This window comes from Sminthopsis crassicaudata, chromosome 5 (assembly GCF_048593235.1).
Source record: "Sminthopsis crassicaudata isolate SCR6 chromosome 5, ASM4859323v1, whole genome shotgun sequence".
NCBI lineage: Eukaryota > Metazoa > Chordata > Mammalia > Dasyuromorphia > Dasyuridae > Sminthopsis > Sminthopsis crassicaudata.
This window is the reverse complement of record NC_133621.1, coordinates 134,758,846-134,903,024: the sequence shown is the minus strand read 5'-3', so window position 1 is coordinate 134,903,024 and position 144,179 is coordinate 134,758,846. Positions and strand designations below refer to the sequence as shown.

General features: G+C 34.5%; 3 protein-coding genes across 5 annotated transcripts; all 3 read left to right on the top strand.

The window, feature by feature from the left end:
* Positions 1-41,121: 41,121 nt before the first annotated feature.
* IFRD1 (interferon related developmental regulator 1) lies at positions 41,122-82,912 on the top strand. 3 transcript variants are annotated; one of them, XM_074268280.1, is made up of 12 exons: positions 41,122-41,140; positions 72,135-72,239; positions 72,404-72,488; positions 72,975-73,099; positions 74,695-74,852; positions 76,633-76,683; positions 76,773-76,951; positions 77,082-77,190; positions 78,455-78,589; positions 80,339-80,467; positions 81,268-81,363; positions 82,055-82,912. In XM_074268280.1, the coding sequence occupies exons 2-12, from the start codon at positions 72,191-72,193 to the stop codon at positions 82,142-82,144; spliced, it is 1,206 nt and encodes a 401-aa protein (XP_074124381.1). In that variant the 5' UTR covers positions 41,122-41,140; positions 72,135-72,190; the 3' UTR covers positions 82,145-82,912. The 3 variants fall into 3 exon arrangements, with proteins under 3 accessions (XP_074124381.1, XP_074124378.1, XP_074124379.1); XM_074268277.1 differs by lacking the exon at positions 41,122-41,140 and adding an exon at positions 64,643-64,948; XM_074268278.1 differs by lacking the exon at positions 41,122-41,140 and adding an exon at positions 69,563-69,675.
* On the top strand, positions 64,670-64,828 carry LOC141543291 (uncharacterized). Its single transcript, XM_074268281.1, has one exon. The coding sequence runs from the start codon at positions 64,670-64,672 to the stop codon at positions 64,826-64,828; it is 159 nt and encodes a 52-aa protein (XP_074124382.1).
* A 12,689-nt stretch (positions 82,913-95,601) lies between the features above and the next one.
* LSMEM1 (leucine rich single-pass membrane protein 1) lies at positions 95,602-124,772 on the top strand. The gene is made up of 4 exons (XM_074266869.1): positions 95,602-95,746; positions 109,285-109,416; positions 115,494-115,628; positions 122,979-124,772. Exons 2-4 carry the CDS (start codon positions 109,290-109,292, stop codon positions 123,017-123,019), a joined length of 303 nt encoding a protein of 100 aa, XP_074122970.1. The 5' UTR covers positions 95,602-95,746; positions 109,285-109,289; the 3' UTR covers positions 123,020-124,772.
* Positions 124,773-144,179: the final 19,407 nt, after the last annotated feature.

The window sequence follows — 144,179 nt, the reverse complement described above, 5'->3', positions numbered from 1 at the left end:
ATTTCTCTCCTGTTCTTACCCTTCTTCCTGTCTTTTGTCTCTGGCCTCTACACATTTGCACAGGTTATCTCCTATGTCAGGGAGACTTTTCTCTCCCATCTCCACGCCTCTTAATTTCTTTTCAATTTTCTGCAAGAGGAATTTCCTGATTCCTTAAGTTCTTAATTTGCACTCAACAAATTATTTCATATTTGTTTTCTACATATTTTATATTTACTTCTCAATGTAATGTTATATCCCTGAGTAGAATGTTAATTTCCTTGAGTATAAGGATTGTTTTGTTTTTGTCACTATATCCTCATCATCTGACACAGTGCTTAACATGTTCCACACACCTCATAAATTCTTGGCGACTTGAATTGAATAGAATAAATGCTATGTGAATGATACAAATTAAGTGTTGAGTTTTAAGAGATAGGGATTGCTTCCAGCTGGAGTGAACAATCTTGAAAGAGGTGTTAGTTGAGCTGCTCCTTAAAGGAATTATAGTATGGGATTACCATAAATGAAATGTGCTATCTTTTAAAGTACTCTTTTTGAGAAGCCATCCATTTATTCCAACCTTGCTATCAGAAGAGGCTGTCATTACACCAAATGTTTTTTGAAATTTGAATTTTAGGAAAATTGACTTCACAGTTAGCTTCTTAGTCACAAAAGAAAGTTATTCTTATCATTTTATCTCACTATGTAATTTTTTTTTATTTTTTGAATGTTTTTAAAATTTTATTAAAGCTTTTTATTTTCAAAATATGTGCATAGATAATTTTTTAACATTGACCCTTGCAAAACCTTATATTCCAAAATTTTCTCTCCCTTTCCCCCACCTACTCCCCTTGATAAATAATCCAATATGTTAAACATATGCAATTCTTCTATACATATTTCTCCAATATCATGCTGCATAAGAAAAATAAGATCAAAAAAGAAAAAAAATGAGAAAGAAAACAAAATGCAAGCAAATAACAGCAAAAAGAGTAAAAATGTTATATTGTTATTCATGGTCAGTTCCTGCAGTCTCCTCTTTAAATGTAGATTCATTGTCTAATTTTTTTTCCCCTTAAATCAAGATTACCCTCTAGCTTGATTAATTATTAGGCTTGGCGCTGAATGATTTTTGAATATTTCCCTCCTCTCCCAAAATAAAAAAATAAAATCAGGTTTGCCATTCCTAAAGATATTTGAAATCATATGATATAGGTCTGAAGGCAATTCTACCAATGGATTTTTTTTTTTTTTAATAATGCTTTGAGTAAGCTAGAATAGTTGGGATTGATATATATCCTTTCAAGAATTATACTCATTTGAATGTTTAGATAACAAATGTTCTGAAGCTTCTATCCTAACTCCTACCTAGAAAGTAACTATTATGCCCCTTTATCCATTCCAGGTCTCTAGAGATACCCTACGTAGGAGGTGAAGAAGGGCTTTGTAATACCATCAGCTCAAGTTCCCAATTGAATGTGTTTTCTCTGGGAGAATAAGTTGATTATCATCCAGCCAGCTAGACTCGTTAATTTTTTTTAGAAAGGGGTATTTACTAAGATGGCACAAAACATTCCTCCAAAAGATCTCCCTCAAGCATGTACTAAATCCAGGGAAAAGTGAGCTCAGAAGCACACATGAGGAGTAATTCATTCTTCTTGTTTCTAAAAGTTCCTTTCTCTCCTTCTCAGGGGTGTTTGAGAAATTTGTCATAAGCATACTGTAGTTTCTTTGCTGAGCTCTTTGCAGAATTGTAAATTTGGGTCCAATTTCTTTTTTGATATAGTCCCTGCCACCAGCTACTACTATACCAGGGAATGTGGTTAGGAAGCCAAGGGAAATATAGGAAGTCCAAAATTTTGAAAACTTCACCCGGTTTCATTGAGCTAAAGTGTATGGAAGAGAGGAGGGATCTAAAGAGACCTAGGCGGTCAAAGCAGAAGTCTCTCCTCTGCTGCCTAGTGGTTTCTCTTCAGGGATTTCACTGACATTCACATTTATTCCGAGTTTTGGAACAATCTCAGTTCTCAACTTGTTTAATTTTCATAGATGACCCCTAGGCTCTGACCTTGTTTATTTAGCCTGATTCTAGTGCAATGTCACTCTAATTTCAAGAATTTTTTCATACCTAGCTTAAAGCCTAAAGATTGATTGGTTGATTGAAATTAAAGCGTAGGATTGATTTCTTATTTGTTGTCACCTGGTTAAGATACCAGGACATCTTATTGCTTACCTGAAATGGCCCCAGGAGTCAGGGAAGGTGGAGAGTGGGGGGAGTGTGTGACTTGATTGATTCACTCAATATCCCACTCTTATATTTGAAATCTGGTGAGAGTATTCATATACCATGTCCTAAGCATCCCTTACACTGGTTTTAGAAGCCTTGTAAACCTAATTTTAAAAAATTATCAAGCCACAAGAACTGTGCTAGATTTTGGTCATACAAATACGATTATTAAAGATTCCAAGAGTCAGAATTGAGGAGGGAATACATTCCAGGCATAGGGGTTAGGAATGTAAAGGTTGGAGATTTATCTGGGAGGCATATGTAAGATAAAATATTAAGGAAGAGGAGTAGTGAATTTGTTGAAAAATGGAGTATAAAGGAAAGTAGTTTAAATACAGATGGAAAGATAGGTTGGGGGCAGATTGTAGAAATTTTTAATTAAATGTCAGACTAAAGAGTTAATATTTTATTCCAAAGGCAATGGGAAGCCAGTGAAATTTCCTGAGAAGGAAAATAACAAAGTGAGATCTAGGGCATGGATGGTAGCTTTGCAGAGGATGGAGAGATGAGAGTCCAGGATTGTGAGACTAATTAGAAAGCTATTACAGTAGTGTAAACAAGAACAGATGAATGGAGAGAAGGGGTCAGATGGGAAAGATATTTTAAAGACAGGAATGAAAAGATTTGATGAGTGATAAACTATGGGCTGAGAGGGAGAAAAGGGGAAGAAAATATTAGATTACAACTATTATCCCATATCTCATCCCTTTTATGGCTAAACTCCTTTATACCTTCCACAAGAGATACTTCCACTTCTTTTCCTCTTACTTTCGTTTTAATGCTACAATTTGATTTCTAACCTCATCAGTGAATAGAAACTCTCTCCAAAATTTCTAATGCCTCTTAATCATCAAATCTAAAGACTTTTTCTCACTCTTCAACGTTCTTGACCTTATAGCCTTTGACACTGTCAATCACCTTCTTATCTTTGATACTCTCTTCTCTCTGGATTTGTGAGACTTCTCTCTATTGATTCTCCTTATCTAATCCAAATCTTTGTCCAAGACCCACCTGCTAACTGTGAGTGACTCACTGGGCTCTTTCTTGGCCCCATCTCTCTTCTCCCTCCATATTATTTTACTTGGTGATGTCATCAGTTTCTATGGATTCAATTATCATCTTTATGCTGATGATTCTCAAATCTTATTATTAGAACCTAACCTCTCTACTGACTACTAGTCTTAATCTAACTGCTTATTGGATATCTTGAGCTGGATGTCCTCTAGACATCATTAAGTCAACCTATCAAAAGTTGAATTCTTTTCTCCAAAACATGGTCTCTTCTTAACTTTGCAGAGGGTAGCATCATATTACCAGTCACCTAGACTTGCAGCCTTAGTATCATCTTCCACTCCCCATTCTCTCTCACTGTCACCCCTATTCCCCACCTCCACCCCACCCCTGCTCATATCCAATCCATTGCCAAGGACTGTCCATTTTAACTTTGTAATACCTCTAATATATATTTCCTTCTTTCTTCTGATATTGCCACCACCCTGGTGTAGTCCCTTATCCAGTCATTCCTACAGCCTGCTGGTTGGTCTCCCTGCCACAAATCTCTCCTCTTTCCATTTCATCCTTCACTCAACTGTCAAAGTAATCTTCCTAAAGCATAAGTCTAACTATGTCATTGCACCTCCACCCCCACCCCATCAATAAATTCCAGTGGTTTTCACCTCTAGGATCAAATATAAAATCCTCTATTATTCAAAGCTCTTTATAACTTGTCTCCTCCATATCTTTTCTAGTCTTCTTACACCTCACACTCTCCCCTTTTCCATAATCTTTATTCCAATTATAGCAGTGTCCTTGCTATATTTGGAACAAGATTTTTCATATGCCCACTCCAACTATTTACAGTAGTTAAACCCTATACCCTGTAATACTCTTCTTCCTCATCTCTGCCTACTAGTTTCTTTTAGTCTCAGCTAAAATCATACCTCCTAGAGGAAGCCTTTCCTCATCCTTAATTCTAGTGCCTTGCCTAGATGATTATTTCCTATACCTGTTGATTATTTCCAATTTCTCACTTATACCATTTATACTTAGTTATTTTTGGTTCTTTCCATATTTTGAGCTTCTTAAGAGCAGGGATTGCTTTTATTTTTCTTTATATCCCTAGTGCTTAGTTAGCACAATGCCTGGCTCATTGTAAGCAGTTGACAAATTTTTATTGACTAATTATTAGGAAGAGGATAATCCCCTCAAAAGAAGAAAGGATTAAGGGAGAAGATAATGAGTTTAGCGCTGGAAATAAAGTTTGAAATATGTTTAAGACATCAAGGAACTATCAAGCTGGTGACTGAATTCACCTGAGATATTAGGGCCAGATATGTTGATTTTAAGGTAAGGGGATCCTATAATATCAATCCTGAAATCAGAATAATGGTATTGTTTCCTCCAACCTAATTCATGGTTCATCTCAAAGAATATTTATAGCACATTATATTTAAGACTTCACAAAAATAGTAACCTTCCAGGGTTACCATGTTATAAGTAATAGCATGATTTCAGGAGCACCTGGGAAATCCTAGCCTTCCCTTCCCCTCTCTCCTTCACCCAAATTTTTACCCCTCTACTTCCTGCTATCTAAAATGGAGAATTCCCAAAATGAAAGAAAGCTCAAAGGCAAATGCTGGAAGTGGTAATACTTTACAAAAAAAGTTTAAGTGACCAATGTCAGGTTCTTTCTTTAAGGTCCTTTTTGATAGGTGGGAGGGTCAGAGAATGGGTGACAAAGTTAGGAGGAAGGAGGATGGAGTACCAGAAGTGGAGAAATAAGAAAAGGAAAAAAAGGAAGGTTTTGGAAATTGTCTGTTGCAGCTAGCTTTTAAAGTATTCTCTGAAGATCACAAGAATTTAGTGAAGATCAATCAGAGCACACCTAAGAATAGGGAGTAGCTACGTAGGTTAATTATGCCTGAGGTGCTGTTCTGCATAGTGAAAGTGCTAAAGTCTGCACTTTCCTTTCCCAAGATGCATTAATGCCTAAAGGAACAACCTTTGCATTGTGGGTGGGTTAGGTAACTATTTATTTTCCAGTCAAAGAGTTTCTGGAGGTTTTATTTGTTTGTTTGTTTATTCTTGAGTCGGAAGTTCCTGAATTTCTAGCTGCAAACCTTTCATTCTGAAAGACTGATAGGAAACAGACTTTTTAAGGTACTTTACAAATATTTTAATTGCAAATATATCTTAAGGAAAACGAGAGAATTTTTATCTTCAGAACCTCAACTAGAAATTCTGGGACCAGGGAGAAGTTTCACAAACTGCACCAGTCCAAGCAGTATGAAACATACCCTACAATTAATTTTTAAATCTACTGATTGACACTGGGATAGATCCAAGGATACAAGGTCCAGAAGCCAGAGAGTCTGGAGTATCTGACACTTCACTGAAAGTAGAGAAGAGCAAGAAGATGGCTCAGGAAGGTGAGGCCAGAGAGTAGCTTACTTTGCATAGTTTTTCCCCCCTGTGAGAGGTAGAAAACATGCCATCTGGTAGGTTCCTATTTTAGCTCATTAATCTTGCTAACTGGGTGCTAAGCTCAGTCGTTTCTATTCTTGATCTAGTCAGATTTGGGGAATTCAAGGAAAACAATGGCCAATTAAACTAGCCAGGCTTGGAAATTCAGAATGGAGAGCAACAACATATACCTTAAGGTGACTACAAGGTCTACTGGATAGTAGTAGGCAAACCACCAGTTGGACGTTTCTTCCCCTCCCCTGCCCCACCATCCAAGTCATTGGTATAGAGAACTCCCAGCCAGTAAAGTTTCTTCATCAAAGCAGGTCAACACTTGTTCTGTTATCATAATCTTGTTTGTTTACTTGTAGATTCTGGAAGAGAGTTGGAGTTTGCCTCACTTAAATCCAATTCACTTGCAAGTCAAGAACAACCACAATATAGTTTAGAGAATTGCTAAAGCATTTAGAGGTTAAATGACTTGCCCCAAATTACAGAATCAACTCCCAGACCTGAACTCAATTCTTCCTACCATTAATTCTTTATCTACTTTGTCTTTTACATAAGTCACTATTTCACATATTGATGAGAAAAGGGTATAAGATATGCATATCTCTATCTTTGGGTTCCTATTTTGACCTGGTATAAGGGAACAAAGCTGCTCACATTATGACTTCAGATTGGTGGAGTTGGGTTTACTATCCCAATTCCCACATAGATTGTGTCTCAGAGTCAGAGTGCTTTCTTTCCCTTATAATCTAAAGTTGTGCCATATCTTTTTCTGCTGTTGTTCTAGGGTCTCCATCCATATGTCACAAATACCAATTGGGTATTTCTACAATAATATCTAATTAGCAACAACTGCCCCAACACAATTGTGGCAGTGGTCTTCTCAATAACTTTAATAACCAAGTACCATCAGTTATCTTTAACAAAAGGATATTTACTGGGAAAGTATAGGAAGGGAAAAAACTATAAAAACATCCTCCCAAAGTGGGGTATCCTTTATTCTTTATAAAAATATCTTGACTCCCGAGAGAGTGGACTCAAACAATTCAAAGAATTATCCCAATTAAATTCATTTTTAGGTATGGCATAACCTATTGTAAGTCATAGGAAGTGGCATCTTGGCTGCTGCATCAATTCAATTTTAGGATGGGTCAAAGAGCTCACACCTCAGGGATTATTTCTCACCAAGATCGGTAGTTATATCTACCAGCAGACTTCCCATGTACTTTTTTTTTTTTTAATATCAGAGTTTGATTTCCTTTAAAAAAAAACAAAACACTATTATTTATTTATTTGTAGCATTCTTTTCTTTTGTACTATGTACTTCTAATACTGGACATCTGATAGTTGAGGTTCCCCTATAGTAAAAAAGAAAAGAATGCTAAATATAGATTCTTGTCTATTCAAAAAGGTATTTTCCCATTGTTTATTTTCTAATGTCCTATAGAACCAGATTTACTATAGTTCTATTCTAAAAATTCTTAAGTACAACAATTAATTTTAATAAACATTTACTGAGCAATTAGATAAGAAGCACTGTGTTGACCTTGGGTACTACTGAATGGCTCAAGTGACCCTCATCCTAAGACAACTCTGATTAACTATATATAATTATCTGTCCTCATAGTAATGGGTAGCTATTTGATCCATAAGTAAGTTCTACAGCAAATACTATATTTCACATTTCCACACTTCAACTTCCTTTGTAAAATATACACATCTCTAGACTGTTTGTGAATACAAAAAGTAGAGTTGTGACGTGAATTTTTCCACTGCTGGGAATGAACTTCAGGATGCAGTGACTTGATTTAAAATGTATTCTAGAACTTTTATATTCTGATATATGAGTTATAAACACACATGCTAGGATGAAAGGTAGGGAGGTGGGTTGATACAATCAAAAGAGCTCTGAGTTAATTTCTAGGAGTCTGCTATAGCCTCTTGACTCTAATCCTGTGAGAAATTGAATTTTCGTTTTCCTAAGTGAAGGAGAAAGCCAGTGACATAATTCCTCTTAGACTTGAAGGACATAAAGGTCCACTATTTAATATCACTCTAAGTGAATAGATTTTTCTGTAGTGGCAAAGAAGGTGGGAGGATATCTGGGATGTAAGGAGATTGTCACTGAGGGGTACTGGGTAACTAGGTAGCGCAGTGCATAGAGTGCTGGGCCTGAAATCAGTAAGACCCGAGTTCAAATCTAGATGCACCCATTACTAGCTTTGTTACCTTGGACACTTAACCTTTGTTTGCCTCAGGTTCCTTACTGTAAAAAAAAACACCCATTTGCCAGAATTGTTGTGAGGACCCAATGAGATGATATTTATAAACTGCTAACATAGTATCTGACACATAGTAGGTACTTAATAAATGTTTATTCTATCCCTTGTTGTACTGTGTGATATATGTAATTATAGAAACATATAGTATGAAAGATAGGGGATGAACAACAGTTAATTATGCAAATTAGCATGACTTTTGTATAACACACTGATACCCTTAGGAACTATTTAAGTACCTCTCCTTAATGCTAGTATTTCCTCTCTTGATTATTTTCAATTTCTCTTGTATACATTCATTTATACATAGGTTGTTTACATGTCTTCCCTGGTGGGCTGCTTGAAAGCAGAGACTGTTTTATGTTGTTTTTCTTTTTGTTGTATCCCCAATGTTTAGCACTGCCTGGCACATAGTAGGCACTTAACAAATGTTTATTGACTGATGAACCTGGTTTCCTTTTTACCACTACCCCCCCACTCCTCCCCAGCGGTTCCTTGTATCTATTCCTTGGGGATATAGACAGATTGAGTGAAAGCTGTTTGTCCTGATCTCTACATTCCAGTCTAGCCCCTTAGAACTTCTCGATCTTGTCTCTGTTAATAGCTTTCTTCTCTGCTGTAGGTATCTCCTGCTGATAAGCACTGTTGCTACTTCTAATCACTTTTAGTGCCATTGGGACTTTTATCAGCTCCTTCTGCTATCAGCTATATCTTCCCCTCTTCCCTCCTCTTTCACAGCTTTTGTGTAAAAAAGGTAGGTCTTTTTAGAACCGGAGCAAGCTTTTCCTTTTGTCAGCAAACTGACCAATCACACTAGTTTAGGGATGATCTCTAGGTCTTTGGTGTCTCTCAGCTACTTTCATCACTTTGTTGCTCAAACCATAATGAAAATCCCTGGAAAAATTTCTGATTCCCCCCCCCCAGACCTGCCTTTTTCTCTTTCCCTTTCTTTTTCTTCCTTTCCTTTTCCCATTTCCTTCTTCCACTCCTCCACCTGGGTGGCTAGTCTGGTTTACATTACAACTTCATGAGCAAGATGTTTTTTTTTTTTTTTTTCTCTTTTTTTTTTTAATTTTTTATTTTATTTTATAATTATTACATTTTTTGACAGTACATATGCATGGGTAATTTTTTACAACATTATCCCTTGCACTTACTTCTATTCAGATTTTTTCCCTTCCTCCCCCAACCCCCTCCCCCAGATGGCAAGCAGTCTTATATATGTTAAATATATTACAGTATATTCTAGATACAATATATGTGTGTAGAACCGAATTTTTTGTTGCACAGGAAGAATTGGATTCAGAAGGTAAAAATAACAGTTTACATTCATTTCCCAGTGTTCCTTTTCTGGATGTAGCTGGTTCTGTCCATCATTAATCAATTGGAATTGGATTAGCTCTTCTCTATGTTGAAAAAATCCACTTCCATCAGCATACATCCTCGTACAGTATCATTGTTGAAGTGTATAATGATCTTCTGGTTCTGCTCATTTCACTCAGCATCAGTTGATGTAAGTCTCTCCAAGCCTCTCTGTATTTCTCCTGTTGGTCATTTCTTATAGAACAATAATATTCCATAACATTCATATACCATAGTTTACCCAACCATTCTCCAATTGATGGACATCCATTCATCTTCCAGCTTCTAGCCACTATGAAAAGGGCTGCCACAAACATTTTGGCACATACAGGACCCTTTCCCTTCTCTAGTAGTTCCTTGGGGTATAAGCCCAGTAGTAGTATGGCTGGGTCAAAGGGTATGCACATTTTGATAACTTTTTGGGCATAATTCCAGATTGCTCTCCAATGAGCAAGATGTTTTAACCAACTGAACTAAACAATCATGTAAGTCAAGACTGGCAGATTAGGAAATTAGCTAAATATCCTTCTCTTTAAATTTCAATTATAGGAACTAAAGGTAAATATAACCAAATAATGCTTTTTACCCAGAAGATACATAATAGCATAAAAAGTCTTGGGACCTATTTCCTAAGTTTGAAATGCAAGAAGATATATTAGCTGAAGTGAAAAGAATATTGCATTTGGTATCTGGAGAGACCTGGATCAAAAATTGCAATTGACACTTAACTAGCTGCATGAGAACTTGTCTGAACTTTATCCACCAGCCAACATTTATTAAGTAACTACCAGTAACAAAATCCCTGCCCTCAAAAACTTCTGTAAAATGGGGATTATATTTGAACTATTCCCATCCCCCACATGTTGTTATGATGTTCAATAATGTGAGCAAACCTTAAAATGCAATGAAAATATAAATTCTAATTATTTCTGACTTAGCTGTAAATACAGTTTATTTTACTAGTGACCAGTAATGATTAATAATGGTGTTGGTGGAGCTGATGTTGTGAGCTGATGCAACGATTCTGGAGAGCAAGGAACTGGAACTAAATGAATACTCATCAGCTGGGGAATGGCTAAATAAGTTATGGTATATGAATGTAATGAAATATTATTACTATTATTTTTTTTGCTGAGGCAATTGGGGTTAAGTGATTTGCCGAGGGTCACACAGCTAGGAAATGAATTATTATTATTTTATAAGAAATGATGAGCAGGTTGATTTCAGAAAAGCTTAGGAAGATGTACATGAACTGATATTGAGTGAAGTGACAAGTTGGAGAATATTGTACACAGTATCAGCAAGATTGTGTGATGATCAACTATGATAGACTTAGTTCTTCCCAGCAATGTGATGATGCATGACAATTCCAATAGACTTGGGATGGAAAATGCCATTTGCATCCACAGAGAAAACTGTGGAGACAGGAATTTAGATTGAAGCATAGCATTATCACCTTTTTGTTTGTTTTTCTTTCTCAAGGTTTCCTCCCTCTTGGTCTGATTTTTCTTACACAACATGACAAATATGGAACTATGGTTAAAAGGATTGAACATATTTAACCTATATCAGATTTCTTATTGTCTTGGGGAGGAGAGAGGAAAGAGGGGGAAGGAGAACAATTTGGAACTCAAAGTCTTACAAAAATGAATGCTGAAAATTTTGTTTATATATATTTGGGAAAACGAAATACTACCCAGAGGAAAAAAAAAGAATGACAATAAAAAATAATGGAAGCACCAAATGTTAGTTTGAAATTAGCTTATTTGTTTTAAAATATAAATGGTATATAATTTAGATATGTTAATTGTTATTCTTTTTCATGAATATTTGCAGCATTAGCAGTCTTTTCTATTCTGTTTTTCTCTGAACTTGACAAAAACCAAATAAAAAATAAACATCTAAATAAAATGAGCATTTCCATAAACATAAAGAGAGATTTATACAAGAAATTGTAAATCTCTAGTATACACAGCTTGCTTTTCTTTTTAAATATGTAATGAATTCAACATGTAATTTCAAAACTTTGCTATGTGTCTATAATTCCTTATGGCCCTCCTTCTGTTCTCTTTTCCTTTGGAAGGTGGGGTTAGGAAAAAAAGAATCTGTAGCCCTTCTCTCCTTCCCAACTCCCTATCACAATAAAGAAAAAGAAAACCCTTATAACAATTATGTATAATAAAGGAAAATAAATCAATCATCCATGTCCAAAACTTTATGTTTATTTTTCATCATCTTAAGTCGATTATCTCTGTCAGGAGATAGTTGAAACAATATTTAGTCTTCACCGTCCATATAATGTACAGTGGTAACTGTAGAAAAGTGAATTTATAATGCTTTTGTCTACAAACTGAGATTTGGGACGTCCTATGATGATGTTCTTGTACAAAATTTCTCCCCAATTTCCTTCACTGAATGCCTCTGTCAGGGTATGAAATGGACTATATTAGTGAGGACAATCACCCAGAAAATGAACTGGATTGATTTGTCCTTCCTTTTGTCCTTTATCACACATCATCAATTGCTTTCCTGTTGCTTGGCTCAGTAAACTGAGCATAGATTTAATTGGACTCACTGACCCTAGTTTTGGTGACTTCCTGAAGGAGACAAGTTCTTCAGTGTGTCTCTTGTAATAACAATAATGATAGCCATTGACATTTAGATTGTGCTTTGCAATTTATAATAGATGTCACATGTGTCTCATTTGATCAAGTATTTTTAGATCCATTTTACAGATGAGGTCACTGAAACCAACATATTTACCACTTATGCAAGGTCATATTAACTTTTAAGTGGCAGACTTATGATTTTAATCTGCTCACTTGACCCCAAATCCAATGTTCTCACCACTATACCACTCTACTATACTACTATATAACCAGTAGATCAACTCTGTCCAATGCATTAAATGAATATTATCAGATAATAAAGAACTACAGTTTCAATTCTATGTTCCTAGCCAACACTTATTAGGAAGATATTCTTTAAATATTATGAATCCATGACATTAATTACAGCATCACAGAATGTCAAGGCTGGAAGGGATGTCAGAGACCAAGTTAGACCAGTCTTTTTATTGTGCAGATAAGGAAATCAAGAAAGGACCACCATCTATCTACCTGAATTAGATCAAGTTTTCTGAGGGCAAGAATAGTCTCTATTTTTCATTTGTACCCCCAGTACTTAGAGTATTGTACAATTAAGTGCCTAACAAATGCTTTGTTCATTTAATTCAGCAACATGCAGCTATATAATTTCTTTCTCTCCTGTATGGTTTAATGTTTTAAGAATCCCAGATAAAGATTTACATTTATGCCAAGATTTAGGCAGATGTGAGTGTGCATATTCTCCCATCTGAGCCTCAAACTCATTTTCAGAAGAGTAAACTACCTGATGCTTCTTTTTCTGGGTGGTTTATGGTATTGCATTGAATGGGACTATAAATTTTTGCACAAGAAATAAAAATTCCATAGTAAGCATCCATTCTCATGTCACTGGGTTGCCTTTATCCATAACAAATATGGTCCATTCTGTTTATGTCTGGAATGGAAAGTGGTTATTGGTTCTGAGTATTTGGCTGCTTGAACTAGGAAAAATCATCCAAAGAAAAATTCCTAACAGGTTAGAGCAGCAGTTCTCAAAGTATAGCCTGGAGGTCTTTGAGACCCCTTTAGCTGGAAAGAATTAGTACGTTAAATGTATGCAATACACTAATTCATTGGAGCACAAAATTTTAGATAGAAGAGTCAGGGGGGAAAAGGCATCTAATTCAATCCTTCCTTTAATAAACAATACATCTATAGCTTATGGAAATTGCCCTGACTTTGGGCAAGGTCAGGCAGATAGTGAGAATTTAGCAGGATTTGAACCACATTCTCTGGCTTTATATTGTACTATGTTGCCTTTTCAAGAGTTCTTAGGGAGTTCTGGTGATTGACACCCAAAGTGAACTTTAGTCCAGATAAACAATAATTAGGATTTGTGGAGTTTTGCTCAGTGGAAGAGATAAACACCAGAAAAGGATATGAATGTTGGAGCTGTCATGTAACTCTAGTTATCACTTGGCTTCATGAATATAAAATATTACTTAGTTTGAACCTAACACCAGCATTCTGAATATATCTCTCTGAAGTACTTCTAAAGTGAAATAGCTAATTCTTTATGATCATAAAATTATATAGAATAATGGGAAACAGGAATCTGTTTTGGTTCCAGGCAAACTGTCCACTACTTCATTTTGTCTCTTCTTGATAACACCAAATAATTTATGGCATCAAATCATTACAAGTTCTGACTCTCTAATAGCTTGCAACATGTCAATTTATTCTGTTAACTGATACAAGAGAATTTCATAATACCTTAAAAAGTAAGCAAAAACATCTTCTCCTAAATTATGAAGGTAGTGTCGTCTTAAAATTTTTTTAACAGGCTGCTTAACTCAGTTTCATAATCTTTTGAACAATTCTCTTCTATATGGTCTTTTTAAAAAAATTGTTTGGTTAATAAGCAGTAACTAACATTGAATAAAAGACAATGATGTTTGTTAGACATATCAAACTAAAGAATCTACAACCACCTGGAGAAATGTTGATCCCAAGTAGGAATGTTCAGAACTTCTGTTTCTGACTTTCCGTGACTGTTAAATTTTCAGTGTGAATGTTTATTCCCCAGAAATCAACAAAGACTATAAATAAGAATCTGATTTATTGTTTTGTTGATTATTTAGTTTTAAGAAAATAATAGAGAAAATGTTACCAATAGAATTAAAACTTAAAATATATCTTGAAAATATTTGGGGGAGGAGAATAATCTGTAGTTAAATATTCAATGGAAATACCAATCCCAGACCAAGTGGTAAGGCTTACTTATAAGCACTGGACATTTATAAAGTAAAAACAGTTCCAAGGAATTTAGTAAGCAAAGTGCCTGACAATGCTTAATAAATGTTTGTGGAGAGATGGACATCCCTATTTGCCATTCTCATTGATTTAATATCTATATATATGTAGATATATAGATATATATATGTATGTATGTATGAATGTAAAAATTAGGCAATTATAGATTTGTTGCTAAATAGTATACCTCCCAAAGGTGCCTAACTCATAACCAGAGAATCAGTAGCTTTGACATGGATAGAAATTGGCTCAAAATATATTAAACAACCGTGAACTAAGTGCTCTAAAAGAAATTGAATTTTTAAAAACATAAATAAAATTCATGGCTCTGACTCTTAAGAGTTTAAATGTAAAGAAGAGAGTACAAGTCCAGATACACTATGGTAAGCCAATAATAAACCTAGAAAGGCAAAATAAAGTAGATATCCCAGTTGCATGTATTTTTAGGTTTGATTGCCTTATATTTTTTTTCTCTTCCTTTTCTGGTGTCTGGGCTCACAGCTGCACAGATTCAGCTAAGTCACTTGAATCATCCAAGTCTCCCTCAACTCCTCCCCCCACCCCCAATGTGCATCCACATCACCACACATCCATACTCCCACAAATTTTCAGTCTTACTTTAAGAATTCAATTCAATAAATATTATTTTAGTCCTTGCAATGTGTTGAAGGTGAAATAAAAGAAAAAAAACTATATAAGGACAGTGAAACAGATGGTTTCATCCACTATTGTAAGAACTATTTGTCTAACCCTTGGATAGGAGACACCTGTGAATATCTCTAAAAGTCAATAATATAGTAATGATTACTTCAACCCTGTGGTCACAGATCAAATGGATTTCTTTTAGTAGTTGTAAAAATATTTGGTCACTTCTTCTTTTCTTACTTTGAATAGGGAATTTGTGTTCTCTTTCCCTTCCAACTACTGACCCTGGTTTTCATTAAGTCTTGACTAATATCCCACTTTTCACCGGAAGCTTTTCCTAATCCACCTTTATATAAAATAATAGTCTCTATTTTTTTTCCTATTTATCTCAAATATAGTCTGATTTGTATAGATTTGTTTGCGTTTTGTGCCTCCCATTAGGTTGTAAGCTCTCTGAGAGCAGACGTCTTTTGCTTCTTTTTTTGTATCCCCCTCCATGCTTAGTTCAGTATCTGATACATAACAGGTACTAAGTAAGTGTTTATTGATTGATATTGATTAATTCTAACAAGAACTCAAGCAGTACATTCTAAATACTTCTTCCCCAAACTTTTTTTCTCTCTATTATATCCTGTTCCTCTGCACTTCCCTCTGCTGAAAAAAAAAAGTGTTACTTAGCTACACTAAATTGCATAGTTCGAGTTGGCCTGAGAAGTTACAAAAATCTATAACTGCTGAAACTATTATCAGCAAGAAGTCTTTTAACATGCTATTAATTTTTTTTCCTCCAAGCTTGGAACTTTTTTCTTTTTTTCCTTAACTCAGATCCAGTTGATGAGTGAGATTCTCCTTAGGCTTATCCCAGGTTTAGAAATTCTGCAGCAGTGCCAAGCTGGAAGTACACAGGAAAAAAATGAAAGCCATCCTTGTCCTCAGTGAACTTGGAATTCTACTGGGAAGAAAAAACAAGATGTACACAATATGTATAAAGCATATATATATATATATATATATATATATATATATATATATACATATGTATATATATATATATACACATATATATAAAATAAAAAGCAGTTTGTAATGTGAGAGATATGAACAACTTGGGAGATAAAGGCCCTCGTGAAGGAGGTGATGCCTGAGCTAAGCCTCAGTGAAGTTGGGGATTCCACAAAGCTAGGGGGACTCCAAGAGGTGGACCACAATGAAAAAGGACAGCATCCAGGCTGTGAGAAGACCTCATCCAAGAAAGAAGATAGAATGTTAAGGAGTGAAGAGTAGAAAGCAAATATTTTAATTTTGTTGGAATATAGAGGATGTGACATGTAATAATATAAAATCCATTTGGAAATAAAGTCTAGGGTAAAGATAGATAGTACAGTTTTTTTTTTTTTTATGTCAAATTAATGAGTTTGTATAGAAGCTAACACAGAGTCACCAAAGTTTTTTGAGCAGGTGTGTGACCTATTCTTTAGGAATAAAACTTTGATATTTTCTTAGCTTTGCTCCACATTGACCTTTCTCGGGTCTTTTGAACTTGAACTCAGTGGATTTTTTTTTATCTTAGCCTCTGAATTGGTTGCCTTTCTAAATCCCTGGTTTTAAATTCAGCCTATCTTTCTGTTTACCTGCTTTACTCTTGGTATGGACTATGCCCCAGATATGCCCTTCTTGTCCTAGGAAGTGCTGCTGATCTCTGCTATATGATGAATCAGACCTTATTTTCTCATTCTTCTCCCTATATGCAGTATGCTCCCAACAGCTGGTATTTGAGAACAGGTGCTAAGCATAAAGTCAGTTTCCCTCCTTCATTAAGGATGATTTCACAAAGAAGGTAAGTTTATAAGAGATCTTTGAAATGTGGTTAAAAAGAGGATTGACAGAGCTGTTCTATGAAAAAAGAAATCACATTGGAAGACATGTTAGGGCTCAGTGGGAAGCCAGCTGCCAGAGTAAGTAGGGGGTTAACCTAGAAGGTGAAGATAGATTAAGAAAATCATTGCTTACTGTGGCTGGGAAAGTAAGTCTGTCAATTGCCTTATTCTGGATTGTGAATCAATTTTTGATATAATTGCATCAATAAAGAACTAAATCAATGATTATAACTACTAGTAGCATTATGGACTGAGATAGTAGAAGGGGACAAATTAGCTTTACAGTTAGGACGACCTGATATCAGGTCCTTCCACAGACACATACTGGCTGTGTGATCTTTGGCAAATCAGTTGACCTCTCTGTGTCCCAGGCAACTTTCTAAAACTATAAATTACAGAATATCTACTATTTTGTACAACTTTTTTCATCAAATGATCCCTATACTATTGAAGTAAATGGTCTAGGGAGGGGGAGGAGGAGGAGGAGCAGGAGAAGTAGGACACAAAGATTCATCAGACCAATCCATTATTACTTTTGGAAAAGCAGCTTCAGGATCAAGTTCTACTGTTGTACCAAGGACAGCACATCAGATTGAAACAGTCCATTTTAAACTTGCATCATAAATCTACAGTGTTATTTTTGAATGATCCCCTTTATCAGGCAGAGAGAAGCTATTTTTCATGTTCTCTCCTGAAATATACCACATATATTATGAAAAATGAAGACAAGAAAGGAAGGTGAAAGTTCTGTGCTTATATAGATGTGAGATTTAAGACATTAGTTCACATAGAAACTGCCAAAGAATTTAGCCTTGTGTTCTTGACCCTTTAAATTGTTTTCTGCAGGCATATATATGTGTTTATGTATGTGTGTGCTTTTGAGATTTGTCAAAAGATTACAGGAGGTAGCTAAGAATTGCTGTGAATAGAGTACAAGGTCTAGAATCTGAAAGATTCATCTTCCCCTAGTTCAAATATGACATTTATTTACTAGCTTAATTTAACCTTGTTTGACTCAGTTTCCTTGTCTATAAAATGAGCTGAAGAAGGAAATGGCAAGCCACTCTAGTGTTTTTGCCAAGAAAACCTCAAATGAATTTGAAGAGTCAAACATTACAGAAAATTATTGAACAAGTTTTTAGAGAGAATTTTTCCTCTGATTACTGTTTTTGCTGTATACGGTAAGTCTTGATATGTTGTTTCATTACTATAATTTGATAAAATTATTGTTTTTATGACTTGTTCTTAACTCATTCTTTAAGATTAGGTTATTTATTAATTTTAATGTTTCCATGATCCTTCATTAAATGTAATTTTAATAATAATATGATGTGAAAAGGATGTATTTAATATGTCTGCCTTTCTGCATTTAATTGTAGAGGTTTTTGGTCTAATATAAAATCCAATTTTTGTAAAAGTTCCATGTACTACCAAGAAAAAGATATATTCCCTTTCTATTCACATTCATTTTTCTCCAGATATCTATCATATCTAGCTTATCTAAGATTCTCTTCATCTCCTTGACTTCTTTTATGTTTTTGTTAGATTTCTCTCATTCAGAGAGGGAAAGGCTGAAACCCTCCATTATTATACTTTTGTTACCTATTTACCTAATTCCATCCATTCCATTCATTTATTCCTTTTTTAATTTTGAATAAATTTTGAATGCTGTAGCCCTTGGTAAGTATATGTTTTGTATTGCTATTACTTCATTATCTGTAGTAGTCGTTCCTCAATTGATAAATGGTCAAAGGATATGAACAGACAATTCTCAGGTGAAGAAATTAAAGCTATTTATAGTCATATGAAAAAATGCTCTAAGTCACCATTGATTAGAAAAATGATTAAGTCAACTCTAAGGTACTGCCTCATGCCTATCAGATTGACTAAAGTTATAAGAAAAGATAATGATAAATGTCAGCAGGGATATGAGAAAACTAGTACACTAAAGCATTGTTAGTAAAGTTGTGAAATGATCCAACCATTCTGGAGAGTAATTTGTAACTATGTTCAAAGTAAAACTTTGAATGATCCAGTAGTGTCGCTACTGGGTCTAAATCCCAAAGATGGAAAAAGACCCACATGTGCAAAAATATTAGTTGCAAATCTTTTTGTAGTGGCAAGGAGTTGGAAATTGAGTGGATACCCATCAATTAGCGAATGGCTGAGTAAGTTATTGTCTATGAATATAATGGACTATTATTGTTCTATAAGAAATGGTGAGCAGGCTGATTTCATAAAAGGCTGGTAAGACTTGCATGAACTGATGCTGAGTGAACCAAGAGAACAACAAGATAATGTAATCATCAACTATGATAGACTTAGCTTTTTCCAGCAATATGGTGATCTATAGCTCCAATAGCCTTGGAGTAGAGAATGCAATGCCATCCACATCCAGAGGAGAACCATGGAGACTGAATGCAGGTCAAAGCAAAGTATTTTCAACCCCCTTTTTTGTTGTTTGCATTTTCTTAATCATGATTTTTTCCTCTTTTGGCCTGGTTTTTCTTACTCAACATAACAAATATAGATATATGTTTAAAAGTAATGTACATACAGCAAACAGCAAGATTATACGATGATGATCAATTCTGAAGGACAAGGGTCTTTTCAACAGTGAGGTGATTCAGACCAGTTCAGATGCTGTTGTCATAAATAAAGCTATCTGCACCCAGAGAGGACTGTGGAGACTGAATGTGGATCACAACATAGTATTTTCACTTTTTTTGTTGTTGTTTACTTGCATTTTGTTTTCCTTCTTATTTTTTTACTTTTGATCTGATTTTTCTAGTGCAACATAATTGTGGAAATATGTATAGAAGAATTGCACATGTTTAACATATATTGGATTACTTGTCATCTAGGGGAGGGGGAAGGGAGGGAGAAAAATAATTGGAATGCAAGGTTTTGCAAAGGTGAATGATGAAAATTATCTATGCATATGATTTGAAAATAAAAAACTTTTTTAAAAGTAAAAAAAAGTTCAGAAAACAACAAATCAACAAAAATAATAAATAAAATTCAATTACTAAAATAATAAATAAAATTCAATTTTAAAAAAAGTAATGCATATCAGCTTGCTGCCTTGGGGAGGGGGTTGGTAAAGGAGGGAGGAAGAAAACATTTAGAACATAAATCTCACAAAAAATGTAAATCAAGTAAATATTCATTTAAAGCTATAAGCTTTTAAATCAACTAACTCTAGGTACAATTGGATTTCAGACACAGTTTAAATGAGTGTCAAGACAGGTGAGTGGTCAAGCAGACTTGAGGTTAGTGAAGATCAAAACTGCCAGTTCTATTTCAGTGCAATTCTTTTTCACATTTAAATTATAGATGACAGAAGAAAATAGTCACTTATAGTGAAAGGAATTGAAGACAACTTCTTTCCTGACTATGTTGTTTAGAAATGAAGATAATTCCTCTTTGAAGACTCCTTTTCCCATAATGCTGTGGGTCCAGAGCCAATGCCCAGAAAGAACTGAGCTGAGGATACTGGGGGAAAAAAGATCAGTTTCACTGAGGGACAGAGCATCATCTAGTAATGATGGAAAAGAATATCCACTGATTGTCCAGAAGTGCCTGGGGAAAGTCAGGAAGGATAGAACAGAGGATGACAGTGGCAAGCAGGTGGCAGTAAAACCCAGGAGCCAGGCTAAAGAGATCTCATACCTCAATAGCAATTTAGCTAAACTATTGAGATTTTATTGATTAGTAGCATGAATCTTGCTAAGACAATCATCAGAGCTATGGCAGAAGGACCAGAGGACTCAGTTTGATAGAGTTGACTTTAAGTTTATATGCTTGTAATTTCAGTGGCCACAGGAAGGAAATTAAATATCTTGTGGGGAAATAGAGCTAAAATGATTTTAATGTACCCAGAAACTTTTGGATGAGGACAAATACTAGCCAGAATATATTAATTCTTAAGAAACCTCTAAGATTTAATTTGGTCTCTCTGAATTTAAAGCTATTTTTCTATGATGTTAATGGGGCCATTGATTACATCAAGACTATGTTTGTTGTAATTCAACCTCTAACCTATCTTGATTTTCCTAGATCTGGGATACAACTTCATGACTTCAGACCAGCTTGTTATGTCAGCCATTAGAGTTTTTCTCACAAATAAAGGTATCTCATCTTGAACAATTGTTTCCTCTGCTTTCTTCTTTGGCAACATAATATTCAAGTAATTCCCCACAGAATTATTTTCTCTGATATTTTCTTTTCTCATTTTCCCATAGTAGAAGAAACAAGAAATAGATCTACTCTACAGAGTAGATTCTCTCCATAAGAGGGATTTGATGTTCCAATTTATTTGATTTTATTATTGAAAAAAAATTATTTTGTTTTTAATATCACAATCAGTTCCCCTTCATTGTGTTCCATTTCTATCACTGTATTTCCTCTTAACAAAGAAGCATATTCAAGTAAAGCTATATGGCACAGCAACAACATTGTCAGGGTGCCTGAATTTCATATCTAGGAGTCTGTTCAAACTATTCTACTTCCCAAAGCAGATTGGGGCAGCTACATGGCATAGTGGATAGAACATCAGCATTAGAATAAAGAGGACTTGAGTTCAAATGGTGTTTCAAACATTTATTAGTTTTGTGACATTTGGCAAGTCACTTAATTCTTCTTTTAGCAGTACCAAAGCTTAGCAATCTTATTGATTACACCAGTAAGAAAATTCTTTAGAAACTGTTGTCTGAAGAATTCTGTATCCCTTTAAATATGTAATTTTGCACAATGTTTTTTTTAATGTAGATTCAAACTGGTTTTATAATTTTCCATCCTTCTTCCCAATCCACCTGTTCTCTTCCTACTTAGTTTTGAACCTAGCTCACTTTCTATTTTTAATTCCCATCCAAGAATTAGGTATATGCTGTAAATAAATAATGGCTGACATTTTTGTAACCCATGGAGCAGGGGTCTTTGGCTCTGAGTTTATATTGATTGGCATTTGGCCCCTCTAACCAGAGTTGCCACTTAAAAATGTAAAAATAGGCTGAATATAATTCCACACATTAAATCAAAAAGGTTTACATAAACAAAACAAATATTACCAAGGTCAGAAGGAAAGAAGAAAATTGGGAGGAAATTTTTATAGACAGTTAATCAAGGCCTCAGAGCAAAAAATAAATATATATATATGTATATATATATATATATATATATATACATATATTAACTTTGTCAAATGTATAAGACTATGAATCATTTCCCTGTTGATAAATGGTAAAAAAAAATATATGAACAAGCAGATTTCCAAAGAAGTAACCAAAATATTTTATAATTATATAAAATATGTTCCACATCATTTTCAATTAGAGAAATGAAGATTAAAACAATTGAGATATTTTACACCTGTCAGGTTGGATAAAATGATGGAAGGGGAAAGTGATAAATGTTGGAGAAGATGTGGAAAATTGGTACATTAATTCATTGTTGGTAGAATTATGAAATAATGCAACTATTTTGGAAAACAATCTGGAATTATACCAAAAGAATTATTATACTGCCAATTCCTTTGACCCAGCCATATCACTATTTGGTCTATTTCCAAAAGATGATTATGGGAAAAAGGAAAAGAATATATATATTCTAAAATGAAGAAGGTTCCCAAGATCCTATACCTGCATTCAAAGTAGCAATATATATATCAGATACAGGATAGCCTTTATTAACCTCTACAGAAACTGCAAACAATAAATAAAGTATTCATGGTAATCTGCATATAAGTAATATGATTCTCTTCCTTCTCTAGCAAGTTCCACCTTTCCCAAAGTCCTAAAATTCTCCAGAATCTCTCCTGAATAAGATCTGGACTCCTCAAAAGGCAAGCAAACTTAATGTTGATACATGGCATTTTTCTGGATTTTGTCTTTTCTCTCAGAAATTCATATAGGCACTCAATCTTAAGGGATTTGGATTCCCCGTGGAAAGAAATGAAATTGAAATTGATAAAGAAGCAGATAGGGACAGCTACATGGCATAATGGGTAGAGCATCAGCTCTAGAGTAAGGAGGACTTGAGTTCAAATGGTGTTTCAAACATTTATTAGTTCTGTGGTACTTGGCAAGTCACTTAATCCCAATTGCCTTGTAAATAATAATTATAAATGATAAAGAAGCAGATCCCTTTCCCATGGAATCGACACTGTCCAAATACATAATGGTAATAGCAATTAGCAGTGCCATGATACAGTTTAAATTTGTTCCTCTAGCTTCATAGCCATGAATTGGGAGTTGTCTAGAAATTACCACCTTGGGGGCAGTTAGTTGGTACAGTGGATAGAGCACCAGCCCTGAAGTCAGGAAGATTTTCCTTCAAATCTGGCCTTAGACACTTAACACTTCCTGGCTGTGTGACCCTGGGCAAGCCACTTAACCCCAATTGCTTCAGGGGGAAAAAGTCCCATTTTGTCTCGATAAAAGCTGGATATGAGGACTTTCATTGAAGTTGTTAAAAGAGGAAACTCCAGGGACTGGTACATTACAAGAACTTATCAGGGAAACTTGCCCTAATGTTCTAGAACAAGAAGACAAAGCAGAATAGAAAAAAATTTAGAAGAAAATAAAGGTCTTCTAAATTTACAAAGAAATAAGAGGGTGAGGGAATAGGATAAGGAATAGAAGGCTGTGTGTATAGATTAGCAGGAATGAGATAAAGAGGGTGCACCATATATATTTAGAAAACCTTAAAAGTCTTCTAAATTCATAGAAACAAGAGAGCAAGGAGAAAGAATGGGGGGGGGGTAGGATAAGAGAGGGATCCTGGGAGAGGGGATTAGTTAAGTAATAGGAAGATAAGGTAACAGGTAGAAGTAAAACAGAAGAATCAGAAGGGATAGGAAATAGATACACACAAACATAAAATAAAGGTCAAGGGTAGAATTTATTTTTTATTTTTTTAGGAGTAGAATTTATTATATTTTTTTAAAAGGAAGGGGTAATAATCACGATTTCAGACAAAGTTAAAGCTAAAATAGATTTAATCAAAAAAAGGAAACTATATTACATGTCAACCATATTAATATTGTTTTAAAGTACTTATAATTAGACAATATAAGGTGAGAATAGTGTTGTGGTATAGGAAATGATGAGTTGGTAGAATTAGGAAAGTATGGAAAGGTTTGCACTTGTGAAGGAAGAAGTTTTCCACCTTCAGACAAATGGAAGACAAACAAGCACATCACAGTCTTACACAAATACATATGAATGTATATGTGTATGATTATAGATATATAACTACATGTATGTATATATGTGTATATGTGTGTATAATTATATATGTACATATATTTGTGTGTATAAAATACACATACATATGTATATATACACATATGTGTGTATAGATTTATGAATATGAACAAATCCTTTAAACTCTCTGTATCTCAGTGTCTTCACTTGTAAAATGAAGAAAATAATCATTACAATGATTGTATTGTTGAGTTGCTATTAGGAAGGACCCTTGAAAGTCTTTAAATGCCATATAAATGAAATTTTACTATTATTCAGATTGATCTTCATTTGACAATGATTCCCAACACTAGCTGCAGATGTCTCTGTTTATTGTTTCTCAGTCAAGTTAATAAATATTTACACATACTGAGGACACTCCTCTGTTTACAAAAGGATTTGTGACAATGTTGCTTTAAAGCAGTTATAGTCTTTTGTGAGATTCTGGAGACACAGTGGCAATCACTATTAACCAAAAAAGATGCATGCCTTGTAAAATCTCTACAATTAAACAATATTCTTATATGAAAAAATATAGCTTCCTTCAGATAAGCATGAGCTAAGCACAAAATTAAATAAATGGAGACTATTGGAATGGATTGCATTTGGGAAACTGCAGTGCTTACTGATCCTAAGGGGCCTGCTACAGCAAAGCCCTATATATTTTTAATTAAATTTTGTTTTTCAATTAACAAGCATTTATTTTCTTTCTTACCTACCTCCTTTCCCACTGGAAAAGGCAAAAGAACAAAACTCTTGTAACAGATATATATCTGTATATATACATATATATACATATATAGTCAAGCATAATAAATTTCCATTTTTACAAAGCTCAATCTTTTTTAACACCAATATTCTTCTGGAGATTAAATGGTTGCAAATAATCGAATTTCACAATCTTAGAAGAAATGAAATTTTAGGCAACTTAATAGAAGATGCATTGTGCATGTAAGTAGGTTGGAGTATGTTATCAGTAATGGCCACATATAATAAATGGCAAAGAAAAAACCATTATATAAGGACATACATGACCAGAAAAAGGGTAGGGTGGGGTTCAGTCACATAGCCAGAGTAAAGAATAACATACAGTCTGAATGTTGCACTAAGCTTAATGAACTATTAAAAGAACCAGCAGAGGGTTTCCAGTACATTGAATGGATCTTGAATGAAGGATTTATGGGTAAGAAAAACAGATTTAAAGGCTTTTCTCCAAAATTTCTCTCATATAGATGTCAAAATTGTGCAAGAATCTTTGAATGACAGAGGCAACTTTATTCAGTGACTTTCTGATTAATATTAGTCAAAGAACAAAACAGGAAGATAAGTTCTCTATTCTTATGGAAAAGATCTAGTCTAAGTTGAAGAGGGATTTCCCTATAGATGGTGAAATCCTCCAGATTCCTGTGTGGTTGAGATTGTTTTGATGGCATTAAGACCATAAGACCTTATAGATATGGGCACTAAGTGAGGGAACTTAGACCTAAGATCACTAACTCAATACCCAGAACAGTGTCTTGAACATGTAGGTACTTAATAAATACTTCTTAATAAATTGATTGCTCTTTCCAATATACTATATTGCCTTTATTAAAATAAGAAGGATAAAAAAAAAAGAAGGATCAGTCAAACCAGAATGGTAGCAAATTGTCAAGGAATCTCATTAGGCAGTTCAGTGACATTATTCAAATACAACCCCAAATAATTATTAGCTGTATAACCCTAGGCAAGTCATTTAATCTCTGTCTCAGTTTCCTCAACTATAGAATAGGAGCAACAATAGTACCTGTCTCATAATGTTGTTGTGAGGATCAAATGAGATGGTTTGTAAAGTCATTTACAAGATGTCTAGTATTTAATAAGTAGCTACTTAATCAATGCTTGTTTCCTTCCTCTATTTGCCCTACTTTTCAAATAAAATCCCTAGGATAGAGATAACATTGAATCAGAGAATCTCAGAATTGGGAGACTCTTAGAATATTATTAGATTTAGACCAGGGAGGGATCTTAGAAGCTATCAATTTTAATCTCTTCCTTTTGTAGATGAGGAAACTGAGGCCCAGAGAAATAAAATCAATCCCAAGGTTGCACAGGTTAAAAGTAGCTGAACTAGGATTCTAACTCAGTTTCTCACAGCTAGTCCAAAACTGAGAAGTCTTGTTTACTAATTTAGACCAAACCATTTCCTTAATGTAGAGTCTATGTTTTTCTTTTTAAAGGAAAATATAGCCTGATCTGTGGCTGCTGTGTTCTATGAAGGATCATAATCTCATGAAATGAAGCTTGATTACATTTGAAGTTTACATAATAAGGTATTTTAAAAACCATTGCTTTAAGCTAGCAAGTGAGACATCCAACAAGTCAAGTCAACAAGCATTTATTAAGTGCCTATTATGTGATGAACACATAAATTCTAGGGATATTAAAAACAAAAAACAAAAACAAAACAGCCCAACAACCACACAACACATGTATATTTGCTGACTATATTTCTAGCATCTCTTTAGCTTTACAATGTAATATATGTACAAAGACACAACCTAATGACTGTGGTGATTATAAGAACACTTTTCTTACAGGCAAAATGGTTTTTCACTGACAGGGTCAACTGTCTCTTTTAACCCTGGAGAATTGTTAGAATACACAGCTCCTTCGTGCATAGCAGTCCTGACATTTTATCAGTATGCAATTAAAATTCCTTTGTCTGAAATAGTGGCTCCAAATTCTTGAGTAGATAGAAACAAGAAATGAACAGAACAGTGTTGTGTATGTGAGAACTGAGAAGTCTGCCTCCCAGCTCTTGGCTCTCTGCTCTCTAGAAAGAAAAAGAAAGGGCAGTTGCAGAACAGTAGTGCTCTCTATTGGCCTAGTGCTGAAATGTTCAGTGTCTGCACAGTAAAGAATCCTTCTGAGAAAATAGTTCCAGATTATCTTCCAAAGAAAGTCATTGAGAGAATAGAAGCCTACCAATGTTTTTGAGTTCAGGGTATTTTCTTCTAACAAAAAGGGAAACCAAATAGCCTAAGGAATCACAAGGGAAACCAATGATATTGAAACTATGAAGAATTGCTAAGTTTAAATGAAATAAAGAAAAAGCAATGTGAGAAAAGTCAGTCTTATTTCTAAAGTGAAAAGAACAAGAACCTGAAACCCAAGTCTCTCAAAACTAAATCAAATATGTTCAAGTGAAAATTTAAGCTGCAACTTATTCTAAGAAAATGTTTGAGTGTTGATTTTTATAGCAAGTGCTGGTACCTACTTAGGAATTGCTTGCTTATAAATTACAAGAATTTATATCAATCAATCAATTTAATAAATAAACATTTATTAAGTGCTAGTGATACAAGAAGAAGCAAAAGACAGCCTGATTCTAGGGAGCTTGTAATATAAAGGGGGAGATAATGTGTAAAAATTATACAAAGCAAGCTATATAAAGGATAAATAGAAAGTATTTAACAAAGGGAAGGCACTAGAGTTAAGAGGGATTAGAAAAGGCTTCCTGTAAAAGAGAGATTTTATTTGGTTTTCAAAAGAAGCCAGTGAGTGGAAATGCAGAGAGAAAGCATTATAGGAATTGGGGATAGCCAGAAAAAATTCTGGAGTTGAGAGATGGAATGTCTTGCTTGTGGAACAGCCAAGAGGTCAGTGTCATTGGATCAAAATGTATTGGTAGGGAGTAAGATGTAAGAAGACTAGAAAGGTGGGGGTGGGGTGGGAGGTGGATAGGTTATGAAGAATTTTGAGTGCTAAGCAGCATTTTGTATTTGATCCTGAAAGCAATAGAGAGTCCCTGAAGTTTTTTGAGTAGGAAAGTGACATGGTCAAACCTGTGCTTTAGAAAAATCACTTTAGTGGTTGAATGGAGGATGCATTGAGGTAGGAAGAAAGTTGAAGTAGACAGACTGCCAGCAAGGGTATTGCATTATTCCAGATGTGAAGTGATGAGGATTTATGCTATATTGATAATAGTGTCAGAGAAGATAAAGAAGTATACTTGAGAGATGGAAAGGTGAAATTAGCAGGCCTTGGCAACAAATCAGATATGAGAAATGAGGGATAGTGAGAAATGAAGGATGATTCCTAAGTTGTGAACTTGAGGGATAAAGAGGATAGTATTGCCCTTTACAATAAGTGATAAGGTAGCAGGAAGGGAGATTCTAGAGGGAAAGATGAGTTCTGCTTTGGACATGTTGAATTTAATATGTCTACTGGAGATTCAATTTGAGATTTCTAAAAGACAGTTGAAAATGTAAGACTGTAGGTCAATAAAGAGATTGGAGTAGGATAGGTATAGCATAGAGATAGTAATTATATCCAGAGGACCTATGAGTTGATAAAGGAGGATTGTCTGGCAGCAATGTGGACATAGTTGAGGCTCTGCAATATAAATTTGGAAACAGCTCGATGGCTCATTGGATACAGCACTAGACCTGGGAGGCAGGAAGACTTGAGTTCAAATCTGACTGGATACCGTTCTTAGCTGTGTGATCCTGAGCAAGACATTTAATTTCTGTTTGCCTTAATACCTTGGAGAAGGAAATGACAAATCACTCCAGTATCTTTGTCAAGAAAAGCCCATAGACAATATTGGTATATTATGGTCCATAAGGTCATAGATAGTTGGATGTGACTGAACAATAACAATATATTATTGTTCAGAATAATAATATTGTTCAGAACAATAATATTCAGAACAGTTATGTATTTTTTTAACCTTCATTAACTAGCATGTGTATAGGAGTGAAGGGAATAAATAATGGCAATGATCCAAGCCTGAGATTTGACAGGTCATAATTGACTATATGATAATGAGGCTAGGGATTCAAGAGAGGAGAATACTGTAAAGTGGAACTGATTCACCAAGGGATCAAGAAAAGAAAAAAGAGAAGAAAGTGGCTAGTACAAGAGAGTTGTCTAAGTAGAGAATTGAGAGGTCAATGGATTAGAAGTCATAGTATGGCCAAAGAATAGGGTTTTTTAAGGAAAAGTGGAGAGAGATAAAAAGTATATGACTATCTTGTATGTAATTGAGATGGGGTGGCAAAGTAACTCAAGGGAAAAGAGGAGGTTGAGATACTGAGTTATTAGGATATTTGAGGGAGAATCAATATTTATATTGAAATCCCCTAATTTGAGGGCAAGTATTGGGGAGGGGAGAAAAGTTATAAGCCAACATCACATTTATTGGAGAATGAAAGTCAGTGATCTAAGGATTTGTAAACAGTTACCAGGATTTTTATGGAGTGGTAGATATGAATAACATGATCTCAAAGGAAGAACAGTTACTGAGTGATGGAGGAAAGGGAAAAACTAAGAAGTGGCAATAGAGAGCAAGGAGTATAATATATTTTGCTCCCTGATATTTGAATTGTTTCTTTCTGGCTGCTTGCAGTAGTTTTTCCTTGATCTGGTAGTTCTGTAATTTGGTTTACATGTTCTTTGGCATTTTCAGTTTAGAATGTCTTTCCAGAGGTGATCAGTGGATTTTTTTTTTCATTGTCTATTTTACCCTCTGATTCTGGGATATTAGAACTTTTTTTAGTCAAAAATAAAAATTCTATTTATTAAACTGAGATTAAATTGCCAAATTATACATCTTTAAAGTGTATATGTTTTAAATTTTTTGTAATTATAGTTTATTATTTTCAAAATATATACATGAATAATTTTGATATTTACCCCATACAAAACCATGTGCTCTAATTTTTCCTTCCTTTCCTTCCCTTCTCCAATCGGCAAGTGGTCCAATATGTTAAACATGTCCAATTCCTCTATACATATTTCCACAAATATCATGCTACACAAGAAAAATCAGATCCAAAAGGAAAAAAAAATGAGAAAGGAAACAAAATGCAAGCAAACGACAACAAAAAAAGTGAACATACGATGCTGTGGTCCACATTCAGTTCCCACTGTTCTCTCTCTGGATGCAGAACATTGGAATTGATTTGAATCACCTCATTGTAGATGAGAGCCATATCCAACAGAATTGTATAATCTTGCTGTTGTCGTGTATAATGATTTCCTGTTTCTGCTTATTTCACTTAGCATCAGTTCATGTAAGTTTCTCCAGGCCTTTCTGAAATCATCTTGCTGATCATTTCTTATAGAGCAATAATATTCCATAACATTCATATGCCATATACCAAACATATACTTGTTTAGCCATTCTTCAATTGATGGACATCCACTCAATTTCTAGTTTCTTGCCACTACATAAAGGGCTGCCACAAACATTTTTGCACAGGTGGGTCCCTTTCTCTCCTTTATGATCTCTTTAGGATACAAGCCCAGTAGAAACCCTGCTGGATTAAATAGTATGCACAGTTTGATAGGCATAGCAGAACATTTAAAAAAAATAATTTCTTGGATTATTATGTCCAAGTTGATCTTTTGATTATGATTTTCTAACATGATTCTTAAAATATTGTTCCTGGATCTGTTTTCCAGGTCAGTTGTTTTTCCAATATGTTGTTTTCAATTTTTTTCATTTTGATTTTATTTGATTGATTCTTGATGTATCATATAGTCATTCCATTTGCCCAATTCTAATTTTTAAGGAATTATTTTCCTTTTGTACCACTTTTTCCATTTGGTCAATCCTGCTTATTGAAGAGTTGTTTTCTTCACAGGACTTTAGTAGCTCCTTTTATTTGGCTAATTTTACATTTACTTTTTTTTCCCTTTTTCTAAGCTTTTGACTCTTTTTCATAAGTCTCATTTATCACTTTCGTTTCTTTTCTCAATTTTTCTTCTGTATCTCTTAACTAATTTTTAATCTCCTTTTGAGGTCTTCCATGAGTTTTTGCTGGGCTTAAGACCAATTCCCATTTTTCTTTGGGGAATTTTGCCCATAGATGTTTTTGACACTGTTGCTCTTTTCTGATTTCATGTCTTGATTTTCCCTGTCACTATAATAACTTTTTGATCAGACTCTTTTTTTTGCCATCTTTTCTGGCCTTTTCCCTTACTTTAAATTTGAGCTCTGCTCCTGGGTGGAAGGAGACCTGTTCCAAGCTTCGTGTGCCAAGGGCTGCAGGGTCTGGCTGTTTACCTAGTGCTAAACTAGTGCTGACCTGAGGCCTAAGGGGTCCTCACATCTGGTGCTGAATAGAATGGCTGGGATAGTGAAAGTCTGGGGCTACTGGAAGCTGTAGGGGGTCTGGTAGCTTATCTGGTGCTGAGCTGAGGCATATGGGGGTAGGGGATCCTAGTACTGATGGATGCCACTGGGCTGAGGCCCCTGGAGGGCCTCAACATTGGCATCTGCCTATTTACCTGGGACTATTATTGTCTGTCCATGTGCAGAGGACTTTGGAGAGTCCTGGTATTGGGAGTTTTCCTGTTTGCCCCAGCTGCTCTGAAGCACATGGTGGATCCAGTTACTGGTGTGTATTTCTGCACCTGGTGATGCAGAGGCACATGGGGTAAGAGAGGTTTCTGATATTGGTGTTTGCCTCCTCCAAGGCTCAGGATTCCCCCACTGGTTTACTGAGGTGGATTTGCTACTGGCTTGCCAGCCTATCCTAGACTACACTCTCCTTTTACCCAAGTGAGACAGACTTTTCAAGTTTCTTAGGCTAGAAGAGATGACAGAAGAGAAGAGATGATCATTTGGGAGCCCTATTGTATGCTTTTTTGGAGGTGAATATGGAGAGTTAAGGTGATTTCCTCCTCACTCCTCCACCTTGGCTCTTGGAAGTCCAAGAATAGTAGATAAGAATAGCATGCATCTCAAAAGAAGAGATATTTATAAGACAAGGTTTATTTCTCATAAAATGTTCATAGCAAAATCATCATATATTTTTGTTTCATATGAGAAGCAGTAAACAATTTGATTTGGGGGGCACTGGGATTTCCTTTGGGGACTTGTCACTGACTATGCTATTTGGAAAACCCTTTGTTCTCCTACCCTAGCTAAGTAATTATCAGAAAAAAAAATTGGAAAAAATTTTCATATTTTCATGTCCTGGATTTTAAAAAAATTAACAATGCAAATCCTTTAGAAATCCATGAAAAATAACTATCTCTTCTACTTAAGAACTTTGTTTATGATTTTAAAGATATGAATTTATATACACATTTATGGCAAAAAGCTCAATTAATTGGTGTATTTGGGATTCATATTCTTGACTGTGGCCTAATTAATGCTCTGATATAACTGAATTTGGAGTTATAGGATTTATACTTGAATCTACCATTGCAGAGATTATAGAAGTTAATTTAGAAGTAATCAAGTCCAATACCTTCATTTTACAGGTTGAAGAAAGTAAGGTTAAGTGAGCAACCAAGGTTACATAGCTACTAAGTATCTAAGAAGGGATTTCAACCTCAGTCTTCCAAACTCCAAACCCAGCACTTTATCTACTATACCACTTACCTGTTCCAATGCAGATAGATTTCCAAAGTTTACTTATGTGACCTTGAGTGAATCATTTAATCTCTGTAAGCCTAAAATAGCCAGGTTCCAAGCTTATTGAAATAGTTCACTGTGATTCAGTTCTATTCTACAAATATTTGTCATGCTCCTTGAGCTCTGAGGCTTGTGAAATCTTAAAGTATCTAAAGCTTAGTCTTGTTCGCCTGAGGTTCCTAATGCACAATCAGATACTTGGGTTCTACAGCTAAATCTTCCTGATTCCTGAACATGAGGCAGCTGTGTTGGCAGGAATGGTCAGATTCAATTCTTATTTCATCTGTTGGGAGGTCTATATTTTCTGTGTCATTTTAAAATACAGTCAAGTATGTAGTTCACTCTTTTCTTTTCTTTCTTTCTTTTCTTTTTTTTTTTTCTTTTTTTTTGAAAAAACATACATATGTATATTGGTACCAGGCCTTCAGTTAGATTAGAGGGAATTTTCACTTTTCATTTATCCCTAAGACAAATGCTTAGTTAGCAAATATATGCTGACCTGTATGAATAAGTATCTGAGAGTTATCTACCCCAAGAAAAACACAATTCCTATCTTTCCTCACCCCCCAAATTATTAACATATAATGTTGAGTATATATGTATGTGTGAATACAGAATGAGGCAACATGGCATAACAATGCTTACTACATATCAGGCACTGTGCTAAATACTTTACAAATGTTATTTCCTTTGATCCTCCCATTTACACATGAGGAAACTGAGGCAAACATAAGTTAAGTGACTTGCCTAAGGTCACATAACTAGTAAGTGTCTGAGGCCACAAATGGGAGAGGAGAAGAGTACCGAGAAGAGGCTCTGGCAAGGGAGATTTCAGGAAGTGGTGTGAAAGCCTAATTACTCACAAGAAGGCAGAGCAAAAGGACTAGGGATGCAGTCCATTTCAGGTGAGGTGAAATGATCACTGAAATGGTTGAGAAAGGACCATGGTGAGGCAAATGCAGGAAGTGGAAAGAAATTTGACTCCTTCAATACTTTGGAGTCAGGAACACTAGAGTTTAATTCCTCTTAGTGATACATACTTCATCTATGACTCTGGATCAAGCAACTCTCAATGTCCTCAAGCAATTCTACAGGATTATATATAGATTGTAAAGTCTGTGCCCATTGCATTGTTAGGGAAAGCTCCTCACCAGAAGTTCCCTATTCCAATGAAATCAAAGGTCTGGTTTAAAAGGAAGGAAGGAAGGAAGGGAGGGAGGAAGGGAGGAAGGAAGGGAGGAAGGGAGGAAGGGAGGAAGGAAGGAAGGAAGGAAGGAAGGAAGGAAGGAAGGAAGGAAGGAAGGAAGGAAGGAAGGAAGGAAGGAGGGAGGAAATTCATAGATATAATAGATATACCAGGGATTCAAAAATAAAAATGAAAATAACCCCTACAATCAATGAGCTAATGCTATGCCACAGTCCTCAGTTTCCATAATAATCCTGACCCACACCTGACTCAGTTTCCTTGCTGCTCAGTCCTACAAAACCTCCCCTCCCTTTTAATCAAAATACTTGATAAGAATAAAAGATCTTATGTTTTAGAATATCAGAATGCCTCTCCCCATCCCAAGCTATTGAAATGTCTGATCCTGTCTTATCAAGATGCCTCTCCCCATGTCCGGGGCACCTCCCCCTGATTATGTCATCTTATCTCCAGTGACTCACCCCAGAGTCCAGTTTCTGCTCTCAGCACCCTGACTCCGCCCTCACTTCAGTCTATCCCCTGAGTCTGAGCCACATGTGTATACAGGTCATTGAGCACTCTCATTGTTTACTGGACTCTAGGTGATGATAGTCTCATTCAGCTCTGAGACCAAACCATGGATCCATTTGGTCCCAGTATATCTCTCCATTAAATAAATTATTAAATACTCTCTAGTCTCTATCTTGCTCAGTTTCTCCGGCATTACACTTACACCAATTGTTTCATGTCTCCCCCCAAAAGATCTTAAATTTTGCTTTATAAACCAGGGTTCCATGGTAAGGATCATGTCTTATATTAACTTTTTTTGGAATCTCATTGTATCTAGCTAGCTTAATGCTGGGTACATACATGGTAATTCATGAATAGTTTTTGATTAATCATTCCCATTTCAGATACTTTCTAACCATGTAACCAAAGACAAGTCACTTATCCCCTCAGAACCTCTGTTCCTTTGTCAGTCAAAGATGAGTAATATATACCCTACCTAGCTTAGAATGTTTGGGTGAGGAATGTATTTTGGAAACCTTAAAGTGTTATATGATTTAGGCTGTTATCATTATTATTATTCCACCTGAGACAATGGCTGGTAGAGCCACAGCTGCTTTTCTATTTCTACTGACAGCTGTGCATGGGCTGGCCAGCAGCCAGGGTATCTACTTCTGGAAACACATGGCTACAGTGGCATTCTCCCAGCTCCTGCTGACATTAAAAGTCGCCAAAATAAGTGAAGATTTATAGATAGATACCCTGGCTAGGGGTTTAAGATATTTACATTTTTTCAACTTATCCTCACAAACTAGAACAGTTCCTGGAACAGAATAGGCACTTAAAACAATGCTTGTTGATTGAAGTTAAATGGGTGGGGTCTTTTCTTTTAATAGGGCTAGTCTGACCAGACTGAGTAGATGTGGTTGTCTCTAAGGAAGACTCCTATTTATATGATTGTGCCAAGCTAGAAAGAATTGTAAAATGAAAGACAAGAATGTTAATCATCTTAGGTTACATTAAGAGATAATAGCTTCTAGGGGTAAAAAGATGACAGTGTTACTATACTCTGCTCTGGTCTAATGTGTTTGGTTCTGGGCATACTAAGGACATTGATAAAAAGAGTATCAATCTACAACCAGAAGATGTCAACTAGCATGATAATGGTTTTTGTGTCTATGTCTAGTTGAAGGAAACTGAGATGTTTAACTTGGAGAAGGAAAGATTGGGGGGGGGGGGAGCGGAGACATGATATATATCTTGAAGTACTGGGAAAGATTACATATGAAAAGGTTAGATATGATCTATTTAGATCCAAAGAGCAAAACAATTAGCAATGAGAGGAAGTTAAAGAAAATTTTAGGCTTGAAATTAAGGGGAAAACTTTGCATCCATTAGAATTATCCAAAAGTCATAGAAGCTACCTAGGAGTGATACTGAGTTCCCCTTTATTGGAAGATTTTGGGCAAAGGTTCAATGATTACCTGTTAGGTGTTTTGTAGAGAGAAATTTATTTTTAAGTATTGGTTGAACTAGATAGACTCTGGTTCCTTTTAATTTTGTAATTTTTGTAATTCTCTATATTTCCCACATAAGAGAAATCTTTGATTTATCAGGAATATTGTAGCCTTGATCCAAGCACTAACAAAGATCAGGTCAACTTTTGGAATTTGACTAACGTAAAGTAATAATACCACCCCAAAACAAATTAAAGTAAATTTGACTGGCATATCTTGTTGCACCCTTGACAACTAGTATGGATCTCAGAAGCAGGTCCAGAAATGATTAGAATTTGGAAGAAACATTAATAGCCATTTAGTACAATCCACACATAAAAGCAGTCCCCAGTGGAATATACCCAACAAGTGATCAGGCATTCTCTGGATGACTGCCTACCTTCTCTAAGGAGGAACCTACCACCTTTCAAAACAACCTATTCTATTTTTAGACAGCACTAATTGTTAGGAAGTTATTCCTGACACCAAGCTTAATTTATCTTTTGGCAGCTTCCACTTATTGTTCCCATTTCTTTCCTCCAGTACACAATAGAATAAGGCTGATCCCTCCTCCATACAACAATTCTTGAAATTTTTGAACATAGCTACTATATCTCCCCTGAATTTTTTTTCCCCTCCACAATGAATACATCCATTTCCTTCAATCAAAACTCACAAGTATAGACTCAAAATTTTTTACAATCCTGGCTGCCCATCTCTGTATAATTCTCACTTTATCAATATCTGTAAACACAATACTTTAGATGAGACTGACCAGAGCAGAGTAGAACAGGATTATCCCCTTCTTTTTTTTTCCTGGATAGTATGCACCTATTAATACAGACCAAGATCCTATTAGTTTTTTTTTGACTGCCATATCACATTGCTGTTTCACATTGAACATCGAACTAAATCAGTGGTGTCAAACTCACATATAAATGGGAACCACTAAACTATGCATAACTATGCTGTATACATACTATATACAATATATAGCCTATGGGCTACATGTTGACTTATATATTTATATATATATATACATATAAATATCTGTATATGTATATATATACACATGCATGTATGTTTATATTTAATTACATATGCATATATCTGCTTGAATGTGTGTAAACATATTAATATAAACATTAAAATCAGATAGGAATTATTTTAATCTGGTTTGGGCAAAACTCAATATTGCTATGAGTAACATACCATGTGTTTGAGATCTGTTTAAAACCCCCAAATATTTTTGGGACAATTTTCATCCAACCATTCTTTCCTCAATCTTATGTTTGTGATTTTGATTCTTTGTACCCAAGAGTAAGAAATTAGATAGCAGTATTTAAGAATGTGACAGATACCACAGATCTAACCCTTAGCATACATGGCATATTCATTTGCATTATTGCATAGTGAATGGAGGATGATTAAAGCACAATGACATCTTGAGACTACTCCTTTGATGTTACTATACTCACTTACTCATTATTGTACTTTGCCTCTGTAAGAGACTCAGCAGAGATAGGGTGTGTGCTGTTGGGAGACTAATTTCATCACTCTAATAGGAAATTGCCACTGACCAGGATGGAGCAATTTCAAGCACACGATGAGTACTCTGAGGACAGAGGAAATGGTGGCGCCTGTAATTTTTGCTCACTTCATGAAAGCCATCAGCCTTCACCTTTGGTCAACAGGGCTGCAAACTGGAGGAGAGTGAGTCAGAGTAGGCATCCTTATTCATTCCATCTTCCAGATTATGTGTGTGCTGGCCATTCTCAACTCCCAAATGAGGGTGTAGAAAATAAGGAGGATATAGGGCTTGGGGTTGGAGAAAGTGAATATACTGCTTAAATAAACTTTTCTCTTTGCCACTGGTGGATTTTTCATAAATTGTAGGAAACTTAATGAGATCCCACTGTATCACTTTCATCTCTGCTCTGAGGAGGAACTCTTACTGGCATATTCTGGCTTAGTTTGAGAGATGATTTTGAGTCTCTGACACAAATTTATTTTTTTCTATTTATTTGCAAATTTATTGATTCTATTTTGGGCTCTCTTATAACCCAGGACAGAAGCAGATCCCAACAGGAGAATAGGAGAATGAGACTAAGATCCACGGCCTGGGAAGTTTTTATGTACCTATGCAGAAGAGGTTTCAAGCCTCAGAAAGGAAGGGAAGAGGAGTGGGTGACAAGAGCTGTGACCTCTGTGTGGAAGAGCTGGTGAGCCCTAGTCTGTCCAGGAGAATGCTTAGGTTGAGGGATACCTTCAAAAACTGAGAAACTATCATTCTTTTTGCCTGGGCAATTGAAAAATTTGATCACAGAATCATAGAACTAGAACTGGAAGGGACACTAGAAGCCACCAAGCACAACTATCACTTTAAAGATGAGTAAACTGAGGCACCAAAAAGGCTAAAAGATTATTCGTGAGTCCATATGGCAGAATTTGAACTCAGATATTCCTCACTTCCAGTCAATATTCCACTATGTGATCTCCTGAGTCTTTGAATTAATTACTATAATAAAAACTTTATAATATAATAATATAATATGATAACTTTAAAAAATTTTAGGGGTGGATCAGTGGTTCAGTAGATGGAACAGGCCTGGAGTCAGGCCTGAGTTCAACTCTGGCCTCAGACACATATTGACTTGTATGGGGGCATGTCACTTACCCTTATTTGCCCCAATTTTTTCATCTGTAAAATGAGCTGGAGAAAGAAATGGCAAACTAGTCCAGTATTGTTGCCAAGAACCCTCCAAATGGGGTCATGAATGATTGAGATGACTGAACAACAAACATAAAATGTTTTTGGTTTCCTTTCTTTTAATAAAACTCTTCCCCTAACACATTTTAGACAGATTATTTATAAATGAGGGAGTGGTGCTCAGGTGCTACCTCTTCAGCAAAGTCTTTCCTAACTGGTTGATTGTTAATGTTCTCTCTTTTCAAACTGCTTTATTTTTTCTTCTCTAAGCACATTATGTATCTTTGTGATAGAATGTAAATTTATTGAAGGTAAGGATTGTTTGTTTGTTTGTTTTTTTTAATTTCCAGTACTCATCAGTATATACTTAATAAATGTTTATTAAACCGAATTGGTGCCAGCCTCCTGGGACGAGTGGAGAGATTTTCCTGGAATTTGGGAAGTTGGGGAAGTAGTTTAAAAGAAATAAGATATCTCTATAAATAATCTGGACCCTTCATATGATAAACATATTTGATGTTAGGACTATAACACATTCAATTAAAGCACAGTTATGATTTTTAAATGGATAAACTTTGCTTGAATAACCTGACAACCATAAACAAACAGAACTAATTTCAACTTTTCAGCTATTACAAATAGAGATATTAGGAATATTTTCTTTTTTTTTTAATTAAAACTTTTTATTTTCAAAATATATACATGGATAATTTTCAACATACATCCTTATAAAATCTTGTGTTCTAATTTTTTCCCTCCCTTTCTCCCACCCCCTCTCCTAGATGGCAAGTGCAATTCTTCTATACATATTTCCACAAATATCATGCTGCACAAGAAAAATCAGATCCAAAAGGGGAAAAAAATGAGAAAGAAAACAAAATACAAGCAAACAACAACAAAAAGAATGAAAATGCTATGTTTCGTGATACACACACAATGTCCACAATCCTCTCTCTGGGAGTAGATGGCTCTCTTCATCACAAGACCTTTGAAACTTGTCTGAATCACCTCATTGTTGATGACAGCCATGTCCATCAGAATTGGTCATCATATAATCTTGCTATTGCCCTATATAATGATTTCCTGATTCTGCTCATTTCACTTAGCATCAGTTCATGTAAGTCTCTCCAAGCCTCTCTGGAATAATCCTGCTGATCATTTCTTACAGAACAATAATATTCCATAACATTCATATATAAATAACTTATTCAGCCATTCTCTAATTGATGGGCATCCATTCAGTTTCTAGTTTCTTGCCACTACAAAAAGGGCTGCCACATTTGCACATGTGGGTCCCTTTTCCTCCTTTATAATTTTTTTGGCATACAGGTCTAGTGGAGACATTACTGGAAGTTGGGTCAAAGGTGATGAATTTTTAACTTTGGGATGTTATAAATCTAAATTGCTTTCTATAATAATTAGCTAATTTACAGCTTCACCATTAGCAGACTGATGTGCCTGCTTTCTCTCCGTCTTTCCAATACTAAATTTTTTATTCATCATTTTTCTGATTTCTTTGTATAGTATTCCTTCATATATTGTATATTTAATACTTCACTTTATATATTTGTAAATATTATTTAAAAACACAAATGTACTATAATTCGTTGTCATTCTTTGTTAGAGATGTATCCAATTCCAATTTTCGGCTAATACAAATTAAATAGCTATTGATATTTTTAAAGAAAAAAACTTTATCATGTTTGTCAAATCGATATATATGTGAGGTGATATATCAAAATTAAACCACACTCTTACTTCAAACAGTTATGGGATTAATAAGGTCGAGCAGTGTATAGTGGCAAAGGCACTGGATTTGTATCAAGAGAAACTCAGTAGAAAATTACTATACTAAGAGTTTGAATCTCAGGTCTCCTAATTAATACCATTATGACCTTTATTTTGAATAAAATGATCTCTAAGGATCTCTTAAAGCCCTAGATCTCATGATCTCTAGATAGAAATAGATATTTATTAGGGGAGAGACTTTCAAAGGAGATGTTATATCATAAAATAAGCCACTCTTATGGAATGGCTATAATTTTGGAAGCATCTTTAGATCCAAGAGAAATGACTAAGAAACTAATAAACTAGCTTTCTTGGACTTAATTTTTCTTCCTTTTACTACATACACTGTATGTTTCTTCCTAGCTCTCTCTCTCTCTACTGCCACCCTCATTCCCCACCCCAATAATGCCTTTAAAAGATCAATCATTTTTCTGTAAAGGAAGTTATTTCTCCTAGTTGAGGGAGTAGTTGAACTGACTCACAGATTTTGACTCATAACAATCTTAACAAGTGGAGTTTGATTAACTTGCTGCCACAGTGGCATGGAAAATACCTAGACTTCTGACTCTTCTTCAAGGACGAGGTTGGAAGAGGTTAATGCAGAAATGATGTGAATAAAAAACCCAACAGAATCAGTAATCAGGAAATCAGAATATAAATATATATTAGGCAAAGAGGAAGATAATTATAAACAGTGTGGGAGCCAGGAGATGAGAGTCAAAGGTCCACACAGGGCAGAATATGAGACAAAAATTCATATAATACTACTACAGAAAGGCTGCGTTTAGAAGGGTGTTTTTTGAGTATTCTCTATGTAGGAAAAATGACTCAGCAGTTCCTATTATTGGTCCATGTTCATTATCAAGGCCAAGACACAAGTAGCCCTGGCAAGGCTGATGTCCCTCCCCCAACCTCACCTTCTTTGAAAATTGTTATTCTAGTGTCTCTAGCTGCTGGTTTCCTCTGGATCCATATTGAAGAAACTGAGCTCCAGAAAGGTGATTGTACAATTTCTCTCAATGTTAAATGGATTTTTTACCTTAGAGACATTCTATCAGGCCTGAGCTGTTCACCAATAGGATAATGTTCTGAAGTTGTATTAGGATGCATTTTTTTCCCATCTTGAATGGAAAAAAAATGCAATGAGAAGGAAAGTGATAAAGAAATGAAAGGAGAAAGGAAAGGAAAGGAAAGGAGAAAGGGAAAAGGAAAGGAGAAAGGGAAAAGGAAAGGGGAAAGGGAAAAGGAAAGAAAAGGGAAAAGGAAAGGGGAAAGGGAAAAGGAAAGAAAAGGGGAAAGAAAAGGAAAGGAAAGGAAAGGAAAGGAAAAGGAAAAGGAAAGGAAAGGAAAGGAAAGGAAAGGAAAGGAAAGGAAAGGAAAGGAAAGGAAAGGAAAGGAAAGGAAAGGAAAGGAAAGGAAAGGAAAGGAAAGGAAAGGAAAGGAAAGGAAAGGAAAGGAAAGGAAAGGAAAGGAAAGGAAAGGAAAGGAAAGGAAAGGAAAGGAAAGGAAAGGAAAGGAAAGGAAAGGAAAGGAAAGGAAAGGAAAGGAAAGGAAAGGAAAGGAAAGGAAAGGAAAGGAAAGGAAAGGAAAGGAAAGGAAAGGAAAGGAAAGGAAAGGAAAGGAAAGGAAAGGAAAGGAAAGGAAAGGAAAGGAAAAGATTAAGAAGATTATGGGGAATAGAAGCTGGAGAAAGCTATATGAGACAGATTTAAACAGGTATAGAGCCTATGATCATATAAATGCATATTCTGTTATATCATGCATCTCCCTAAAATCTCCATATGGTTTTCAGGCTGTAATAATAGTCTACTATCTGTATAATTTCTATTGGTCCATTAACCAACTCCTTTCATTCACCTTCACTTCTGTTTACCAAATAATTATTAAGTGCCCATCATATGAAGGCATTCTGCTGTACACATACTAAAAAATGAAATAGTCTTTGCCTCTCAAGTAGTTTATAGTCCACTGGTAGCTTGCTCTAAATCTGTCAGGTTCTCCTACCTGATTTGAACCTTTTGAGGGAGAGAAATACCCAATACTGCTTGGTACATTACTGTAGACTACTTTGGCAAGTTTTCAGTATCATCTTGAAAAGCTGTTGTTTCATTCTTGATGAGGATCATGATGACATCAGGGAGGTGATGCCATGACATGTAAGGGACCTAGATTTAAGAGAGAGCCTTCTCACTTTCCCCTCCAGAGCCATCTAGGTCTAGTAGTCAAATATAGATCAAGACAACCGGAGATGGCCCTGGATGGTCTGGCACAATAGTAGGTACTCAATAAGTGGTAATTGACTTACAGAATGAACAACTGAATTTATATCCTTAGTTTGACCGTTGTTCTCCTTTTTTCCAAAGTTAATCCAGTTCTAGATATTAATCATTCTAATTGTCTCCATCTGTCCCCTTTTCCTTATATGGGAGATAGTAGACTATCCAGATTTTATCATCTCTCCTAAATACTTTATGGATAATTCCCAAGGTTGCTTTCTTAACTCTCTTATTCTTTATAAATACGGTTTCCTTTGGAGATCTTATCCATGTTTGTGACATCATCTCTATTCATTCAGATGACTCCCAAATTCAGATCTCTGACTCCAGATCCAAAGTGGTTAGGGAGGGATAAAGAATCATCTAGAGAGCAGTAGAAAGGAGGAACCATATGAGTAATTCAACTGAATTAGATAATCCTTTCCTGGTTATCAGATCTTGGCTTCAGTAGCTATGGACTATGTCTTGGTGAGGTCATTTTAACAGATGGCAACCTGATGACCATTTTATACCCTGGAAGAAAATTAACAATCTCTAAAGGACTCTGTAGAAACATTTAACCTTTAGAATCCACTTTCCATTTGCAATAAGGGTGATGGAATGTCAAATAATTGTCAAATAAAGGTTGCTGAGCAGATACTGTCCTCCTATAGAGAAATGCAACACAAAGAGATTAAATTTTCCCCAGAAGGGCCAAACAAGTGAGCCCTAATGACTGAGTGCCTAACATAGAGGATTAGTGTGGCCAATAAATAGGTTACCACAATAGTGAGCTATGAGGACTAAACTTTTGCTAGGCCACCAATGACAGAAGAAATCCCATGTTTGACCACTGATTGACCTATTTATTTTGATCTATTAATATTGATCTATTTACTGGGAAGTTCCTATGAACCTAGTTTTGGTCTGGTCAGCCACATTTAGGCAATTAATATAAAGCTCTTCTGATCATAATCAGTTTAGCTTTATCCAGGTAAACCAGTTTGTTAACTTTTGCTAATTACAATATTCTTGTGGATGGGGGGAGAGGGAAGGAGGGTGTACAATCCAGATTGTCTTCTGACTACTTCAAAGGTCCCTCTTTGATCAGAGTGCAGATCATTATTTTCTTCTTGAACACTTTTTCCATTCTTTTCTTTTGATTTTTAATAAATAAATAATTTGATTTCAATTAAAATATTTAAAATTCAATTTTATTTTATTTTCAGTTCTAAATTCTGTATCTACTCCACTCCCACCCAATGAAAAGAAAAGAAAACTAAAGCCCATTACAAATACAATCATACAAATACAAATTTGTTTTTCAAAGAATATTTTTTTCTCTCTGATGATCAAACACCTCTGGCCCTTTCATTTAACTTTTACTTTATTTTTATATGCCTATTAGTAGGTTCTGGCATAAATACAAATTATCCACATTTCTCCTTGAAATGAAGATACGATTCCGTTTACTTCTTATTAGTAGCCCTCTTAGCTAAAACTTTTTGCTCATGTGAGTTGATTGTGGCTGAAATACTAAGAAAGAACAGAAAAATTCAAAAGATCATAAGTCAGGAAGTTTATTATTCATAGGCATGTAAGTGTACAGCCCCCTAACCATACTGTCTCATGCAATCACAGGTGGTGTGCATACATGGTGGGCCTTTAGATCTTTAGAGTCTTTGCCCTTATATCTGATTTTTATTTCTGAACATATTTATGGAGTGGAGGATCTCTGAGGCAGTCAATCAACAAGTACACAACTGTACACCCCTCCCTCATTATCAACCATAGAAACATTAGCAAAATTTGTTAATCTGGTTTATCTGAATTAGATGATGCTGGCTAAACAGGTTATTGATCAGGAGAACTTTATATTAATTGCTTAAATTGATACATAGCAACTTCTCTAGTAAATAGGCTAGTTAACCAGTAGTCAAACATGGAATTACTTCTATCAGGGAGGGCCTAGCAGTAATCCAGTCCTCAAAGCTCTGGCTCTATGTAGTAGGGTCTTAGCCACTAAGACTCAGGTGCTTCGTCTGTCTGAGGAAGGTTTAACTGCTTTATGATGGTTATCCCAAAAAGAGGACATCTGTTCGTTTATTTTAAAGAAAATTACAAGAGGAATTATTTTTGTAGAAAAGATATTATGATTAAGGTTTTCTGGTGCATGTTCAGAATGCCTCAGATAGTAGGCTTCTTTCCATGTGATGAGACTGGGAGGTTGCTTCTGAAAGAATCTGAATGACATGGAATGGAAGTGGCTTGGAAAAACTGTGGAGAGTGCATAGAAATTCTATAACTGTTCTAGCTTATCACATAGGAAAGGGGAGGCTGTTAGCTGCTGAAGCACTTTAAAGCCTTAGCTAAAACTTGCTAGGTCTTTAGTTCTTTTGGCTGCTTTGTTCCTAGTGCTGTGACCCTTTCACCTATGGTACAGATTTTGTTGTAAGAGGTCTTGGGGTATTGTCCATTCTGAAGTCACAGGGCCTGAGAAATTGGTTTCACTCCATGTATTCTGCTCTTTTCTATTTTAGTAAAGGAAGTGGAACTTCTATGGCTTTGTGGGATTAGAAAATTCTGAAGATGCCTTGGCATTCAAGAGTTCAGAATTTAGAAGGTATTTTGTTATTCCAAGTTTCCATGCAGAGTTTTGAAACCAGCTTAGCCTTAATGTCTTAAGGACTAATATGGCAATTCTGCTACATCTGGACATGAACTTTGTGGACCAAAGCTGTGTTAGCTAGGTTGAGCCTGCTCCTCCTATACACTAAAGTGTTGAAGGGAGAATATACTGCTCTCCCTCATCCCCATCCCAGGTACTCGGGAAAATATTTTGGCATTTATTCTTGAGTATTCTTTTATTAAAAAAAATAAAACTAAGATGAAGTACTTAAAGGGAACTGGGGTGCTACTCACTTGCACCTAATAATGTGGGGAACACAACTGGTAAAGACTTGAGCTAATGTGATACTCTAAAATCCTGAGAAGTAGACAAAGCAGTTTGTCTGTGGGTGAGTAAGCCAGAGTGTATGTAATATATAACTAAAATGGAGGAACTGTTTGCTGAAGCAGAAATGAATATTTAAGTAAGAGCTTGAAACCCTTCTAAGTAAAAGCTTGAGATAGAGGGAAAGAAAGTTGAGCATGGTCTGACATGTCATCAGATGAAACTTTTAAAAACATCACTTTCATCATGGCATTTCTCTTCTCTAAAGCCTTTAAATGCTTTTCATTGTCTACAAAATCAAACCAAACTCCTTAAGTTTATTTCCAAGGTCCCTCCAATTTTTCAACCTATTTTTTTCTATGGAGAACCATTGAATTAGATTTGCTCATATTTATTTTCTTTTGGTGAGGCAGCTGGGTTAAGTGTCTTGCCTAGGGTCACACAGCTAGTGTTAAGTATCTGAGGTCACATTTGAATTCACGTCCTTCTGATTTTAGGGCTGGTGTGCTATTCTGCACTATCTAGCTGTCTCAGTGCTTATAACATTTAACCCTTTCTTCCTTTATCACATATTTATTATTTTATATTTAATAGTTGCCTTTATAAGAGTCAATTCAACTCCACTCCAACTATATTATAGCTTTCCTAAGTGTAGAAACTGTGACAAAATTTGAACTTCTTTTCTGACTCCCAGGAATCTATTTCAGTGCTCCTTACATAGTGTTTAATGAATGTTTATTCACTTAGATGAAGAGAAGTGATGAAGAAAGGAAAAGAAAGGCAAGGGAAGGCAAAGGTAGGGGAAGGGAAGGAGAAAGGGAAAGAATAAGAGAAGGTTATGGGCAATAGAAGTTGGAGAAAGTTATGTGAGTGATAGAAAGATTTGGACAGATATAAGGCCTATGATCATATAAAAGCATATGTGGCATATTATGCATCAAGTTCAAATGCATTCAGACACTTTGAGTTATATAACCCTTAACAAAGTCACTTAACTATTTGCCTCAGTTTCCTCATCTGTAAAATAAGTTAGAGAAAGAAATGACAAGACATTCCAGTATCTTTGATGAGCAAATGCCAAATGAGTTCACCAAGAGTTGGACACTATTAAAATGACTTAACAACAATATACAAGAGACTATCTTCAGATTACTTAATGCAATATTATATGCCTGCAGATGTCATTAAGACTATCCTAAAATGCTAATAATTGTTGGAGGAGAGGGAGTGGGAAGGATATGTTTCCTTCTATCTCTGTGGATCACCGTAGTCCTTTTCCTGGTCCCATCATTGTGATACCCCTTTCTTAGGGCCTGCCTTTCCCTAACTTTTTTTTTTTTTTTACCTATCTCATCTTTCTGGAGGTTTAGAGGGAGAATAGGAACTATTTGGTATGCTTCAGTATCTATAATGCTTGACTTAATACCCTGTTCTAAAGTTGGGAAATCTCTTCAGTAGACAAGCTATAGGGCTAATACTATTCTCTACCCAGAAAAATTTGTTAAAACTAAAGAGAAATTAACAAGCACTATATCTTCCATAAAAGTTACCATAGCAACTTCTAATGTTCTATGGGTACAGATGTGCTTTGTTCAGCCATACTAGTTCTTTGAAAATGACCTCTATCATCCATCCTGGATACCCATAAATCCCCTGGGAATTGAATATTATCAAAGGAAGTATGGGAGGAATTAGGATTTGGAAGTGATTGCAACTTCTCAGCAGAATCCACAACTTTAGCAAAAAAGGTGCCAAGGTCTAGGAGTCCCTCCCTTAGAAGTTCTGTTGACTTATAGTTGTCTCTTGGTACCTATTATCTATCTTGTAAGAAGGGTCATTGTGTGTCCTTACAGAGTGACTTTTCCTCCTTTCCCTTCATATATCCATACTTTTTCCTTTGAAACTTAGCTTTTAGCTCTGTGTGTGTTGCACACGAGGACTTTTTAAAACATTGATTCTCCAGAGCTACAGGAAAGCCAGCAGTTCTGATTTCTTTTGGCAGAATCAATGAAAAATTAAACACTATGATCTTCCCATTCCCTCCCATTTCACTTCATCCAAAGTGTGATCAGAAATTCCCAAAATAGGATGCCCTGAGGACCCACTTTCAATTCTCAAGAATAATTACTTTCTAGTTGCCCAATCCCTTTCAACAGACCTCTTCTATAGGAACTCTTTACTCCAACCAGAATAATCCACTTACCTTTGCAGAAAAATGACTGACTTTCCTGCTTCCATGCCTTTGCTCATGATATTTTTTTCTAATTTAAATGACCTTACTCTTTTTCACTTCCTAACCAAATACTACCAGCTTGTAAATTTCGCTTCTTTTGTGAAATCTCACTAATCTCACTCCTACTTCACTGATACTACACTGTGCCACTCATTCAAGTTTTTATTTATAATCTTACAATGGTGATCTTTTTATGTGATTCTCTAGATTATAAATTTATCCACTAGACTAAAATCCTTAAGGGTCATATTCCTTTGTATCTCCTCCATAGTTCTTAGACACATTGTAGGCACTCAAGCAGGTTCATTGGTTGATTGAAAACTGCACATTTGGAAAAAAACAAAAAACAAAAAACAAATTTGACCTTGGACAGGTCTTCTGCAGACCCATTTTTATGCACTAGAAAACAGCTGATATCTCCTTCAAGAATCCCTAAAATAGTTCAAAGTTATGCTGGATTTTGAAAAATACCTTATAGGCGATTCAAATAGACATGAGCCAACAGCATCCTGAGAGAGAACTATAGAGACTGAATGTGGATTACAACATAGTGTTCCCCCCCCCCTTTTTTTTTTTTTTTGGTTTCTTCTTGTTTGCTTGTTTTTTTTCTCCTTTTGATCTGATTTTTCTTGTGCAGCATGATAAATATGGAAATATGTTTAGAAGTATTGTATATGTATAATCTATATTGGATTACTTGCTGTCTAGAAGGGAGAGATAGGAAGGGAAGGAGAAAAATTTGGCACACAATATTTGTAAGGATATTGAAATATTGAAAACTATCTTTGCATTGCATGTATCTTGAAAAATTAAAAAGCTATTATTGAAAAAAAAGTTATCCAAGGGAAAAAAGAAAAGAAAAATACCTTGGAGACAACTCACTTCTTCAAGAAATGTTTGCTGACTACTTAAGCCTGTTGCTAATGACACTTTTGCAGCTTCTTGTATCCTATCCAATTTTCTTATTTTATACCAATTATAGATTTCCACTTTAAGACTCTAAACTAATAAGCATTAGACTTGTCAAATTCAAATGATAATTATTGGTTTGAAATATCTTTACCTACCAAAAACATAAGACATAAAATCAATCTTAACACCAATTATGATCTTGGGTTTCATTAAGTATCTAATTATACTTTAAAATTCACTTTTTTGATTAATTAGAATAATTCTGAATGCCAGAAGGTATTTGAAACAGTAGTCTGTCTTAGAGAATCAAAGAAACTATTACATGAATAACTATCATTCAAGATTTAGAGTTTTGCTACAAATTTTTCTTTCTTCTCTGAAAGAGCAGCTTTCTTCATTGTTTTCTATTGTTGGTGACTGAAATATTACTTCTGAGGTTCTGTTTTCCAAGCAGCTGTTACTATATTTATGAAAAGTGTACTTAACTTTATGTTTCTCTCCAATACTATCCCATGCAGATTCCCATTCAGGTATATCAAAACAGGTCTCAAATGGCAACTTATTATTCTAATAATCTCAGTAACTAAGGCTGACACAACATGTACTCTCTATCTTCAAGATAAGGATAGGCTTAAAATCTTTTTCAAAAGTGAACATGCTATCTTATCTTAATAAGTTGGTTAAATTTTGCATTAAAAAGGAGAATTATCATACACACACACACACACACACATACTGCCTCCCCCCCCAAAAAAAAAAACCCTACTTTAACAAATAAAACTTAGATGCCTTGTTAGAAATAAGACATCTTTATGATTATGTCTCCCTTAATGCTGGTTATGTTTCCCCTTAGTGCTAGTTACAACTCCCTTAGTGCTAGTCACAACTCCCTTAGTATTAGTTATGTCTTCCTTTTGTTCTTGTCATGTCCCAATTAGTGCTATTTATAGCTCAATTAGTGCTGGTCACATCCCCTTTATTTCTGATTATGTCTCCTTTAGTGCTGTTTTTGTTTCCTTTAAACTTGGTTATGTTCCCCTTAATGTTGGTTATGCCCTCCTTAGTGCTAGTTGTGTTTACCATAGTTCTTGTTATATCTCCTTTGGTTATACCCTCCTTAGTGCTAGTTATATCTGTTTCCCCTGAGCTGGTTATGTCCCCTTAGTGCTAGTGACATTGCCTTTTGGCTAGTTACATCTCCTTTAGTGCTGGTTATGTCTGCTTAGTGCTGGTTACATCCTCTTAAGACTGGTTACAACCCTTTTAATACTAGTTATGATCCTTTAGTGCTAGTTAAGTCCATCTTCGTGCTGGTTACATCTCCCTTAGTGCAGTCTATATCCCATTCATGCTGGTTACTTCCTCTTCTGGTTGGTTTCATCCCTGTTCTGGTTACATTCCAAATAGTGTTGGTTATGTCCTTCTTAGTGCTAGTTCTGTCTCCCTCAGTGCTAATTATTGCTGGTTACATCCCAATTAGTGTTGATTATGTCCCCCTTAGCACTGGTTACATCTTCCTTGGTGCAGATTAGGTCCTCTGGGTCATTTAAAGGTTAAATGATTCAGCAACCAATTATTTCCAGTCCAGCTAGTAAGTCTTAAGAGGAGACTGGAGAAGGTCTCCCCTAGACTGCAACTTTTGTATTAATTGCTATATATCACCTAGCAGTACCTGTTAGACCTCACAACTGGTAATTGGGGAGATGTTACAATATGATGGCTAACTCCTTTTACTGATGTGGATCTATCTGAATTGTCTTTATCTCATTATGAAAGTTATTAATAAAAGCTGGCTCTGTCTTTGAAACCTTTGCTAATTTACAGTGATCAGCCCCTTAATTTGTTGCCACCTTGACATATTTTTAATAAACTTCTTTTAATTCTCTTTATCCTGGTTAATGAGGACAAATGCCCAAAATAATTTTCTTTTTAATATACTTGAACCTTGATCTTGGCTTTGAGATTGGCTCTCTGTATGACCTCTAGTATTATACTATGGTATAGTCTACCAGCCTGAAGCTAATGCTTGAACTTCATGGTGGCACTAATTTTTTCAAGACCTCTAATCTATTCTCTCCTGACTCTGTGCTTTCCTATGTTCCTTGCCTGAGTCTTTATCCTTTTTCTCTCCTAAAACTTCATTTTTCCTTCTGTTTTGAAATTCTGGGTGAATATTTTGTATTACAAACTTAAAAAAAATAATGTGATTTTTATCTATGTAGAGGTCTTCCTCCTGATTAACTTCCTCTATCTAACTCCACCTTGTGTGTAATTTATAATCTTAGAGAATTGCCCGGGGGCAATGAGAGATGAAGTCATTTGTCCAGATTTGGTTGAAAACTATATTAGATGAGAGACTTGAACCCAGGTCTTTCCTACTCCAAAGCTATCTACTGTGCGAGAAAGAGAGAGACAGACCCAGATAGAAACAGAGACAGAGTCAAAGAGATAGGGATAGAGAGAAAAGGAAGGAAAAGGAAAGGAAAGGAGAAAAAGAATTCTTATGGCAGTCTGAAAAAAAAAAAGTCACTGGAATATTCCGGTCTTGTTAATAGAGTAATATAGAATTGGACTCTTCTTCCCCTTCCCACAGCACTATGTAGAGGGGGAAATTAAATCAATATATCTCAACAGGGGCAACTAGGTACAATTAGTGAATTCTCTATGCCAAAGAAACTGGTATCAACCCCAAAGTGCCTTTTAAAAAAATAGACGATTCTAATTTGTATTAGAAGCAGAAATTCCTTTACCTAAAATCTGGCCTCAGGCAGAGCTTCTTTTTGTACCTAGAGGTGTAATCCTATGTAGCACTTGATCACCTCAGACCAGTCTAAATGAAGATTCATTTCCAAGAACTGGAATACAGAAATCAAAGGTATCAATGACACAAAAATCTATCTTATTGATTTGTGTGTGTGTGTGTGTGTGTGTGTTTTCTATAACTAGTTTACATGCTATGAAAAACCTATAGTTAAATTATAGGTGAGATCTTGCATCTTTGAAATCTTTGATAGAAACAACAGATGTCAAGAATATTATAACAAGAATAATATCAAATTAAAGGAAAAAACACCAACTTCTCTATCTTTTAGATTTCCCAGAGCATCCTTTGTTTTTTTTTTTTTTTTTTTTTTTTTTTTTTGAAGGGTTGAGGGAAAAGATCTGTGATTTTATTAACAGAGAAAAGAAACTCCTGGGATTGAAACTACCTCCACTAAAATAGATAGCTTATAATTTTGAGAACTCCAAGGGGACACTGGAAATTTTTCCCATGATCATGCTGATACAGCTAGTACAAGATGAAGGTAGACTTTGAACCCAGGTCTTCCAGACTCCAAAGTCTTCTGTCCATTCGATTATTCTCCAAACAATCATGTTGTTTTCTAAATAAAATCTTAGTTCACATTAGAAAAGCAGTTAGTCAGTCAATAAACATTTATTAAGTGCCTAATATGTTTTAAACATTATTCTAAGTGTTTGGGGTTAAAAAGAGATAGAAAAGATAACCCTTGCAGAGGAAATGCACAAAAATTTAGGAGGCCTGGGAAAGACTTTCTGTCAAAAGTGGAATTTTAGCTAGAATTTGAAGGAAGCCAGCAGGAAGGATTTTGGATAAGAGACAACTAATGCATGTCGTTGGAAAATGGAATGCCCTTTTTCTATTTAATCCTGGAGGTGATAGGGAGTGACTAAAATTTATTGGAGGTGAGAAAGATTAGACCTGCACTTTAGGAAGATAATTTTGGCAGCTGAGTGTGGTAAGGACTAGATTTGTGGGAGACCAGACTATTACAATAGTATAGAACTAAGGAGATAATGGACTGTAATATAAGATAAAAGAGATATGTGAATGTTAAAAATTAACACACTTTGACAATGGATTGTATATAGAGGATAAGAGAGAGTGAGGGGTGGATGATGACACTTGGTTGTGTGCCTGGATTACTGGGAGTTTGGCTATACTCTCTATAATTATAAAAAAGGAAGAGGGAAGAGTTTAGGAGGGTTGAGGGGAAAGATAATAAGTTCTGTTTTTGACATGTTGAGAAGAAGATATCTAAAGGACATCCAGTTTGAGATGTTCAATATACAGCTGGAAATGGGAGACTAAAGGGAATTTACGATAAGTAGGTAGAATTGAGAGTCAAATATTAAATTCATGGGAGTTGATGAGATGACCAAGTAAAATAATGTAGAAGGGGAAGTGTAGAGGGGCTAGGACAGAACTCTGGGATACCTGCAATTAGTGGGTGTGACCTGAATGAAAATCCAGCAAAAATTTTCTCTGAAAATCCAAAGAAGGACCAATTAGACAGGTAAGAGGAAAATCCTGAGACAGCAGTGTCATAAACACATAGAGAGAAGAGGAATATAGCTGGAAAGAAAATAACCAACAGTGTCAAAAGCCACAGAGAGGGCAAAAAGAATGAGGAATCAGAAAAAGGCAAATTTCGGGTAGTAGTAATTTTGGAGAGAGCAATTTTGATGGAATGATGTGAATAACATATCTACTATTGCTAGATAATTTTATTTTTTCTATTGATTGCATATGAAAATGTTTTGAGAGGCAGTATGGGGGAGGAGATAGTGAGAATGATCTTGGAATTAGAAAGACCTGGGTTCTAGTCCAATCCCATACTGGCTTTGAGATTCTTGGCAAATCACTTAAACATTCAGTGATCAAGGGCAAGTCTCTAAGATACTAAGTTTCAGAACATGTTGAAAATCTGCATTGATAGAAGAAACTTCCATATTAGCAGTTCCTCATGCCAATTTCTGAATCTACAAGCAAGAATAGCAATATATGAGATCCAATTTTAAATGAATGTGGGAATAAAAATTGGGAAGTGATTCCATTTTGCCTGCCTCAAGTCATATGGTAGAGGCATAAATCTAAAAGCTTGATACAACATGGTGTTGTAAAAAGAGTACTGGCCTAGTAGGTATGAATTTTAGTTCTATCATTAGTTAGTTGTGTGAATTTGAAAAGGTTTTTTAACCTCTCTGAGTCTCAGTTTTTCATTCAATAAAAACCATATCCTTCTAAATTATAAAAACTACAATTCTATTTTATTTTAAGAAAATTACCATGAAATTCTTTTATTTCCCTTTTATCAGATAGTATTGGTCTAATAATAATAATATTAACTAGCATTTATATAATACATTAAAGTTTGTAAAACATTCAACAAATATCTCATCTTATCCTCATTACAAACCTAGGAGGCTAAGTGCTATTATTAACCCTGTTTTATATATGAGGAAACTGAAGCAGATGAAAGTCTCAAAGAGTCACACAGCTAAGAAGTTTTTAAGTGAGGAATTGAACTCAGGTCTTCTTGATTCCAAGTCCAGGATGCTATCCACTGTGCTACCTAACTGCCTGAGTAAAACCCATAAAACCTATGGCAGAAAATGAACCATACTGACAAATATTATACTGATGATCTATTTCTCCCCAAATTCCCAAAGTGAGTAGATGCTACTTATAAATCATTTTTGGGTAGTGTTCCATAATATATTGAATAGTGATGTTGGAATTATTTCAGTTTAGTTATTGAATAACCTTGAGTTTCTCTATATGCAAAATGGGGTCAATACAATTCCTCAATGACACCTTTTAGAGGAATAAGACTAATGATTGAATTATTAATAATTTATTAAATTCAGAATGTTTTAAGTTCTATAGAGGATATACAAAAACACTATGCCTATTTTTAGAAGCTATATTATTTTGGGATCAAAAATGAGAGCTATAATCCTATAAATGTGGATTATATGATAGCTCCTTTTTATTCCCCCACGACCACCCTCATAAGATACATTGTGTAAGAATTATCATCCTTATTGTACAAATGAGACAACTAAGGACTTCGTCCAAACAAACAAAAGTGGGTTAATAAGTAAAAGAGTTACCACTCACATCCTGATCTTACTCCATGGTTAGTGTTCTAGCAATAACTCTATGCCTCTCAATATTGTCAGAGATCAAGAGCTAGAAGGAGCCCCAGAATCTATTGAGACCAATGTTTCCATTTCCATTTTATAATTAAGGAACTTGGAATACAGGGAGATTAAGTGACTTGTCCAAAGGCACATATCTAGTAAGCAGCTGACATCAGAGCCAATGCTCTTTTCACTATTTCAAACTCCTTTTAATACAGTGAAATTTTACTATTATAGCATTCTAAGAGTTCATAGAATAGTGCTTATTTTAAATAGAAATGGATTTGTATTGTTCTGGTTTGTCCTTTGTTCTCGAAAAGCACCATGACATCAAGAAGGTAATGCTATGACATGCAAGTAAGTTGGATTTAAGTGAGAGAAAGCTGTGCCAAGTTATCAAGTTTGCTTTATCCTCCAAAGCCAGCTGGATCCAGTGTAAGCTATAAATTGGGATGACTGGAGACAGCCTTACTTGAAATAGAAGACTGTAGCCTTTCATGACACTTTTAACACTTATCAGTTTGACTGAGGCAATGTCCCATTTAATGATTAAGGCTAGGTAAGAAAACATGTATGTATGATAACATAACAAAAATGACTTTCAAATTTATACTACTTGCCCTGATTTAATTTCCCAACTTCAGACTTAACATTGCTGACTTCCTATAGCAGAGATTATCAAAACTTAAGTCTATGAAACTCCTGGATGTTGTCAGAATCAGGTTAAAATGTAACTAGGAAATGTTTAACAAAATAAATAATAATGCATTATAATATAGATATTGTTCATTTGTAATTCTCTATGTCAATGTGAGACCAGCAGAGATCCATATATATTTGAGTTTGAAATCACTAGCCTACAATACGAGATCTAGTATTTCCCATAACTAAAATACAATGTGGCTAAGATCCAGGATAGACAATTGTTTTTTTTTTTTTTTTTTTTTTTCTTTTGACAATTGTTATATTTAATTCAGCATTCTAGTGGATGACAAATAAAATTCCCCAGGATATAATCATTTTTGCAGTAGTTTCACCCAGTCATTTCTTTATAGCTAATAATCTTTTTTTGCCCTTTTTTTGTAGCTAATTTTTTCCTTTCCTTTTTTTAGTTTTGTACTTAACTTTCTTTTGTTTTAAATAGCGCTTCTGGGTGAAAGAAAAGAAAAAAGGCACCCAAATTTCCCTCAGCTTAAGTGAGGCAGATACATCTTAAGGACAAATAAAAAGTTGAATGCATCAAATATAAATTGAGACATCAAAGCAAACACCTTTTGTTGCATGACATAGGACATTAAGATCTGATAAATTGATGGTAAAAGTGATTCATAGGTACAATAATTAGATTTTGATGATGTTTGATAGGTTGGTAGTTTTCTTTGCCTTATACTGAGATGCTCCATAAATACTTGTTGATTTGATTTAGTTTTGATTTTATAATTTCATTGTATATCTTCTTTGATGATTTTGAATTTCATTTATTATTTATATTACTATACATTTATGAAATAAACATGTGTAACACCATGCTTACTCAAATCTATGTAGCTTTAGGTATAGGTATATATGATATCAATTTCTAAAATTCAGGTGAAAAGTAAATGAGGGAAAATACAAATGGGATTTTAATGTAGGGCCTTATGTTAAGCAGTGCTCAGTAAGGTACTCTAAACAGTTTCTTTTAAAGTACTAGGCAACATGGTGTTATAAGAAACAAAAGATTTCAAGGGTGTGTCTAACTCTAGGCACCTGCTCTTACTGGACTTAAAATAAATCTTTCCTGCATGGAAGGAAGGAAGGAAGGAAGGAAGGGAAGAAGGGAGGAAGGGAGGAAGGAAGTTGATGCTAGAGTAAGAATAGAAAAATGGTAGAAAGTGGGATATCAGGAATGCCTATATTTGGTCACAATATCTGAGTACTCCTTAAGTATGTAGGGTATGTGCTTATTTAACATTCCTCTGAAACTCATTCAATATATCATGGTTAAACTGGGGGAAATGGGCCATTGGAAAATGGAATAATAAAAAATATATAGGTCAAAGATGCCTCCCCATACAGAAAAGTTCAAGCTATAAAAATACAAATAAAAAACTGCTATGAATATGACCTATGAACCCTTTAAAAAAAAGTGAAGCTTCTGATTAGATGGGTTGTACATATTTCATTCCTTTTCTGTTTGGAAGGAAGCAGAGTTTTTACTATACTGATATAATCCTTCATGGCACCCCAAGATATTAGTTCAACCCTTGTTTCAAAGAAAAACTGTCACCTACTATTATCAACACTGTTTCTGAATAAATTTATTCACTAGGAAAAATTTAAATGGGGACAGCCAATGGCTTTTCCTTATTCCTCAATCTCCCAGATCTTTCTGCAGCATTTCACACTATTGACTACTAGTTTTCATTTCTGTCCTGGCTAAAGGAATAGTACTTTGTCCTGTTTCTCTGCTTAGATTTCTAATCATTATTTCTATTTTTATGTTCACCTTCTTCTTCCCTACTACTTAATTAATGCCTGTGCTTCTAAAGGGTCTGTCCTCATTCTTCTTCATTTCTCTGTCCTTTACAATCTTTTCCCACAGCCTCAACTCTCCCTTTTACAAAGATAACTTTCAAATCTGTATTGGCAACCCAGACCTCTCAACAGCTCCTAACTTATATTGCTGTCTCCATCTGGAAGTCCCATCAACATCTTAAGACAGTTTTACAAAACCAAATTTATTATCGTTCTTCCAAAACTCATTTGTATTTCATTATTTGTGTCAGTGGCACTATCTGTCCAACATGCCATGTTCAAATTCTTGTGTTCTCTTTGACGTTTTCCTTTCATACTTTACATTTCATCAGCTGCCAAATGATCTAAATACTATTTTAAAAGAGTCTCATTTCTGTTTTCCTTAAGCTGTATTTGAACTGTCACCAACCTAATTCAAATCTTTATTACCAACCCTAGGGAATTATTAGAAATTATGTGTTTGCTTTTTCATTTTATAGGCATTAATTATTTCTCCTTTCCATTCCTCAGGCTCAAAAAAATTAAAAAAGAAAACCCTCACAAATTGTCAAATTTGTGATCGTCAAAACCAATTTTTACATTGGTCATGTCCAAAAAAATGTTTGTCTCATTCTGCATTCTAAGTATATTTCTTGTCTGGCAGGAGGTAGGTTGTATGTTTTATCCTAAGTTTTTAAAATCAGGGCTTCTTAAAATTTTTTTCATTTGCAGACCCTTTTCGCCTCAGAAATTTTTACTTGACCCCAAGAGTACAGGTATATAAAAAAGGTATACAAATAAAACATTTATTGATAATAAATCTTATTTTTGAAGCCCCTACATTCAGTTATAAGACTCCATATAGGGTCATGACTCACAGTTTAAGAAGCTCTGTTCCAGATCATGGGTGGAGAATGTTTAACCTGTGGGCCATATAGGCCTTTGAAATCATTTGGTCTGACCCTGCCAAGGAAATCACAGGTGATGATGAGCAGAAAGCTAAGTACAACTACTTCCCACTGCTTGAGTTTTTAAGTTGATGATTATGCATGGCTTGTGAATGACATTTTAAAAATCCAAATGGTCCTTGGCAGAAAAGTGTTCCTCACTCCTGCTCTAGATCATGGTTTATTATTACAGCAATCATTTATTAAGGCTTCTTTCTGTTTCCATTCCCTCAACAAACTAATTTCACACTACTGCCAACCAGATCTTTACAAAAAGATCACATCATGTTATTCCTCTGCTCAGTATTCAATAATTCCCTTTTGTCTTTTAAATGAAGTTCAGAATCATTTGTCTGCCATTCAAAGTCCTCCATAATTTAATACTACTCTCCACATCTCAAAACTAATTAAACCAGGCTGCTTGCTATCCCTGTAAATGACATACTTTTTAATGCCTACGTCTTTACTCATGATATAGCTCCTATTTATGGAAGGCCTGTCCTCCCTCATTGTATTGAATTCCTACTTAATCTTTCAAATTCAACTTCCCTCAGGGAAACTTTCTGATTTGCCTTGTTAGTGACAATCCTCAGCACTTTTTTTGCACCTCTAATGGACTTATGTATTACTTTATATGTATTATGAATACTATGTTTTCTATTAGATTATAAGCTATGTGTTTTATCTTTTTTTTTTTTTTTTAAGTCTTCAACTATATGTTAGGCTCAATGCCTATGTAGGAGATAGAGCACTAAGCCTGGAGTTAGGAAATACTGAATTAAAATCTAATCCCAGATTCTAGGCAAGTCAATATCTTCATCTATAAAATGAGCTCAAGAAAAAAATAGCAAACTATTGCAGTATCTTTGCCAAGAAAATCCCAAATGGTAAAACAAAAAAATTGGATATGACTGATCAACAACAAAATGAATGTTTATTGGTTCTTTTCCGAAAGACAATTTTTTCCTAGGGAAAGGATGAAAAGAGAAAGCTCACTTTACCAACCTTTCTTTTTATTGTTGTGGGTACTATTCTTCTAAGAGTCATTCAAGTTCACAACCTAACTGGACCAATAACTGGACAGTTATTTATTCTTGATTTTTTTCATTCTCCTCCTCCCCTTTTTCCTACTTTCACAATATGCAATTTGTTGTTAGATTTTATCTTTCATCTCAACAACATCTCATGTATCTTTTCTCTTCTCTATGTTCATATAGATAGAATTCTATTCTTGACCTTCAATCTTTTGTTTTGGAATTATTCCTTATTGGTTTCCTTGCTTCTAATCTCTCCCCTCCTTCCAATTAATTCACTAAACAGATGTCAAATTGAAATTTTTAACGTACAGAATTGGCAATACCACTCCTTTGATTAAGAAGCTTTATAACTACATATATTTGCCTTAAGATAAAATAAAAACTCCTTTGGATTTTAAAGTCCTTCATGATCAATAAGCTCAAGCTTATTTTTCTAGCATGATTTCATATGCTCCTACACACATATACACACACACACACTCACTACATTCCACTCAAATTAAACTGCTTGCTGTTTGCCATCTAAGGCATTCCATTTCCTGCCTTGGTGTCTTTAGACAAACTGTCTTTCAAGTCTGAATGTTCTCCCTCTTCATCTCTGACTCTTCAAATCGCTAACTTAGAAGCCAAGCTCAGGTGTCATCTCAGGCAAAATGCTTTTCCTGATTTCAACAGTGTTACTGCTTTCGGACCTACTTACATTACTTTGTATTTATATGTGTACATGTTGTATTATGGTATGAATTCTTTTTTTTAATTAAAGCTTTTTATTTGTAAAACATATGCATGGATAATTTTTTCAACCCTTGCAAAACTTTTTCCAAATTTTCCCCTCTTTCCTCTCCCCCTCTTCCCCAGCTGGCAGTTAATACATGTTAAATGTTAAAATTCATGGTAAATTCAATATATGTATACATATTTACACAATTATCTTGCTGCACAAGAGAAATAAGATCAAGAAGGAAGAAAAAGAAAAACTGAGAAATAAAACAAAATGCAAGCAAATAATAACAGAGTGAGAGAGAAAGCTATGTTGTGGTCCACACTCTGTTAGGATATGAATTCTTGAAGTGTAGAAACAGTTTTGATTTTGTCTTTTGTCTCTCTCCCCTCACTCCTTTTCTGCTACAATATCAAGTAGCTGAGTACTTTTGAGCAAATTATCAAAATAAAGAACATTGAGTGCATTACTCTAGGCTCAACATTGAAATCCCATTTGTATTTTTTTTCCTTTAATCTTGACTTAAATATTTTTATTTCAAAACTGATATTAAGTATACCTATGCCTAATGCCACTTAGATTTTAATAAAAATGGTGATGCACATATTTATTTCACATTTGTACACTTGTATGAATAATGAATGTAATTCAAAATAGCATGCAATGGACACTTAAAAATGCTAATTAAAATATGCTAAAATAAAGATATAAGTACTAAAAAGGTAAAAAATATGCCACTAAAAACTGGAAAAAAGATTCTCACTCAGGAATTAGGGGTAGGAGATTGGGGAATTTGACAATTTTGCTGAGTTAAGCCTGATATAGGCACTTGTTCTCAATCTTTTGGAAGATCTTAAAGAGTTCAAGGCCCAGGTGTTCTACAGTACTTTGTCTGAATTCCAATAGCAAAATTCCAAATAAAATCAACCTATAGCCAAATACAGCCTAATAAAGAACTTAAATTTGCTTATCAGTCAATCAATTTTTTGAACTCATTTTCATGGTCTTGGCAACTGCATAATAGAAGTCTTAATACAAAATAATTATGTGCTTACTTTTAACTTTTGCCAATTATGGAATTTTAACTCACATTTGTCTTTGTTGCTATTTATCAGCTATTAACCTGATAAAATTTTGGCTTTTTATATTTAACATGATAAAACATTGTTTCTTATTGGAAATAAAGAAATGATATATAAATTCTACCTTAGGTGGCAGGGCTGTTGCTGGGTCACTGGGGTTTGATGTGATAGGAAAGTTAAGAGATTCATAGACACGGGGAGGTTCATGGAGACTATAGATTTAAAAGGGAAAACTGTAACTAAACAGGCAGAGATCAAAATTGGTTACAAGTAGCACAATTAAAGCTACCAGAAATGATTGATATAGTTTTTTTTTTTTTTTTTTTTTTAAGGGAAGATAAGTCTGGTAAATAAGAAATCTAAATCATGAGCTAATCTAGATAAAACAAAAAACAAAGTAGCCTTGGTAAACTAGAAAAAGTGAACACCAAGAACTAGGAATAGATACAGAACAGAAATGATAATGCAATAGATTGTGTGAGAAGGAAATGATAGATAATGAGCAAGTAAAAGCAATGATATAAACAAATTTTATAAAAGTTTAGCAGGAAAAATAATGCAAAACAAAATGAAAGATGAGACATAAAAAGGTTAAGAAAAAGGTTTTCTTTTTCTTTTTTTAAGGACTGAGGAGACCTAAGCATGTTTGTAGGCAAATATAAAGGAGGTACCTCCTTCTGTTAAGATACTTACAAAAGAGATACTTAGAAACTGTTGCGAAGTCCTGAAAAAGGTGAAAGATATAGACTCAAGGAAGCAAGTAGAGAGATTGGTTTATGTGAAGAAGAGAGAATCCTCTTCCTTTAGGACCAAAGGAAAAAGGGGAAAGGGACGGGAGTATTTATTTATTAAATGACCATTATATACCAACATGGTGCTAAGCACTTTACATATAAAATCTAATTTGATTCTCACAACAACTTTGTGACATAGGTACTATTATTATCTCCATTTACAGATAAGAAGCCTGAGGCAGCCTGAAATGATTGTTGCAAAGAAATAAACAGAAATTGATAAAAATGAATTGGATACATATTTTATCGTGGACCACTTTGACAGTCTAGTGAAACCTAACATCCTCTACTCAGAATGATGTTTTTAAATAAAGGGAATGCCAAATTTAAGTTACATGCCAGTGGAAATAAATAAATAAATATTGCCCATCCAAGACCAGTGGTCCCCATGAAATCTATCTTTACTTGGGAGTTCATAGGCTCCAGATTAAAAACTCCTGGACTATATAATATCTAAGGTTCCTTCCAATTTTGAGTTATGTATATATGTAGGTATCATGAGCCCACAGATTTGATTATATTGCAAATTGATCTATCCTCATATAGTGCAGGTTTTTCTTCTTACCTAAAGTACAGAAAACAAATTGAATTAAATTCAACCACTATTTCTTCAGAAGCTACTAAGCACTAGGTATAAAATGGCACATAATGAAACTGTTCTTGTCCTAAAGAACTCTCTGAACTAAGGTTGATGTCATGTGAGTGAAGGTGGTTCATGTGAGAAATATTATGAAGGCAGAACTGGTGAGAATTTGCAAATAATTGAGACAAAGGAGAAGAAAGAATTGGGGATGACTTGAGTTACAAATCTAAGTGTCTGAGAATGGTACCATGAAGAGAAATATAAAGGTTAAGAAAAGGGATGGTGTGACTAAGTTAAATCTTAACTATTATACATACTCAAACTCACTATAAAGGACATAGGAAGGAAGACACTGTCTGTAGCCAGAGAAAGAACTGATAAATAGAAGTATGTATAGAATGGTTTTATATATGTGTGTGTATAAATATTTGTGTCTAATGATAGCTATTGCTAGAGGGGAAAGGGAAGTAAAAAAGAGAAAGTTACATGGTAACTATTATATATTTAAAAGGGATAACAAGTTGTATGTAATACATTTGTAGTTTCATGTCCAATCTTTTTTTTTTCTATTCTACTATGTTATAGAAGTGCTTTTTTGTTTCTTAAATTTGTAATAAAACTAATAAAAGAAAAAAAAAGGAGGGATAGTTTTGTAGGTGAAGAAGAATTCTGTTTTGGACAAGTTGAATTTGAGTTTTGGAGCAATTTGAATTTGCTGTAAATTTGAATTTTTTTTGGACAGCAAGGTGGCAACATTCAATAAACAATTGATAAAGCAGGACTGGCAACCAGGAGAGAGATGAAAGCCAGATATGTGAATTTGAGATTAATTTGCATAGAGATGACAATTGGACACTTGAAAACTGAGATGATCACCAAAAAGAATTCGTGTAGAGGGAGAAAAGAATCCAGGATAGTTTTTGGGATACTTGAATACAGAGAGATAATACAGAAAAAAGTAAAAATAAAAAAGATTAAAAAGGAATAGCTTGAGTAAGTAGGAAAAGGGCCAGTAAAGAACATTTTCAAAAAAGCCATTAGGGAATGGAATGTCTGAGAGAAGGGACTCTAGAGTGGTCGGTCTACTGCAGCAAATTTAAGAATGACAATTACAAAAAGGTCAAAGGTGACCCTGCTCATTTTCATTGACCTGGCAAGGTGTTATCCACTAAAAAGGACTGAGAAATAACTGAGAAGTAAGGAAGGAGAAACCTCAAATGTACATAGGATTTCCGGGGATTCATTAGTGAATGAAAACAGATAGAAAGGTGTTTTAAGGATGTGTACAGGGGATAGATAGAATATATCAATCTAATTACCTCATCGAATTTAAAAATAAGTAATAAGATGCTGGCTCAGAAGTCCTGAACTAGATGCAAAGATTTCAAAATCGTAAGAGTGGGTAACTAAAGAATCCTGATTGTTGCTACTAGATCTTCAAGGGTCCGTGATTTCACTGACATGGGTATTCTTCTTCACGATGAGTTGACAAAATTAAGGAGATTGATTTTCAATAGCGTCATCCCTTATCAAAAGTCATAACTGTGAAGCCTTTCCCTGGAGTTTACTTCGCCCTGCCAGTCTGGCGGACATTGCCCCACGCAGAGGCACAGGAGTGGGCAGGGCTCTCAGCGGAGATGAGTCTAACCCAGTCTAATGACAAATGTTGCAAAGTTGCCACATGTGGGTCACGTGTGAAAATATTGTGGAGAGTGCCTATTTATAACTGTTATTTGCCTTACCAGCTGTTAAATTCTCAGAAGTCAGCTGTATCCCCAAATCAACCCTGTGATTGGCAAGGCAAGGCAGTAAACCGATAACAGCATGCTAATTCTTAGGAAAATTTCCTCAGCTGCTAGGAGAAACACTGTAATCTCGCAGCTAAGTAAATTAAAAACGAAAAATTTCCTTTGGGAACAAACAAAACAATGGACTGGGATCCAATGCACCCTGCCACCCCCACCGAAGTCAGAAAGGAGTGGAAAAGGAAAAAAGAATCAAAAGAAAATCAGGGAAAGGAATTGTGGCCTGAATCTCTCCCTTGGTGACAGAAGTGAGGGATAATAAAAAGAGGAAAGAACCTCCAGGGGCACAGCCCGTCACATGAGTCGGCCCTAAGGCTCACACCCTCTCACCCCATTCCCCTCCCCCCACCCCGTGACTGGCCAGGCGTCACTCACTGGGCAGAGACCCAGAGGGGGCGGGGACGAGAGCGAAGTCACGTGGGTGAAGCCGGCTGGACAATTAAAGAAACTGGTTTGAAGGGGAAGAGAGAGCGCTTATACGGGGTGTCACGTTCCCAGAAACAACATCCCCCAGCATGCAGCGCAGCAACGACCGCCCGACCTTTAGGTTCCACGGGGCGTGTTGCAGGATGGGATTGGGAGTCTATGTCTCTGACAGACCGGACCGGATGCGGGGTGGCACGGAGTAGGGGTCGATTGGTCCGTCCGGATTGGTCGGTAAGGGCGGAGACCCCGCCCATAGATGGTGACGACAAGCGGTCTCAGTACATAAGGCGTTGTGGCCCCCGACCGCCCCGCCTTAGCTCCCGCGCTAGAGAGAAACATGTATCGATTTCGCTCACAGCTCTTCACGGGGATTTCTGCTGCCGCCATCGCCCACTCTTCCCCTCGTCGTTTCTCGCCTTTGTTGTTAGCTGAAGATTTATCTCTTAGCCAGCCGCCGCACAGACGCACAAGTAAAAACTGCAGCTCCATCGGCTGATCCTCGCTGTGCTTTCAACTCCAGGCGGCCCCGGGCGTCCCACGATGCCGAAGAATAAGAAGCGGAACATTCCCCACCGCGGCGGCGGCGGCGCAGGAGCAGCAGCGGCGGCAGCAGCAGGTGAGGGCCGTCCTACCACCGGCATCCTCGTCGCGCTCGGCCTGGTCCACGCGTCGTCCCCAGGCTCGGGCATTATGGGAGCTGTAGTACTTCGCCGTGGCATCCAGTTTCGGGGTTACCCCTGTGGAGGACAGGAGGACTACCACCCCCGGCATGCCTTTCAGTCAGTCCGTGCACCGCTGTCCCCTCGCGTATAATGGCGGAGGCCGTGGGGCTCCTAGGGACTTAGGGGCGGGCTGCCAGGGATAGTGTGCTGGGTTCCTGAACCTGACCGGGAAGCGGGAGACTGGGGAGGAAGTGAGATTTCCTGGGATCAGAGTGACAGGACGCAAAAGAATCTCGGACAATTTTATCTGTAGTTGCTGGACCTCTCGGACACTCCCGCCCCCTCTCTTCAAAACCCCCTTTCCAAAATGGAGTCTCCGGGGAATGTCACCCGCCCGCGGGCCTGGCACCATCCTTCCCAGGATCGGGATTCCCGATTGCTTCTGGCCCTTCCCTCTTGTCTCCTGTCTCCCTCGTGCGTAAGGCCGGCCGGCTCCTGCGTCAGCCGGAACCGGGCTTGACAGCAGGGATACTGCAGGGATCTGGGTCTGCTTCTCCGGTGTTGGTGACCTCTCTTCTATTTCACCTCCCACCTCCAGGGCTGGCCTTGGAAGCAGGACTTCTAACCAGACGCCGAAATAGCAAGCTAGGTTTCTCTCTTCTTTAGCCTTTGCATTAACAGCCACTTGTCCTTCTCAGGACATGCCTCCCCAGACTCAGATTACCGCCCCCAGTCCCCATCCCCTTATCTCTGATCTCAGTACTCCTGTTCCCTCTCCCTGAGGGATGACTGCAGTTCTAGACATAGTTCACCTAAAATAGTCACTTAAGGAAGGCATTCTAAAAACAAAAGGATGAGGATGAGAAAAACGAAAAAACAAACTCTTAGTTTTCTTACTTGGAACTGATATATATATTCTTTTATTCCTCTTGGTTAAATGGTTTGGAGGCTCTTTGCTTTATTCATTATTTCTTAGCTTGTAGTTGAATTACTGATATTGTCACTGTTCTTGGCTGAGCTAAACTCATATCCTGTTGGGAATGATGCCAAACACGTCATTAGCTCTTCAGGTATTATTAGTTGATTAAGTTTGTTTCTCATAACATCCATCAAGCATGAGCCTGTAAAAAAATAATGCAAATGTTTTGGAAAGTTCTGATTAACACCACTGATAATTGAACTTCAGAATGATTTGCCTTGTTTCATGTAGAATAGATTCTATTTTAGTTTAGAGGATGACTGAATTTAGTATTATAGGAAAAGTACTTGGGGGATTTACTACTAGAATTTACTGATGGAATTACTCCCTGCTTAAAGCTTATACAACTTATTGGAACATCTCTTGGTGTTGCTGTGGTCTACCAAATGCTTTTTAAAACAATAGTTTATCTATTTTTCTCTGCCTCTTAACTTTGAATCTTTATAAAATGCGTGATTATTTGGTTCCAACATAGTCAATGTGGACTAGTCGATAAGAGGACCAGCCTTGAATACAGTACTACTTTTTGACTTAAAATAACTGTAATAATCTGAAATAATTTGCTTCAGCCTTTCTGGGCTTTATTTCCATTAAGGACAAACTTTTCTAAGGTTTCTTTTAACTCTGTTCCTTTTGTTTTCTATGTTCTAATATACCTTGTTATATTTTCAGAAATTGTGGTTAGCTGACATAATAGTGGAGCATGAGTAATGTTGATACTAATATCCTCCTTGTATTAGAAACATACTATGTAACTCTTTTTCAACTTCTATAAACAGTAACATAGTTTCCTTTTCTACTAGTGAATGGAATGGGATTTTAAGTTGTATTTGTCAAAACCTACTCCTGTATTTTAAAACTTTTGTTTTTTTTCTTCACATAGTATAAACAACTTTTTGTTTAAATGTGGAGAAAGGCCTTTAGACCACAAGCTAAAGAAGTTACTGTTATGAAGGGAGCAAATTGGGAGTGCATCCATGGTGCTAGGAAGAGCTTCAGGGTCTCAGCTTGGCTGGTGTGCCCTGAAATAATTGCTGTTTCTTGATATAGTCCCATGGATTTAATGATGACTTCTATGCAGATGATTCTTAGATCTCTTCTCCAATCCTAATCACTAGCCTGCTTTCAGTCTTACCTCCCACTACCAATTTGGGAATCTCAAACTTAATATTTTGTAGAACTTTTAAATTCAACATGGCCAAAACTGAACTCATTATCATTTCTGTTAAACCCTCCCCTCTTTCTACCTTCCTTGTAAATATCAACGATACTGCTATTCTGTTAGTCATTTGATTTACAACCGGGCTCCTCTTTTGCTACCCATACATATATCTAATTAGTTACCAAGTTCTAGCAATTCTGCCTTTGTAATATTTCTTAATTATGCCTCTTTTTCCTCTTACATTGCTCCACTCTGAATCCAAAGCTTCATTACTTCTCTTGGACTATTTTAGTATCATGCTGAATGGTTTCTCTGCCTCCTCTGCCCCCACTTCAAAGTATCCTCCACTTAGTTTTTGACTTGATCTTACTGAAGTGCAGATCTGACCATGCCACTCTATCTTTTTATTCAATAAACTTCAATAGCTTCCTATCACCTCTTCTATCAAATATAAATTCCTTTGGTTTTAGAATCCTTTGTAAACTGGCCCCTTCCTACCTTTCCAATATTTTTAGAACTTCTGTCTATCTACTCAATTCAGTGATAATGTCTTCCTTGCAGTATGCTCCTCAAATTTTCATTGACTGTCTCCCATGCTTTTAACTTTCCCAACCTCCTGGCTTCCTTTAAGTCTTAGCCAAAGTCTGTGAGAAGCATTTTGTAGTCCTCCTTAATATTAGTGGTTTCCCTCTGAGATTATCTCCAATTTATTGTGTGTATAGCATGTTGGTACACACTTGTTTATATGTTGCCTCCCTTATTAGACTGTGAGCTCCTTGGGAACAGGACTGTGATTTGCTTTTCTTTGTATCCCCAGTACTTTAGGACAGTACAGAGAATAGAGGCACATATAAATGCTTGTTTACTTGACACAGAAGTCATCTGCTCCCATCTGGTGCAGTTGCCCTTGGAGAAGGGGAATATATCCCCCTAGAGAATTTGACCTGTGCCTGTGACCCTAGAACTCTGAGAGGGAGGCAGCAAGTGAGAGAAAAATCAGCAGTGGGGGAAAATGAACCATTAGGAAATTGGACACTGGTGGGTTCCAAAGGAGGAGCTCCCTCCAACACATTGGCATGTTAATAATGCCTTGGTATTTTTGAATCATTGTTGATCTAATTAATTTTGAGAGGCATCTAGATGACACAAGTTTACAAAGTGTTATTATCTAGAGTCAGGAAGTCCTGAGGTCAAATACAATACTGGACAAATCATTTAACCTCTTTTGTCTTAATTTCTTCATTTGTAAAATGAGGATAATAACATCTGCCTCTCAATGCTGTGAGGATAAAATGACAGATAAATGCTTGTGGTGGTGGTTGTTCTTAAAATCCCTTCCAACTTTAAAATCCCATAATTCAGCACCACAAATCTGATGTTGATCAAATTCCTTAAATTTAAATTTGAGGATTGAGACCTAACTTAGTCTGTTCTAAACTCTCCAATCCAGGACTATCCATTGAATGCATGCTAAATATGTGTTTGGGTGGGATCTTTTAGGGGATAGCCATGGGGACAAAAAAGGACAGGCATAATTTTAGTTCTGTTTTTTCCATAATTGAAAAATGCTAAAGATAAAAACTTGTATTTATGTGAGGCTTTAAGATTTTACAAAGTGCTTTAAATCTAGCAACATCTCATAATAATCCTCTGAAGTATAGATTGCAAAGGTGATTGAGTCTCAGAAAGATTAGTTATCTTTTCCACATCTTGACTTCCTCATCACTGTTTTGATATATTGTGAGTCAGCATAAGAAATGGAAATTTTTTGAGAATTTTGCAGTAGCTGCAGGTGCCAAAAAGCCTATGACCAGATTCTTAAGCCAGATTTTACAATAACATACTGTAAATGCTCCATAAAAGCAAGTATTTAGACTTCTCCTTTGGTATGAAGGGGGAGGGTCAAAAAGTTTTACATGCATTTTCCAGATTGTAGGGGTATCATTCCCCTAAAACTCAGGTGGTAGAAGGGATATTTGTTGTGTATTTAGTAAATGTTGAAGGTAGGTTTTGAGTTGAGGTCTAGCTTCCAAATCCAGTACTCTTTCTTCTACAAATATATTAACTTAAAGAGTAGCACAAATGGGGAAATTTTGAAATGAAAGGAACACTTTAAATATTTCCTTTAGAGATATGTATTGAATTGTTAGTGTTATCATTTTACTACAGTGAAAGTGATAAAATTCATGTAGTGAAATTTTTTGGTTCTGGTAGGTATCAATTCAGGATTAAAATAACCCTTATAGAAGGAGACAACAAATGGGAAGATAATTTATAGGTTAGATCTGTAACTCTTACGATTTCATTTGTGTAGCCTCAGCAATGTAGATAACATATAGTAAATTTTAAAGATAAATTTTAACTAATATCTTCTGTTTTTATATCTGCCTAAATTTTCCTCGTGTCCCCCTTCCCCTTCCAGAGAGCCATCCCATATAACAAAGAATTAAAATAAAAAGATGAAGAACAGGGAAAAAAATCTGACAACACATGCAGTATTTCACCCCTGTGGACCCACCTCTGCAAAGAAGTGAGGGGAGGTATCTTCTCATATCTCTTCTTTGTAGCCAAGCTTCTTGTTTGTAATTTTGCAACATTTATTTTTGGTTATTTTGTGGGTTGTTCTTTCCACTTATATTTATTGCGTACTGTTATTGCATATATTGTTCTCTTGACTTTGCTTATTTCACTTTGTATCAGTTTGTGAAAATTTTTTCCATGCTTGAACTATATTAAGTATTTGTTTCTTGTAGCCGAATAAGTTCCATCACATTCATAATTTCTTAGGCCATTTGTTATATTTGTTTATTAATTTTCCAAGCAATGGGCAATTACTTTGTTTCCATTTCTTTATTATTCAGGATCTTTTACTATTTTGTGGATAACAGTGTAGCACTTAAAGGCTATCCATCTATGTAAGATTACACTGTAGAAGCTAATTACAAATAGTTAAATATAGAATTGTAAACCTATCACAAAGTCTGATACTGTGCTTACTGATGATGATCAATCATGCTCTAGTGAAAACAGTTGGAGAATGCTCAAATGAAGCCTCAAAACTTCAATTTTGTAATATAGTACAGGATTTGTACAGGATCACATAACATATTTGTCAGAGATAGAACTTGAACCCAGCCCTTCTCTTACTGACTCTTTGAGTCCATATACCTTATTGCATCTCATTAATATTTAAAAGAATGAAATCTGTTGTACTGGGGGAAAAAATTGAACAAGAAATCATGAGACCTGCTTTCTAGTTCCAACTTCTGCCTTTGTGATCATAAGCAAATCACTTTATTCCTGGGCTTTAGGTTTTTCACCTAGAAAATGAAGTAATGGATTAAGTTATTAGATAATTATATCTTCCATACTTTTGCAATCCCATTAGGCTCTAAACTGCTGGAACTTTTAGGAAGTACCTTAAAGTACTTAAAAGAAGAGTGCCCTGCTACTTCATGTAAAGACTATCTCTTGTCATAGCACTTACTCCTTTCCTTCTTAATGAGAAAACAAAAAGCTTAAAAATCAATAATTATTTATATTCTTGGGAACATTGTGCAACTTTGTTTTCCTAAAATACTAAGAACTGCTAAGGCATTAAGATAACACAGTAAACCCAGATTTGAAGGTTCCTGTGAAAGACATTCTTTCTTGAATAGAAGAATAGTGGGCAATCACACAATATTCTATTAAGATACATATACTTACACAAACACACATCTTAACTAAAATTAGACTCTAGTATTTTAGATGATTCCCCATTACCACCACTGTCAGCTATAGTTAATATTTTTTAATCCTAAAAAAGGAGAGGCAGCATTGCTTCATTGGTAAGAGGTACTGACTTTGTAGTTAGGAGAACTGGGTTCAAGTCCTTCTGGCAAATACTAACTTTGGCTATGTGCATTATCATTTTGTCCCTCTGTTTCCTGTATTTTGAGCAACTGAGACTCAAGTTTCAGAGGAGGTGCAAAATCTGTTTTGTACTTAAGCCAATAAAATCACATTAAGTATAAATTAATAATAATAACTAGTTAAATTATTTTGCAAATGATATCATTTGGTTAGTGTTTGAAGCATTATACTTCTAAAAGTAGGCTTTAATATGAAAATATTTAGTATTTTAGAACCAAGAAAACCTATTTTTCTTTAAATACCATGCATATAAATATAATCATCCCATCTTTAATGAATGTTGGTCAGCAATGATTGGTCTAAGAATATGGGGTTTTAGGGGCAGCTAGTGGCGCAGTGGATAGATCACCAGCCTTGAATTCAGGAGGACCCGAGTTCAAATCTGGTCTCAGACACTTAACACTTCCTAGCTGTGTGACCCTGGGCAAGTCACTTAACTCCAGCCTCAAAAAAAAAAAAAAAAAGAATTTGGGATTTTAGTAGTAATAGTAAAGTAGTGAGTCCATTTTCATTATGAGTGATTCTTCCCTTCCCTCAATTTTATAAACTTGGACTTTTGGTGTTAAAATGATAGAACTTAGCTGGAAGGAATTGGAAATCTTTGAGTCCAGCTCCCTCCTTTTGTAGGTTAGGAAACTGAGACCCAGAAAATTATTTTCTCAAGGTCACATAGACTTTAATGATACAAAAGATTTGAAATTCAAACTTAGATCTAACTCACTTAGCTTAGTACCTGGCAGTTAATAGATATTTCATAAATGCTTATTGGTCAACAGACTGACTTAAGTCCCCTGGCTCCAAGTCTGGCTTTTTTCATTATACTATGTTTCCCAGATGAGATTAAGGAGTTACTATGTGCATAACTATGCTAAGCATTAGAAGTCTTCTTAGGTCATGGATTTATATTATGATCTTATTAGGAAGAAAGATTACATACAGAAGTAATGCTGATATAGGTCATGGTCATGTGTAAGAAATAGAAATCAAAATGCTTAAAATGGGTCATCTTTGCATTTTAGAATCCTCATGAAAATCAAGTATACGTATTGTCAAAGCATCTTAACTTTTTCTCCTTCCCTCTTAGGTGGCCAACATCGAAATGTGCAGCCTTTTAGTGATGAAGATGCATCAATTGAAACTATGAGCCATTGCAGTGGTTTCAGTGATCCTGCTAGCTTTGCTGAGGATGGTATGCTTCTTTTTGCAATTATGAGTAAATGTTGCTTCAGATAAAAGAATGTTTTAAAATATAATTTTATAATGATGGAAAATTTTTTTTAGAAACTGAGATAAGCAATTGCCCTCTTCCTTCTTTCTATTAAAATTAGTATTTCTTGGCTTGTATTTCATTAGGGCCAGAAGTCCTTGACGAAGAAGGAACTCAGGAAGATTTAGAATACAAACTGAAGGGATTAATTGACCTAACATTTGACAAGAGGTAAGCAGCATTTTGAAAAAAAAATTCATATGGGACATCTTAATTACTTAACATTTTATGTAGGTTATTTTTTGCTATGTTTTGATTTTTTTCTTTTTCCTTTGGATTCCAAACTCAGAATATGGAATTAATTATTTTAATTTAGATAAATGGATCCAAATAAGTAATTTTAAAAGCATTATTCACATGTAATTAATAAATGTTTACATTTTAAAAAATTAGTGAAATGTTATTTGATATAATGAAAATTAATTTTTAAGTAGAAATTGCAAAAATATCTTATTTTTGTTCTTTTACTTGGTAATGTAATAAAAGAAGAAAATGGAGAAACAAATCTATTTAATTAAATAAGAACCATGTTAGTATTTTTAGATATATTGGAAAACATTTGAAATGTAGAGTGTCCTAGAGTTAAAAAATGAGCTAACAAATGTCAGTCTAAAAGTATCTTAGCTTTATTATATCCAAATATTTTATTTTCTACAGTGCGAAGACAAGGCAGGCTGCTCTTGAAGGGATTAAAAATGCCATGGCTTCTAAAATTCTTTATGAATTTATTCTGGAGAGAAGAATAACATTAACAGATAGCATTGAACGTTGCCTAAAAAAAGGTAATTTTAAAAAGTATTAACAGTTATAAACAATCATGTTTTGCACTTTCCTTAGAATAGTATTGTAATGGCCATAACAATTCTGGGTGGCCTTACTTTGGGATGACTGCCATTGGTTGTGGTAAGTTTTTTTCCTTAGTTCCTGATAATTTTTGTACTGAGGCAATTAGAGATAGTACAGCATTTTTCAGTCAGTTTATTTAGGGGGATTTGATACCATCTTTTAACTGTTTGGTAGCTAATTGGGTTACTATGGGTAGGTAGGCCTTTGGTTGAAGAAATTCCTGAACTCCTACTTAATTTTTTTTTTTTTTTTTTTTTTTTTTTTTTGGCAAGGCAGTTAGGGTTAAGTGATTTGCTTAGGATCACACAGCTAAGTTAAGTGTCTGAGGTCAGATTTAAACTCAGGTTCTACTGACTCCAGGGCTAGTGCTTTAATCACTGTGCCCCCTAGTTATTGCTCCCACTCCTTTTTTAAAAGAATTGATCATAACTAATGTACTTATAACTATTTTGCATTTATTATGGATGTGTGAATTACAGAACTATAGGTAAAATCTTTTAGAATCCATTACTTATATTTAGCATGTATGTTCTCTGTTAAAGTACTATCAGTCTAGTATTGTTTTAATTTCACTTGAATGTGTAGAAATCTTTAGTCTCCATAATTCTCTTAGTTACTACTCATATAAAAAATTTTTTTTTTGTCATTTGCAATTGTACAAATAAAAATTCTTGACTATCAATGAAAATTTTAAAAAGAACTCTGTTCAGACTGCTAGCCCAGGTATTTCCCCTTTTATTCTAAAGGGAAGCCCTCCCTATCTCTTTCTTTCCCCTTTAGCTTATGTAGCAATCCCAATATATCTCCATTTATGTAGGAGCAATGGCTAGTGACAGAAGACTTTTCAGGCATACTTGGAGAATAGAGTGGGAAATGGAATGGAACTAAGAAAGAAAAAAATAATATAAATAAATATGTATTTTGCAGATACCAAAGCTCTGTTTAAAGGTATAGTTTAGGTTAAACAATAATAGAAATAATCTGAAGTGCTTTGGAAAACATCAACAAGCAGTTATTAAATCTTTTTTGTTGTTCAGTTTGTCTTATCTGACTGTGATCTCATTTAGGGTTTTCTTAGCAAAGATACTGAAATAGTTTGCTGTTTCCTTCTCCGGCTTATTTTATGGATGAGTAAACTAAGACAAAAACTGGGTTTAGTGACTTGCCCAGGATTACATTAGCTAGTAAGTGTCTGAGACCAGATTTGAACCAGGAAGATAACTCTTTCTGACTCCTAACCTGAGATATTCACTGTCCACTCTGCCACCTAGCTGCTTACATTTTTATTTACTTTGCATAATTAAATTGTAAGCATTTTTCAACTTAAAAAGTTACAAAAGATTATAAAAATTACTTGCTCTAGTTATCTTTACAACACTTGTAAGGAGATTGGGATGAATAGGCATTGTAAAGTCAGATGACTTTTAATACTTTACAGTCTTACAAAAATGGTAATCTCTTCTAAATCAAGGTTAATTTATTTGTGGCCCTTGCATAGTCAGTTATATTTTTACTTTTCTTTCCTTTCCAGGAAAAAGCGATGAACAGCGTGCAGCTGCAGGACTGGCATGTATTCTTTGTGTACAATTGGGGCCTGGAATTGAAAGTGAAGAGGTTTTAAAGACTCTTGGACCTATTCTAAAGAAAATAATATGTGATGGAACAGCTAGTATCCAGGCTAGACAGGCTGTAAGTATTATGAGTCAATGTTCCCAGTTTAAGTATTCCTCTGAGGAATCCAGGCATAAATGGCACATGTATTTTAATGTACTTCTCTGATAACCATCTTTGTTTCTTCTTAGTAGTCGTTATTGATTTTTTTTTTTTACTTTAGTTTAAGGGAATGGCATTTAACATTAACAATTGTTCTCTTGCCTCTTATTTTTTAAGTTTTTTTTCTTTTTTTTCTTGAATAGTATTTAGCAGATTTCTTAAAGTAAAACTATGTTGTATTATTAAATAATAGAATATGTTACCAAGGAAGCTTGTTGGAAGTCTTAGTTCCATGTGCTTTGAATAATTTAAGATAAGTTAAGCAAGTAGTTTAAAAAAAACAAAAACAAAAAACAAAACTAAACACCTGGCTACTCACCTAGGCATGTAGCAGGAATAAGTTGCAATTTCTTATTTTTTCCAATGGGACTGAGAATCAGGAACACCTCACAAGGGCTACAACTTAATCTGTGCCATAATTTCTCCATTTGTTGATTTATCTAGCTCAGTCTACTCTTTTCTGATAGAAGCAGTTTGGCTAAGTGCTCTCTTCCTCTTCAGATGTTTTTCAGAGATGTTTTCAAAGTGCTTTTTCTGACTCAAAAAAATCTTAAGTGCTAAAATTATAATTTTTATGGTATAAGGATTAGAAATGAAGACTCAAGGTTCAGTTGTGTCTCAAATGATTATTAGTTGTGTGACACCAATTTATGTGTCATCTAACTTATCTCAGCCTCACTTTCCTCATCTGTTGGACTGGATGGCCTTTCAGGTCTGTTTCATTTCTAAATATATGATTCTCTGACTTGGTAACTAATTAGTATTTGGGATGTTTTTCAAACTCAGTGTTTTAAATTGTATATAATCAATTTTATCTTAGAAGTAAGGTTCTTCATAGGAAAAAGAATTTCTTGTTATATTGTAGCAGTAATTGCAAATAACTTAGTACTATATAATTAGGATATGTCATTATAAGGGGGAAAGAATCTCAACCTGACCCATGAAAAGTCTGGTCCTGAGGAATAAGAAGGACAAAAGATCAAAGAGTAAATTTCCCAGAGATCAGCAGTTTACTATGAATGAGTTCATTTTTAAAAATCTGTCCTTGGGTATTTAAAAAATTCTGTTTCATTCACTGAAGATAAGTAGATTGACTTTAGTGATCTTGGTAGAAAAATGTCATTTTTTTTTTTTTTTGTTTTTGTTTATACAGATAAAAGATTTCTAAACTTGTTTTAGCATGAGACTGTAATTATATGGACTATAAAGAAATATATATATATAGCAGAATATAGGTGCTGAAAGAGCAGTTTCTTTTAAATTTTTTCCTTTTTGCTTTGTCAGCATTTCATGACATATTTTTAAATAAATTGTGTAAGATTTCATTTGATATGATTAGGGAGAGGAGGTAATGGAAATAATGGTGTTTCTTGATTGGGGGAAGAGAATTGATGGCTTCAGTTTATATTACAATTATATTCTTTATATGAGTTATATTTGTGAGACTATTTAATGAAAAGTAGGATCATGGATTTATCCAAGTCCACAATCAAATTCTAACAGCCAGAATTAGTACCCAAGTATGTTAACTCCTGTACCAGTGCTTTTCTACAGCACTGCTTTTGGGGACTTCAGAAATACATATTTAAACAATTTTTCCATGAACTTAAATAATTACAATTTAATTAGAAAGCCTTCAATTAAATTGAAATAAAATAGTAAGCATTAAATTACCTCCCTTCTCTTCTGTGTTTAGTGTGCAACTTGCTTTGGAGTTTGCTGTTTTATTGCCACAGATGACATTACTGTAAGTATAAAATTTAAAATATGTTTTATTATATATCGAGTATAATAAAGTTTAAATTAGTCATCTTAATTTATCTTCTTGTAAATTAGGAGTTATATTCAACTATGGAATGTTTGGAAAATATCTTCACCAAGTCATATCACAAAGAGAAAGACACTAATGGCATCTGCAGCACCCCTAATGCAGTGCTTCATATCAGCTCTCTTTTAGTGTGGACATTGTTATTGACTATCTGCCCAATCAATGAAGTGAAGAAAAAGATTGAGATGTAAGTATTTAATTTTTGTCTGTTTTATTTCCAGAAAGCACTGTCTATTTTCTGATAGCATACTTAGGTGTAAATTTCATTTTAAAAATTTCTTGCAGGTAGTCTAACAACAACTAACTCTGTTTTCTAGGCATTTACACAAACTTCCAAGCCTGCTTTCTTGTGATGATGTTAACATGAGAATTGCTGCTGGTGAAACTTTAGCTCTTCTTTTTGAACTTGCAAGAGAAACTGATAATGTAAGTATTTTAGAGGTGTCTAGTAGTAAATTACATTTGTATTTATGGTATAGTGGCACTTGCTTTTTTTTTTTTTTTCCCTTTGACCAATTGTTTGGATTTAGAGAAATACATTAATATTTATTTGAAGAAATTGTTATATCTCAAGGGGAAAAAATGGTAGTTTTAGATATTTGGTTGGTATGAATGCCTAAAAATATCAGTCAAAAGAGTAATAATAATGTTAACATACAATTACATAGTATTTTTATGATTTACAAAATGCTTTTGCACATATTATCTTTTTTGATTCACTTAATCCTATGAGGTAGGTCAAATGAGGATGTTCCATGTTGTAGCTACGTAAACAGACTCAAAGAAGTTAAGTGATGTTTTTTTCTCAGATCATACCATATCTGTTGTGCATTCATTTATTAAGCATGTTCATCTCTTTGTTGATCCCATTTTGGAGTTTTCTCAGCAGAAATACAGCAGTGGTTTGCCATTTCATTCTTCATCTCATTTTACAGATGAAAAAACTGAGGCAAACAAGATTAAGTGACTTGCCAGGGTCATGTAACTAGGAATTGTTTGACATCAGAATTGAACTCAGGAAGATGACTGCAGGCCTGGCTCTCTTAATCCCCTATGCCACCTAGTTCCTAGTTTCTGAGCACAACTCAAAATCTTACTGATGTTGACTCCAGCACTTTTAATCACATTATGTTGTTACAAATTCCAAGAACGTTTATTTATTTGCACAAGTTGCAAGTTTTCCTTTATGATCAAGAACTTCTGAAATTAGAACCAGTTGTATTATTGTGAGAGATTTTTGTTGTTGCTTTTGTATAAAAGTTTTTTTTTTTTTTTTTTTTTTTTTTTTTTTATTAAACATTCCCCCTCATTCACTAAGAATGCCTCTTTTCTCCAACTCTTAAGATCCTACTGGGCAAGTTCCCAGTGTTATGTACAATCTTAGAAAACAGAGACAGGTTGAATTGGTTTAGATGAATGAATTTAGAAGAGGAAAGGTAACTACTTTATTCATTTGAGAAAATATTTGGCAAATAAATGGTCTTTTGCATTTGGTGTTTACCTGTCAGCTTGCTTATGTATGTAATGTACATATGTTATTTAAAGTCTCATTTAAAGTATAAGGATGGCTGGATAGCAGTGAGGAAGAAGGTACTTTCTGTTTCCAAATTGAAAAACCTCTTTACAATGCAATTTCCAGAAAAAGGTTAGAAATATGACCAGGAAAAACTAGTTTTGTTTTTTTCACTAGGATTTTTATTATGAAGACATGGACTCTTTGACTCAGAAGCTCAGAGCTTTGGCTACAGATGGAAATAAACACAGAGCCAAAGTTGACAAAAGGAAGCAGCGATCTGTCTTCAGAGATGTTCTGAGGGCTGTGGAGGTAATCTTAAATTCTTTGCCTAGGTTATGTGAATCTAGAGCTATTTTTATTATTACTGTTAAGAAAAATCACCTGATTACTGTATACTCTGTACAGAGTCCAATGTGATGCACTGTAGTAAAAAATGAGATTTCTTAAAGTGCTTTTAAGTCACAGTAAATTAAACATTACCACTTTAAATATTTCAAAGCAGTTTTATATATTCTCTTATCTGTTTTTCAACCAGAAATACCGAGGCAGGAAAAATCAACATAATCTCAGATTTATAGATAAGTTAATAAAGGTATAGAGAGATAATAATGGCTTGCTGAGATCAGTCGTATAGCTATTTAGTGGTAGAATTGGGATTACAATTTATAGCTTCTCTCAACCTTATTCTCTTTCTTGAGATTAAGCTGTTTGACAAGGCTAGTTGTACTACTCCTGTAGACTTTGAGCTATATGACATTAGATTAGTTTTTACTTTAGAAGTTGTAGATTAATCTTTGTTATTATTTGTGCCACATACCTTTCTCTCCCCACTAAAAAAAAATTCCTTTTATGTCATTCATTTCATGTTTTGGGGTTGACATAGTCATCTGCTTTGCACACTTATAATTTAATGTCTTTTATGTTTGGCAGATAGATCCTTAATAAATATTTCTTAATTGTTCCACCCATGCCCATTTTATATTTTACTGTAATTTTTCATTGTTTTGATCTTAAACTAATCCCATGATAATAGTTTCTTTTATGAATATATGTGGATTTAGAATACCATAATTTAGCAAAAAATGGATTAGTTTATCTCTCAAGGGACCTTGGAGTTATAAAATTCTGTGATTCTTATAACCTTACTTTAAGGTTTAAAATGAGAGGGACTAGAGATAGAGTACAGTAATAAATATTACTAGTTTGTTATTCCCCTGCCTGTAAAAATTTGGAAATATGTCATACAGGATAATATAGGAAGTTATCTAGCTGCTTCTAGTGTCCTTGTTATACATAGTATCTTTTTAGAAAGAATAAAAAAATATTAATTTTGGAGTCATAGAATTTTAGATCAAGTTGCTGAGACTATAAATATCATGTTTAGATTTTGTTTTGTTTTGTTTTTTTCATTTTACTGAGTAGCAAACTTGATGCCCAGAGGGATTTGCATTAGGATTGTGTAACTCCCAAATTCAGTGGGAAAATTTGGTGATCTTTTCTGGCTTTCAAGTTTTGGCTCTTCCACTTAATAGATGTCACTTAACTTATGAAGGCCTAAATAGTCATAGTTTGAAAGGACCTTGGAGATTATCTTAATTTTAAGTTCTTTCATTTTATAGATGGGACCATTTAAAATTGTATTTATGTTTCAGATATCATGAATAGAAAACCAAATTATGTTTTGCATAATTGTATAGCAATGCATTTATTTAAATATAGGTATAAAAGAGGCCATTTTTTTGCCTCAATTTTTATCTAGCCTTAGTTGCCTCAATCAAAGACCTGTTAAAGACCTTAGCTTAAAAAAGCCAAGGTTTTCCACTGTATCTGGAGTCAATCCCCATCATACTGATTTGTATTTTACCACTGGACACAGATGACTCTGAAGGAGAAGTGAGACTAGTGATTGCCCACCCTTATTTAAATCCAACTCACTTGCACATATGTTGGCATCACTTTTCTGATGTCATGGTCCTCTTCAAGAACAAAGGACAAATAATATTTATGTGGTTAGATATTTAGTTACCTAAAGAAATATCCTTTTTTAAAAAAATATAGGAGCGTGATTTTCCAACTGAAACTGTTAAATTTGGACCTGAACGTATGTATATTGATTGCTGGGTCAAAAAACAAACTTATGACACTTTTAAGGAGATTCTGGGAACAGGAATGCAGTATCATCTGCAGGTAAGTTGCTACTATTGTATTGCTTTTTTTTTTTTTTTTTTTAATTTTGAATAAGTTTGTATAGTTGTTTATTTAGTTTAACTTTTGTATTTGGGGAGTGTGAATGAATGCTTTTTTATATAGTATTTTAGACATCAATAGATTTTTCTGGCAAAACTTTTAAAAATACTGGACATCTGGAAATATCTTTATTTTGGTCTTCTTCCATAATTTCCTAAGTTAGAAATACAAGGCCAACAAATTAGCTTCTGTGATATAAATTTAAGACCTAAGTATGGGACTGCTATCACTGATTTTATTGGTAAAGAAAACTTCCAATATCAGTGTAGGTCATTATGTTCTTTGCAGTTCCACAGTCTTAAACAATTGACTGGAATTACTGAGATTAAGTAACTTGCCTATTATATGTCAAAGGCAGAACTGGATTCCCATTTTTCTTTCTTTTTTTTCCCCTTACTCAAAGGTAGGTTTATTTAGGAGAAAAGGTTACAGACAAAATAAGAGGTAAAATACTCACCAGGAGTAGCAAATATGAAATAGTTGGGAGAGCAATAATGGAACCCCTCCTTTTTTTTTTTTTTTTTTTTTTTACTTAAGGGCTAGCATTCATTATGCTGTGTTGCATTTCTTTAAGTGGAAGAGATATAGGAACAATTTACAGAAATGAAAAGCAACAGATAGGAACAATTTACAGAAATGAAAAGCAACTGGTTGAAATTTGTATTTATGCTGTTTTCTTTAAGGTAGTTATGTAGTATTTACTGACAAACATTAAACTCTCATTGTTTTATTTTTGTTAGTCAAATGAATTTCTTCGGAATGTATTTGAGCTTGGACCACCAGTGATGCTTGATGCTGCAACTCTTAAAACAATGAAAATTTCTCGTTTTGAAAGGGTAGGTTTTTAAAGCCTTATTTAGCATTAAAGAAAAATTGATCTAAAAATAACATTTGCACTATAGATAGGGTTTAGCTATATAATTCAATGATTCGGGTTTAATGATTTATGTTTTCTATGATGATGATGCTGATACCATGACCTTGGTTTTATTTTAGTTGGGTTGCGATTTTTTCATATTCCTGAATTATGGTTTGACTGACTAAATCTTTTATGTAACAGTCTACCTGACTTGTTTGCAAGTGCAATTTTGCACACATATACATATTCACATATATATTTATTATACATAGAAGTATTTATTATGAATGGCCCTTTCCCCTCAACACAAATAACCATTTAGGAATGACTATACCTAAAGGAATTATCTTTTCTCTCTCTGAGATTTTTCTCCTCCTTTCTTCTGTCTTCCTCCTGAGAACTATATATACTGCTACTGTCTGGGATTCATCCTAGTCTCTTAGGTTCTTACTTAGTACCATTACTTAATATTTAGATTCTTTGTATATGGGTTGTTTGGACTTGAAAGGGAAAATGAAAAAGGGTGGAGTTTCAAACAGTCAGTTTTAATTTTTGTATCACACTGTCCTTTTCAATGTTAGGCCAAAAAGTGTATAAAGAAAGCTTAGCTATATAAGCACATACAAATTTTATTTGACTTGTTGTTCTTTTGTTTGTTTGCTTTTTAGCATTTATATAACTCTGCAGCATTTAAAGCTCGAACAAAAGCTAGAAGTAAATGCCGTGACAAGAGAGCAGATGTTGGAGAATTCTTCTAGATTTCTTCTATACAAAAACAACTACTTATTTCCTAATTCAAGATCTTTTCTATAATTTCCAAAGTATTTAACAATTTTTATCATGAGGGTGGGTGATAGGGTGAACATATATTACTTAGATAAATTTTGTAATGGGGCCTAAATTCCTTATAACATTTATTAATGCTGTATAACATTTATTAACACAGTATTCCAAATAAGTGTAATTATTGAAGCTTCTTTGTATATAGAATTAGTAAACTTTTAAATAAAATTTTTATAATGTTTGATCAGAATCCATTTATGAAGCAGGGCAAAAATTCTTTTGGCTCACCTCAGATAATTTCCTGAATGAAAAAGGCATGTTATATAAATTTCCACAAGATAATATATATCTTAGTCTCTGGTTTCTTGAAATGTTAATTGACTATTACCAATCCAAATCCTTACCCTTAAAGATATGTAAATTTCTACCATAAGGTAGAAAAATTGTGATCCAATTATAAAAGTTTTTTATTCTCTTAAAAAGCTTCTATATTTGCCCTTTAAATGGAACTTGATAATTGTAATTGTTCAGTTAGCAGACTGGACTTAAAAAGGAATTATTCTATTGCACAATATGTGCAAACTTTCAGCTACACAAAGGCATTAGATAGTGCTCTTGGAATTAATCAAATGTTATATGCCATATCACTTATGAATCTTATCTTTAAAAGCAATAACACTGATTTTGTCTCCAATGTAAGATCATGTGTTCATTGCTTTAAAATAAAGATTTTTCTTCATTAAGTGTTTCTTTTTTTTCAACAATGGGAAACTTCATTAATTGAGGTAAATACTTCTAATTGATTTTGGAAGAAATAAGTTTAATCCTCATGTCTTATATAATGCCAAAAATCTGTAGATGTGTGTGCTTATATGATAGATATATTTAAAAAAGCCAATAACTGATAAATAACAGGACTGATTAGATACTTCCTTAAAATTATACTTCCTTTACAAGTAGACTTTCTCTCCCACCCAAAGTAACTTTCTAATGCCCTACTTCCTTTAAATAGTTTAGCAAACATTATGTTTAAAAGTTTGAAAAATCACTAAAAATTTAGAATGTATTGTTGGGAGAATACAATGTAGAAAAGAATATAATGGCTTCTCAAATGGTAAATCTTGCCACACCAAATTTCTTTCTTTTAACAGGGGGAGGATGTTAGATTAGTAATTATGTAAATTAATTTGGCAAGGTAATTAATAATTTGGATAAAGACAGATGGCAAGTTGGTCAAAGATCATTGGGGCCAATATAATAATTAATACTTTATTCATAGGGGTAAAGTTAAATTCACACGAAATATGAAGAAAGATCCAATACAGCAGTTAATCTGAAAAAAAGAATTTGTGCAAACTTCATGTGTGGGAACAATATGATATGGCTGCCAAGTAATAAGTGATATTTACTTGGCATCAATATTTGTGTAACATTTCCTTGGGCCATTTGATAATCAACATTTCACATTGTTCCTTTCCTCAGAAACTAGGGATAAATCTGAAAAATTGAGGCTTATTGATGATTTTCCATTTTGTGTGATATTTATGAGAAGACAAAACAATAGCAATAGTTAGACAAGAATTTTCCCCTCCTCCACTCTCCTGTCCCCAAACAAGGTGCCTTCTACCCTTTGGCTGGTCCCTTGGAGTCCCACTGTAGACCTACCAAGGTCACATTGGTGCAAGGGATTGGCAATGGATGAATTACTTCCTTGCTCTGCTGGTTTTGCTATTTGAAGGATAAGCCACTATTGGGCTGAGTCAAGCTGGTTCAGTCATTCTGTCATTGCTATTGGCTCTAGTTTCTGATACTTTTCTGATAGACCTTCCAAAGTGACCAATTATAGGCACTCCTTAATATTTGTTCACCTGAAATCTGGAAGGGATAAATAAAAAAAAAACCAAACCTACAAGTGCTTGTAAAGACAGGTTGGCCAGTTGGGAGATATAGGCAGCTTCTCTTCTCACCAGAAGTACTTGCTACCAGGGAATAACATTGTTTTAGCATAGCACTGAACTTGAGTACTAGCAGCCAACTAAGGTCATACAAATTCCCCAGTGTGGTGGCCAATAAAAATCAGAGGATATCTGCTTTGAAGGGGGCAGGCTTAAAAAGGTACTCTCCATCACACATATACAGAAACAAAACAATCCTAAACTTCCTGTGCTTTCCTAGAATACTGACTAAATACTCCTTGTTGGGAGTGTTGACTAAATACTCCCTTGTTGGGAGGGAGAAATAATTATTTATAAAGCATCTCATTTGTTTCTCCAAACAGTGAAGCAAGTACCACAAGCATATTTTGTCCCATTTTGCAAATAAGGAAGCAAGCCTATTGAGGTGTAATAAGTGATTTGCCTTGTGGTCATATTACTATGGCCCAGGTGTTTATGACTTCCAAGTCTGATGTTCTGTTTACTATATTAGGCTACCAAATAAATAAATAAAGCCATCTTGACCTTCAAAGTATCCAGGAAATAGACTTGCTGTAACTGCCTCCAGACTACACTATTATGTTCATTCTCAGGCAACCCTGTTTAGTAAGAAAATGCCTTGGAGAATCTTTAGATTGTGAATTCTGAGGGCAAAATACTTTTGCCCTTTTTAGTATCACATTGATTTGATAAATTTTGAAATAATGGTAGGAAAGCCAGGGGTTCTTCAAGTCCTTGAAGGGGAGACCCATGATTAGCAGCAGGAACCAGGGTGGCAATCATGCTGTAATTAAATACCAATGGTATGGGAGCAAAAAGTCTATGAAGAGGGAGACAATATAAAGAGGTAGGCTGTGGCATAGGGACATGAAATATGATGGGGAAAGGAAAGGAAAGCAGAAGAGTAGAAAGTATTCACATAATTGTGGATTGCAGTGAGGAGCACTAGGCAGCAAAGATTTATTTGATGGAGATAGATGATTAGGCAGCAAGAGGTTTTGTTTTTTTAAAATATTGTTTAGGGTTTTTTGGAGGAGGGGGAGGGAGAAAGGACCAACTCATATCTCTGTTACCTTGGGGTCCAGTTCATTAACATCCAAATCCTTTCAAAGTTATTAATATAATTTCAAAAGTTACATCTCAATATCAGTGCCTTTTTCATGCTGTCTTGGTCTGGAATTGTAGAGATTTAGAATTTGTCTGGAATTTGCATATTGGAAGACCAGAACATGTTTACAGTAATGTAGCTGGCTTCCATTGACTCATCATGTGTTAAACAGGATGAGAATTTTGGTTAATACAATATATCATTTGTAAATTATCCTCTTTTGATCATTGGGACAATTTGTAACTTCCATATTCCCCTTTGCAAACTTTATGCTATTGCTTCTTTATGGTGAAGATGGTCACAGACCAGAATAAGATACATTTTTTAAAAAAAATTATTAACTTTTTAGATACAATTTCATTTAACATACATGCACTTAGCAAAGTGGCTGGCACTTTGGTGTTTAACAAACACTTATTGAGGGCAGCTAGATGGCATACTGGATACAGCACTGATCCTAGAATCAGGAGAATCTGGGTTCAAATTTGACCTTCGACACTTAACACTTGCTAGCTATGTGACCCTGGGCAAGTCACTTAACCCAATTGCCTCACCAAAAAAAAAAAAAAAAAAAAAAAAAAAAAAAAAACCTGCTTATTGACTTGAAAAGCAAAGACTGGTGAAGGTTCTCAAAATCATGTCAGAACAGTTGTTAAGGCAAGGAGGAATGTGTAGCTTACAGAAAAGACTTCTTAGTTGAACATAATACCTGTTCAACTTTTATTTGATGGGCTGTCATCTGGAAGAATTAGATCTGTTCTACTTGACCCCAGGGCCAAGAACTAGAGGTGTGATTTGCAGAGACAAATTTGACTTAGATATAAGAAAAACTTCAAATTAGGAAGTTTAGGGTTTCTCATGACTAGACAGCTTCAAGAGAAGTGGTATGTTGTAAAGGGAGGGTCTTCTTATGTTGGATTATTTTGCCTTGGATTCCTCTTGGTCAACACTTATGAAGTAGTAGTATAATTCTTTATTGCATTTTTCCTGCTTAATCATTTAACTTTTCAGTATAATGTGTATCCTCTCAAAACATTATAATAACTCCTGGCATTGAAGGTGATCTTATGCTCTGGAAACTATGTCAGCAGAGCACAACCCCCTAAGAGGGCCTTTCAAGTTGTAAAGATTTTGAGTATGTACTGTGGTCCAACAAGGGCAGGTTGTTCACTAGTCATATCATGAGGCAGTGACCTCTTTGAGTCACAAAATTTAAGAAGATTGAAGGAGTCAGGTTGATGAAATAACAGATGTTGAAAAAGTAAAAAAAAAAAAGTCAAAGCAATTTAAGTGACTGCTACGGTCCAGTCATTTTTCTAAGTGTTGGGAATACAAAGAAAGAAAAAGGAAGATACACAGAAAGAAAAAGAATTTAATGAGTTTTTAAATAGCTTTGATTCACAGAAGGCATAAGCATCACAGAAGGCATAAGCATTCCCTTTATCCACTCATAATCACCCTTTGTTGTAGACCTTCATCAACTCCTATCTGGACTACAGCACTAGCTTTCCATTGGTCTCCTTGCTTCTGGTCTCTTCCCATAGTCCATCCACTATTTAGCTACCAAAGTGATCTTCTTGAAGTTCAGCTCTATCACCCACTTCTCTCCCTCTGTCTACATGAGGAATCACACTTTGATCTGTGGGTATTCTGCCCAAAAGAATATACATTTTGATTGCTGAAACCTTACATATGATTATTGGAACCTGAAATCTTGGGATTTACTGCTAGAATTTCTTCTCTACTTAATCATTAAAAAAAAAAATAAAAAAACCAGACAGCTAACTCTTTTGTCCATGAAATTTTATTTATGATTTATTGAAGCAGAGCACTGGAAAACTAGGCTTTGATAAGCCCATTGGGATTAAAATGGAGCAACTTGATCATGCCTTAAACCCAAATCATTCTGACTGTCACTGATTGACTAATTATAGGTCCCATCTCTAGCCTTACTTGGTCATTTGAGTTTTTGATAGCTCAGAGTGAGTATAAATAGCAATTATTTGAATTTGTAGAAGTCTTCCCTCTCAATGATTTTTTTTTTTTTTTTTTTTTTTTTTTGGGTGCGGGGGGGGGGGGGGGGGGAGGTAAACTAGGCTGACTTTTCCCCCATTTCCTACCCTAATCTTGAATGGGTATTGCCTCAGACCAACTGAGACTTAGGAAAGACCTTAGCTTAAAATGTTTTCCCACCTCATGTGTGGTCATCTCCAGGTGTCCTCATCTGTCTTGCCATTGGACTCAGATAACTAGAAGAGAGAGTAAGGTTGAAGACTTCCTCTCTTAAATCCAATTCACTTGCGAGTCAAAACATAGTCTTTCTGATGAACAGAAGACAAACAATTCCAGAACAAAGGACAAACAATTCACCTACCACCACTACACAAACTCCAGTGGCTCCCTTTTATTTCCAGTATAAAAAATGAAATCTTTTGGCTTTTAAAATCCTTCACAGAGCTTTTACAGTGGTCAGAAAAATGGGAAGGAGGCAGTAATAGGCAATGGGAATTGGTTCAAAGAGGAAAGAATATGTACACACATACACATAGTAATGCAGTGGTTAGAAGCAAAATAGACTTTTGAGGAGGGTCAGGATAAAAGAGGAAGAAACCAGAAAATGGAAAGGAGGGAAATATACAGTATTAAGTATAACTGCGAATGGGAATGGGATGAGCTCACCCATGAAATAGCAGATAATAGAATGGATTAGAAACCAGAATCCAACAATATGTTGTTTATAAGAGACATCTGAAACAGAATGACACGCAAAGAATTAAAGAGCTGGAGCAGAATCTTAATTTGCTGAAGTAAAAAAAAGTAAGGGGTAACAGTCATGATTTGAAAGCAAATACATAGATCTATTTAAAAGAGATAATTAGGGAATCTATATTCTGCTAAAAGATACCATAGCCAAGAAAGCAATATCAAAATAAAAAAGCAAGTTTCTCTGACAAAATGCTTATTTCTCAAATATATATTGAATTTAGAATTAATACATTTTATAAAAATAAGAACTGTTCCCCAATTGGTAAATGGTCAAAGGATATAAACAGTTTTCAGGAGAAGGAATCAAAGTTAACCATAGTCATTTGAAAAAAAAAATACTCTATAACAATATTGATTAGAGAAATGCAATTAAAACAACTCTGAGGTGCCACCTCAAACCTATTACAAATGACAAATGTTGGAAGAGTTGAGGGAAAATAGGTATACTTGTATATAACTAATGGAATAGTGAACAGATCCAGTTATTCTGAAAAACAATTTGGATTCTTTGCCCAAAGGGCTATTTAAAACATAAAATACCTTTGACCCAGGAAAGGGTCTATATAGGTTCATATTCCAAAGAGATCAAAGAAAAAGGAAAAGGACCTAGATGTACAAAAATATTTATAGTGGTTCTTTTTTTTTTTTTTTTTTTTTTTTGTGGTGGCAAAAAATTGGAAATCAAGACAATGCTTATCAATTGAGGAATGGCTGAACAAGTTTTGACATATGATTATAATGAAGTACCATTGTGCTATAAGAAATAATGAGAGGTTTCAGAAAAAAAAAATATGGCAAGACATATATAAAGTAAGAAGAACTGGGAAATCATTCTGCATAGTAAGAATAATGTTGTAAGAAAGACTTTGATCAAAATAATTTTCCAAGACATTTCCAAAGGACTCATGATGAGAGAACCTCTAGAGAGAGAACTGATGAATTCTTGAGTGCAAATTGAAGTATAATTTTTTTCATTTTATTTTTCTTGCCCTTGTTTTGAAATATGACTAATATAGAAATATATTTTGCATGATATATTACATATATGTATTTTTAATAAATATATATTTGATATATTGCTTATCTTGTGAGTGGAGGAAGGTAGTCGGGAGAATTTGGATTTCAAAAAAAATTTTTAAGTGTTAAAAATAAATAATAAATTAAAAATTAAGATAGAATCTAAATTATAAATGCAATTAAATTAAAATGTAAAAAAAAAAAAAAAGCCCTTCATAATCTGACTCCTTCCCACCTTTCTATGCTTCTTTTATTTTATTTACCTCCATATATCCAGTGACCCAACGACACCAGTCTTGATGTTTCTTGTATACAATAAACACTTCATGCCTTTTCCCTGGTTATTTTTCATACCTAGAATGCTCCCCCTCTCATCTTTTCACCTTGGCTTCCCTGAATACCTTTCAAGACTCAACTCAGTTCCTATTTTCTTCCAATGCTTCCCTCCCTGATCTCTCCACATCTCTGATGTCTTTTGTCTGAGATTAACTTCCATTTACACTGTATTCATCTGTGTGTGTGTATATATCTATACACACACACACACACACACACACACACACACACACACACACACACACACACATATATATATATATATATGTCTTTTTTTTTTTTTTTCTTCTAAATGCATAGTTGTTTGCATGTTGTCTTCTCTATTCAAATTGAAGCTTCTGGAGCTCAGGAACTTAACATCAGGCACTTGGTATAACAATGTTTGTTGATTGGCTGATATAATTTAGATAGGTTTCTATAGGGCATTTAGGTAAACATTTGCCATATATTATATCAAGGTTCTAATTTAAAAGCTCAGTTAGATTGACCAGGATAGACTAGTGGGTTTATGGTAAATACAAAATGGACTTACTGAGGAAACAAAGGTTTGAGCTTCTGAGTATATTGATTTATTAATGAGAGAAATAATTCATTTTGGATCCTTACTCTATTCCAATCAGTATTAATCAATTTGAAAGAATCACATCAAAGTATATAAGACCCCAGAGATATGAGCTACAAATTCTATGTTTACTTGCTTAACTAGAGGAAATTAACCTTTATTTTTTTAATTTTTTTCCTATTTTTAATTAATTTTATAATTATAATTTTTTTGACAGTACTTATGCATGGGTAATTTTTTTACAAGATTATCCCTTGTATTCACTTTCCCAAATTTTCCCCTCCCTCCCTCTACTCCCTCCCCTAGATGACAGGGAATCCCATACATATTAAATGTGTTACAGTATAACCTAGATACAATATATGTGTGCAAAACCAAATTTCTTGTTGCCTGGTAAGACTTGGATTCCGAAGGTATAAGTAACCTGGGTAGAAAGACAATAGTACAAACATTTTACACTCAATTCCCAGTGTTCCTTCTCTGGGTGTAACTGTTTCTGTCCATCATTGATCATCTGGAACTGAATTAGCTCTCCTCTATGTTGAAGATTTCCACTTCCATCAGAATACATCCTCATACAGTATTGTTGTTGAAATGTATAGTGATCTTCTGGTTCTGCTCATTTCACTCAGCATCAGTTGATGTAACTCTCCAAGCCTCTCTGTATTCCTCCTGCTGGTCATTTCTTACAGAGCAATAATATTCCATAACATTCATATACCATAATTTACCCAACCATTCTCCAATTGATGGGCATCCATTCATTTTCCAGTTTCTAGCCACTACAAAAAGAGCTGCCACAAACATTTTGGCACATACAGGTCCCTTTCTCTTCTTTAGTATTTCCTTGGGATATAATCCCAGTAGTAGCACTGCTGGATCAAAGGGTCTGCACAGTTTGATAACTTTTTGGGCATAATTCCAGATTGCTCTCCAGAATGGTTGGATTCTTTCACAACTCGACCAACAATGCACCAGTGTCCCAGTTTTCCCACATCCCCTCCAACATTCATCATTATTATTTCCTATCATCTTGGAAGTTAACCTTTAAAGGGTCACCACCCTACCCTTGTTTGCCTTGTCATTGTGACCAAGCCCAATGTGGTAGAGATCACAACTACATGGAAAGTCCCCCAAAATATTTTTGTACCTCCAGGTCAATCCCTTGTCCAAAAGGAGCAGATGACCATTTTATGACATTTAGGTCACTGACTAATATCTTGTACCATTTCCTCCTGCCCAAATTAAGGAGAAGCCTGTCCACCTTATGTGGAGATATTCCTTGTGTCAGCCAACTTGTGACCCTCCTGACATTATTTTGTTTATTTAGTGGAATTATTCTGTATTTGATATCACTTTTCCTGAATGACTGGACATCTAGCCCCATATAAAAATAGGGCCCTGGAAGGAAGATTGTGAAGAAGATCTGAGGTCTACTTTATTAGAGAGGACCATAGACCCTTTAATAAAGTGTTGTTGACTCTGACCTCAGACTTTCTTATTGTAGGTGGGATAATTTTAATTTCCACATAAGGTAAGGCAAGCTAATTCCATGACTCTTAGCTTAAAAACTAGATCCTGAATGCAAGGGGACACAGATTTTTATACATTAAAAATAGCCAAACAAGACCGATTAATTAAAAGAAAACAATTAACCAGGATACAAAATTAGGTAATCTGATTTCTAATTGAAGGAAAGATTAGGGACTTTGCAAGTTGAGAGGGTGAGAGCAAAAGTACAATTCCTTAAAGTCAAAGAGGTATCTCACTCCCCCAAAGTGTCTATATTCAATCAAAGGAACATGAAAACAATAATTGACCAGTTTGGGACCAATTTTCAAATTATTCATATGATGTTTGAGATTAGCTGTGAGAAAATTCCTTGCATAAATCTTTGGATTTGATGGAGTTTCTAGTCATAATAATCTAAATCCTTACTTAAGGGTTTCTTGGCAACACTTACAAGTGGTGCAGCTTCCTGCCATGAGCCCTAGCTTCAATCAATAAAACAAAGTCTTCTCACAGGCTGGTGATAAAATAAAACTGGCTTGTACATGTGTATAAAGACTATTAATGCACCTGATGATCTAATTGTAGCTGTGAGGGTTGTTTTGTTTGCCCCTCAGATCTCCTTTGCTAGTAGAGAAAATGATAGCATTCTTGGGATTTATTCCTGTTATCCAGCAACTGGTGAAGGGATGACTGCAATAAAAGAGGAAAGCCATCAATTCTTTGTTGCAATCAATCAGTCTATATACTATGTCAACTTACTGCTTAAAAAAGAAAAGTAACTTTTTCCAAAATAGTCTAGTTTTAAGGGAACCTTCTTTCCCCCTACATTCCTTTAAATTGATGTCTATTACACAGTTAAGCTTAAAGGAAATTAACAATTATTATTCTTAAATTTGCACTAACCTAAAGATTAGTGCATTCAGGATCCCACGATGTACTTCATTACACACAAAACGTATTGCCTTCAAGTGTTATTTATATTTTCTAATAGATATGTAAATGATGATGCCAATAGTGATGTGTGCCTTAATTTATAAGAAATCATGAATAATAATTCATAGAACCTACCTGAGAAAAGGTTTTTAAAAATATATAACATCAAATTAATATTCAGTAAATTGTAGTTAAGGTTCATCCAGGCTTTGACTAATTCATTTAAGTCCATCAATGGAAGAGGAGATTCTTTTCTCCCCTTGTTTACAAGTAGGAAAAATAACCTATTTTCAGAAATTAATGAGCCAAAGCCATTTGCTTTTTTTTTTTTTCTTTTTAAAAGCCATTTGCTTTTTTTTCACTCAAGATATAAAATAAAAAAACTTTGTGCTTTTTCTTTCTGCAAGCCAGATTGGAATGAAATAAAAATATAGGATGTCATTAAAGAATGTTACATTAGCAATATACATTATACATAAATAGATGAGTAACATATACATATATATCATATTCTGAATTCTGTTCAGGCTTCACCCTAGTCAATAAGACAAACTCAGGAAATTAGACAAAGGAGTTTATTAGCATACCAAGGCAGCAAGCATTTGGAAAGCAACAGGCCCAGATTCAAACTGAGAGCTGTCTTTTATAGATAGGAGTAAACAACTTCCATATAAGGACAAAAGTATTTTGGTTGATACACTTAATTATAAGGAGATGGATTAGTGCTGATTCAGCTCCTCCCTCATCACAGAATCATATGGAGAAGGCATTAGTGCCCATGCTCAAGTGCTTCTAGACCACCATTTACTGTAGGCTGGCTGTGCAGATATTCAAAAGTCTAAACAATGTCTTTAAATAGGGTTAGTCAGGCTGACTCTGTACAAGTTGGTGACTTTACACAATGCCTTTTTTGATGATAACCATATTCATGGTGCAGCACCACAATCAGATCCATTTTGCTCCTCTATTCTCAATTGTGTCATCCTAATCTCTACTGCTTGTAATCAGTTCTTTGGATCAAAGAAGGCACAAATAACACATTCCTTATGAGGACACACATGAGAAAACTCACAAACATTTACTTTAGTTATAGGAGATTTGGGGACCCTCAAATCTAAAATGAGTTTTAAATTGGGTTCTTTCAGACTGTACAAGTACTTTGCACAAGCTGCTTTTCCACCTTAGAAGTTCCCTTTGAAGTAGGTTAGGACATTGAGAGAGCATAGTAATTTTACGGGAGAGCACAGGTGTAGACTGTTGTAATGTTGTAATGTATTGATAGTAACGGTTTGCATGAAGAAATCATGCTCAAACAAATAGTACTAAGTGAGGCAGGATCATAGATGACTAAGCTATGTTCTACGAGGTTCAAAAGCCTTTAAAATCTCAGGGGAGAGAAGGAGCAAGGGCAGAGTCTGGGGAGTAAGAGGAAGAACCTGGGAGGAGTTTGGGAAGGTGCTAGGGAGAGATCAAGCAGGATTCAGGTGGTTATCTCCATGACTGATCAGGTCCCAGATTTGCCTAAAAATATGCTAATCAAAACAGTCTCAAGAGGTTAGCCTATTTCTGTCTAATATTGAAGACAGGATGAATGGCTTGAAGTTACTGATAATGGAGGCCAGATGAGCAAATTAGAATTCCAGCTCCCACATCACCTCTGCCTTATAACCCCCTTCTTCCATTGGTGAGCTCTTCTCAGAAACTCTATTTTGAGGAAAGGCCCAGACAAGATATTCCTAAAAATCTCTGTACCAATGTCTGAAAAGTAAAGTTTTATAAAACAATTTTTTTTCATTGACGGATTTTTTAAGGATATAATTCTAATTAGAACAACTAATTCATTTCTGCTGAGTGTCAACAATGGGGTGTCTATACTTTTTTACTAGCTTTTCTTCCCTTGCAATGGCTTTCCAGTGTCAGCTATAAATGTGGTCTCAGAAAACTACAAACCAAGGATTCCATACCTGGAATAAATGATCTAATACTCACAGATATGAGAATTTTTTCAGGGATGCAGAAAATACTTGGTAAATAACTATTCTACTTAAATATTCCAAAAGAAGTATTATTAGGTGGAGGGGGAGATTGTGGATTGGAGAGAGGAAGGTAGGAAGGAAAGAGGAAGGAGGTGAGAAAGGGAAGTGTTAATGTGCATCTGGAAAATTTGAAAGAGACAATTGAAAGAATAATTCCCAGTGACTAAAAATGAATGAAGCTTGTGGATAGTACTTCTTTCATTCTGAGCTAGAAAAATATTCAGTGGCAGTGATCCAGTAAAAGATGAGCTAATCAAGCTTCACAAACTCTTGAATTGATTTCCAATCAATGGTGACAAAATTTTTTGTGTACCATTGGAGAAGCAAATAATCCTTACTTGATATAAAAATTCTTGCTAAATGTGTTTACAATGCTTTAATTCTATTTATAAAAGTTTATCTCTGTGAATTAGGATTCTTAATTTTGTTATTAATCAAATCTGAAAGCACAAACTCTCCCATTAGACTGTAAACTCTTTGAGATTAGGGGCTGCCTTCTATCTCTTTTGTATCCCTAGTACTTAAACACAATGCAGTTAAGCATAGTACATACTTAATAAATGTTTATTGATTAATGAACTGTTAGGATGACCATATTTATGCTGAATATGACATTTTCATTATGGAAAAATTTAATCTATTTTGTTTCTTATTTACACATGTATGGTAAACTCTAGAACTTATTTACACATGTATGGTAAACTCTAGAACTTATTTCCTTCCCTATTTCATTCTGAACAGGATATATAGGAAGGTTTAATAAAAGGCCCTAAAAAAAAGGAACCCCTACTTTGGCTATTGTAGGATCATCTACAGCTTCATTTATTTTGTCCCAGCTACTTGAGTTGGACTCCTCCTTGCACAGTGGAATATTTCCAGCCTTCTCCAAGATATTTATATGCAGTTCAACTTGAGCAAGAGGACTGAAAAATCCCAGTATCATTTTACACAGAGATATAATAAACTCCAAATTTAAAAGTAGATCTGAATAAATAATTCTTAGCAATTTCATCATGGCATTATTTTGAGGATAGGATAGGTTCAAAAAAATCCTTAGTCCTTCCTTCTCTAGAAATGGAAAGAGAGCATCACTTGTTTAAAAAAAAAAGTTAATGAAAAAAATTTTTATCAATATTTGGAACCCACACTACTGGGTCTAATTAAATACTAAATATAGATGACAGCTTCCTGCTGTGTTTTACAAGACCTATAGGAACACACATGCTTTGAAGAAAGGGGAAAAGGAAAGTGCAGGAACTGGAAGGAAGTTTTTGTTGTTGCTGTTGTTGGTCATTGTTGTTGTTTTTTCCATAGTGGCTTCCTGAGGCATTTTCATTTGGAATTGGCCCCTCAGTGCAGTTACTGGAATTGGTGTAAGTCATTTGCATGTCATCTCACTTCTGAGGGTTGAGGTGGCTAGTGGGGGGAAGGCTGGGGGGGAATTTTAATTGTTCATTCTAGATGGTCATAACGTTTAATAGATATTATTTAACTCTTTAGATTAGACATTTTTATTAAAAATTTTTTATAGGAAAGAGTCAACAACCCCAAATGAATTTGGAAAACAAATTATAATGATTCATTCAATAAAAATTTTCATTACCCTTGAATTAAACTCTTTGGAAAAACAATTGCTATTTGGAGGACAGAAATACAAATATGTACTTCTTGTTTCTGTGGTTTGTTGTTACTAAAGATCTATGGGGAAAATAAGCAGCAAAACTAGAAAATCATTTTTATTTGTCACATTCCTATGATGGTAATCAGAGCACTTTCCAAATGGTGACAAGGAGAAAAATCAGTGGTTAGTTAGCATTGAGATAATTGGAGAGAAAAATGGAATTACTCACAGGTACTTTAACTCAGGGGGTTTGAAGGGATCTTGTTAAAAAGTTGCTTTTGAAGAGTGTTGCTAACAACCGGTTTGGCAAATGTGGTGACTGGATGATCATTATGACAATGAAGAAAAGTTATTAAAATTGAGTCTCCTAACTAGCCCAGCTGCCTTGTAAGGAGAGGCTAGAAATAGCAACAGCTATGTGACCAGCAGCTGCAAGTTGTGACTTTGTGAGCTGTTCAAAACTGTGGATGGGCAGAAACCTAGAGCTGAAACTGGAAGGGATTTCGGAAATGACTTAGTCCAATGCTTTTATTTTAGAAAGGGAAATAAATAAATTATTTATAAAGGAATTGCTATGTCCTAGTCACTCTTCTACCAAATGCTTGGAATACAAGTAAGCAAGATCGTTCCTGCCCTGAAGGAGTTTATATTCTAATGGGGGAGGGCAAAACAGTAAGGGGAGCTGAAATAGGATAAATGATTGTTGATAAATGACATAAAGGCCTGGTTCCAGCAACTTGGTGGCATGGCAACTAGATTGCTGGAATTGGAATCAGGGAGACCTGAGTTCAATCCAACCTCAGATGCCTACTAGCTGTGTATCTCTTAAGTCATTTAATCTCTCAGCCTCAATTTTTACATCTTCAAAATGGAGATAATAGTATTTACCTCAAAGGGGTAATAAAATAGCTTAAACAAAGTACTATGTATGTAGTAACTTTTGTCATCATTTTTGGTATTATTCCTGGCAAGATAAGGCAAACACTTATCTCTTAAAGGCTGGTGTCTAAGGTGATGGTTAGCAGCAGGAAGAGAGATGAGAAATATGGTTGCAGAGTCGGCAACCTTCAGAAATGGTGACCTAGAAACAGAAGCCAAGAGAAGTGAAGAGTATTGTCTAAGATTATATAGGTTTTAAGTAGCAGAGTCAAGATCTGAACTTCTATGACTTCAAATCTAGAACTTTTTTAGTTATTCAATAGTACACCAAGAACCTGGACCACATTCCTGAAAATCTTACTTAACTTCACTCTCTCCCAATTATTTCTTGACTCCTCCAGATTTGCATTTTATAATTTCTTTAAAAATTATATTACAGTCTTCTATTAGCATGGCTTCCTATATCAGAATGCCATTTTATCCCAAGAGAACAATGTTCAGATTTTATTTGTCTTCTCTGGGTTGCCTTCTGAATTCTTTTGGGTCCAATAAGTAACTACCCAAAGATATATATTTTGAGTGGGTAGAAATACCAGCATGTCTACTTTTGTCAACTGAATTGTTGCTTTTCTGTTTCTGTAGCTATGACTCTTCCAGCTACTGATCTAGTACTTTATAAACATTAATTAAGCATCACCATGAGAACTGAGTAATAATAGCACCATTTTCCAGTGGAGGAAGCTAAGGTACAAGCAGATCAAATTACTGATTCAAGAATGTAACATGAATCAATATATAAGAGCCATTAGTTTGGAATTTAACAAGCCTTTATTAGAACTTAACAAGTATAACTTAGAAAAGTATTCTTATGTTGATCCTCAATATTATGGATAATCAGAGGATCTGATAGTTTCTATTCTTTCTTTCTTTCTTTTTTGGTGAGGCAACCAGTGACTAGTAAGTGTATAATGTCTGAGGCAGAATTTGAACTCAGGTCCTTCTGGCTCTGGAGCTAGCTCTGGAGCTGGTACTCTATCTAGCATACTACCTAAATGTGTCTACCTATAGTATTTCTAAAAGGCCAACATGAAAATATGTAAAACTCCTATTATCTGTGTAACTTTGAGAAAGAAGATTACTTATCTTTATGAGACATCAGTGTCTTTATCTGTAAGAAAGTAAATTAGATGATCTCTAAAATTTTATCTATCTTTAAAATGTAATTCTTCTTTAAAGCATTCATTCTCTATGCAATTTCCTTTTTCTATAGGAAAGGCCTGGAAAAATTACTTGGACTTCAATAACATTTACATAGAAATGGTCCAATAATAATTTTATTAACCAAAAAATCTTGGAGCACATGGTAGTTGAATGGAGGGTGGAATGGAGGGAATGAAGTGGAGCTGGGGGAAGTAACTCAGCTTTGTTGCTAAAAAATATACTCCTTACACTATTATCAAAGCAAGATTATTATTTTTTCCCTCCTACAACCACTCAGATTGTTAGTGATCTGTGTGTTTTGCAACTGGTCAGAACCTTAAATATGTGTGTATGTGTGTGTGTGTGTGTGTGTGTGTATACAATATATACATGGTATATGCACAAAATAAAACTATTGCTCTTTTAAATTTATGGAAAGAAATTATTCCTGAAATACTACTTATATGCTGATCTTTATTTCAGAGTGGTGCATTTGTCACCAAGTACAATCAAAGGTCACACCCAAAAATGAACATTGTACAAGTGGAAAATATATTACATTTGCTTTTCCCTTATCTCATATGACAAAATAATGCTGTACAGAACAACCTCTCCCTCCTCTATATCATATTAACATCCTCATATTCAGGTTGTGTTGGTAAATGTTAAACAAGCACAGAGGAATGTTTTAAATTTAATCTACTTTATTAACATTTTCTCCATCACTATCTTAATCAACAAATCAATGTCATTCAACAAAACAATAAATCAAACTCTGATTTGGAAAATGTGCTGATTTCTAAGGCATAAATGTTCAAATTATACAATCTGCCAAGGAGCTGGTCTGAGCCAGTTCCCATATACCTCTGCCTATTTATGACTTACTTGTACCTCCCACCTTCTGTCCTTTGTGAAAAAAAACAGGATAAAAACCATAATTTAAAAACAAATATTATTACAACTCCACAGTCCATATAATTTTTGGTCTCAAACCAGTTACACTGTAACTGCGATGGAGTGAATGGAACTTTGTCTCCTTGCAATGATCATTGTCTCCTCTCCCCATTCCCCAACAAATCTTGGACTTGTAGTTCATTGGCCATCATCATCTACCACAGTAGATTTTTGAGTCCATCTTTACCTCCAAGCCCTTTGGGTACATGAGTTTTATCAAGTTGCAGGCATATACACCTATGTGATTTTTTGTAATTTTTGATACATCCCATACATTTCCATAAAACTTAACTGCTTGATCAAAATTCATGTTTAAAAATTATGATGACTTTATAGATTTTAAGTTTTAAGAACCATATTGATTTTTTATTTTTCATGGTAAAACTAACTGAATTGTAAGCAGCCATAGCTCTGTGGCCCAGAATACACATGGCTGGGCCTGGAGTTAGGAAGACCTGAATTCAAATACAACCCCAGACACTTATAAGCTGTGTGATCCTGGACAGGTCACTTAATCTGCCTTTCTCAGTTTGCTTAACTGTAAAATAAGGGTAAAAATAACAGCCCCCACCTCCCATAATACTTATAAAGCACTGTCTGTTTCTGGTATATTATAAGCACTAAATTATTTGGTCAATTCTTAATTTTTGATTTCAGAGGATGCTATAGTGCCTTTAGTCATTCTTATTCTATTTTCTTATTTCAGAGTGGATAAAGACAAATGATATGGGATTAAATTTGTTCTCATATGAGGACAAACCCTGGAATTTCCTTTTTTGATCAAATTTCTGATCTCAGTTTCTTTTCTTGCATTCCCTCCCCCTCCTCTAAAAGTACATACTTTTAGACTATACTGTGGAAAGAAGGAATGGACCTAGGCCTGGGATTAATCTGAGTTCTAGTCATGTTTGCCACTGCCCAGTAATACATGACTATAGGCAAAAATACACAAGGATTTAATGGTATTTTTTATATAATTAAGATTTTTATATCCATGTCAAGATATTTAAGATAGTTATAGTATATTACTGATGAGGTCAAAATCTTTATCTCTCTCGGTCTTTACTTGTAAAATGAGGATATTCAATTAGACAGTCTCTAAAATCCTCCCCACTTTTAAAATATTCTCCAACTTCATACTTATAAGTAGCCAAGCTGTATGACAGGCTCAATCTACTCTAACTTTGCCCAGAGACATGAATATCTGATCTGAATGCCAATAAAGCAGAAGAATGAAAACTGTGATTCCTACTTGATTGATTCTTGAAATGTGCTTTTAAAAAATCATTTCTTAGTGTCCTTCAGGTATCTTGATCCACAGTCAGGTAGTTACCAGTGATAATTAATCTTCTTTAAATGCTTGCTGATATTATAGAAGAAAAGTCTAATCAAGATAGCGCCTCCAGAAAAATTGTTCAACTTATATGTTTCCCACAGGATATGAAGAATAATCCAGCTCATTTATCTAGGAGCTGAGGTGATGAAGTATTTTTCTCTTCCTTTTTTCATTATAGCTTTTTATTTACAAGATATATGCATGGGTAATTTTTCAGCATCGACAATTGCAAAACCTTTTGTGCCAACTTTTCCCCTCCTTCCCCCCACCCCTTCCTCCAGATGGCAGGTTGATCAATACATGTTAAATATGTTAAAGTATAAGTTAAATACAATATATGTATATATATCCAAACAGTTATTTTGTTGTGCAAAAAGAATTGGATTTTGAAATAGTGTACAATTAGCCTGTGAAGGAAATAAAAAATGCAAGTGGACAAAAAATAGAGGAATTGGGAATTCTATGTAGTGGTTCACACTTATTTCCCAGAGTTCTTTCATTGGTTGTAGCTGGTTCAGTTCATTACTGCTCTATTAGAACTGATTTGGTTCATCTCATTGTTGAAGAGGGCCACATCCATCAGAATTGATCATCATATAATATTGTTGTTGAAGTATATAATGATCTCTGGTCCTGCTCATTTCACTTTGCATCAGTTCATGTAAGTCTCTCCAGGCCTTTCTGAAATCATGCTGTTCGTCATTTCTTACAGAACAATAATATTCCATAATATTCATATACCACAACTTATTCAGCCATTCTTCAATTGATGGGCATCCACGTAGTTTCCAGTTTCTGGCCACTACAAAAAGGGCTGCCACAAACATTTTGGGTCCCTTTCCCTTCTTTTGTATTTCTTTGGAATATAAACCCAGTAGTAACCTTGCTGGATCAGAGGGTATGCACAGTTTGATATCTTTTGAAATATATATTTTTAAATTTTTTCAATAGATTTTTACTTTGCAAATGACCATTTCCTCAATTGTAAAATGAAACTAATAACACCACCTACTTCTCACAGATGGGGGATCAAATAAGATAATACAGTACCTGGCATATAGTAGGTGCTACATAAAAGCTTATTCCCTTTCCTTTCTACTTCTTCAAAGAGAGGGAGAGTACATCTTTTCATTTCTTCTCCAGGGTCAATATTTGTCATTATATTTACTCAGAATTCGGTTTCTTTTCTTTTCTATGTTGTCTTGCTTCACATATATGTTTTTTTTGTTTCACATTGTTAATTCATGTAAATATTCCCATGTTTCCAGTTACCATTTCTTATGAAGTAGTATTATTCCATTATACTCATTATACATTGTTTATCCATTCTTCAATAGTTATCTTCTTTGAGTCCAGTTTTTCTCTAATACAAAAACTGCTACAATGAATATTTTGGTGTATGTCAGATCTTTCTTTTTCTCTTTGAGTTACTTAGGGTATTTACCTAGATATTTAAGTCATCATTTTTTTGCATAATTTCAAATTACTTTTCTTAATGATTAGACCAGTTTAATGCTTTACTAATAGGATTTATTAGTACACCTGTCTTTCTACATCTCCAACACTATATATTTTGTCATTTTAGACAATTTATTTATTGTGAAGTAACTGATTATGCTTTCTAAGCCAAACCTAAAATGGAAAGAGAAACCAGTATAGTACATTTTGGTTTTCAGATCCAAGTACTGTGAAAAGCACTATTGTTTGCTCAGGCACACAATTATCTTATTATTTATCCTATGCTTAAAATGTTAACAAAATCCATTCTTTGGGCAAACTTAAAAATGCCTTTTCTAACTCCCCTTCCCAACTATAACTTAATCGTTCACTATTCTATTCCTTTCATTAGATTAGGTTAAATTTATTTAATTGGTCTAGGGAACTCTTTTTGAGGAAATTCCCTTTACCAATATACCTGGCCTATAAATCATGGTCTTTGAAAGTTGTGGAGGAAGGGAGGAGGACATTAGAGATTGAGTGATTTGTCCAGAGTCACATAGCCAGTTTGCATCTATAGGATAGGAGTTGGGCCAGCTTTTCTTGATTCTAAGGCTAGTTATCTTTTTGTGAGATTAGACTACCATCGACTCCTTCTACAGTTATTTGTAGCTGCCCAAATATATATTTTTTGACCATGTCATCCCTCTATCCCAAAACCTATAGTGACTATCCAATGCCTCCAAAATAAAGCACAAATCCCTTATCTGAGATTAAATTCCCTCTACAATCTAGCTCTAATCTGTCAGACTTATTGCATATCATTTCCAATTATGCACTAGAGCATGAAAAAGGCTAAAATTTGGCTTCAGAATGAGAAGGTTAAATATCCTGCCTCTTGCACTTATTAGCTTTGTGACTATGGGAAAATTCCTAATTTCTATGAGTCCCAGTTTTCTCATATGCAGAATGGGAATACTAATGTTCCTATTAATAATAGTACCTTACCCACAGTTAGGTCTTACTGGGTTACTAGTAATCCAAGGTAATAGTAAAGTTTAAAGGAAATAGTCTGTTAAAATGCTTTGGAAACTATAAAGCCTTTTGCAAATACAGAACCTACTAAGCTGTTATAGTTGCTATTACTGCTCATTTCAGCCAAATATACTACTGGAGCATCCTTATTTTTGATTTAGCCTTTGCTCGTGTTAACCCCGCTTCCTCCATGAAGCTTCTTCCTTTTGCCCCACTTAAATTTCTCATAGCACTTTTCCTAGATATCTCCTTTGCCCTTATACCATTGGTATCATATTTATCTGTTTACTTGTAAGCTCAGAAAGAGCAAGAGAGCGTATCAGATCTATTCTTGTATTCACTAAGCATAATTCCTTGCACAAAATAGACAGGAAATACATTTTTTGTAGAGTTGGGCTAAATTTAAGATAGAGATGTTGGCTCCTGCCCTCAGGCCAAGAATGCCTACCTTTACTTGACTATGGGCATTTTCAGGGTGGAATAGAGTTTGCTTTACTATGGAGTTTCAAAAATAAAATACTTAACTATGGCTTCAGAAAATCAGCTTTGGATTGTGTACAGAGGGCTGGCCTCGGAGCAGCTAAGATCTGAATTTAAGTTCTAGTTCTGACACATAGCTGTGTAACATTAGGAAAATTACTTTCTTTCTCAATGCCCCAGGTAATTCTCTAAAAATATAAATTGCAGATGATCTGCTTGGGTAGAGGGAGTTTTCTCACAGAAGTGTCTTATACAGATGGAATCAAAGGATCTAATCCCCAACATTTAACCACGGACCTTCCCCAAAAAACTATTGTTCCAGAAAAATATCTTATAAGGATTGCAATAGCAGATCAAGATTGTGATTCTAAAAATCAGTCATACATTTTATCCCTATTTCCAGCTGCTAAGAAAGTGATTAAGGATTTTATTTTCTTATTAGCCAGAATTTGCCTACCTTGATTAGGTAGATTTTTTCTTTCCATCTCATTTAAAGACCATAGTCTCTCAGTGTACAAAATAAAGAGTGCTTAAAAAGTAAAATGTCTGTTCAATCTTTTCAGTGCTGATTGAAGGCACATTTGGCATTAGAGGATATTATCTTAAATGTGGTTTCTCCTAAACTCAATTATTTTAATATTTGTTACTGAAATGACCCAGTCCTACCTGAGCACATTAGTGCAGTACAATCTTCTAATTATCTCTGCTATTTCTTAAACACAGCCAGAAAAGAAATAAACTTAATTGAAAATATTTTGAAAGGGTAACTATTTCCTGCCCTTAATCTTTAAAAAACTTGTTAAGTAACAAAAATGGAATCCATAAAACTCCAGGGGGAATTCTAGGTCCTCATAATGGTTCCTGCCAATTGTTTGCTTCAGTTTCCTTGCTCTAGGAAGAAATCATGATCGAGTGTTTTGGGGCAAATTCTTGTTCTACAAGAACCCCCTTAATTCTCTTATTCCAGCACAACAGAAGAAGTCTTATTTTTTCTGGTCACACAGCTAGCAACTATCTGAGGACATACTCAAGTCCTCCTGACTCCAGGATGGGAGCTCCACAGGGTTGCCTAACTGCCCCTCCTTGGTTTCTTTTTCAAGATTACTTTTAAAATCTATTGATGCATTCAATTCTGATGCAACAAATTCTTCCCAACAAACATCCTCATAATAAATGTTTTTCAGAATACATTTCCTTCCAGATGGTTAGTTAACAATTAATAATTGTTAACAAAAAGGAGGGATGTGTCTGGTAACTTTCACAATACGCTACTAACATGGAGAACTTGGTCAGATCATGGCGACTTTATTTCCACTTTTAGAATTGTGTCACTGTGGAACATAGTGTGGCCTGACTGGCACTCCACTTTTCCACATTCCCATCTTCCTTCTGGACAGTGGCAGAGCTAGATCCTCCCAGATTTCACCTATCTCCTTCAGAGTGGGCCCTTTTCTTTGGCCAGTGCCTTCTCTTCCCTGTTGCTTTTTCTCACAGTAGAAACTAGAGATTTACTCAAGTACTTTGTCATAAAAATTAGCTTGCTTTGAGACTAGGTGCAATACAATGGCCTTGAGATCCCTGTGATCCATTTCTCTGATATTTTAAGAGATTCATATTAGATGAAAAGTTATTAACAAAAGCATAATAGCTCAACACTCCTACTATTAGGAAAATTGCCAATGTTCAATAAGAGGTTTGGGGTTTTGCACTAATTTAAGTTTTTTTCTATTTTTAGTTAACTCAGGGCTTCTTCCAGGTTAAAAGAAGTATAAGCCAAAGTACTTTAGTACGGGTTTTAAGGGAAGAAACTTAGATAAAAAGAAATGAGGGAAAAATATATATAATGGCATCTTTTATCAGATATTGGAAAGGGAAGTTGGGTAAAAAATAAAACTTTTAGAATTAATTCACTCACGTCTTTGAAGAGGAAACTATAATTGGTAGCTTTAGCCCAAGTTCTTTGTACCAAGATATCAATAGGGTACAGATCTATCAGTTTTGTGTCTCTCTATCTCTGTCTCCGTCTTTCTGTCTCATCCTTCCTTCCACTCTCTTTCTCTTCTCTTTGCCAGCTCTTTTTTTCTCTCAAGTTCAACCTATTAAGTCCCTGTCTCATTATTCTTGCTGCTAAATTGTCATAGTCCCTTTCTTTGGAGAGTGTTTTTCCACAAGTCCATATGTATCTTTTTCAAAACTTCTGAGTGTGATTCAAGTCTGTCTCTTGACTTAAAGGTTAGAAGAGTCTAAAACTCTTCTCAGGGCTGAGAGGGAACAATTGTCCTGACTGATAGATTCCAAAATTCCTGTTAGTTCTCTGATCCCTGTTATGGATATTGGTTTTTATTCTCCAGTGTCTTTACTTTCTATTATTTCTACATGTCTTTCCAAGTTTCTATAAATTAATGTCATTGGTCATGTTACAATTCTGTTTTGATACAACACACAACACACACATACATAAGAAATATGCATGTGTATATGTATATGCAAGTGTATGAATATTTTATTCATTTTGCAAATTGTGGGTCATATTTTGTTTTCATTTTTTTTATTATCACAAATAATGCTGTTATTAACATTTTTGTAAATATAAGTGTTTTCTTGCTACCTTGCTCTTTGGGGCACAATTTCAGGGATGATAAAATCTTTTAGTCAAATGAAATGGAAAATTTAGTAACTTTCCTTGCAAAATTATGCATTATTTTTTAAAATCCATATTCAGATTCAAATTCTGATTCATAGCTCCACTAGTAGTGAATTGGTATATCTATCCCTCAGACTTTATTCAACAATAAATTTTTTCATCTCTTAGTGTTTGTCCATCTTTCTGGGTGTGAAATGATAGCTCAAAGCATTTCAATCTATATTTCTCACATGAATGATTTGAAATTTTTTAAAATGGATTTTAAAAGTTTATATTTTTGACCAAATATATGGGTTTTTAAACTTTTAAAAAAATCAATTTTCTTTAGATTTTTAATGTCTGACTTGTATGAGATATTTCATGCAACCTTTTCCTACTGAACCTATGAAGATTTTATTCATGGAAGAACTTCTTAATTGTCTTTAATCATTATAGAATTATACATTTAGAGCTGAAAGGGACTTTTAAGTTATATGGATACTACTAAAGATAAGGAATTAAGCCTAGAGAAATTAAATGATTTACCTAAAATCACACAGTTAATAAGTTGTAGACTTGGTATTTCAACAAAGTTCCTCTGATTCTCAGAGGTAGCTTGGTGGTTCAATGAATAACACACCAGTCCTGAATACAGAAGGACCTGAATTCAAATTTGACCTCAGACACAACACTTCCTAGTTGTGTGACCTTGGGCAAGTTATTTAACCACAATTGCCCCAGCAAAAAAAAAAAAAAAAAAAAAAAAAAAAAAAAAAAAAAAAAAAAAGAAAGAAAGAAAAAAAGTTCCTCTGATTCTCAATCCAACATTCTTTACACTGCACTACTGTTTGCTTTAAGTGTTATTATTTTTACCTATTATGTAGTTATAATTTTTCCTTCTCAATAACTGTAAAAGACAAAATCTTCTATTCCCTAATTATTCACATTTTTTTCATATTTAATTTGTTTATCTAGTGCAAAGCTTCTTAAACTGTGGGTAGCAACTCTATATGGGGTCATATAATTGAGAGTTGGGGGTCATGAAAAAATTGGCAATAGTAGATGTCAAATATTCTGCTATGACTTAATTATTTATGTAAAAATAAATAAGCAATCCATCTCATTAATATACAAATTTGCCTTTGTCTTTAATAAATAGTAAAATTATATGTGTACCAACAATTTCTTTATGATTTATTATCAGTGAATGTTTGATTTGTATCCTATATAGCTGAGGTGATGTAAAAATTTCTTGGGCAAAAAGGAGTAACAAGTAGAAAAAGTTTAAGAAGCCATGATTTACAGGGATGTTTTGGTAGACTGCTTTCCAGTTTCTTAGAAATTTTTGTTGAATAAAAACTTCTTTCCTTAGTAGGTTTTTTTTTTTTTAGCTTATCATGACTTTAGCACAGTTTTTTTTCCCCTAAGTTCTTGCTTAACTAGTTTATTCCACTGAACTACGTTTTTATATATAGTACTAGATAATTTTAATTATAACTGTTTTGTACTATAGTCTGAGATCTAGAATTGCATTCTATTTTATTTCTTGACATTATTGATATTCTTCAAACAAATTTTATTAGTTTTAAATTCATAAATTTAAAACATATATAACACTAAATTTGTAGAGTAATTTAAAAAGCATAGTCACTTTTTCATATTGATATGGCCAATCTATGTACACTGAAGGTCTCTCCAAATCTGCAAATGTCCGAGCTCATCACTACCACCACTACTTCCACTTTTGGAGAAATAGTATGAGATAGAGAATAAAATGCTCAACCTGGAGTAAGGAATATCTGGCTTAAAATCTTGCATCTGACACAAGTTTTATGGTACCAAAGGCAAATCATATAATCTCTCAGAGCCTCAGACAATTAAGGTGTCTGAGTTGGAAATTATGGATGAGCAACAAGTTATATTAATGGGGAGAATTCCTACAACAATAAAATGACAAGTCCTTAAAGTATTAATTTTTGGTTCATTCTCTAGCTTTTTTCCTTCTTAAATATTTTATTCACGTGCAAATACAGATAACTGTGGGTTTTTAAAAAAATTTTAATTGCTATAGCTAGCATAATAGTGGAGACATTGGCATATTTATTTTATCTTTGAACTTACTGAGAAAGATTACTTTAATTCTGTTATACTTGCTGTTGGCTTATAATTTTTAAAAATTATATTAATAAATAGATCTTTTATTCCTATGTTTTTATTGTTTTTTAAAAACTCAAATATGAATGTTATATTTTGGCAAAAGTTTTTCTGTATCTGTTGAAATAAAGTCTCAAAAGCTAGGTTGAAGAATACTTGTTAATCTTCATTGATAGAGGAAGTTTCCTTCCTTAAATAAATAAAATTAAACATTCAGAGAAAAGCACTTGTGAATTTTTTTAAAGAATTTTTTCTAATAATATCATTTATATTTATAGTCTTCCTAATGTTGACCTATCCTATAAATCAATCTGATCATAGTGAATGAATACTTTTATTCTATATCTGTAGTTCTTTGTTAATATTTTATTTAACATTTTTCTGCCAATATTAATTTGTGATAGTGAATGAAAATTTTCTTTCTCTGCTTTATCTCCCCTTGTTTTAGATATAAGCATAATTTAGAAAAAAAATTTGGTAAGGTGCCTTTTCCTCTCTTTTACAAACAGTTTATTTAATATGGATTGAAAAAAATCTTTGATAAGATTTACCTGGGGGGATTAGGTCCCCCTGCCCTGTTTTTTAAAAAAACTTATTTATGACTTGCTAGATTTTTCTTTCTGAGAATGGATTATTTAGATCATATTTTTTATTTTATCAATCTGTAATCTGAATGGATAATTTTATACATGCTCACTAATTTTTCCAGATTTATTGGCATATATTGCATGATGTAGTTATAATTTTCTTTATTTCCTCTCCATTAATTATGAATTCTCCTTTCTGATTAAAAAATGGTAATTAGATTTTACTCTTTCTCTTTTAAAAACAAGGTAGTTAAAGCCTTTGTTTCCAACTTTTATCTGAATGATACAAAGCCAGCAGCTTTTCATAGCCATTGAAAGGGAATTTAGTGTAATAATTATGTAACATGTATAGAGATTTAAGGTTTATAAAATATTCTTCACTGTAACTCTATGAGGAAAGTACTGAAAATGTAAATTTACTCCAAATGGAAAAAAAAACTGCAAATATAACAGCTTATTGACATACTGATATAATTATCTATAGTAATATTCCCTTTGGCAATCACCTCAATCATGGTCAATTTGAATTACTCTCTAGTGGTACTCTATTGACATGTGGTAGAATTTGCCTTGCTACTTACTTTTAACCTCTTGTTTTCTTTCAGGAACAATGAATCATTCTGCCCTAGAAATTGGCTCCTGTGATGCCCATGAAGAGAGAAAGCTCTATGTTATTGATTCTTTAAATGACTTAAACAAAGTGAACTTCTCTCCTGCTGAATCCCAGCGTGGAATCTGTATGTGTGCCAAGAGAAGTCTGGCAACTGTTTTCTTGTTTAAAATTTATCTAAAATAACAAATGTTAGTGTGAGAATGTAGGTTCATTTTCAAAAATTGGAACTAACTTTAACACCAGGAAATTGACATTACTTTTTTTTTTCTTTTATTCACTAAATTTTTTATAGAAATCATAGAATTGCTCAAATTAACATGGAATGTCTCTTAACTCCTTGATCTTTCATTTTTCTTTTTCATTTTAAAGATTGGGTCTTTTTCTTGCTCAGCTTCTCACAGTCCCAAACCAAGACTAATGAACATTGGAGTTTTTACCTGCTCTATTACAGATCTGGACTGCTTCACCCCTCCTTAAATAGTTTGTTGGTGCAACACTACAGGAGATTTACCATATTGGTTCCAAACTCTATGTACACCCCTGAATGCCAAAATTCAAATGATCCATTTACATTATTCTCACCAACAGATGATATTACAGATGTGTGCCACAATATCTACTTTCCCTAATACTCTTTCTGGGGCTTTGTAGACACCAAGAAGAGATACAGATTCATCCTACAATTCTAGGAGCATTTTCCTAAAAATTTTACTTTTCTACTATTTAGTGCTATCAGCTCAAGGTTTCCATCCTCATTTATTGATTTCTCCTAATTTTTATCTTCCGTGAGAGCTATTTTTAAAGTATCTTCTGTGATTTTCATAAAATCCCAGAAACTCAGACTTAGAAGTGGGTCTTAGTGACCAACTAGTCCAAAACATAGCTGAAAAAAGATTCTATAGAACATAGCCCTCAAGTGAACTCCCAGTCTTTGCTTAAAGCTCCATGTATTATCTAATGCAAGCCATTCAGTTTTTGGATACTTCTAATTCTTAAGAAATTTTTTCCTAACATGAAACAAATTTGTCTCTCTATAACTTATATCCATTGTTCTAAGTTTTACTTTCTGAGGCCAAATAAAACCAATCTGTTTGTTCTTTTCTCATGAAAACACTACAAATACTTGTGGATAACTGTCTTGTGCTCTCTCAAAGTATTCCTTTCTTCCTTCTCCCTTTTCCTTTTTTTGTTATATACACTCCTAACTTCTTCAGAACCTCAAGTCATCTGTTACTAGGCATGGCTACAAGATGTTAAATGAATAGAAGTGGGGTCTGTCTAATCTATTTAGTTGAGCCTTTTCCCCATTTGATGTGAATTACTGCAGAACTGTTTTGGTTATAGCAAATAGATATTGATCATGGAAATGGCTGATATGAATTATCTGATTCAATGATTATGAAGAGATATGCTATATCTGAATCTTATCCTCCCTATATCTTTTTATGTGACTTTGATAGTAAGATTCTATGTAGTAAGTTTATGACCACCAAAATGAAATAAACACAGATGGCAGTTTCTTTTTTTTTAACCTAAGGGAAAATTATAATATTTCTTATACCATAAAGATCTAAAGTCCAGTTACCTATATATATATGAAGGTGGAGTTGACACATCTTCACTCAATCCACAAAATACTAAATATGTGCTATATGCAAGATAATGCTAGGTAGGTACAGTGAGAGATACGAAAAACAAAGAGGCATGGTTCTCCTCTAAGAGAGCTTACAATAATAATGTTAACATTTAAAAACTCCAACCTATGATTTCATTAGTTTGGGGAATTTCCTGGAACAAAAACTATCTACTAGAACAGAAGCTGAGTCAAGGTGGCATGATGTAGTGGTTAGAATCCTGGAATGGAATCAGGAAGATCTGAAATTAACTTCCCTGACATCATACTTTGACCTGTTCCTGCTTCTTGTTTTACTTGTTGCCTAGTTAGCTATTACTATCATTAATAAATTATTTTGGACCCTATCTACTGATGTAGAAAAGGGTCCTTACCTCAAGCAATCCATTCCCTAAGGATTTTAGGGTACTGTTTTAGGCTACAGATTAAATAAAATAGCCTCCTACCCGAAGACAGTTGTTGAACTGTTTGTGATCCTAAATAGCCCTCTTCTTGCCCCATATATTCCTGATCTTCAAAATCAAGTGCTCAATCACTGAGTGTTGCAAGTATCACAATTTTTGGGCTTGGAGCCACATAAAACAAAATAGACTTGGGCCTTAACCAACAAGCCCTTCCAACCTTGTCTCTCTGGTGGTAGTTGAAATGATAAACAGGTATCCATGCCAGTCTGGCACTCCTTACCTAAGAGACCAAAGACTAGGGGATGCTTTGCAAAATACTGTATTCAGACTATGATAAATATCTTCCCAGTTCTGACTTTGAGATACTAGGGTTCTTTGCCAACGCTACAAAATCCGACCATTTCTGAGGATTTAGAGAAATTTACCTTCTGCCTTTAGTACTAGAAGAAGCAACATATGAAGCAAATGGAGTGGTCTCCAACTATGACCAGATCTTGCCAGACCCTGAATCAGAGTCCCTTATTCAGCAATCAGGCTAAACAGGCTTGTGATTAATTTAGACCTGAAACACCAGTTCTAATCAATAAAAATTGCTCACTGACCAAGCTAGAAACAGCATCCCTAGACAAGCTTCTTGGGGGGAAAATACTTATTAACTAATAAAGAAAGAAATACATGGATGTCACCTAAACTTCTGCTTCATTTTCTAGAGCATTGGTGTAACTTATTTAGATGAATTAATGGATGGATGAATCAAAGTATTATACTTCATAGCCAGCTCAAAGTATTATACTTTATAGCCAGTTGTGATGCAGATTAGATTGGGCTACTTTTGACTCAGCCTGCCCATAACCCCCACTATGATCTACTTTTTCCTCTAACTTTTCTACTGAAGTGGAACTGGAACCTTTTACTCAATAACTTTAATCCTTGTATCTTATTTTCATTGCTTCATGGAGACAGGCCAATAAAGACATTAGCATATCATAAAAATATGGTGTCTGGTCAAGGGTAGACTTTACCAGGCTACTCCTGATAACTACCCAATTCCTCCTCAATTCTTCCTCTTACTCCTCAGATCCTGCCCCTATTTTCCTGCCCCTTCTCCCTAAAGTTTCCAAATCCAGAAGCATATTGCTTAATCATAAATGATTTTGCCTTGCTCAGTCATATTTTGATTGAGGCTTGAGTTATTTCACATAGTAAGTGGCAACTTTTGTGACATGATAAATGTCTCTCACATGATTGCTTCATGTCTCTTGAATCACTATTCTAAAATATCACTTCTCTCCCAAAACCTTTTCCCCTTTCAGCTGGATATTGACCTCCCTTTTCCCAACCTGTTCTTAACAGGAGGAAACCCAGAGCTCTCACTCCATTCCAATCCTTGGGTTCGTTCCTCATTTTCCAACAGTTGTGAGTTCTGGGTCATGTGACTACTCTGACCACTTTCATTAGTAAAAATTCTTCTAGTAAAAACCTTAATATTGTTCCTCAAATTCTAAACCTAAATTATGCATTTAACAAATATTTAAATTCATTTTTCATAAATCAATAAGGTCTTATTAAATGCTTAAGGAACTCTGCTAATCTCTGAGGATAGAAATACAAAAAATTGCAAGTTACATGTTAATGAACCTTTTCTTTTTTTTTTTTTAATTATATATATATATATTTTTTATAATATTATCCCTTGTATTCATTTTTCCAAATTACCCCCCCTCCCTCTATTCCCTCCCCCCGACGACAGGCAATACCATACATTTTACATGTGTTACAATATAGTCTAGGTATAATACATGTGTGCGAATATCATTTTCTTGTTGCACAATAAACATTAGAATCCGAAGGTATATGCAACCTGGGCAGACAGATATTAGTGCTAACAATTTTCATTCCCCTCCCAGTGTTTCTTCTCTGGGTGTAGCTACCTCTGTCCATCATTGATCAACTGGAAGTGAGTTAGATCTTCTTTATGTTGAAGATTTCCACTTCCATCAGAATACATCCTCATACAGTATTGTTGTTGAAGTGTACAGCGATCTTCTGGTTCTGCTCATTTCACTCAGCATCAGTTGACGTAAGTCTCTCCAGGCCTCTCTATATTCCTCCTGCTGGTCATTTCTTACCGAGCAATAATATTCCATAACCTTCATATACCACAATTTACCCAACCATTCTCCAACTGATGGACATCCATTCATCTTCCAGTTTCTAGCTACAACAAAAAGAGCTGCCACAAACATTTTGGCACATATATGTCTCTTTCCGCTCTTTAGTATTTCTTTGGGATATAATCCCAGTAGTAGCGCTGCTGGGTCAAAGGGTATGCACAGTTTGATAACTTTTTGGGCATAATTCCAGATTGCTCTCCAGAATGGCTGGATTCTTTCACAACTCCACCAGCAATGTATTAGTGTCCCAATTTCCCCACATCCCCTCCAACTTAATGAACCTTTTCTACAGAGCAAACCAGGTTTAGAAACACTTTTAAGAATCAGGAATGTTTTAAGACTAGATTTAACCACAAATGTTCTTCCAAATAATTTCTTAGGAAAATTCTAGGGCATCAATTTTTCACAGAAAGGAGAAATCACATAGTCACTCCAGTCCTTGGGGCCTCAGTCTCCATTATACTTTTGTCTGCTTCAGGGAAAAGGAGAGGAAATATCTATCAGCTCTTCTGCCTGATTTCTCACTTTTACTTTTCAAGGTAAAAATAACTGTTACATAAAGCAATAGGTCCACTTCTATAATTGGATGCCACCTGAATGCTCTAACTTGGAAATTTTTTTACCTTTGTAAAGGAAAGGACAAATAGGTAGCAGAGTCAAAAGGACTTATATTAGAATTCTGCCTTATTAATTGTGCAACCCTGACCAAATTACTTCATTTTTCTTAGTTTCAATGTCCTCATCTGTAAAAAGTAGATAAACTTTAATTTAATTGTTGGTAAAAATAAAATGAGATAATAAGTTTCCCAAAAGTCTTAGTGTACTTTTAAGCTCTTAAAGTTTAAATTATTATTTAATTTTATTTAATAACATTTATTTGATCAAAGGTGTTTAGGCTATTAAAGCTTAAAACTGCATTAAGACATTTAAGCTTTAAAATTTTAAGCATTAAAATACACTAAGATTTTTGGGACATGTAGTTTATGCAAAACTCTTCGTAAATATTCAAAAGCTATATAAATGTTAGCTATAATTAAGGAAATAATCTAATCCTGTGCAGCTAGCTGGCAGAATGGATATAGTGTCAGGAGAGGAATCAGGAAAACTCATTTTCTTGGGTTCAAATTTGGCTTTAGACACTTAATAGCAGTATGACTGAGCAAGTCATTTAACATTAACTCATCTGTAAAATGAGTTAGAAAAGGAAATGGCAAACTATGCCAGCATCTTTGCCAAGAAAATCCAAATGAAAAATCCATGAAGAATCAGACTCAGCAAAAACAACAAATCCAACTCTGCTTATTCTTTGGATGAAAATGAAAGAAAGAAGGGGGGAAATCTATATAAAAACATAAACCCTAGGAAAAAAATCTTAATAATTCTAGTTTATAATCCAAAGACAAGATCTCTTTATTCAAGTCAACTTTCTCAAAGATCATAATAATAGTAGTTAATATTTATATAGTGCTTACTATGTGCCAGGTGCTATGCTAAATATTTTACAATTATGATGTCATTTGATACTCATAACAGCCATGGCAGAATGCTATTGTTATCCCCATTTTACAGACAGGAAAACTGAGATAAACAATGGGTTCTACAGTCATACAGTCAGTATGCTGAATCTGAATTTGAACTCAGATCTTTGTGATTCCAGGATTGGTGTTCTATCCACTGCATAACCTAGCTGCCACATTATCATAAATTTCGAGGAGAAAATAACTTCAAAGAACATTTCATTCAATTCTCTCATCTTGCCGATAAAGAAAGTTGAACTTCAGAGGCTAAATGGCTTGTCCAAGATTTCACTGACAGCAGGGAGCTGAGCTGAGATTTGAACTCAGGTCCAAATTCAACACTCTTTTCACTTCATCACAATTTTCCTAACACCTGCTGTTGAATTCAGCAAAGCTGTTTTCCGACATTACCATTCCATCTGCTTTCCAAGACAGGGAATCACTAAGTCTTTTTCTCCTTTGTTTTACATTAGCTCAAGAAAAGAAGTTCATAGGAGGTGCTCCTAACACAGGGAATGGAATCAGAAACCGAAGCTTGTTCTTTGTGGCGCTGATTATCGCTTTGATCGTCAGCTTAACCCTCGTTTCTTTTGTGATAGTCTTACTACGTAAGTAAAAACTCGGCAAGAACCTTATTATTTAAAATGGTAATTAAGGCTTTAATCAAATGTGCATCTTCAGCGGACTTCATGGCTACCCTGCATGCAGTACTTCTCCAGGGGACACAGTAGTATTCACGAGTAACTTATCTTTTAGTTTATGAGACATTTAGGATAAAAGATACAAAATAACTCCTTTAGAATATAAATTCCTTGAGAGTATAGATTGTTTTATTCTTTATATATATTGTATATTTGTGTGTATATGTGCATCTACACACAACTTGCTATTTACATGTTTTCTTCTCTATTTGAATGTAAGCTTCCTGAGGGCAGAGGCTGGTTTTCCGTGTGTGTCCAGTGCTTATCACATAGTTCCTGACACTCAATAAAAGATTAATAAATGCTTGTTGATGCACTGATTGATCCACAATGCCTGACATATAGTAGTTGTTTAAGAAATGCTTAATTGATATAAATCCTTTCTTTTTTTATTATAGTTTTTTATTTACAAGATATATGCATGGGTAATTTTAAGCATTGACAATTGCCAAGCCTTTTGTTCCATTTTTTTCCCCTCCTTCCCCTCCCCCACCCAGATGGCAGGTTGACCAATACATGGATATAACTCCTTTCTAGAAAGCATCCTATTCTTTGTAATGATAATAATAAAACAGTTCTTCATGTAGCTTTAAGTTTTGCAAAGCAGTTTATATATATAAAATCTAAATTTGATCCTTGAAACAATCCTATAGTTATCTTAAAAAGAAATTGGTATTTGTACCAAAAAAAAAATCTTGTAAAATCTAATTTATAAACCTATAAGGATTCTTAGAAGTATATTGTCAAAAATTCTTATCAATCCTATACAAGGATTTTCTGTATTGTATTTTTCTGTATTCTGCTGAGTAAATGGGATAAAAAATGGGAATTATACACAAATGGGATTTCTTTAAAGAGAAAGGGGAAAAAAACATTGAGTAAATTTTTTAAAGGCATGATAAACTTTGTTATTGTGATAAGGCTAATTTAACTGGGTGACTTTTTCTTTTTGATTTATGAAAACTTAATCTCTTCCCCACCAAAAACACATTGTGACTAAACAAGGTAGTAATGGGAAATTTTATAAAGATAAGGAATTTATTTTGTTACAGTAATTTGGGGGTTTATTTATATTACTCAAAGACATTTTACACCAACTTAGTTTTGACAAATTTCAGTTTTAAAGATTTATTTTTGCTTTAAGGTTGAATAAGTGAGAGTTGTCTATCATTTTAGAAGTTTCTGACTAATTTACTTCATAAAATTTTGTTCCTTTTAATATCAGGATAAATTTTAAGGCATTTTTAAGAAAAGGAAATATTTTTAGGAAGAAATATTTAGGAAGAAATATTGTTTGTAACAAAATTTCATGCAAAAATGTGATTCTTAAGCCTACTAAATTTTCATTCATAAGCTAACTTATTGCAATAATAATTTGATATGATAACAATTTGGTCCAAACCTACTGTTTTTAGTGAGATTTTGGGACTCTAAATAGACTCTTTTTTGAAATGACATAGGCCTTAAGGACTACTTTTGATGCTCTTATAACTATGAACCTGCTTACAGCAATCATAGACAATTTTTCTTATCAGGGTAGACAAAAAATGGAAGTTTGTCCTTGCAATATGAATTATTATTGGTTATTAGAATTAGTAGTTGTTAGTAGTTATCTAAATGAGTGGAATAAGCTCTGTTTTATCTGAATTTGTTGTCATCCCATGACCTAAGCAAGAGTTAAATTAGTGCTTGAACTTGTCATATGTATAAAATTCAGTTCCTGAAGTATCTCTTTTTTTCAGAATGATATGAGTACAATTAGACAAAGGTAAACAAATGTGAAAGTAAGATGTAAATCTATTAAGTTGTGAGGTTAAAGTTAGGAACCTCTCTTGTTTTTGTTTTAAGGAATAGGATTTCAATACAGATAGTTATGTTCATGAAGAGTAGAATTTATAAATTATCTTGTGTCATCCTAATGGGAAATCTGATTTTACTTATGTTTGCTATTCTAGATAACATATCATGTAATCTATTCTCTACATATAATTTACAATTATTATATTCACATATTCCCAGCCTTTTGTTGCTTTTCATTTTAAAAATTTGTTTATTTAAAAAAAAAAGAAAAAAGACAGAAAAGAAAAACACAAAACAGAACATTGTCTTGTGTCCAGCAAAGCACATGTCAGGAAGGATTCAGAATATATAACAATAAATTTCAATTCAATTCAATTCAATTGAAGAATTCAATTCAAGAAAGAAAGAAAATATAATACTAGAAAAAATTATATTTTTGAATGTCCATCTTTCTTTTTCTTCCTTTTAGGTTGTTTTTTTTTTTGTTCTCTGCTGTGCACTTTTAAAATTTATTCTTTCCCCCCCTTTCATTCCCTCCACCTTGCCCAAGCAGGTTATAATTAAGCACAGTTATATTTAATAGCTATACATATATGTGCCCACACATAGACATACACACACATGAATACATAATTCACACCCATCCATAGACTTACACATATATACACATATATAGAGCAACATGATTATATATCTACATATACTTAGAAATAAATGTATATATATGTATGTATACATTATGGATATACTATTAATATACTTTCCATTGTGTCCCTATTCTTTTATAGCAAATTTCCATACTAAGACATTTTGTAAGTACAATATTAAATCAATTAAATAATGGACTGATACTGAAACATCTTTGAATTGTTATAATAGAATGCAAGTATGAAAATCTTAAAATTTTTTCCCTTTTTTTCCATCTTGCAATTTTAACCTATATTTATGATCAAATTATCACATATGATTTATGTCTTCCAAAGGGGGAAATGATTAGGCAAGTCAATATTAAAGTTTTCTAATTAAATGGAATAATAAATTTGAAAAAAGCAATGGAATTAGATTATTTTCTCTTAAAAGTATATAAGATTGATAATTTTAAAAGAACAGGTCATAAATGAACTTCCTAAGAAAAAGCACTAGAACTAGACAGATTTATAAGTGAATACTATTAAAGATTATATCAGATATGGAACCTGGTTAAGTATAGAAATAGCAAATAATATATGAACTGAAATTCTCTGAAGTTTCAAAATTGGAGAACCAAATTTAGGTGATTGTTTTAGATTAAGTCAGAACCTTTAGATTTGGAATCAGTGAAGCAGAGCTTCCTTTAGGTGATCCTGAGAAGAAAGCACATTGTACATGTAAATTTCCCAACTCAGAACTAGTCCATCATAAAATTTCTGAGTAATCTCATCTGTATCTGACTTAATGTAATTATGAAATTATGGGAATTGTGAAAAAAAATTATTGCAATGTTTAAACCTAACCCTATGTAGCTGGAAAACTGGATCATTTGAGTAAATAGACTCATAAGCAGCCTACATCCTGTTACAAGATTCTGGATAAGGGCTGAGTCTTTTGTTCAAGTTTTTGCCCCTCCTCTCCCCTTTTGTTATGTGCCCAACTGCCAATGCCCTGACTTAAGCATGTATTGGCAATTTCTCCCTCTGACATTCTTGGAAAGGCAGCTAGAACTTCACTTCCCACTCTCTGAGGAAGAGTAAGGTTTTCCCCATAACTTCTTTTGGTCTGCAGATGATGCCTTTGGTGTCCCTTTGACCAAAAGGAGGGAATCTGGGACCCACTAGAGTCCCTCATCACCCAAAGAAGGCTGAAAATCTGCATTGGCCAATCAGAGAAAATGAATTGAGCCCTTCTGGACTGACATACTAACAGTCCTAGGAGATGCTCTCTGAATAAATCCAAAATCCTTCTGCTGTGTCAGGAACCACAAGACCATATTAAGTTTGCACAAATATCCTAAGTCAGGGGGGATTTCTTTGCTTTATGGGAACTCTAGTCTTGGCTAAAAAAAGGCCAGACATCCTGAGTCAGAGGCACTTCTAAAGGCTTTTTGACTTTACAATTCCCCTCATTCAAGCCTGTTGTGAGCTCAGTTGCATGCATACTTGCCTGCTGCTTGAGAGGAATAAAAAGAATCATATTAACTAACTTTTTGTCTTTTTTAGACTGATCTCTAAAATAATTGGCCAATTTTCAATTCTCCAAATTTGAAATTCTACCTACTATCCCTTTGCCTTTATGCAAGCCTTCCTCTTTGCCTAAAATGTCCTTTTCCTCTAAGAAACTTTAGTTTCTTCAAGAATCATCTTAGCTAAACTAACTTATGGGGAGACTTTTCTTTATTCTTCTGGTTGTTAATGTTCTATTGTTCTTCAATTTATCTTTGATTCACTTATTTTTTTTTTTTTGTCTTTGTCAGTAGAATGCTAACTCCTTGAAGGGAAGGAATTCTGAATTTTATCATTTCTGCCTTTATATTCCAGCCACTTGTGTGAGGCCTTGCAAATGATAGGTGCTTTTAAAAGTGCTTCTTACATTAATAAATTTTTATTAAATTAAACTAACTGTCTATTATCTAGAAATCACTTTATATCTAGTGATGCAAAGACTGGAAAATGTCCCTTCAGGAGCTTATAACTTTATAGGGAAGGAGACTCACACAAATACCTTTGATAAAAGTTAGAATTTTTTAAGTGTACAGGAGAACTCAACTTGATTGATCTTGATTGACTGTTGATCTTGGTTGATCAATAAAAGATATTAAGAAAACATCATTTTAGCTAAGGAGATCAAGGAGAAATTCACTTTCAACATATTTCTTGAGATTAAAAAGTGTTTCCTGGATGCCTTTAGGGGAGAAACTGACCAAATACCTATGTAAGATTTGGGGTTTCCTTATGGGACTTATGGGGGAGTGGGATTGTGGAAAAGGTAAGGATTAGTTCCTGAAAGGTAAACCTTCACATTTTAATGCTTTGGCATTGGATAGGAATAAGTTTGTTTATAGTTTATTTAATTTTTGTTAAATTATTTGACCAAATATTGTTTACTTATGTTTCAACTTGCTCACAACATTTACCCTGGAAATTATTTTTATATTATTATTAGTGTTTTAAAAATGTATTTTGTCCCTTTTGGGGAGGTGTATCTATATTTTATATATATCTATATATACATATATATATATATGTGGGTCTATATACTCATCATCATCATCATCATCACTAGGCCTGATGTCAGGAAGACCTGAGTTCAAATCTAGCCTCAAATACATATTAGCCATGTCACCCCAGGCAAATCACTTAATCTCTCTTTGCCTCAGCTTTCTCATCTGTAATATAAGGATTATAATAGAACCTATCTCCTAGAATTGTGCAGATCCCATGAAACAATACATGCAAAGCATTTAGCACAGTACCTGCACATAATATGAATTATATAAATGTTTATTCTCTTTTTCTCTCCTCTCTCTCTCTTTAATATTCCACACTTCCCTAAAAAATAAAGTCCTCTCTATCTCAAAGAAAAACAATTGAGCAAAACCATTTGTCACCTGGATATACGACATCCCACATCCATAATTCTCCATTTCTTTACTGAGAGGAGGAAAGTGTGTTTCATTATCTTTGTTTTGAGTCCAAGATTGGTCATTAAAATTAATCAGAGGTCAATTTCCTTTTAGTGTTATTTTCATTTGAAGTATGTCAAATTCTTAGTACTTGATTTGGAGTTAGAGCACCTGAGTTTTAATCCTAACTCCTTCATTTGATATTCATCTCACCTCTGGGAACCCATTTAATAATTCATCCCCTTTATATAAAATAAGAGGGTTGGACTAGCTGCCCATGATCTTATGATTAGATGACTCTAAGTTGATCCTAATTCCAAATACATGATACTGGACTTCCTTAATTTTGAATGGAGAGAAAAATTGGCTTTCCCTTCTTGGACTAATAAGGCTCTTATAACTAAAGAGTCCTCCCAGAGAAGAAAGTTTTACTGTCATACAATGACAAATGTTGGTGGAGGTGCTATGCAATAACTTGAATTGCATACTTCCTCCTTCAAGCATAAGGTTTATTCGGCCCAACATTGTAGCTCTGCTAAGCTCCTATCTTTCCTTCATGATTTGAATGACACAAGTCTGCTAAAATCACTTCAGAGTCAAGGAGTAACGACTACTCTGTGGTCTACTTATTTCAAGGATGGAAGGTGTAGTCTGAAAAATCTACTTTACCTCTCCATGATATTTTATCAGCTGAGAACAGTATCAGAGTAGTAGTGTAATTAGTCCTTGAAAGGTAGACCTTGAAAAGAAAATTCTTGAAACTGTAATATAAATAGCAGCTCCAAAAGAATAACAGATTTTGTTCTATAGTTCTGGGAAATTTTAACTTCTGTAAATATAACTGAAGGTGGTGTTCTCTAGATTACTAAATTACCAGGAGTTCTATTGAGGTCAGGTATTGTTTTCATTTCTGGCTTTGGATCCCCAATGCTTGGCAGAGTGCCTGGCACATAGTTGATGTTCAAATAAGTTATTTATTGAATTTAATTGACTTGAAAATATTTTTTCCTCTTCTCTCAAAAGTAATTTGAAGAGAATTATTTTACAGAGCTGGCTGAAAGTCCAAATAATTCTAAAATGGCATTTTAAAAATATTTTATGTCTTCTGTTTTTTTAAAATAAGTAATTTCCTGATGTACTGACACCTCCCACCAATTCCTCTTATGTTACAAAGGAAAACAGTTAAATAAAACCAGTACAAACTGAATCTATAATAGACACTGCATATAACATTCTGACCCCAAGTTCCACCACTTCTCTACTAAAAGAAGTGTGTTTTATCACAACAAATAACATTTCCAAAACAAAGAGTCAAATCCTTTTAGGAGGATACTTTTCAAAATGAGATATTGTAACAATTACTTTGAAAGAAATAATCATGCTGACCCATTTCAATGGTGGCATAGAATGCTGGATTTAAGAGTCAAGAAGAAATGAATTTGAACTCTGCCTCAGATACTAGCTACATGATTGTAGGTCTAACTTTCTTCATTTCTAAAATGGGGTAACAATAACAGCCATTTCACAGGGTTGTGTAAGAGTCAGATGAGATAATAAATTGATTATATTATTGTTTTCATAAATATTTTTGGCTTAGCCAAGATTACTGATAAATGTAAAGATTAGCATTAATCAACCACCAAATATTTCAATGAAGGGTAAACTTTCTTCCTTCTGTTCTCTTCTCTCCTTTCTCCTCCTGCTCCTTCAGTTGACAGAATGTTGTTTCACTTCCTGACAGGCAGACTTATCCTTGTGCAGTTGTGTTCTTTACAATGCCTGAATTAATGTTAAGCATTGAATAATTATGATAGAATACATTCAAAACCAACTGATATAACTTATTTTCCCTTTTAAAGTTCAAACTGGAAGCAAGATGATGAAGTATCAAGAAGATTAACAGCTGAAAGACAAGGATATCGATGAGCTCAAGAAAATAAACAGCATGATATTAAATCGTCTCAACCAATTGGATGCTATTAAAAACTAAAGACGTGATCTGTAAAATATCAATTCTGAAAGTCTAAAGATTCTTCTTAATGTTACAAAGAATCTTCAAGGTGAACTCTTCAGGAGGATACCATAAGAGGGCAATCCATTGTCAGTATGATGAAAAAAGGATTGGTGAAATTCTTTCAGCTGAATTCATAAGAAATAATTTTAGAGATGGCAATTTCTCACATCAGTGACATAGTTGCTAATTCTTTGTGAGGCTAAATGAAACAATAGATGTTGTGCAGAGAGTGGATATTTTGAAGATTTGGGTTCTATTGCTGGTACTGAAATTCCTATGTGCCTGTGAATAACCTATCTGGGCATCAGCTTCATAGTATCATAATATGATAAACTTAGAGTTGGAAGGAATCTGATGATCTACTCCAACTTTCTCATTTTGCAGAGGAGAAAAGTGAAGTCCAGGATAGTTAGGGAAGTTCAGATACTTCTCTAAAGTCAGACAGGAAGTAAAGATCAGTGTTTTTATTCAAGTCCTCTCATTTAAGAGTTATTGCTCTTTTTGCTATACTACAGTGCCTTTCCTTGAGTGTAAAATGAAGTTGTGCTAGATGGATTTTAAGGTTTTTTCAGTACTGATGTATTTTTTGTTCTATGTTAAGATGCTAGTATGAATGATGTCAAAGCCTTCTAAGTAGGTTTCTAAAATGTATCTTTTAAGAATGTTTACTTCCAGACATGATAATATATCTTTTCACAAATTCATAACACTCCGTATATATTTCCTAAGAAGATTTGAGGAGTTTTTCCTTATAAATTAGTGATTCTGGATCTAGCCATTCTAGAGAGCAATTTGGAGCTATGCTCAAAAAGTCATCAAACTGTACATACCCAACAGTGTTTCTACTGGGATTATATCCCAAAGAGATCTTAAAGGAGGGAAAGGGACCCACATGTGCAAAAATGTTTGTGGCAGCCCGTTTTGTATCAGCAAGAAACTGGAAACTGAATGGACGTCCATCAATTAGAGAATGACTGAATAAATTATGGTATTTGAATGTTATGGAATATTATTCCTCTATAAGAAACGATCAGCAGGATGATTTCAGAGAAGCCTGGAGATTAGATGAAATGAGCAGAATCAGGAGAACATTGTACACGGCAACAGCAAGATTATACAATGACCAACTTGATGGATGTGACTCTTCCCAATAATGGGATGACTGAAGCCAGTTCCAAAGCTCTTGTGATGAAGAAAGCCATCTATACCTACAGAGAAGACTGTGGGAACTGAGTGTGGCTCACAACATAGCATTTTCATTCTTTTTGTTGTTGTTTGCTTGCATTTTGCTTTCTTTCTCATTTTTTTTTCCTTTTTGATCTGATTTTTCTTGTGTAGCAAGATTATTGTATAAATATGCATACATATATTGGATTTAACATATATTTTAACATGTTTAACATATATATTGGATTACTTGCCATGTAGGAGAGGGGGTGGGGGGAAGGAGGGGAAAATTTGAAACACAAGGTTTTGTAAGGGCCAATGTTGACAAATTATCCATGTATATGTTTTGAAAAAATTTTGAAGTTTTGAGTGAATTTGAAAAAAATTTTGAAAATAAGATGAAAAAATAAATAATAAAAAATAAAATAAACAAAAATAAAATTAAAACTATAAACAAATAAATAAGTAAAAATTTATAATAACATAAATTAAAATAAAATAAATTAGTACTTCCAAGGATAAGCAGAGGCAATGTCTTTAAATTAAAAAATAAATCCTTTTGATAAGATTATTGTACTTTTGTTATTCTCTCTACCTTTCCAATCTATTATTTCTTCCTACCCTTCCACTTTTCTCTCCACATACTGTATTATCCAATGACATTAGCCTCCTTTCTGGTCTTCATACAAATTATCCCATCACCCAATTCTAGGCAATTTTGATGGCTAACCTCATGCCTGGAGCTCTCTCTGCCTCATGGCTTCCTTAACATCCTTAAAACCTCATCTAACATCCTATCTTCTACAGGAAGCCTTTCCTAATGATCTCTTAATTCTAATCTGTTGGTGATCTCCAATTCATTTGGTATTTGGTTTAATTTATTCTCCTCCAGTAAATTTATACTGTAAATATATTTTATTTATTGGATTTCCCACAAGAAGAAAAAGTTGGGGGTAACCCTAACTTGTTGGTGAAGAACTTTGAATTTATGTTGAAGGGTTTTTATTTCATGCCATAAAAGGAATTACAGCCTCACAAACCCAACATTTTGTAATTCTATATTAATAGATAACAAGAACTTCATTACTAATTTTTCCAGGGATTTTTGTCCTTTGAAAGATAATTCCTCAACTTAAAGGCATGTTCAGTATTTATTATACATTACTCTATCTTTTTGCTATACTACAATGCCTTTCCTTGAGTGCTAGTGAGTTGTGCTGGATGGGTTTTTCCAGCATATGTATCTTCCATGACTGGAATACACTTCCCCTTTACCTTTCTCTTTTAGAATGCCCAGTGTTCTTCAGCTCAAGCTTAAACTCATTTCAAACAGTACTTTTAACATATCGCCTTCATTTTGATCCCTCCCACCAGCTGCCATCCCTTCCTTCCAAAAATTTTACCTTATATTAATTTTCTATTTTTCTGCAAATACTTATATATACATCCCTTTTGTCCCTTCTGATTGAAGTGTAAGCTCCTTGAAGGCAGGGATTATTTAATTTTTGTTTTGTATGAATTTAGCACCTAGCACAGTGCCTGGGCACATATCTTGATGACTGATTTATAGCCATTGGTGACAGCAGAGTAAATGAGATATTTAGAGGTAAGAGATTTCATGGATTCCATCAAGAGACACCACTTAGGTGACTGTCCATTGCAATCTATGTGCAAAACTGTGTTAAAATTATATCTTGTTCTGATTTCACTGATTCACCTCCTTGTAGTTAATATAGTAAATTTATAAGTAGCCACTATAAAGTAATAATAGCAAGAATTAAGATTACAAACTTAGTAATCCTAACAAGCCACTATAAAGTAATAATAGCAAGAATTAAGATTACAAACTTACTTAAAGATTGTCCTATGGATCAATAATTTGCAAACTGTATCATATATTAACTAAAAATCACTTCCTAAGACTGCTAAATCAGAGGAAACCTTCTAATCCTTTCTATCAGAGCCTTTTTTTATCCTATAAATTATAAAACTCAGATAAGCTCCAATATCCACAATAAAATTTTTAGAACACCAAATGCTACTGTTAACTTTGAAATGATGTTGATATGGTAATGAACTAACCCCAAGGTGGCACGGATAACAGTCTGCTCCCTTCCAAAACCTTGTAAAAATGAAACTCCAATTTCCTGACCTTGGAGTACTCCTTCATCTCCATCTGGGTCCATGCTGCCCACTACTCCCAACTTCAATCCTTGGTTATATAAATGGTTCTGCCTCTTACTATTCTCTTCTCCATGCTGCCTGCCTTACCCCTCTCTTCTCCTGCCATCTGCCTCTCTATCCTCCTCCTTCTGCATTGTCTCTGTACTTTTTGTACTACTTGCCCCTACACTCTCTGTGCTTTACTAAAATGTGATTGAAATCTTTCTTCCCACTACCACTGTGGTTTTTCCCAGAGATGAACAAGAAACCAGAAGTGGCTACCCTTATTTCATAACTTCAAAAATTAATTAACAATTCATTGACCCAACTCTGCTTACCATAATTGAAATAAACTGTAACTATAGAGTTTAAATTTGGTTTTAGGAAACTGAGCATCTGCAAGATGGAGACATCATCTTCCCTGAATAATTGTTCATCTATTTCCTCGGGAGACCTCTCTATGCTCTCTGGAAAGTCTACATGGTTGGCTTAATACTTTCAGAATATTTCTTATTGGTAACCATTGTGATAATAATAATAATAATAATAATAATAATAATAATAATTACAAAATTATAATAAAATAAATGGGAAAACTTTTTTTGTTACTACATTATTTGATATAATTGTATCTCATGGTACACAGTAGAAATCTCTTTTTTTTAAGAGGATGTTTTGCCTGAAAACAAGGTCTGTTGTATCTAAGGTTCCACATGGTGGTTTTTCCTGGAATAAAGTCACATTTTGGTAATGAAAAAAAAAAGAGTAAAAATGTAAGAGAAACAGATCTGAACAAAGATCTGAACTGCTAATAATTAACAACTTTACCCCTTTCCCACAAAATGAAATGACAAATGGATAGTGGAAGCTTTTGATCCAGTATCTCTCTTAGGGTGAAAAATTTTCTGAACTATCACTTCTTTCCTATTTAAATTAAGATCCAAAAACTTCCCAAAGAAATATCTTTAAAAAAAAACCCAGTAAAATTTAATCTCATTTTCATGGGTACAAAGTACAGGAAAAGGTCTTTTGATAATTAAATAATACTTCGATTTTAATTGATTAAATATAGATGGAGAATCTACTATCTTCTCAGCTTTGTTCTAGACACCAATGGGGGATACAAAATAAAAGCCATTTTTTTTTGTCATCAAGTGGAATACAATCTTATTGAACCTAAGATTACAATTTATATAGATCATGAAACAGAACATTAAATGAGTAAGGGGTTTCAATAGCTTGTGCTTCAGGGCCTTGATTTAAACATAAATAAAACAGGGGCCACTGAACTATACATAAGTATCCCTGCAGACTGTATATTGATTTAGAAAACCACATATGAATATTATTTGACTTACTATACTTTTTATTTATTTTATTAAATATCTCTAATTATACTTTAATCTGGTTTTGGTTGTACCCAGGAGCATTAGAGACTACATGTTTGACACCTCTTTTCTGCAGCATGATCTCAAAACAAAGGTCCTAGTTTGACCCCAAAGAGTATTTATCAGTCAATCTGAGAAGAAGGCTCCACATGGCTGCCAAAGTGAATTTTCTAAAGTAAAAAAGTCTGACCATGCCACTCCCCTACCTAAACTTCAGGGACTGTTACCTCTAGGAATAGTCCTTTGCATAATATTTACATACAATTTAGAATCTGTTCCAATCTACCTTTCCAGCTTTTATTATAAATTATATATAATTAAGTATAATTATAATATACACATTCTATGATCCAGCCAAACTGATGTTTTTACTGTTCCTCACACATCACATCATTTTTCATTTGTCCCTGTGCTTTTTCAAAGACTGTCCTCATCCCTGGAATGCACTTTTCTCAAGCCCTCCTTACTTAAAACCTTAATTTCTTTTAAAACTCATCTGAAATGTTACCTTCTATGCAAAGTCTTTCTTGATTCTTTCCTATAGCTCCTAGTGTCCCCCAGTTAGTATGTATTTATTATATATGTATTTTATATATGCCTCTGTGTGTGTGTGTGTGTGTGTGTGTGTGTGTATGTTGTCTTCCCTGATAGAATGTGTGGTCCTGAAAGCAGGGATCATTTCATTTTTGTCTTTGTATAATATCTAGAACAGTGATTATCTGGCTTGGAGTATGTACATAATAAATGAATGTTGGCTGACTGGTTAGGGAAGGTTTCATTAAGGATGGATTATGAGTATAGGCTGTTCTAGAAGAAATGAGAATGCCAACCTGGATGGAGTGGAGGCAGCACTTGAATGTTTGGAGCACTGAATGACCAATTTCCACCAATGAGGAGAGTCTTACATAAATGAACTTTGAGCCTTGGTAAAGTAGTATTCAAGTAAGTAAATTCAAATTATAAGATGTCCCCAAAAACTTAGTGAATTTTTAAACTATAAAATGCTTAAGAAATAAAAATTTATATTTATTATAAATAATATTTAAATTTAATATTCATATTGAAATAAATAGCTTAATACAAAAATTAAATACAAAGTACTTTTTGGGGGAGGGGCAGGGGCGAGAACACTAACAACTATAGTAAGGGCTATGTGGGAAGCAGCACTGACCTGAGCTTGGCAAGAGAGGAAGTAAACAGAAAAAGAATTCCACATATGAGATGCAAACTATGCAAGATTCCTTCCAGATCTTAAATATCATAATTCTTCCATCTGAGCAAGGATTAAAGGAGATTAGTAGGGCAGCAATGTGCAGAATGAATTGAACATAGGCAAGGAAAAGAAAAAGTAAGGCTATTTTACAGGTTATTACATATAAAAGCAGCACACATAAAAGTAGAGTGATAGTATATTAGGGTGTAAGGAATATTTAAGTTCAAATACTGCTTTATACTTTTACTAACTATATGATTCTACTGTATTCTATTTTATTTTTTTAATTTACTATTTTGTTTTCCTCCAGTTACAGGTAAAACTATTTTTAACATTTGTTTTTAAAACTTTGAGTTCTGGGCAGCTAGGTGGTGTACTGGATAGAGCATCAGCCCTGAAGTCAGGAGGACCTGAATTCAAATCTGTCCTCAGACTCTTAACACTTCCTAGCTGTGAGAGCCTGGGCAAGTCACTTAACCCCAATTGTCTCAGCAAACAAAACTGATTCTGTCCCTCTTTCCTCCCCCCATTGAGAAGGCACATGTGAAATTATGCAAAACATTAGCTGTAGGCAGGTCATTTAGGCTCCCTCTGGTTCAGTTTCCTCATCAGTAAAATGAAGGATATGGAGTCAATGGCCTTTAAAAACTTTGAACTTTAGAACTTAATGAATCACCCTGTTATGAGGTAATGAAAAGTCAGGACTAGGAGGGTAGCAAAGGGAATAGAGAAGGGGTGGACACAAATATTTTGCCTGGAGGAAGACAATATATAGTAGGATGAAATAGGGTAAGTGGAGGCAACTAGGACCAGAGAAATCTTTTAATATTTCAAGAGTAACTTATTGGCAGAATGGGGACATATTGAACAGAAACAAGGAAACTGGGAAGGGGAAATGTTTTAAGAGAAAGTTCTTTTCGTATCATATTGATTCAATTTAATCATTTACTAAACGTTTTTTTTTAATTATTTGCTATATGTGGGGTACTATGACTGGTGCTGAAGGAGTTACAAAGCTTGTGATTTTCACAAATCAAAAAATGTAGCATACTTTTCAAAGACTCACAGAAGAGACTAATAGAATAGGCCATTAAGCAACCTCCAGTAGTACAAACTTTCGGTATATATTGAAACATCTTATTATCCCCTTATTTTACATAATGATGATGAAAGAAATACCTTAAGTTCTTTCCAAAGTATGATAATTCTAAAAGAAGAAATTTTCATTTATTCAAATGAATGTGAGGATCATCAAAGGAGAATGAGATTCAACAGAGAAGTGTTATTTGCTTTCCCTTAATCTTAGTCCAGGTTCCTCAGCCCAATGCTATTCTCCTTCTTCTTTTATTTTTACTCCCTAATTAATTTTCTTTTTTATCTGCTTCCATTTTCCTCTTTATTTCCTTCTGCTCTTTCCTTTAGCCTACTTTTTCCTTTGATTATTTTATCCATTTCTCCTTTCCCTTCATTCTAGAATGAATGAAAGTTTTAAAAATAAATAAGAAAAAAATGTTTTAATGGTTGAAGCAATTTAGACCTTTGCTTTATAGACTCTCAATTCCCTGAAGGTAAATAACTCTGTTTTCCACTGCAAACCTTTTCCTGTACTTTGAACACTGACAGAATGCTAAACCATGAACAATTTTCTATTTCAGTTGCTAATAGCTTTTAATTAACCAAAGCAATAATGATTAACAGGAGAGGAGGGACATCTGGTGGCAGTTGATAATTATAAGTTAAGAAAGCAAATTTGGCCAGAGAAATAAAGGAAATGGAAGAGATAAAGACTGATGAAGACCATTATATTAATAGAACAGCAGGTTTTTTTAAAGTACCTATTATGAGTCTTTATATATCCAGAGATATTAAATGCTTACTGACTTGATAGTCACTGTGCTAAATGCTGGAAAAATAAAGAATTAAACAATCCCTGTTCTTGTGCAGCTTACATTTTGGGGTTGGGGTGAATGATGAATAAAAAGAAAATAGAAAGAGGGAATAAGAAAAAAAATTGAACCCAGCAATGGAAACAGAACAGCTGAAGAAAAATGACTATATCTAGGGAAAAGAGATCAGCAGAAAATCCAAATGGAAGAAGGGGAGGGAATGAAAAACATAAGGTTTAGACTAAGGAAGCATCTGCTTGTCAAGTCCTGATGTGACACTGAGACTTTTCCTCTTCCTCTTTCTTATTAGCTTCCACTTCAGATACACAGACAAAAGTGGCAAGGTTGTGCTGGGGCCAGCTCAAAAAATAATTATTAAGTTTTTAAGATAAGCATTTATTTGCACTTCCAAAATCTGCAAAATGCTACAAACCAGGACTTAATTTATTGCTTCATTGATAGTCTAGACTTAAGAAAATGATAAAGTAAATGTTAGTAAAGCAGGGCATCTAGGTAGGACAATAGATAAGATAAGGAAGATTCATCTTCCTGAATTCAAATTTGGGCTCAGACACTTACTAGATGTGTAATCCTGGGCAAATCAATTAAATTTATTTTCCTCAGCTTTCTTCCTCCTCTGTAAAATAAACTGGAGAAGAAAATGACAAATCAATATTTTTTTGTTAATAAAACCCCAAATAAGTTCACAAAGAGTGGGATATGATTGAAATGACTAAACAACAAGAAAAAGCTTAAGCATGTATTCTACATACATTTCCCCCACATGCAGCCAGTTTTTAACATTTTTTAAAACACCACTGTCTGGCATTACTTTTTATGGAGTCCACTAGCTATTTAGTGATTTTTATAAGGTCCAAGGCTAAATAAATGCCTACTTTCTAATGAAGTGAAGAAAGATTCTAAGATTCAGCCCAGATAAATCAGTCAGTGAATCACTCAATCCCTCCAGGAGTCCCCACAATGTCCTAAGTTGGGGGAATAATATAGCCTATGATCTCTAATCTAAAGGTGCTGACCATCTGGTCATTGGATGATGAAATTATCATTCTGGAGATAGAAGGGACCTTCCCTTCTATCCAATATAACCTTTCTTTTCCAGAGGAGGAAACAGAGGCCAAAGGAAGTCAAGTGCCTTCTCCTAAATCACATAAGGTTCAGAGATCCTCTTCTTTTCCCACTCTTGTGTAGAGATAAGGCCAATATTATAACAAACAAGATTAAATGAAACCCTAAATTGTGTGGTACATGTTGAAAGATCTTATAAGGGCTCAGAGAAGAGAAAGCTTTGTCAAAAATAGTGTAATCAATAGAGCCTCTGAAGGATGAACAGGATTTGGATGGGCCAAAGGGTGAATGGAAGGTGTGGTTTTAAAAGGACCTTCATTGGAGATACTGTGACATTTCATAGAGATACACAATAACAAAGAAGTAGATGGGAGTTCAAAGTCATGGAGTCCAATCCACAGCTGAATAAGCATCTCTTCTACAACATTTTAACAAGTGGCATCCAGCTACTACTTAAAGACTTCAAGTCTCCTTTAAGAAGAACCCACTATTTTCCAAGGCACTTTCCATTCTATTTTGAGAGGCATTTGTGGAGAGAGTACTGGGCTTAGACAGAGCAAAATCGGGATAAGAATCCTAACTGAAACTCTCTTTGAGCCTCAGTCAGTCAGTCACCTTCTATGAGCTTTAGTTTCCCTATTTGAAAAATGGGGAATGCTATGTAATATTTAAAGTCCTAATATTATAACACATTAATCTACCCAACTGGCTTTCATGTTATTCTTCACTTTAGGCATTCCACTCCCTGTCTGTCCTTCACACTTACCTCTATTTAATAGACTCATGAGGCTCCTTTAAGATTCAGAACACCACAGAAACCTTTTCCTGATACCTCCCTCACCTTAAACACAGCTGCTAGTATTGTTCCTTCTACTATCTATATCTATTTTCTACATACTGATACAGTATTGTCTCCCAAAGTAGAATCCCGACTGCCTTGTTTTATTCTTTGTCTTCTTTGTTCCATAATTTAACATAGTATTTGGCATGTAGTCAGTGCTACACACACACACACACACACACACACATACACACACGACTTAATATTTCTCTATTGCACCTAATATTGGTCCTTAGATTAAGGTAGATAATGATATTATATTGAGAGAATAAATCCTTCCATACCTATTCTTTCTAGTGTTTTTATCAGGAATATAGAATTAGATTTTATCAAAAGATTTTTTTCTGATATATATATATGTATGTATATATATAATACAATATAATCATGTTTAGAGGCATTTTAAAATTCATGCTTTATTATTTTGATAGTTTTTCTGATATTGAATGAGCCTTGCATGCTTGTTATAAGATGCTCAAGATGAATTATTTTTTCTTTTTTAAAAAAATTCACATTGAATTTAAATACATAAAGATAAAAAATTTTCATCTAGTAGCACAAAATAAAAATGATTCACTATAAAACCATGAATTTACATTTCACAGTGTTTACAAAAAACCTGCACCAGTACTGTAGTTTTCAAAATTACTGTTTTCTTTGTTTCCTTCTAAATTTTCTTTTATTCCTTACTATTAATAAATTATTGCTGTATTCAATTAGATGATAATTTATTTAATATTTCTGTAGCAATATTCATTAGAGAAATAGGTATATTATTTTCTTATTTAGAATTATCTTACTAGGTTTTTAATAGCAAACTCATATTTGTCTCATAAATTATATTTGGCATTGTTGCATCTTTCCCTATATTTATGAATAATCTATATAGTATAGGGATAATTTGTTCTTGAAATATTTGAAAAAAAATTAGCAGTATTCAGTCTGGAACAGGCACATTTTTGGGGATGCCAGCAATGTTTACATTCATATTTTTGGGCTCCTTTTATGTGACCCCTTCAGGTTTTTTTTTTTTTTTTTCAAGAAACTCAACAAGGATAAATTGTTTATTTTTATATGGGAAATGTATAGCATATGTTTAGGATTGACATCAATAATACAACAGCTCAGAAAAAAATTGGGCAGAGTTAATGTGAAAATAATAATTATGGCATATAAATGAGGTGTAGAGGAATAATACACAAAGAGGGATTAGAAGGGGGAAGAGGGCTTGAAGTTGTGAAAAGCTATGCTCATCAGGAATGGGTTCAATAAGCAGACATATATATATATATATATATATATATATGTATATATATATATATATATATATATATATATAGCATAAACTATATGTCAGCTATGTGTCAGTTTATGGGCTTATATATATTGTGTGTGAGACATATATATTTTGTGTGCATGTATGTGTGTGTACAATGAAGGATACAGAACCCTTCAAAATCTATAAAGAAATAAGAGGAGAGGGATGAGTGGAAAGGGAAGCAAAGAGTGACAGAAAAAGACAAGGGAAGGATCCATGGGTTGGAGAAGGTTAAGTAATAGGAAGGCAAGTTAGGAGCAGAATTAATAAAGTGTCAGCAGGGATATGAAAGAAATGTGTGTGTGCGTGTATGTGGGGGTCTACGTGTATGTATATATGTCTACATATGTATATATAAATATATCCTTTCTGAACTATAGCCTGCTTGGAGTTGGTAGAGGAGTGAAAGGGGAAAAAGAATAAATTTTAAAATTGCACAGCAGAGAACAAAAGAACAATTTACAAGGAAGAAAAAATGGACATTTTTGAATATAATTTCATATATATATATACATATATATAATTTATATGTATGGTTTCTTAAGATGTTATTTATTATCATATATTTTGAATCTTTCCTAATGTTCTGCTGAGCACATGGCAATGTTCTCTTTTGTTTTATTTCATTTTGTTTTGTATTTTTTTTCTGTTGCTCTTTTTTCTTGTTTAGTTTCTTTTTTTTTTTTTTTTTTTTTTGGGAAAAAATTTTTTTTAATTACATATATATATATATATATATATATATATATTATAATATTATCCCTTGTATTCATTTTTCCAAATTACCCCCCCTCCCTCTAATCCCTCCCCCCGACGACAGGCAATACCATACATTTTACATGTGTTACAATATAGTCTAGGTACAATACATGTGTGCGAATATCATTTTCTTGTTGCACAATAAACATTAGAATCCGAAGGTACATGCAACCTGGGCAGACAGATATTAGTGCTAACAATTTTCATTCCCCTCCCAGTGTTTCTTCTCTGGGTGTAGCTACCTCTGTCCATCATTGATCAACTGGAAGTGAGTTGGATCTTCTTTATGTTGAAGATTTCCACTTCCATCAGAATACATCCCCATACAGTATTGTTGTTGAAGTGTACAGTGATCTTCTGGTTCTGCTCATTTCACTCAGCATCAGTTGATTTAAGTCTCTCCAGGCCTCTCTATATTCCTCCTGCTGGTCATTTCTTACAGAGCAATGATATTCCATAACCTTCATATACCACAATTTACCCAACCATTCTCCAACTGATGGACATCCATTCATCTTCCAGTTTCTAGCTACCACAAAAAGAGCTGCCACAAACATTTTGGCACATATATGTCTCTTTCCGCTCTTTAGTATTTCTTTGGGATATAATCCCAGTAGTAGCGCTGCTGGGTCAAAGGGTATGCACAGTTTGATAACTTTTTGGGCATAATTCCAGATTGCTCTCCAGAATGGCTGGATTCTTTCACAACTCCACCAGCAATGTATTAGTGTCCCAATTTCCCCACATCCCCTCCAACATTTGTCATTATTTGTTCCTGTCATCTTAGCCAATCTGACAGGTGTGTAGTGGTATCTCAGAGTGGTCTTAATTTGCATTTCTCTGATCAGTAGTGATTTGGAACACTCTTTCATGTGAGTGGATATAGTTTCAATTTCTTCCTCTGAGAATTGTCTGTTAATATCCTTTGACCATTTATCAATTGGAGAATGGTTCGGTTTCTTATAAATTATGGTCAGTTCTCTATATATTTTGGAAATGAGACCTTTGTCAGAACCTTTGTTTTTAAAAATATTTTCCCAATTTGTTACTTCCCTTCTAATCTTGTTTGCATTAGTATTATTTGTACAGAAACTTTTTAGTTTGATGTAATCAAAATCTTCTATTTTGTGATCAATAATGATCTCTAGTTCTCCTCTGGTCATAAATTCCTTCCTCCTCCACAAGTCTGAGAGGTAGATTATCCTCTGTTCCTCTAATCTATTTATTATCTCCCTCTTTATGCCTAAATCATGGACCCATTTTGATCTTATCTTGGTATATGGTGTTAAGTGTGGATCCATATCTAATTTCTGCCATACTAATTTCCAGTTTTCCCAAGAGTTTTTTCCGAATAATGAATTTTTATCCCTAATGTTGGAATCTTTGGGTTTGTCAAAGATTAGATTGCTATAGATGTACCCTTTTTTGTCCTTTGTATCTAATCTGTTCCACTGATCTACCGGTCTATTTCGTAGCCAATATCAAATGGTTTTGGTGACTGCTGCTATATAATATAGCTTTAGATCAGGTACACTTAGACCACCTTCCTCTGAGTTTTTTTTCATTAGTTCCCTTGCAATTCTTGACCTTTTATTCTTCCATATGAATTTTGTTGTTATTTTTTCTAGGTCATTAAAATAGTTTCTTGGGAGTCTGATTGGTATAGCACTAAATAAATAGATTAGTTTGGGGAGAATTGTCATCTTTATTATATTCGCTCGGCCTATCCAAGAGCACTGAATGTCTTTCCAATTATTTAAATCTGATTTTATTTTTGTGGCAAGTGTTTTGTAATTTTTCTCATATAATTCCTGACTTTTCTTTGGTAGATGGATTCCCAAATATTTTATACTCTCAACATTTGTTTGGAATGGAATTTCTCTTTGTATCTCTTGCTGTTGCATTTTGTTAGTGATATATAAAAATGCCGAGGATTTATGTGGATTTATTTTGTATCCTGCCACTTTGCTGAAATTTTGAATTATTTCTAGTAGCTTTTTAGCAGAGTCTTTGGGGTTCTCTAAGTATGCCATCATGTCATCTGCAAAAAGTGATAGTTTAATTTCCTCATTTCCTACTCTAATTCCTTGAATCTCTTTCTCGGCTCTTATTGCCGAGGCTAGCATTTCTAGTACTATATTGAATAGTAATGGTGATAGTGGGCAACCTTGTTTCACTCCTGATCTTACTGGGAAAGGTTGCAGTTTATTTCTATTGCATATTATGCTTACTGACGATCTTAAATATATACTCCTGATTATTCTAAGGAATAATCCATTTATTCCTATACTCTCAAGAGTTTTTAGTAGGAATGGATGTTGGATTTTGTCAAATGCTTTTTCTGCATCTATTGAGATGATCATATGGTTCTTATTAATTTGATTATTAATATGGTCAATTATATTAATAGTTTTCCTAATATTAAACCAGCCCTGCATTCCTGGAATAAATCCTACTTGATCATAGTGTATTATCTTGGAGATGATTTTCTGAAGTCTTTTTGCTAAAATCTTATTTAAGATTTTAGCATCAATATTCATTAAGGAGATTGGTCTATAATTTTCTTTCTCAGTTTTCGATCTACCAGGTTTAGGTATCAGTACCATGTCTGTGTCATAAAAGGAGTTTGGTAGGACTCCTTCATCCCCTATTTTTTCAAATAATTTATATAACATTGGGGCTAATTGTTCTTTAAATGTTTGGTAGAATTCACATGTGAATCCATCTGGCCCTGGGGATTTTTCCTGGGGAGTTGATTAATAGCTTGTTCTATTTCTTTTTCTGAAATGGGACTATTTAAGCAATTTATCTCCTCCTCTGTTAATCTAGGGAGCCTATATTTTTGGAGAAAGTCATCCATTTCACTTAAGTTATCAAATTTATTGGCATAAAGTTGGGCAAAGTAACTCCTTATTATTTCTCTAATTTCCTCTTCATTGGTGGAAAGATCCCCCTTTTCATTTGTAAGACTATCAATTTGATTTTCCTCTTTTTTTTTTTTTTTGATCAAATTTACCAAAGGTTTATCTATTTTATTGGCTTTTTCATAAAACCAACTCTTGGTTTTATTTATTAATTCAATAGTTTTTTTACTTTCATTTTTATTGATTTCTCCTTTTAATTTTTGTATTTCGAGTTTAATTTTTGGTTGGGGGTTTATAATTTGGTCTTTTTCTAGCCTTTTAAGTTGTAAGCCCAATTCGTTAATCTTCTCTTTCTCAATTTTCTTCAAATAAGCCTCTAAAGATATAAAATTTCCCCTTATTACTGCTTTAGCTGCATCCCAAAGATTTTGATATGATGTCTCATCATTATCATTATCTTGGGTGAAATTGTTAATTGTTTCTATAATTTGCTCTTTCACCCAGTCATTCTTTAAGATGAGATTATTCAGTTTCCAATTACTTTTTGGTCTATTTACCCCTAACTTTTTACTGAATGTAGCTTTTATTGCATTGTGATCTGAGAAGAAGGCATTTATTATTTCTGCCTTCCTACATTTAATTTTGAGATCTTTATGTCCTAATATATGGTCAATTTTTTGTATAGGATCCATGAACTGCTGAGAAGAAAGTATATTCCTTCCTATTGCCATTCAGTTTTCTCCAAAGGTCTATCATACCTAGTTTTTCTAATGTTCTATTTACTTTTTTAATTTCTTTCTTGTTTGTTTTGTGGTTTGATTTGTCTAAATCTGAGAGTGCAAGGTTGAGATCTCCCACTATTATAGTTTTACTGTCTATTTCTTCTTGTAGTTCTCTTAACTTTTCCTTTAGAAAGGTAGATGCTATACCACTTGGTGCATATATGTTTAGTATTGATATGGCTTCATTATTTATGCTACCTTTCAGCAGGATATAGTTTCCTTCCTTATCTTTTTTAACGAGATCTACTTCTGCTTTTGCTTGATCTGAGATAAGGATAGCTACCCCTGCTTTTTTGGCTTTACCTGAAGCATAATAGGCTCTGTTCCAACCTTTTACCTTTACTCTGTATGTATCTCCCTGCTTTAAGTGTGTTTCCTGTAGACAACATATTGTAGGGTTCTGCTTTTTGATCCAATCTGCTATCCATCTCCGTTTGATGGGATCGTTCATCCCATTTACATTTACAGTTAAAATTACTAATTCTGTATTTCCTGCCATCGTATTATCCCCAGATTATACTTTTTTCCCTTGACCCCCCTGATCCCCCTCCCCGATATTTAATTTACAGACCCCCCTTGTGACGCGCAACCCTCCCTCTTTTTTTTTTTTTTTTTTTTTAGGATCCCTCCCCCCTCCCTCCAAGTCCCTTCACTTATTCTCCTTTTCCTTTCCCCTTTTCCTCTCCCCCCTTTTAATGAGGTGAGAGAAAATTCTCTGAAAAACAAATATGTTAATTATTTACTCTTTGAGCCTCTTCTGATGAGAGTAAGATTCACACAATGATTCTCCCCCTCACTAAGTTCCCTCAGATATGGTGTATTTTCTATGTCTCTTCCTGGGATGTAGTTTCCCTCTTTTTATCACTCCTTCCCCTTTTTCTGAACCGACCTCCTTCCCTTTACTACACCCCCCTTTTTTTCTTTTATATCAGTAAAATCAAATTATCCTTGAGTATTTTTTATATACCCACAACAGAGTTACAGTTCTCAAGGGTTCTGTGTACCTTTTTCTGTTTCTCTTCAGTCTTGTGGATGTAGATCAAATTTTTTGTTTAAGTCTGGTTTTTTTCTTAGAAACATATAGAATTCCTCTGTTTCATTGAATGACCATCTTCTTCCATGGAAAAAGATGCTAAACTTAGCTGGGTAGTTCATTCTTGGTTGCAGTCCTTGATCTTTTGCCTTTCGGAATATCAGGTTCCAGGCCCTTCTATCTTTTAATGTGGAGGCAGCCAGATCTTGGGTGACCCTTATTGTGGCACCTTGGTATTTAAATTGTTTTTTTCTAGCTGCTTGCAGGATTTTCTCCTTTGTGTGGTAATTCTGCAGCTTAGCCACAATATTCCGTGGTGTTCTTTTTTTAGGGTCTATTTCAGAAGGAGTTCGATGAATTCTTTCCACATCTACTTTCCCTTCTGTTTCTATTATCTCTGGACAGTTCTCTTTGATAATTTCCTGTAAAATAGAATCTAGGCTCTTTTTTTGGTCATAGTTTTCTGGAAGTCCAATGATCCGCAGATTATCTCTCCTAGATCTATTTTCCAGGTCTATAGATTTTCCCAGTAAGTATTTGACGTTGTTCTCCAGCTTCTCATTTTTTTTTTGTTTTGTTTGACTGATTCTTGGGTTCTCTGTGAATCATTCATTTCTATTTGTTCCATCCTGACTTTTAAGGAGTTATTTTCTTCTTTCACAGTTTTTAGTTCTTTTTGTAAATGCCCAATTTCGTTTTTAAATGAATTATTTTGCTCTATTGAATTTTTTTCCATTTCCCTAATTTTTTTTTTTTGAGAATTATTTTCTTTTTCCAATTCAGAAATTCTATTTTCTTGAGACTTTTTTATCTTTTCCAATTCAGAAATCCTACTTTCCTGTGTTTTTTTAACCTTTTCTAATTCACTAATTTTGTTTCCCTGCATCTCCTGTGAATTCTTTATTTTTTCCAACTCCAATTTCAGGACGTTGTTATTCTCTATCATAACTTCCCTTTCCTTGCCCCATTTTTCTTCGATCTCCCTCAATTTTTTAAGAGCTTCTTCTAGGAGAGAGTTATGTGATGGGGGGCAGGAATCGTTCCCCTTTAGGTTGTTGTCTGCTGATTCTCTGCTGTCAACTTCCTCGGGGTTGGTTACCCGCTCTTTCTCTGTATAGAAGGAATCTATAGTTTTTCTAGCTTTTTTGCTCATACTTAAAAAAATCTTTTGGGGTCTGTCCCTGGGGTAGGAAATTATTTACTTCTTTACCAGCTTCCTCCCAGACTGGATGGATGCAGCGGCTCCTGTGCCTGAGCTAAGATAGAGCTCTGGGAGAGAGTTCCCCACCCCCTCCCTGGAGGTGCCTCAGAGGTGATTAGCACTACTGTGCTTCCAGGGCGTAGAATAGTGAAGACAGCACGAAGCCCAGCCTATGTGTCCGGGTGGGGAGTGGATGTCTGCAGCAGGTGACGTGAGAAGCCCCTGCGCTCAAACTGGAAGTGTCTGCCAGAAACCGAGGTCCCTAGTTCAAAGGTTCCGCTTCTCTGGGACTTCCTGGAGCTGAGTTCCACTCCCTCCAGCTATGCTAGGCAGTGTGTGTTGCCTTGGGCCGTATCCACCCACTTGTCAATCTCTTAACTATTCTCAGGTGGTAGCTGAGGCCACACCCCCTGGTGCCGAGTCAGCTGAGTCACCCCCCGGATCGGGGAAAATCTAATTTGAGTTTTAAAATATTTTGGCTTTCTCTTCTGAACTGCTAAATAATTAGCAGAGAAGAGCTAACAGCCTGTGCCAGATTCCTTTACCTCAGTGGCTTCTCTGATCCCAGAGCCCTTCCCAGCGCAATGGGCGCAGTGTGCCCCTACCCCACCGTCTGTGCTGGTCTTTCTTATTCCTCCCCTGAGAACTGACCTTTCCTGTTGAAACTCCAGATTCTCTTCAGCTGGTAAGTCGTGCTTCCAGTCCTTGTGGTATCTATCAGTCCTGAGCTAATTCTGAGACTTAATTTATCTAATTGGTTGTGAGGGAGTGAGGACGTTCACTGAGTCGTGTGTTTCTTCTCCGCCATCTTGGCTCCGCCCCCGACCCCTTCAGGTTTAAAAGACTCTCTGATTCAGCATCTGTTTAAATCCATGGCTCACCAATTCCCTATCCAGTGTTTCATTTTCCTTCAGATCAAAACAAGATGACTCATGATTTCAAAGAAAAACTATTTAGTGAAAAAAGTGTGGCAAATAATAAGGAAAAATTCCATCACTCCTACTATACAAAAAAACAAACAAACAAACAAAAAAACTCCAGATTTCCATGCCACACTTGGGAAAAGGGACATTTTTAGAACTCATGAACTTAGGAAAAATAGGGTTGTATCCTGGATGTCACATGTTTAAAGGCTCTATCTGCCAGCACCCACTACACTATGTTGTTCCTCATTTTGCCTCACTGCTAATCCATATCACTTAGAAAGCTGCTGTTATTCTATCCCAGTATATATAAAAATACAGTTCTTTGCTGAACTACTGCCATCTACTGGAGATTCTTCCACTATTGGAGTTTTTCTTTTCCTCAAGTATCTTACCACTACTTTCTGAGACAAACCTGACCAATACACTTTAATCTAGGATTGTCAGTATATTTTCACTTCTTTGGCTGGACCAGACACAATAATGATCTTAGTCTTATAAGAATGATTTTAAGGGAAGGGGGGAAATGCCTGAACAATCATGCTTTGACATTGGAGTAAAAATTATTTCTGGATACTTTTTGATATCCTCATTCTCCTTCAGTAAAAATTCCCTCAACTCAAATAGTATTTGAGTTGGAGTGAATAAACTGCTTTTAATTTCCATCATGATCTTGGAAGCTACTAACAGAATGTAAATTACACTGGAGCTTCATTTAGTAATACGATAGGAATAGGTGAATTTTGACTTATATTTCTGTAGTTACAACCACATTGTTCTTTCATAAATGCTCTTGGGTTTTTGCTTGTAGAAAGAATGCAAGAAATTAATGTGCTTAATTCCTCTAGGAATGTATAAAATCATTGGTCATTGTACATGGATCTTATATTTGTAGTATTAAATTAATTAAATTTATGTAGGTAGGTGAACTCCAAACACACATAATTGTTCACATTATCTGTCTCCTCTTTAACCACTCCAGCACTCTATCAATGAGACCCACCTCTAGTCCTCTTAATCTGTATTTTGTCCCTGGGCCCAGGTGGCTTTGGGAAAAAAGTGAAGCTGGTGACCATCTCTTAAATCCAATTCACTTGCATGCTATGGCACCATCTTTCTGATGTCATGGTCTTTTTCAAGAATGAAGACAAACAAACAACAACTCTATTAATGAAGGAGAGTTGAGGATCTTAAAGGACTGAGTGTCATTGTTATTTTTTCTCATTTCATGGGTTGACAGTGCCAAAGAATTTGTCCCTTATTAGTCAATTGGAGATCAGCTTTTACACACTTAGCAAGGCTGGGCTTTGGACAACAGACATATTAAACAGATTTTAAAATAAGTTTAGGAATAAGGGGAATGGATAAATGTAATTGACTATCTCCAGGGAACAGATAAAAAGAATAGGGAGTAAGAGAGTGAAATAAGTGTTTGGGTGTGTATCAAGTGTCTACTATATCTCAGGCACTGTGTTGGGTGAAGACAAAGTAAAATAGTTCCTGTCCTCAAGGAATATCATCTAGCCAAAGAAGAAGTTCTATTTCTATAGAAAAGATACAAAGTTAGTACAAGATACAAAATAGAGAGAAGATAGTTTTGGGGAGAAGGAACAAGAGAATGATATCCTCATTTCAGGAAAGATTTCATGTGGAAGGTGACCCTTGAACTAAGCCTTGAAGGAAACTAGGAGTTTTGAGAGATGGGCATAAAGAGACATCCATTTCAGGTATAGGGAACAGACAATACAATGGCAATGAGATGAGAGACAGAGAGTTATGTATGAGGAATAGTTGGAAAAAACAGTTTGACTGGATTGTAATAGGTATAGAGGGGTGTAGTGTGTAATAAGGCTGGTGTTATAGGATGAAACTGGATTATAAAGACCTCTGAATGCCAAACTAAGGAGTTTAAATTAGATTCTTAGAGATAATAGGAAGCCTTTGGAGTTTAGTAAGTAGAAAAATGACATAGATTTGCACTTTAGGTAAATCACTTTGGATGGAGAGAGAAATTAGGAAGCTTTTCAACATTCCAGGTGAGAGGTGATGAAGGCCTGAACTAAGACAGTGGCTATCTGAGTACTAGGGATCAAATGTAAGAGAAAGCATGACAAGATTTGACAACAGATTTGAGATATGGGATGAATAAGAGTAACAAATGGAGGAAGATATAAAGATTGTGAACCTGGGTGACTAGGAGGATGGTGGTATCCACAATAGTAATAGAAATTTTAAGAAATTACAAATATGGAAATATGATTGTACATGTACAACATATCAGGTTGCTGTATAGGGGAGAGGTCAAGTAAGGAAGGGAAAAGAATTGGAATTCAAAATTTTACAAAAATTAAAATTGAAAACTATCTTTTCATGTAATTGGAAAAATAAAATACTATTATATGGGTATAGGGGAGAATAAAGT

Excerpts from the sequence above, each read along its gene's own strand:
- LSMEM1 (XM_074266869.1), top strand. The coding sequence starts at position 109,290 with ATGAATCATTCTGCCCTAGAAATTGGCTCCTGTGATGCCCATGAAGAG. Across the intron at positions 109,417-115,493 it reads TGAATCCCAGCGTGGAATCT|CTCAAGAAAAGAAGTTCATA; the intron begins GTATGTGTGCCA and ends GTTTTACATTAG. Across the intron at positions 115,629-122,978 it reads TTTTGTGATAGTCTTACTAC|TTCAAACTGGAAGCAAGATG; the intron begins GTAAGTAAAAAC and ends TCCCTTTTAAAG.
- IFRD1 (XM_074268277.1), top strand. The coding sequence starts at position 64,873 with ATGCCGAAGAATAAGAAGCGGAACATTCCCCACCGCGGCGGCGGCGGC. Across the intron at positions 76,684-76,772 it reads TTGCCACAGATGACATTACT|GAGTTATATTCAACTATGGA; the intron begins GTAAGTATAAAA and ends CTTGTAAATTAG. Across the intron at positions 77,191-78,454 it reads TTGCAAGAGAAACTGATAAT|GATTTTTATTATGAAGACAT; the intron begins GTAAGTATTTTA and ends TTTTTTCACTAG.
- LOC141543291 (XM_074268281.1), top strand. The coding sequence starts at position 64,670 with ATGTATCGATTTCGCTCACAGCTCTTCACGGGGATTTCTGCTGCCGCC.